Source organism: Amblyraja radiata, chromosome 3, assembly GCF_010909765.2.
Source record: "Amblyraja radiata isolate CabotCenter1 chromosome 3, sAmbRad1.1.pri, whole genome shotgun sequence".
In the NCBI taxonomy this organism is placed as follows: Eukaryota; Metazoa; Chordata; class Chondrichthyes; order Rajiformes; family Rajidae; genus Amblyraja; species Amblyraja radiata.
In genome coordinates, this window is record NC_045958.1 from 96,011,660 (window position 1) to 96,155,838 (window position 144,179).

General features: G+C 42.8%; 1 protein-coding gene and 1 long non-coding RNA gene across 3 annotated transcripts; one reads left to right on the forward strand and one right to left on the reverse strand.

The window, feature by feature from the left end:
• Positions 1-11,832: 11,832 nt before the first annotated feature.
• uba6 (ubiquitin like modifier activating enzyme 6) lies at positions 11,833-98,616 on the forward strand. 2 transcript variants are annotated; one of them, XM_033018401.1, is made up of 33 exons: positions 11,833-12,014; positions 15,709-15,772; positions 17,379-17,473; positions 26,256-26,284; positions 27,159-27,253; positions 32,815-32,926; positions 35,711-35,791; positions 38,333-38,455; positions 39,683-39,806; positions 41,290-41,393; positions 43,093-43,155; positions 44,915-44,991; positions 46,197-46,263; positions 47,268-47,411; positions 47,489-47,556; positions 50,207-50,285; positions 52,346-52,426; positions 55,212-55,289; positions 57,571-57,752; positions 58,834-58,939; positions 60,058-60,147; positions 60,242-60,322; positions 62,653-62,781; positions 69,440-69,491; positions 70,747-70,810; positions 71,634-71,703; positions 76,845-76,916; positions 79,398-79,521; positions 82,708-82,901; positions 86,126-86,253; positions 89,551-89,638; positions 96,397-96,491; positions 98,313-98,616. In XM_033018401.1, the coding sequence occupies exons 2-33, from the start codon at positions 15,732-15,734 to the stop codon at positions 98,461-98,463; spliced, it is 3,087 nt and encodes a 1,028-aa protein (XP_032874292.1). In that variant the 5' UTR covers positions 11,833-12,014; positions 15,709-15,731; the 3' UTR covers positions 98,464-98,616. The 2 variants fall into 2 exon arrangements, with proteins under 2 accessions (XP_032874292.1, XP_032874293.1); XM_033018402.1 differs by lacking the exons at positions 11,833-12,014; positions 15,709-15,772; positions 17,379-17,473 and adding an exon at positions 21,506-21,600.
• Positions 29,543-41,885, reverse strand: LOC116971323. Its single transcript, XR_004411471.1, has 4 exons — positions 41,874-41,885; positions 40,864-40,867; positions 32,273-32,278; positions 29,543-29,668 (listed from the first exon to the last, which is right to left on the reverse strand). It is a non-coding gene; the product is annotated as an uncharacterized LOC116971323 (long non-coding RNA).
• Positions 98,617-144,179: the final 45,563 nt, after the last annotated feature.

The window sequence follows — 144,179 nt, forward strand, 5'->3', positions numbered from 1 at the left end:
CATACGTAGGCTCAGTATCGTAGGGGATCGAGAGGGGCGGTGAGGGATGTAGAAGGCAGTCTTCGTAATACATATTGACATTGGTTTATAGCTGTCAGGTATGGCAAGATACAGTGAATAGCTTTGTTTACATCTAATCACACCATACATGCGTTCAATCAAGACATATACAAGTACAAGCATTCAAAAAAGTTCTGCATGGTTGGCTGTCCCGAAAGGTTAGATCGCATGGGATCAAAACAGAGTTAGCTGAATGGATAGAAAATTGACTTAATGGAAGGAAGAAGAGGGTGATGGTGGAAGGTTGCTTTTCAGGGGCCTGTGACTAGTGGTGTTCCTCAGGGTTCAATGTTGGGCCCATTACTGCTTGTCTTCTATACCAATTATTTGGATGAGAACGTACAAGGCATGATTAGCAAGTTTGCTGATGGCACAAAAGTGGGTGGAAATGTAGATAATAAAAATGGTTGTCAAAAATTACAGCAGGATCTTGATCGGATGGGCTGAGGAATGGTTAATAAAATGTATTACAGAAAAGGGAGAGGTGTTGCAGTTTACATGATGTAAACTCACTTATTTAATGTATCTCATGAAGTTGAATCAATTGGAGTAATTTATTTGATTGTAGCACCTTGTCCTGAAAAGTTATTGCAAGATTCATGGAAGTGAATGTTGTTTACTGCAAACAGACTTATTTAGTGTTTCCAAAACTGTAGTTATTTTCCATATTTAGGCCTCTAGTTAGAGATATATTATAGTTATATAGTTAGTAATAACCTGTTGAAAACAAGCTTTTCTAATGTATCTAATGAAGGTGAATCGATTGGGGTCATTTCTTTGATTGTCGCACCCTGCCTCGAAAAGTCACTGCTAAATTCATGGAAGTGAATGCTGCTTTCTGCAAAGAGATTCATTCAGCGTTTCCAACGCTCAAGAGATATTTTCCATATATCAACTGCTAACTAAATAGTTAGTCATACCATGTTGTAAACCAACATTTTTAATGTATCTCATGAGGCTGAATCGATTGGTGGCATTTAGTTATATTAGCAACTTGTAAATTTATTGCAGGATTCATAGAAATTAATGCTGCCTGCTGAAAATAGACTCATTCAGTGTTTCGAATGGAATGCGAAACCTAGGTTTAAACGAAATTACATTTACTACAGTTTTTTACATTACAAAAAAATCCAAGGCCCACACTTAACACAGGTTACATAAACATCAATCACAGTGAGTCTCCAACACCTCCTCACTGTGATGGAAGGCAAAGTCTTATCTCTTCCCTTTATTCTTCACCCGCGGTCTAACTGCAGCGTCTAGGCGAACTGGGGCTCCGATGTTAAAGACCCCGCGGACGATGGTAAGTCCTGTGGCCATTTAGCCACGCCGGGCGATGTTAGGCCCCAGCCCCGTTTCCTTTAAACCCCGCGGTTCAAGCAGACCAACCAGTCCAGCAGTTCAACTGTAGCGTCTAGGCGAACTGGGGCTCCGATGTTAGAGCCCCCGGCGGGTGATGGTAAGTCCCGTGGCCACTAACCAGCACCGGGCGATGTTAGGCCACGCTTCATGTCCTTTCAACCCCGCGATTCCAGCGGGAGAAGCTGCCATTGCGGGAGCTCCGAAAAGCGGTCTCCCACCAGGGACCTGGAGCTCCCGATGTTCCTGTCCACCGCGCCTGCAGCCGGAGCTTCCTACGCTCCAAAGTCGGGTCGCAGCCGCGCGCCACCACAGCTCTCCCTGCTCTGAAGTCGGCCAGCTTTGCGTTGTCAGGTCTGCAGGCTCCACGACTGGAGCCCTCAGGTTGGTCCCGGCCGGAGTCCGCCGACGGCTCCTCAGTGTTAGGCCCAACGACACCGGAGACCCAACAGGGAAAAAGTAGGGTCCCTGTACAAGGAAGAAACTAAACGGTTTCCCCCACATCCCCCCCTCCACCTCCCACATATACACAGCTAAAAAATAATAAAAACTAAGCTCAAAACATACATTTAACAAGACAAAAATAAAAAAAAGACAGATGACTGTAGTCGAGCTGCTGCCGTTATGCGCCGCCACCAACCAATGCTGTTGCTATTTTCCATATATAGGCTTCAACCTAAAATGCAATTAGTAATAACATGTTGTACCTTAACGTTTCTGATGTATCTCATCAAGCTGACTCGATTGGTGTTATTTCTTTGATTGCAGCAACTTGCCTTGAAAAGTTATTGCCAGATTCATGGAAGTGAATACTACTTCAGCAAACAGACACATTCAGTATTTACAAAGCTGTAGACTTATTTTCCATATATATCGGCTTCTAACTAAAATTAAGTTAGTAATAACATGTTGTAAACTAACTTTTTTTTAATGTATCTGATGAAGCTGAATTTATTAGTGTCATTTATTTGATTGTAGCACATTGTCTTGAAAAGGTATTGCAGGATTCATGGAAGTGAACATTGCTTGCTGTAGAGTTGTAACACCTTGTGTCTTTTTTGGTAAACCAGCATCTGCAGTTCCTTCTGTCTCTCTCTTAATTAAGTATTAATTATAATATTGATATAATATCAAGGGGGGGGGGGGTTAGTGTGTGTGTGTGGGTGTGGGGTGGTTAGTGTGTGTGTGGGGTGTGGGGTGGGGGTGGGTTAGTGTGTGTGTATGATCCAACAGGCTGCCCCCCCCTGCAACCACACGTTGACGGGACGAGACCCAATAGGTCCCACTTGGCCTAGTTTTCTATATATCTGCCTCAAAATAAAATATTGTTAGTAATAATGCTGTAAACTAACTTTTCTAATGTATCTCATGAGGTTGCATTGATTGGAGTAAGTTCTTTAATTGTAGCACCTTACTTGGTTATTGCAGGTATAATGAAGAGAATGCTGCTTCCTGCAGACTAATTCAGTTTCCAAAGTAGCAGTTATTTTCCATATATCTGCTTGAACAAGCATATGGTTAGTTATAACATGTTGTAAAGTAACCTTTTTTTAATGTATGTCATGAAGCTGAACTGATTGGTGTCATTTATTTGATTGTAACACCCTGCCTGTTATTGGCCTAGACTAATTCAGTGTTTGCAAAGCTCTAGAAGTATTTAGACAATAGACAATAGGCGCAGGTGTAGGCCATTCGGCCCTTCGAGCCAGCACTGCCATTCAATGGCTGACCATCCCCAATCAGTACCCCTTTCCTGCCTTCTCCCCATATCCCCTGACTCTGCTATATTTAAGAGCCCCATCTAGCTCTCTCTTGGAAGTATCCAGAAAACCGGCCTCCACTGAGGCAGATAATTCTTGGAAGTATCCAGAGAACCGGCCTCCACTGAGGCAGATAATTCTACAGACTCACAACTCTCTGTGTGAAAAACGTATATCGGCTTCTAACCAAAATGTAGTTAGTAACAACATCTTGTAATCTTACTTTTCTGATATATCTCGTGAAGCTAAATTGAATGGTGTTATTCATTTGATGGTAGCCCCTTGCCCTGCAAGGTTACTGCAAGATTCATGGAAGTGAATGCTGCTTTCTGCTAACAGACTAATTCAGTGTTTCCAACGCTGTAGAAGTATTTTCCATATATCGTCCGCTAACTAAAACGTAGTTAGTAATAACCTGTCGTAAACTAATCTTTCTGATGTACCTGATGAAGCTGAATCGACTGGTGTTATTTCTTTGATTGTAGCTCCTTGCCTTGAACAGTTACTGCAAGGTTCATAGAAGTGAGTGTACACAAAAATGCTGGAGAAACTCAGCGGGTGCAGCAGCATCTATGGAGCGAAGGAAATAGGCAACGTTTCGGGCCGAAACCCTTCTTCAGACTGGAAGTGAGTGTTGTTTTCTGCAGACTAATTCAGTATTTCCAAAGCTGTAGTTATTTTCCATATATCGGCCTCTAACTAAAATGTAGTTAGTAATAACATCTTGTAATCTTACTTTTCTAATGAAGCTGAATTGATTGGTGACATTTATTTGATTGTAGCTCCTTGCCCTGCAAGGTTACTGGAAGTCAATGCTGCTTTCTACAAACAGACTAATTCAGTCTTTCCAAAGCTGCAGAGGTATTTTCCATTAATCGGTTTCTAACTGAAATGTAGTTAGTAATAACATGTTGTAAACCAACCTTTCTAATGTATCTCATGAGGCTGAATCGATGGTCATTTAGTTATTGTCGCTCTTTGCCCTGAAAAGTTATTTCAGGAGTCATGGTAGCGAATGCATTTTCTGCAAACAGACTAATTCAGTGTTTCCAAAGCTGTAGTAATTTACATATATCTCCGGTCCATCCACTTCGGGTCCCCCTTTGTTGACATGTCCCGACCTCCAGGCTCCGAACGGACCTCGTCTGCAGGGACTCCGCCTCAACCTCGAGGCTCCGTCTTGACGATCTCACTTCGACCAGTCGCTCTGCGCCAGCTTCTCTAACGGCAGCGGCGCCCTGTGGGGCGAGTCCTCCTCTGCAGTCTGACTGCGGCTGGTGTCCTGGCCCGCTGGGAGGCAGTGGTAGTGTTGCCAAAGCTATAGAGTGCTTTTCCATATATCGACCTCTAACTAACATGTAGTTAGTAATAACGTGTTGTGAACTAACTTTTCTGATGTATCTTAGGAAGCTGAATAGATTGGAGTCATTTATTTGATTGTAGCACCTTGCACTGAAAAGTTGTTGCAAGATTCAAAGAAGTGAATGCTGCTTGCTGCAAACAGACTAATTCAGTGATTTCTAAGCTGTAGTGTTATTTTTAATACACTGGCCTTGGATTACCATGTAGTTAGTTATAACGTGTTGTAAACTAACCAGTGTTCAAAAGGGAACTGCAGATGCTGGAATATCGAAGGTACACAAAATTGCTGGGGAAACTCAGCGGGTGCAGCAGCATCTACGGAGCGAAGGAAATAGGCGACGTTTCGGGCCGAAACCCTTCTTCAGTCTGAAGAAGGGTTTCGGCCCGAAACGTCGCCTATTTCCTTCGCTCCATAGATGCTGCTGCACCCGCTGAGTTTCGCCAGCAATTTTGTGTACCTTGTAAACTAACCATTCTGATGTATCTCATGAAGCTGAATCGATTGGTCATTTATTTGATTGCAGCACATTGCCCTGAACAGTTATTGGAAGATTCATGGAAGTGAACGCTGCTTACTGTAAACAGAGTAAGTCAGTGTTTCCAAAGCTGTAGTTATATTTCAAATCATTGATAGACAATGTGAAGAGTAGCGGCACCAGCACCAGCCCTTGCAGAACATCACTAGTAACTGGCAGCCTACCAGGAAAAAGCCCCCTTTATTGCCAACCTTTGCCTTCTGTCATTCAGCCAACCTGCTATCCATACTAGTACCTTCCCTCTCATACCATGGGCTCTCATCCTCTTTAGCAGCCTCACGTGCAGTAGCTTATTAAAGGCCTTTTGAAATTCTAGGTAAAGCACATCCACCGACTCTCCTTTGTCTATCCTTGTCTACACTTAGTGCATGCAAACTGGTTAGTCATTTCCAATACAATGTAGCTATGCCACATGCAATTGGCTTTATTTCATCACACCTTCTAAATAACCTCTTTATTGTTAATAACCAATAACAAGTTTAGTTGATGTAATGGATGGTGCAGAATGGATTGTAACATTTATTTGATTGTACACCATTCTGCCCTTGATCTCAACAATATATAGGAGTCCACACTGGGAACAATGGATCCAGTAGATGCTCAGTCCGCCTTGGCCTACGCCATCTCCCTGTTGCCAAATATTTTAACTTCCCTTTCCTTTTCTATAGTGACCTTTCTGTCCTGGGCCTCCTCCACTGTCAGAGAGATGCCACACTCAAATTGGAGGAACAGCACCTCATATTTCGCTTGGGTAGCTTACAACCCAGTGGTGTGAATATTGATTTCTCTGATTTCTTTCTTTCTTTTAAAATCTTTTTATTGGTTATATTTTTCCAAAAAAAAGCAAAAATAAAACATAAAAAAACAGAGCAAAAAGAATAATGATAAACAAAACAATGGTATTGATACATAGGGATCAGGATTACATTAATAACAGGTATAACCTAATATGAGACCAGTGTCAAAATACACAATGAATATAGACCTCCTGGTCTCTATGTAAATATAGTTAAATCTTTAAAAGGAAACTTATAAATGTTAAAAAAACACAAAGATAAAAAGACAAAAAGAAAAAGAAAAAAAGGAAAAAAAACCCCCCCTCTAACTAAAGAAAGAAAAAAAAGAGAAAAATTGATAATAATAAAATACGCATAAAAATAAAATAGATTAAAAAAACAAAGCAAAGCAAAACCGAATCTGAACTGAGAATTTCAACAATGTAAGTCTGTTTGTCATCCAGTCCGTTCCACCCTTTAGAGGTAAAATCATTTTTATAACGGTTAAAGAGGGAGCAATTTATGTTGTATAAAAATGTTCAATACATTTTCCCCAAGTCTTTATGTTGTATAAAAATGTTCAATAAATTTTCCCCAAGTCTTATCAAATTTAACCAAGGGTTCAACAGTGTCACTCCTGATTTTTTTCTAAATTTAAACATGATATCGTTTCCGAATACCACTGGAGTGTGGTCGGAGGGTTGGAGTCTTTCCATTTAAATAAAATAGATCTTCTGGCGATTAATGTGGTAAAAGCAATCAACCGATGGGCAGAACGGGACAAATGAATATAATCTAACATTGGTAGCCCAAAAATTGCAGTAATATGATGAGGTTGTAAATCTATGCCTAAGACTACAGAAATAGTATCAAAAATTTATTTCCAATATTTTTTCAAAGAAGGGCAGGACCAAAACATATGGGTCCTCTGATTTCATGTAACCCTTGCATTCCTGCTCTCTCAGTCCCTCCCCGACCTAGTTGTCCTGCTAATTTAACTGTTCATGTCCCCTCATTATCACCTCCTCCGCAGCCAACAATGGACCATTATGGGCTCTTTGGTCATCGGTGCCGTCTCTGACCTGTTCATGTACCTTTTCATACCTCTAGTTTCCCTCTCAATCTGATGAAGGGTGGCGACCCAAAACGTCACCTATTCCTTTTTTCCAGAGATGCTGCCCGAGTTACTCCAGCATTTTGCATCTACCTCTTGCAAACATGTCTATTTGATGTAGCCCATGCTGCGTATTCGACTCTTAACATGTATTTGGTTGTATGGTTATTGCCTGCCATATGGAAAAGTTTTCTACTTAGTACAAGCAGTCTAGTCAGCCAGATCCAATACTGTGAAGCTATGTCACATTCAATTCCCATTATTTCAGCAGACTTTCACAAAAAACTCTGCAACTTATCTAGCTGGTGTAATTCATGATTCCGAATTGAATTGTAACTTGTATAGTACAACCTTCCTAGAAAAAGTTATTGCCAACTGTATGGAAAAGTTTTCTATTTAGTGCAGGCACCCTGGTTAGGTATTTCACATTCAATTGCCTTTATTTCATCAGGCCTTCTCAATAATCTGTTGCAAACACGTTTACTTGATGTAATTCATGCTCCCTAATCGAATGGTATTATTTATTTAGACAATAGACAATAGGTGCGGGGCTGAGACGCTCCCGTGTGGGCGGCCCGGTGCGGGGCTGAGAAGCTCCCGTGTGGGCGGCCCGGTGCGGGGCGGAGACGGTGCTCCGGCGGCGTTCTGGCGGTAGCGACCTGAATCCGGGGCTCGGCCGCGGGCCAGTGGATGACATCGTCGGGAGCTCGCGGGTCACAGGTTGATGCCTGTTTTCCGGAGCTCCCGCGGCAACAACTGCGTCCACTGGACTGGAGGGCGGCAGCTTCGACCACCCCCGGGCCGCGGAGCTTGAACCGCGGGACTGACTTACCATCGCCCGGTGGGGTATCACCTCAGCGCAGAGGGAGAAGAGGAGGGAAGAGACAGCAACCCTAAGACTTTTGCCTCCATCACAGTGAGGAGGTGCTTGGTGAACTCCCTGTGGTGGATGTTAATTTGTGTTTATTGTGTGTTGTTTATTATTACATGTATGGCTGCAGGCAACGACATTTCGTTCAGACCGAAAGGTCTGAATGACAAATAAAGGATTCAATTCAATTCAATTCAAGGTGCAGTAGTAGGCCATTCGGCCCTTCAAGCCACCACCGCCATTCAATGTGATCATGGCTGATTTGGTGTACAACCTTCCAAGGAAAAGTTATTGCTAAACCGTATGGAAAAGCGTTCTACTCGGTCCAAGCAGTCTTGTTAGGCGTTTCCAATAGGCAGTAGCTGCGTCACATTCAATCACCTTATTTCAGCAGACTTTCACAATAACCTGTTGCAAACAATTGTAGTTGATGTAATTCATCGTGCTGAGTCGATTGGTAACATTTATTTGATTGCACAAGCTTCCTTGGAAAAATGATTGCCAACCGTATGGAAAAACATTTTACTCACTGCAAGAAGTCTACGCAGGCATTGCCAATATAGAGTGTCTTTGTCACATTCAATGGTCCTTATTTCAGTAGGGCATCATAATAATGTGGTGGAAGGGGAATAATTCAGCTGGAGGTCTTAACGTGGAAGGGTTAGTTAGTAAGTTTGCAAACGGCACCAATATTGTCGGGGTTGAAAATTGTGAAAAATGCTGACAAAAATGTACAGTGGGATAATGATCAGCTACTGAAACGGGTAGAGAAATGGCAGATGGGAGTTTAATCCGAGCAAATGTGAGGTGTTGCACTTTGGAAGGTCGAATGCAGGAGGAAAATATACAATTAATGGTAAGTTCTTTGACAGCAGCATTGATGTACAGAGGGATCTTGGGTCCCAAGTCCATTACTCCATGAAGGTGCCAACCCAGGTATAGTGATGAAACCAAGGCAGATGTTATGCTTGCTTTTAAAGGTCTGGGCATCGAGTATAAGAGCCAGGAAGACTTGAATGCACCTTAATAGGACTTTGTTTATGTTCAAAAGTCATAGGAACAGAAGTAGGCCATTCGGCCCATCAAATCCCACTCTCTAGCCTTCTCTCCATAACCCTTGACACCCTTACTAATGAAGAATCTGTCAATCTTCAGCCTAAAAATACCTAATGATTTGGGCTCCACAGCTGTCTGTGGCAATGGATTCCACAGATTCACCACCCTCTGCCAAAATAAATTCCTCCTCATCTCTTTTCTAAAGGTGCGTTCTTTTATTCTGAGGCTATGTCCTCTGGTCCTAGACTCTCCCTCTAGTAGAAAAATCCTCTCAGCAACCACTTAATCCAGGCATTTCACGATTCAGTACGTCTCAATGAGGTCCCCCCCCCTTATCCTTCTAAACGTCAGCAAGTACAGGCCCAGTGCAGTCAAACGCTCATCATATGTTAACCCAATTATCCCCGGGATCATTCTCATAAACCACCCCTGGACCCTCTCCAACGCCAGCACATCCTTCCTCAGATATGGGGCCCAAAAATGAACACAATACTCAAAATGCCGTCTGACCAGTGCCTTATAAAGCCTCGCCATTACATCCCTGTTTTTATACTCTAGTCCTCTCGAAATAAATATTAACATTGCATTTGCCTTCCTTACTACCGATTCAACTTGCAAATTAACCTTTTGGTAATCCTGCACCAGCACTCTCAAGTCCCTTTGCACCTCCGATTTCTGAATCCTCTCCCCATTTTAAAAATAGTCTATGCCTTTATTCCTACTACTAAAACGTACAACTCCACACTTTGCTACATTATATTCCATCTGCCACTTCTTAGCCCATTCCCCCAACCTGTCCAAGTTCTTCTGCAGAGTTCCTGCTTTCGCTACACTACCCCCCCCTCCCCCTATCTTTGTATAATCCGTAAACATGGCCACAAAGCCTTCAATTCCATCATTCAAATCACTGATGTACAACGTGAAGAGTAGTGGCCTCAGAACCGACCCGTTGCAGAACACCGCTAGTCACTGGCAGCCATCCAGGAAAAGCCCTCACTCAGTAACAATCCAAATATTGTTATCAAACTTGTGGACAAGGATCATTTTAATATGGCAGGCTGACCATTAGAGGCCAGATGCCAACTGTCAGACATCCCTTCATAACTACTACTGAACTATGACCCTACAGACAAACACCAGGCCACCATCTCCCAGACCGTCTGGGGATCTTCCCTTCACATCCTCAACCTTAGCCCCATGCTGCCTATTTCTAACTCCTTCCCAAAATCCACAAACAGTACTGCCGGTAGATACATTCTTTCTGCTTGCTCCTGTCCCATAGAACTCGTATCCAAATAGCTTGATTCCATCTTGTTCCCCATGTCCAGAATCTTCCGACCTACATTCGAGACACCTCACATGTCTTCAACAATTTAATATCTTTCAATTCTTAGGCCCCCATTGACTCATCTATACCATGGAAGTAGCCATGGGCATGGGTCAATGGGTCATGGGTCACAGGTTTTTGTTGGTTACATGGCAGTCCATGTTCCAAATGTAAACGAGCACCCCCCCCCCAAATCAACTATGTTGATGGCTGTATCAGGGCTGCCTCCTGTACCCATGCCAAATTCATTCACATTTTCACTAACCTTTACCCTGCCTTCAAATTCACTTGGAGCATCCTTGGCACCTCTCTCCCATTTTTTTTCTGTCTCCAACAAAGGGGACAGACTATTGACTGATGTCCACTGTAATCCCACTGACTCCCACACATAGCATTATCTGACACCACCCCCTACCTCTTTCTCCGCTAGTTTAATGATTGCATTGGGGCTCATCCGGGCAGAACTAGTTTATTTCATTAACTTTACCACAAACTTCCACCCAGTCCTCAGATTCACTTGGGCTATCTCTGACACTGGGGACAGAATATCAACTGACGTCTACCATAAATCCACTGAATCCTACAATTATCTGGACTATACCTTCTCCCAACCAAGTAGTTTGAAAGACCAGAGTTGTGTAGGAATGAACTGCAGATGCTGGTTTACACCATACACACAAAAATACTGGAGTAATTGGATGGGACAGATAGCATCTCTGGAGCGAAGGAGTGGATGATGTTTTGGGTCAACACCCTTCTTCAGACTCCTAGGTTAAAACGTGGTGGTGGAGCTTAAGAACAGGAGGAATCACAGAGGGGAAGCAGCGAGAGAGGGAGTTGCAGAAGTCTGGACTGAGAGAGGAAGAGAACTTCTTTGAAATAGGTTTGCCCTGAGGAGTGGAGCAGACAAAATGTATAGGAAGGACACATTTTCACCCAGAGTTGGGAATCTGTGAAATTCTCTGCCGATTCTCTGGATGCTTTCAAGAGAGAGTTTTAGATATAGCTCTTAAAGATAGCAGAGTCAGGGGATATGGGGAGAAGGCAGGAACGGGGTACTGATTGGGGAAGATCAGTCATGATCACAGTGAATGGCAGTGTTGGCTCGAAGGGCCGAATGGCCTACTCCTGCCCCTATTGTCTATTAAGACAGACACAACATGCTGGAGTAACTCTGGGCCAGGCAGCATCTCTGGAGAGAAGGACTGACGTTTCTGGGGTCGAGACCCTTCTTCAGACTAAATGTGTAGGAAGGAACTGCGGATGTTGGTCCGGCATTTTGTGTCTATCTTCGCCCTTCTGCAGACTGTCAGCAAGACAGGGAACACCAGCAGGCCTGTCGCCACTTCAGGCCAAAGATTATAAAGGAGCTTCTCTAGTATCTTTGCTTCAGGCCCCCGCTCCCCGCCGCCATTGAACGTCGCTCACCGCCACCCCGGCCTCGTAACACGTCCGGGTCAATGGCGGAGGGGGCGGGACAGGCAGGACACGACAGGAGAGGACAGGACCGGACCGGCTCGGCTGCAGCAGTGCGGGACACGACAGGGCAGTGCGGGACAGGCGCTGGGAGAGGACAGGACAGGACCGGCTCGGCTGCAGCAGTGCGGGACAGGACCAAAGATTATCGAGCTCCTCTGTAATCTTCGGACAGACCAGATCAGGACCGGCTGCAGCAGCAACAAGCGGCGGGACACCACACCACACGACAGGCCGGGCCGGGCCGGGCCGGGCCTCGCCTCTGCGGGCGGCGACTCCACTGTCGCCGGGCTCCTTCGTGGTGTCACCGTAGTCCGGTGAGTTGGGGTTGGTGGAGCACGAGTGGGCCCGGAATGGAGAGGAAAGGAGAGATGGCAGGGGAGGGGAGAGGAGGGAGGGAGAAAAGAAGGAAAGGAGAGGGGGAAGGAAAGGAGGAAGGAAAGGAGGAAGGAGAGGAGGGAGAAAAGAAGGAGAGGAGGGAGGGAGAAAAGAAGGAGGGAGAGGGGAGGAAAGAGAGGGAGAAAGAATTGAAGGAGGGAAAGAGTGCTGGAAAGGAGAGGGGGAAGGGAGGCCGAGAAAGAAGAAAGGAGGAAGGGGAAGGAAAGGAGATGAGAGGAGGAAGGAAAGAGACCAGAGGGAGGAGAGGGCAGATCCACGCTCTCCAGAGATGCTGAATCACTCCAGCACTTTGAGTCATTTTGTGTGTCCATACACTTGGGGAAAAGGAGACAGACCCAGAGACAGAGAGGCAGGCAGTCAGGAGCACACTCAGAAGGGGAGATTGAGAGTGCAGACTCATTCACATCAATATCCCTGGTGTTGCTCGGTCCCGTCATTTTGGTGCAAACCCACCCACGGACGTGACAGATTTCCGTGTGGTCTCGCCGTTATCACAAGGTTGAACGGTTGGCGGCGCCAATGCCGGCGAACGAGTGAGGCCAAACGTAAATTGGAGGAACGGTACCTCGTATTTCATTTCAGTTTACAACCCAGCGATATGACTCTTGATTTCTTTAACTTCAAGTAACCCTACATCACCTCTCCCTCTGTCCCTCCTCCATCATAGTTCTCTTCCCAGTTTCACTGTCTTCCTGATTAATTTTACTGTTTGTATACCTGGTTGTCTCCTTCCCCTCAGCCAACAATACATTTCCTAGATCGTCGTCTGCTTTGATCTGTTCTTTTCACACCTTACATTCACTTTGTACCCTTCCATATCTCCAGTTTTCCCCTTCTCTGACTCTCAGTCTGAGGAAACACCATTCCTTCTCTCCAGAGATGCTGCCTGATCTGCTGAGTTACTCCAACATTGTGTCCATCTTTGGTATAAACCAGAATCTGCAGTTCCTTGCCATTGACATCGCTGGTGTCAGTGAAATTGCATCTTTGGGATATGGGACAAACCAGTACACCATGAGGAAGCCCGCACACCCACAGCAAAAATGTATAAACTACAATCACCAGAGGTCTGGATTGAACACAGGTCACGAGAGTTGTGCATGAGTTAGTCTGTGGAGTCAGTTGCAAAGGTTCTCCTTTGAAAGGTCGGATAGAGGCGCAGCATGAACCAGAAACACAAAGTCTACTATTCATACTATTTTTTAACTTCCTGACCCTGATAAATTTCAGGAGTGATTGTTTCCTCTTTTCAGAAATAATCCTGTTTCAGGCACTGAAGAAGGGGAGAGCCCAAGAACTAAAAGATTATAGGACACAGCATATGTTCAATAATAATCCTCAGCAGCAATCCTGTGTGCTTCTTTAAGATGGTATGTAAGTTGATTGGCCTGTGTAAATTGCCCCTAGTGTGTCAGGAGTGGATGAGAAATTGGGATAACATAGAACTAGTATGAACTAGTGATGGTTGGTGTTGATTTGGTGGACCGAGGGGTCTATTTCCATCCTGCATCTTTCAATTCAATAGTTACTCTGAATTTTATTTTCAGCTCAATGGTGAATCCTTTTGTTAAATGTTATTGCTAACCATACAAATATTTTCTGTTGAACATAGAACAGTATTGCACAAGAACAGACTTTTTGGCCCATAATCACTAGGCCGAACATGATGCCAAGACAACTCTTATCTGCCTGCACATAATCCATATACCTCCACTGTACTCCTAGGAGTATAGGTATATAGTTAGTTGAAAGTGGCATCACAGGTAGATAGGGTAGTCAAAAAGGCTTTTTGCATATTGGCCTTTATCAGAGAGAGCATTGAGTATAGAGGTTGGGAGGTCGTGTTGCAGTTGTATAAGACGTTGGTGAGGCTGCATTTAGAGTATTGTGTTCAGGTTTGGGCATCATTTTATAGGAAAGATGCTGTCAAGCTGGAAAGGGTTCGGCTAAGATTTACGAGGATGTTGCCAGGACTCGAGGACCTGAGCTATAGGGAGAGGCTTGGCAGGCTCGGGCTATTCCTTGGAGTGCAGGAGGATGAAGGGTGTATAAAATCATGAGAGGAATAGATTGGGTAGACGCACAGAGTCTCTTACCCAGAGTGGAGTAATCGAGAACCAGACGACATAGGTTTAAAGTGAGAGGGGAAAGATTTTATAGCAATCTGAGGGGTCACTTTTTCATGCAAAGGGTGGTAGGTGTATGGAATGAGCTGCCGGAGGAAGTAGTTGAAAAACTCTATGGCATAGCTTTTAAGATGAGAGTCATAGTCAGACAGCATGGAAACAGGCCCTTTGGCCCAACTTGCCCATATCGGTTAACTTGTCCCATCCACACTAGTCCCGCATGCCTGCGTTTGGCCCACATCCCTCCAAACCTGTCCTATTCATGTACCTGTCTAATTGTTTCTTAAACATTGCAATAGTCCCTGGCTCAACTACCCCCATGGCAGCTCGTTCCATACACCCAGTGGTATATATGCCTTTGGCAGCCCAGGGACAAATTTGAAAATCTCCTCCCAACACTTTTGTCTTTCCCCTCTCACTCGCACACTGTAACTTTTAGGTTTTGACTATTTGTCCAAGGATATCCCTTCAAAGAGTGATTACTGGTAGAAACGTGCATGTCATAAATCTTTGGTTAAGCCACCAATGGAGTATTGTGTGCAGTTCCGGTTGGTACAGGATCGGAAGGACATGATTACTACAAAAAGTAGTAAACACTGCCCAGTCCATCATTGGCTCTGACCTCCCTTCCATCGAGGGGATCTATCACAGTCGCTGCCTCAAAAAGGCTAGCAGTATCATCAAGGACCCACACCATCCTGGCCACACACTCATCTCCCCGCTACCTTCAGGTAGAAGGTACAGGAGCCTGAAGACTGCAACAACCAGGGTCAGGAATAGCTACTTCCCCTCAGCCATCAGGCTATTAACCTTGGTTCGGACAAAACTCTGAATATTAATAACCCATTATCTGTTTATTTGCACTTTATCAGTTTATTTATTCATGTGTGTATATATTTATATAATGGTATATGGCCACACTGATCTCTTCTGTAGTCATGCCTACTATGTTCTGTTGTGCTGAAGCAAAGCAAGAATTTAATTGTCCTATCAGGGACACATGACAATAAACTCTTGAATCTTGATTGCATTGGAAATGGTGTAAAGGAGATTTACTTGGATGCTGCCTGGGATAGAATGTTTCAGGTTTGAGGTTTGAGTGTTTTTCTTGCAGCAGAGGAGTCCATGCATACCATTCCCATCTCTTCCATTGATACCCTCTAAATATCATGTCCCTTAACATGAGCCTCTGGCCTCTAATTATCGACACCTCTGCTCTGGGGAAAAAAATGTTTCTTACTATCCTTTCTAAAACAGCTCATAATTCTATAACCGTGTGAAATATAAGATTGATATGCTTTTCTATTTTAATTTTTGTTTTCGTTTGCAGTTCTTATTTCCTTTTCTCTGAACTGAGTGTGTTATTTGAGAATATTTGTTCCAAGTTTTGAAAATCTAAAGGCTGGGGAGACTAAGCTAGGGAAGTGGATTATTTTAAAAGAGCAGAAAATAGGGATTAATTATTTTTAAATTCCTTATTTTGCAGATTTTGATAAACAGCAACAGAAAATGGCAACTGACAATATGGAAATTGATGATTCCTTATACAGGTAAATCTTGAACATTCGACACTGAGGAAGCAAAATATTCCTGATTTGGTGAATTAGTAATGGGTATTTTCCCACTAGGTATATTGTGATTCTGGTTCCTACAATTAAACAGAGGAACTCAAAATGCAGGAGGAACTTAGTGGGTCAGACAGCATCTCTGAAGGACATGGTTAGGCGATATTTCATGGGAGAGGAAAGATGGGGTGAGATTGTAGGAGAAATGGGTATGCATTGAGGTGAGGGACACAGGGAGAGAGAGTGTGGGGATACCCTTCACCTTCTGGCTATTACCCAGAGGCTCCTGCACATCTGGGCCTCGCTCATCTCCATCAACTCCAGTTCATGCTCTGTCAGATCCACACCTCCAATCAATGCTTTAACCTGATCATCAGCAGGTACAGTGGCGCAGCGGTAATGTTGCTGCCTTGCAGCACCAGGGCCTTGAGTTTGATCCTGACAATGGGTACTTGTCTGTAGGGAGTTTTCACGTTCTCCCTGTGACCCTTTTCTCAATGTCAGCAAGACAAAGGGAAAAGTGATTGACTTAAGGAAGCGAAGTGGTAGACATTTACAGTGCCGAAGTAGAGATGGTTGAAAGCTTCAAGTTCCTAGCAGTAAATATCACCCGCAACCTGTCCTGGTCTAGCCATATCGAAGCAATGGCCAAGAAAACACATCAATGCCTCTACTTCCTTAGAAGGCTTAGGAAGTTCGACATGTCCCAAACAACTCGCATCAACTTTGACAGATGCATCGTAGAAAGCATTTTATCAGGATGCATCACAGCATGGTTTGGGAACAGCTCCATCTAAGACAGGAAGAATTTGCAGCGAATTGTGGACGCAACCCAGAGCATCACACAAACCAACCTCCCTTCCATTGACTCATCTACACTTCATGCTGCCATCAGCATAATCAAGGACAAGTCTCAACCCTGGCCATTCCCTCTTCTCCCCACTCCAATCAGGCAAGAGGTACAGAAGTGTACAAATGCTTACCTCCAGATTCAGGGACAGTTTCTTCCCAGCTGTTATCAGCAGACTGAACCATCCTATCACCAACTACTGAGTGGTTCTGACCTACCATCTACCCAATTGGAGACCCTCTGAATATCTTCATTCAGACTTTTCTGGACTTTATCTTGCACTGAACGTTATTCCCTTTATCCTGTATCTGTTCACTGTGGGTGGCTTGATAGTAATCATGTATAGTCTTTCCACTGATTGGATAGCACACAACAACAAAAAGCTTTTCACTGTACCTTGGTACACGTGACAATAAACTAAACTAAACTATGTTGAGAGCTGTTTTCTCTGGAAAGTCTTAACTAGGCAAACATATTTGCAGTTTAAGAATCTGCCAAATGATACTAAAATGAAAAATGTCTTCTCTAAGGTAGGTGAGGAATCTTAAGAATTCTCTGCCCTAGTGGTCGGTAGATGTTCAGTCATTTAGTTTTATTGTACATATCATAGACTTTGGACTTGAGGAAGATCAGGGAACATGGGAGTTGAGTGGGAAATTTAATTTCAATGCAGCATTTTATCAAGTGACAAGGATCTTTATGGCCTGGGCCTGTTTCTTATGTTCTTCCTTTTTATTACAGTCGTCAACGCTATGTCCTCGGAGACCATGCAATGTGTCAGATGGCTCAGTCTTATGTTTTCCTAAGTGGTATTGGTGGACTAGGCATTGAGATTGGTAAGTACCATTGTGATGGATTAAAAAAATATATATTGGAAGCTTAATTTCAAAATGTTTATATCAAGATAAGCCAGCTTTTTCTACTACATCTGAAAATTGCAGTTCTTGGCTGCCCATGTATAGCTTACTGGTCATTGACTTCTTCTAATTCATTCATTTGATGGGTAGCAAGACCCATTTATCGGCCATAACCAATTTCTCACAATGATTGGCACTCACTGTGAGCCTTTGGTAAATATATTTCTGTTCTGCTAATGTCTCGAGTTCTAGGATTTAAAAGCAGCAGATCATTGATGCACTTCTAAATCAGAATGATATATAATTTAGTTGGGGATCTGCAGCTAGTTGTTTTTCCATATTAATGTGGCCCTCCTTGGATGTAAGAGTTTTTGGATTTGGAGGGTGGGGTTAGGTGTTGGTTATTTGTTGAGCTAGTGTGGATGAATAACTTGTGCATGAGGTAGATGCAACATGCGACCGCATGCCTGTGCTGAAGTGATGTTTTGTGGACGCCAGTCTAATTAGTCTGCTCCGTTTTGGATGCTATTGCATTTCTTGAGTCTTCTTGCGTATGGCGTGCACAGCCTAAAGTTGTAGGTCAACTTGTTCTATTTGATCTATTTGTTTGTGCACGTTGGGTTGATTGCATTAGTCGATACAGGGTGGACCATGTGAAGGTTGCAATCTCCCACCCCATTTCTTGAGTTATAGAATCGTAGAGTCAAAGTGTCATACAGCCTGGAAACAGGCCCTTCGGCCCACTTGCCCACACTGGCCAACATGTCCCAGCTACACCAGTCCCACATGCCTGCGGTTGGCCCATATCCCTCCAAACCTGTCCTATCCATGTACCTGTTTAACTATTTCCTAAACATTGGGATAGTCCCTGCCTCTGACAGCTTGTTCCATGCACCCACCACCCTTTTTGTGAAAAAGTTACCCCTCCGATTCCTATTGAATCTTTCCCCCTTCACTTTATGTTGGAGGTGCACTTTTCACATGCTTTTTGATGGGAGAAGAAAACGGTGGTGAATCACTTGCTGCAAGATGCCTAACTTCTGACTTGTTCTTGTAGCCATAGTACCTCTGTGTCTAGTTCAGTTGAGTTTCTAGTCAATAGTGACCACCAGGATGTTGCTGATAGGAAACTTGGAGATGCTAATGCTGTTGAATATGGAACATATACGGGGTTCGCTGGTCGACGCGGACCTTGGTGGGCCAAAGGGTCTGTGTCCACGCTGTATCTCTAATCCTAAATATGGAAATGTTGTTAGGCACTCTCTTGTTGGAGATGTTTAAAAGAGAACTGCAGATGCTGGAATAATCGAAGGTAGACAAAAAGCTGGAGAAATTCAGCAGGTGAGGCAGCATCTATGGAGCGAATGAATAGGCGACGTTTCGGGTCGAGACCCTTCAGACTGATTATCTCCAACATCTTGTTGGAGATGATCACTGGCTGAGACTTGTGTGACATGAATGTTAGTTGGCACCCAGATCCATTTTCCATGATGTTGCAGGTTATGCAAATTATCAGCAGTAGGAAAGGTGCGATTTAGCTGAAAAGAGTGAAGAGAAGTTTTATGTTGTCAGGATTCAAGGGCCTGAGTTAAATGAAGTGGCGCAGCGGCAGAGCTGCTGCCTACAGCACCAGAGACCCGAGTTCGATCCTGAATAAGGGTGCTATCTCTGTGGAGTTTGTACATTCTCCCTGTGACCGCGTGGGTCTTTGGGTGTCCGTTTTCCTCCCGCATTCGAATGATGTGTAAGTTTGTAGGTTAATTGGCATCTACAAATTCACCCTAGCGTGTAGGAATGCAAAGTGGGATAACATGCTAATGGTATATGGGTGATTGATGGGCGACGTGGACACGATGAGCTGAAAGGCCTGTTTCTATGCTGTAACACTAAATTTCTTAGAGTCCACATCACAAGATTAGAAATTGTTCAGCCAGAGCTGAACACACTTCTTGGCATCTGCATACAGTTGCGTCTTGCGCTTCTTGTGCGTGGTGGTGGAAAGCTTGGTGGAAACAGGGCCGCGACATGAACGCTCTTTCCGTGACCCCATCACTAAACTAAATAAGAGATTGCACAGGCTAGGATTTAATTTCTTGCATTACATGAGGCTGAGAAGAGGTTCATAAAATTATGAGGGGAATAGATATGAACATACTCTTTTTTGCATGGTAGGACAATAAAGAGGACAAAAGGGCATAGGCTTAAGGTCAATGGGGAAATAATTAATAAGAGCGTGTGGGGCAACGTTTTCACACAGATAGTGGTGGGTAAATGGTATAAGCTACCCGAGGAAATAGTTGAAGCACGTTAAATAAGACCATTCAAAAGATATTTGGACAGATATATTGAATAGAAAGGCTTATGGGGCTGTCCCACTGTACGAGCTAATTCAAGTTCTCCCAAGTTTCCCCTGATTCGAACTCGGGGAATTACGGTAATAGCCGCTCGTAGGTACTCGGGGCTCTAGTGGACATTTTTCAACATGTTGAAAAATCTTCACGAGTCTTCCCGAGCTTACCGCGTTTCCAGGGTACCTGCCGTTAGCGTTACGAGCCGTTAAGAGACGTCCCGGGCTCCGACGTACCTGCAACGTACATTCTACGTGCTTACCACGAGTTTGATTTTTTTTTTAAACTCTGGGAAAGCTCTTGAATTAGCTCCTAGTGGGACAGCCCCATAAGAGGGATAAGGGGCCAATGTGAGTAAATGCAACAAGCTGAGATGGGGCATTTTGTTTGCATGATGAGTTGGGTTGAAAGGTCTGCTCCGTGCTATGTGGCGCTATGACTCTATTAATTGAATTGTACGAATTTCAAATATTCTGTGGATAATATTAAAGTTTTGTGGATTGGATAAACTAGTCTTAAATATTATACATTATCAACCTGTACAATGGTGCAGTATGTGTTGTAGTGAAAAGGTTTCAGCATTTGCACCATAGATTATTCTGATGTCTAAATTCAATAGGACAAAAATGCTGGAAACTATCAGTCAGATTAGTTGTAGACTAAATCTGTTTTTATAGAGTAGGGTTGTCATGGTGATGAGCTATGGATATGGAATTCTTCAGTTGACAGATTAATGAGGGCAGCAGTGAGAAAGGAACATAAACACCATGAAATGAAGCAAGGGGGAGAGGAGGGGGTGGGGAGTGGGTTAAATTGAGATGGGGATATATTTAATCTGTAAAATGCCGAGCTAAAGGAAATATCCAGCAGGTCACTTTCAGATAATGGAGGGAGTACTTCTGAAGCAGTAAAATAGGTAAATAACCAAGAGGAAAACAGGCTTGGTTAATGGGGAGTTGAATCGGCTAGGACTTTTTTTTAGAGTGTAGAAGACCATGAGTGCATGGATAAAGTGAACGCTCGCAGTCTTTTTTTCAGGGTAGAGGATTCTAAAATTAAAGGGCATAGGCTTAAGGTGAGCCGGGAGAGATGGGACCTCCGCCTGGTTTTCACTCGGTGTGGTCCGTATCTGGAATGAGCTGCCAGAGGACACAATTACTACGACCTTTAAAAAAACATTTAAACAGAAATATGGATAGAAAGGTTTTAGTGGTCTATTGGCCAAATGCAGACAAATAGGACTACTCTGCTATGTTAACGGTTGGCATGGGCAAGGTGAGCCGAAAAGCATGTTTCCCTGCTTTAATGCGCCAATGCCTCTGATTCCGAAAAAGATAGTTACATAAGATATTGGAATCAGATATTGAGTCTGGAAGATTACGACTTGCCCAGGTGAACGATAAGATGCTGTTCCTGAAGCTTTCATTGGGCCATTTCATGACATTGCAGGAGTCCATCGACAAATGGGTCAGAATGGCAGTGGGATGGGGAATGAATGTGGCAAACACAGGTAGCACAGATCACAGGTATTCCATCAATTATTGCCACACTCTGATAGATATTCTCTTTGATCTGTCCATCCCTCCCCACACTCTCTGTAATTGTTTTTTTCTCTTCCACAGTTTGGGGGTAGAGTATTCAGCATGAAGCATTAATCCTATTGAAATACAAGGAATGGCAGATGCTGGAAACTTGAGCAAAACATAAAGTGGTGGATTAACTCAATGGGATAGGAGCATTTCTGAAGCATGTGGCAAGGTGACGTTGTAGGTTTGGACCCTTCTTACTACTACAATTAGTCTAAAGAAGGGTTATGTCTCCAAACATCACCTACAGTGCCCTCCATAATGTTTGGGGCAAAGACCCATCATTTATTTATTTTCCTCTGTACTTCACAATTTGAGACTTGTAATAGTCAAAATCAAATGTGGTTAAAGTGCACATTGTCAAATTTTAATAAAGGCCATTTTTATACATTTTGGTTTCACCATGTAGCAATTACAGCTGTGTTTATATATAGTACCCCCTATTTCAGGGACACATGACTTCACAGGCGTTTGTAATTACACCCATTGCCACCTTAATGCAGGTTTAAGAGAGCTCTCAGCACCTAGTCTTTCCTCCAGTCTTTCCATAATCTTTGGAAACTTTTATTGCTGTTTATCAATGTGAGGGCCAAAGTTGTGCCAATGAAAATCAAAGACTGAGAAACAAGAATAAAACTGTTAGAGACATCAGCCAAACCTCAGGCTTACCAAAATCAACTGTTTGGAACATCATTAAGAAGAAAGAGAGCACTGGTGAGCTTACTCATTGGAAAGGGACTGGCAGGCCAAGGAAGATCTCCACAGCTGATGACAGAAGAATTCTCTCTAAAAGAAAAAAGTAAAATCCCCAAACACCTGTCCAACAGATCAGAAACACTCTTCAGGGGTTAGGTGCGGATTTGTCAATGACCACTGTCCGCAGAAGACTTCATGAACAGAAATACAGAGGCTACACTGCAAGATGCAAACTGCTGGTTAGCTGCAAAAATAGGATGGCCAAGTTACAGTTTGCCAAGAAGTACGTAAAAGAGCAATCACAGTTTTGGAAAAAGATTTTGTGAACAGATGAGATGAAGATTAACTTATATCAGAGTGATGGCAAGAGCAAAGTATGGAGGAGAGAAGGATCCAAAGCATACCACCTGATCTGTGAAACCCAGTGGTGGGGGTGTTATGGCCTGGGCTTGTATGGCTGCTGAAGGAACTCGCTTATTGTCATTGATGATACAACTGCTGATGGTAGTAGCATAATGAATTTTGAAGTGTATAGACACATCCTATCCGCTCGTTCAAGCAAATGCCTTAAAACATTGGCCGGCGATTCATTCTACGTCAAGCCAATGAGCCCAAACATACTGCTAAAGCAACAAGGGAGTTTTTCAAAGCTAAGAAATGGTCAATTCTTGAGTGGCCAAGGCAATCACCCAATCTGAACCCAATTGAGCATATATTTTATAGGCTGAAGAGAAAACTGGAGAGGACTAGCCCCCAAAACAAGCTGAAGCTAAAGATGGCTGCAATACAGGCCTGGCAGAGCATAATCAGAGAAGACACCCAGCAACTGGTGATGTCCATGAATCACAGACTTCAAGCAGTCATTGCATGCAAAGGATATGCAACAAAATACTAAACCTGTCTACTTTCATTTACATGACATTGCAGTGTTCCAAACATTATGGTGTCTTGAAATGGGGGGACTATGTATAGCAATGTTACAAAATTTTGAGATTTTAAAAATCAAGTCTGTAATTTATCCCATCAGATAAAGCATAAAAATAAGTTTAATTTGACATCTAATTCACTTTCATATCTCAAGTATTTAAAAAGTTATGGCCATTTTCATACTCGGAAATGAGCATCTTGTTCCCTATTGATTTTCTATGGACATAACAAAAAAGTTGTGATCGTGAACCGTCAAAAGCCCATAACTTTCTTAAAAATTAAGAGAACTGAATGAAATTTTCAGTTATCATAGATTGAAGCATTCTGAAACAAATATAAAATAATCTTACTTGGATGACCTGAAATTAAAGCATATAATCAGTTAGTTACTTAATTGTAGCTAATTTCAGACTTCAATTACTAGATCTAAACATCTATCTATTTCTTAATAAATGATTAACATTTTTAAATAGCCTAAATGTCCAAATAATATTCACAAATAATTCACAATAAAACATGATTTTTAAATCTCATTTACATTAATTTATAGGCCAAATGGAAGGAATTCAGTGTTCAATTGCTGTAAATAAATGCCCATTTAAATCAGCTTTCCAGTGGGTCCCTGTGGAACGCGCTGGTTTAGAACGTTCACATTGCGGTAGATTTGTGCCTCAAATGCCCAGAAAAATACTGCGCGATATAATGGGCCCAAATTGAGCTACTCGCAATATTAAATTTTGTATAAAAGGATCTTTAGAAGCCCTTTTGAATGTAAAAATATACAGCATACCTTCTGCTATTTTCTTTATGAGACCCTGCGGTTGATGACGGTCGCGGGTTTAAAGATTGATTTTTAAACTACTATAACTATTATTCAAGGCCTTTAAACCTAATAATAGCTTTTGCGACGGGGTCTTCCAGCGATTTTTCGTTAATAATTAACTAGGCTGAACATTTTCGATTGGAACAGCTTAGAGAAAATCGCGTTTTAAACCCGCCCCCTCTAAACGGCGCCAAAATCGCGCACAGCCTCAGCAGCAGATCTTCAACGACGCTTCAGGTAGGCTTTGCAACATACCTACTATGTATAAATACAGGTGTAATTTCTACATGGTGAAACCAAACTATCAAAATGGCCCTTATTAAAATCTGACAATGTGCACTTTAACCACATGTGTTTTTTTTAATTACAATTCTCAAATTGTGGAGTACAGAGGCAAATAAATAAATGATGGGTCTTTGGCCCAAACATTATGGAAGGCATTGTGTGCATGTCCTCCAGAGATGCTGCCTAACCAGCGTAGTTACTCCAGCACTTTATGCTTTGGACATTAATTTTGTTTCTCTTTCCATAGATTTACCTGTTGAGTGTTCCCAGCATTTGCTGTTTTTATTTCAGATTTCCATTGCTTACAGTTTTTACTGATTTTTAAGTGTAATACTGTAAGCATAAACATTGATTGTGAATAGGACAGTGTTTTTTAGTATCATAATAAATATTGTGACTAATAACAGGTTATTGTGACCTTGACCGTTCTCGGTTAAGTTACGATCATTTATGCTGATATGCTTTGCATGAGAACATGGAACAGTGCAACATAGCAACGGGTCCTACAACCCACAATATTTATGCCGAACATGATGCAAATGTTAAACTGATCTCATCTGCCTGTGCATGATTCATCTCCCTCTTCCTTGCACTTCCATGTGCCTATCTAAACGCCACTATCGTATCTGCCTCCACCACCATCCCTGGCAATGTGTTCCAGGCCTCTGCATAAAGAAAACCTACCCAGTACATCTCCATTAAACATTCCCCCTCTCGCCTATAGCTAGTGTTGGACATCTCCACCCTGGGGAAAAAGGTTCTGACTGTCTACCTTATCAATGCCTCTCATAATTTTATATACTATCAAATCTCCCCTCAACCTCAGACGTTCCAGAGAAAACAAAGCAAGCATGTCCAATCTCTCCCTGAAGCTGAAATCATCCAGCAGCATTATGGTAAACTTCCTCTGCATCCTCTCCAAAGCTTCCACATCTTTCCTGTAATGGGGTGAAATAAAACTGCCCGCTGTACTCCAAATGTGGCCCAACCAAAGTCCTATAGAGCTGCATCATGACTTCCTGACCCTTATATTCAATGCCATTAGCAATGAAGGCAAGCATACCATATGCCTTCTTTACCACCCTATCTACATGTGCTGCCTATCTCCAAATTCTTCCACTGCAACATCAGTCACCTGGCCAGGCTTGTTTCCCAATACAAGGTCCAGTATTGTCCATCTTCGAGTTGGACTAGCCACATACTATTTAAGGAAACCTTGGATACACCTAATAACTTTTGCCTCATCTACATCTCTGGCCCTCAGTAGGTCCCTGTCAATATTGGGGAAGTTAAAGTCACCCACTACAAAAACTGCAGATCTTGTGTCCTTCCGTAATCTGTCTACATATCTGATCCTCCATCTCCGGTTGGGTATTGGGTGGCCTATAATATCATCCCATTAGAGTAATAGCTCCTTTCTTATTTTTTAGCTCAGCCCATGTTGCTCTTCATCTGATCACACCCAGCAAATGTTGCCCCATCTAATCCTCTTGCCCTGAGTAAGTCCCAAGTCAATGTTGGGGAAGTTAGACCCACTACAACTCTGTAGGTTCTTGCATCTTTCTGTAATCTGTACATGTTTGATCCTGTATATCCTGCTGGCTTTAGGGTGGCTATAATATAATCCCATTAAAGTAATTGCTCCTTTCTTATTTTTGAGGTCAGTAGACGTATCCTCTAACCATGATATTGTCCTCGATTAGCAAAGCAAATCTTCCACTTTTGATGAGAGGACTAGATTGGGTGGATGCACAGAATCTCTTGAATTCAAACAAAATGTATTCTCTTAGCATGGAAGTACTGATCATATTGAACCCAGCTATTCAAACATTTTGGATTTGGTCTCTCTTGCCAAGGGATATCGATGGGGATGTGTAAATTGAGATTTCAAATTCAATTGAATTATTTGGAGGATGCGTTACAAGATTGAAAAAAAGATAGGGAGAAGTAATCTAAGTGTATGCTTTACCATCAATTTTTCAATTAAATATTATTTGTGCATTACAATTGGTACATATTATTGTCAAAATAAATCCACTGACCTGTTGTGTTAAAATTATTTACGACAAAATAACGGATCACTTTTCTTTTGGCAGCAAAGAACATTATTCTTGCGGGTATAAAGGTAGGGTCAATCTCAGTAAATTATAAACACTCTCTTCATTCAGTGAATACATAAATTAATTGTTTGAATTATTAGGTGCCTGTGTTGCAAAGATTATTGTGCAGTTCCAATAAATTGCATGTCAGATCAATGATATGTAAATTTAATATTGTGAAAAAAACACTACATTTTCCATTTGATTATTCACCTGTCACTTGCCAGGCTTTGCTCTGTGCCCACCTCCCTTTTCCAGTTGTCGTCCCTCACTACTATTGGTCTGAGTAGAGTCCTGACTTGAAACGTCACTTGTCCATTCTCTCTGCAGGTGTTGCCTGACCTATTGAGTTGCAGCACTTAGTGTTTCGTTAAGGCAGTAAAAGAAGCTATTGCAACGAGATATGAGCGGGTTTTGAGGATTTGGAAGAATGATGATGGAAGAACACTCAAACAATATAAAGTTCATAGAAAAAAATAACTAAAACTACTGTAACATTTCAATTCAAACAATGATTTAACAAAGCAACAAATAAACACCGTGTGCTACACATTCAACTGCAAAAGCTCGTAAAAGCTTGTTGAGAACTTGTAACAATTTATAGTCTGTAGGCCCTGGCGTCATTCAGAAATCATGGGCATGATCCACATGACCCGATTCCACGTTCCTTTCTAAAAGCCTCTTGAACACCATTATCGTATGCTTCTACCACCACCCTATGCACTGTGTTCCAGGCACCCACATAATTTCTACAACGCAAGTTTTTTTCGGAACACGTATTACATTAGAGCAGTACTGTTTGTACTGATAACATAGAAAATATAAATAATTCATAGTAATTTTTTAATTTATACTGCTGATTATATAATGACATTAATTTTTTTTTCCACTCTGTACCAGGCACTTACCATCCATGATACCAAACTATCTGAAACTTGGGATCTAGGGTCTAATTTCTTTTTGCATGAGGATGACATTGCCAGTCAAAGAAACAGGTGAGAATTGTGAGAGTGATATAAAATCTCTGAACTTAGCAAAAATAAACATTAATTTAATTTCAGCAACACACAATTTATTTTGGAATATGTGTCCTAATGCATAAAATGTGATTTTCCAAAATCATTGTATACAATTTCATATTCACATTTTCTCATGAGACAGAAGAAGTTATCCATCTCATGAAGTATGTGCAAGTTTGCAAAGCACCCCCATCAGCCCTCCCTTCACTTATCTCCTAGCAACCATTTCTCTCTTACCATCCGATCAACTAGAAAATAGTTAAATTACTCAATAAGGGCAAGGCCTTTTATAAGGTTCCACACGGTAGGCTGATTTGGAAGGGAGAATCGCATGGGAACCAGGGAGAGCGAACTAACTGGATTCCCGATGGCTCAGCACCAACTCCCCCTCCCATTCCTAATCTGACCTTTCTGTCCTGGCCCCCATCCATTGTCAGAATGAGGCCCAGCGCAAATTGGAGGAACAGCATCTCATATTTCACTTGGGTAGTTTACACCCCAGAGTTATGAACATTCTCTAACTTCAGATAGCCCTTGCTTTCTCTCTCCATCCCCTCCCCTTCCCAGTTCTCCCACTAGCCTTACTGTCTCCGACTACATTCTATCTTTGTCCTGCCCTCTCCCCTGACATCAGTCTGATGAAGGTTCTCGACCAAAAGGTCACCCATTCCTTCTCTCCAGAGATGCTGCCTGTCCCGCTGAGTTACTCTAGCATTTTGTGTCTAACTGGACACAGAACTGGCTTCATGTAAGGAAGTGGAAGGTGGTGGCGAAGGGTGTTTTTCAGACTGGAGGCCTGTGGTGTGCCTCAAATCGGTGTTAGTCCCATTGCTATTTGTGGTTTATTTCAACACTTTGGATGAGAACATACATGGCATGATTAGTAAGTTTAGTAAGTACATTAAATAGGTAGATTCGTAGACAGTAAAGATGGTTATCACAAATTACAGAAGGATCTTGATCATAGAAACAAAGAAAAATAGGTGCAGGAGTAGACCATTCGGCCCTTCGAGCAAGCATCGCCATACAATATGATCATGGCTGATCATCTAAAATCAGTCCCCCATTCTGGCTTTTTCCCCATATCCCTTGATTCCTTTAGCCCTAAGAGCTATATCGAACTCTCCCGAATACATCAAGTGAATTGACCTCCACTGCCTTCTGTGTTAGAGAATTCCACAGATTCACATCTCTGCGTGATAACGTTTTTCCTCATCTCAGTCCTAAATGGCCTACCGCTTATTCTTAAACTATGACCTCGGTTCTGGACTACCCTAACATTGGGAACAATTTCCTCTACATCTCATCTGTCCAATCCTTTAAGAATTTTATGTTTCTATAAGATTGCCTCTCATCCTTCTAAATTCCAGTGAATACAAGCCAAGTCTACCCATTCTTTCCTCATATGTCTGTCCCGCCATCCCAGGAATTAACCTGGTGAATCTACACTGCACTCCCTCAAGAGCAATAACGTCCTTCCTCAAATAAGGAGACCAAAATTGCACACAATACTCCAGGTGCGATCTCACCAGGGCCCTATACAACTGCAGTAGGACCTCCTTGCTCCTAAACGCAAATCCTCTCGCAATGACCAACATGCCATTAGCTTTCCTCACTGCCTGCTGTACCTGTATGCTTACTTTCAGTGACTGATGTACAAGGACACCCAGTGACTGATGTACAGTGACTGATGTACAAGTTGCACTTCCCTCTTTCCAAATCTGACACCATTCAGATAATAATCTGCCTTCATGTTCTTACCACCAAAGTAGATAACCTCACATTTATCTACGTTATACTGCAACTGCCATGCATCTGTCCACTCGCCCAACCTATCCAAGTCACCCTGCAACCTCATAGCATCCTCCTCGCAGCTCACACTGCCACCCAGCTTTGTGTCATCCGCAAACTTGGAGATGTTACATATAATTCCCTCGCCAAAATCGTTAATATATATTGTAAATAACTGGGGTCCCAGCACCGAGTCGTGCTGCACCCCACTAGTCACTGCCTGCCATTCTGAAAAGGAGCTGTTAATTCCTACCATTTGCTTCCCGTCTGCCAACCAGTTCTCTATTCATGTCAATACCCTACCCCCAATACCATGTGCTCTAATTTTGTACACTAATCTCTTGTGTGGGACCTTGTCAAAGGCTTTTTGATAATCCAGATACATCACACCCATTGGCTCTTCCTCACCAATTCTACTTGTTACATCCTCAAAAAATTCCAGAAGATTAGTCAAGCATGATTTCCCCATCATAAATCCATGCTGACTTTGACCAATCCTGTCACTCCTTTCCAAATGCGCTGCTAAACATCTTTAATCATCGACTCCAGCATCTTCCTCATGACTGATGTAAGGCTAATTGGCCTATAATTCCCCATGTTCTCTACAAGGGTACCACATTCCATCAGCAGGGCAAGTGGGCTGAGGAATAGCTAATGGAGCTTAATGCAAATAAATGTGAGGCATTGCATTTTGGGAAGTCAAACCAGGACAGGGCCTTCACAGTGAATGTCAGGGCCCTGCTGAGTGTTGTAGTGCAAGGGGATATGTGAGTGCAGGTACATAGTACCTTGAAAGTTGAGTCACTGGTAGACATGGTCATCATCATCATCATCGTTGAAAACATCAACTTACAATGCTATGTACGACAGTGATCGCAACTTCTACTGAAGTGTGGCTGGCCGTTGGCTCGCCGTTCCCTCGCTCATCCGTCCTTTAACAGGTCTTGTTTTTGGTCCTGCTGAGGGTCCACAGCCCCCTCCTCACCTGGCAAACCAGGTGGGGAGAAGATTTAGTCGCCGGTTATCCGACCATTGAGCAGGTAGCACGGGATTACATAGTACCCGTGGCGGGAGGATCTCCCCCGACCTGACATGGTGGTCAAGGCTTTCAGTACATTGGCCTTCATCTGTAAGGGTATTGATTTTACAAGTGGGAATGTTATGTTACAGTTGTACAAAACATTGGCGAGGCCACATTTGGAGTATTGTGTTCAGTTTTAGTCACCCTCCTATGGGAGGGATGTTGTTAAGATGGAAAGATTGCAGAGAACATTTATTGCCTGTACTTAAAGGCCTGAGCTATTGGGAGAGGTTGTGCAGGCTAGAACTTTATTCCTTGGTGCAGGAGGATTTTGAGGCAGGTACTATAACAGCATTAAAAAGACACATGGATAGGAAATGTTTAGAAGGATTTGGGCTAACCATAGGCAAATTAACTGGTTTCGATGGTACATCTTGGCGGGCATGAACAAGTTGGGCCGAAAGGCCTGTTATTATTCTGTGTGACTCTATGACCAGTACTTGCCCTGTGGCCATCTATGTCTTGGTAAAGCAGATGCTCATGTGGATACTTGTTCAGTGTTGTTAATCTCTGCCAGTCAGGTTGTGTGTTCCACAGTCCCAACACTCTCCAAGTAATGTTCTACCTCGGATCTTTTCAAAACTTCCTGCTCCTTGACTTAAACTTATTCCCTCTGTATTCAGACATCTCTGTTAAGGGGAAGAGTATCTTACTGACTTATCATATCTATGCTCATCACAATGTTGTATGTCTATTAGTTTACTTTAGTTTAGAGATACAGAGCGGAAACAGGCCCTTTGGCCCACCGAGTCCGCGCCGACAAGCGATGGGGGAAAATAGTCTGAAAATAGCAAGGAGGTCCTACTGCAGTTGATAGTAGCAAGTCTCCCTCAGCCTACTTGCTACCAGTGGAAACAAGGCCAACCTATTCAATCTCTCACCATAACTAAAGTCCTACGATCTAAGCAAGGGAGAACCTCCTTTCACCCTCTCCGTTTGTCTTGCTCCGTAACATCCAGAATAGTCGAAGTACAACATGATAAGTCTGAAGAAGGGTCTCGACCCGAAATGTCACCCATTCCTTCTTTCCAGAGATGCTGCCTGACCCCCTGAGTTTTGATTTAAACCAGCATCTGTAGTTCTTTCGTACACATGATAAGTCCTGATCTATGAAGGCAAGACAGCTCAGATTTAGAGGAGTGTGGGCTAATTAGGGACAGTAAGCTAATTAGTCATGGTCAGCAGGTCATGTCTTACTAACTTGTGGGCACCGTGTTATAGGAAAGATGTTTGACAGGCTGGAAAGGGTACAAAGAAGATTTACGAGGATGTTGCCAGGACGAGAGGGTCTGAGCTATAGGGAGAGGTTGAGTAGGCTGGGACTATTCCTTGGAGCGCAGGAGGATGAGGGGGTGATCTTATAGAGGTGTATAAGACCATGCGAGGAAAAAATCGGGTAGATGCACAGAGTCTCTTGTCCAGAGTAGGCGAATCGAGGACCAGAGGACATAGGTTTAAGATGAAGGGGAAAAGATTTAATAGGAATCTGAGGGGTAACCTTTTCACACAAAAGGTAGTGGATGTATGGAACAAGCTGCCAGAGGAGGTAGTTGAGGCAGAGACTATCCCAACATTTATGAAGCAGTTAGACAAATACATGGATAGGACAAGTTTGGAGGGATATGGACTAAATGCTGACAGGTGGGACTAGTGTAGCTGGGACATGTTGGCCACTGTGGGCAAGTTGGGCCGAAGGACCTGTTTCTACACTGCATCACTCTCTGTGACTCTATCACCCTAACCTGCAAGTAAGACTTTCATTGTTCAGTTTTGGTACGTATGACAATGAAACATTCAGATACATGTTTCTTTTCCTTCCAGTGAATGTTTTTTTAATTGAATGATTGTGAAGCTGATTATTCTTCTTCTTTTGCTCTGGATCAAGATCATATTTTGTATTAGAAACATAGAAATTAGGTGCAGGAGTAGGCCATTCGGCCCTTCGAGCCTGCACCGCCATTCAATATGATCATGGCTGATCATCCAACTCAGTATCCCGTACCTGCCTTCTCTCCATACCCTCTGATCCCCTTAGCCACAAGGGCCACATCTAACTCCCTCTTAAATATAGCCAATGAACTGGCCTCGACTACCCTCTGTGGCAGAGAGTTCCAGAGATTCACCACTCTCTGTGTGAAAAAAGTTCTTCTCATCTCGGTTTTAAAGGATTTCCCCCTTATCCTTAAGCTGTGACCCCTTGTCCTGGACTTCCCCAACATCGGGAGCAATCTTCCTGCATCTAGCCTGTCCAACCCCTTAAGAATTTTATAAGTTTCTATAAGATCCCCTCTCAATCTCCTAAATTCTAGAGAGTATAAACCAAGTCTATCCAATCTTTCTTCATAAGACAGTCCTGACATCCCAGGAATCAGTCTGGTGAACCTTCTCTGTACTCCCTCTAAGGCAATAATGTCCTTCCTCAGATTTGGAGACCAAAACTGTACGCAATACTCCAGGTGTGGTCTCACCAAGACCCTGTACAACTGCAGTAGAACCTCCCTGCTCCTATACTCCAATCCTTTTGCTATGAAAGCTAACATTATTCATTCCTGTCTTAATGTGTTAATATCATTTTGCATATTAGAAATACAACAAAAGTGCAAGCAAAAAAAAAAGTTAATTAATTTGTTCTGAAAGGTAATGAGTTTCTTTATTTTATTTGTAGAGCCAAGGCCACCATGTTACAACTTGCTGAGCTGAATCCTTACGTCCAGGTCAATTCTTCCAACATCCTTTTGGATGAAAATACAGATCTTAGTTTTCTGCAGCATTATCAGGTAATTCAGGCAATTTTTAACATGTTTAGACTGTTAGCCAATCATAGTTATACAGCAGGGAAAAGGGCCCTTTGGCTCAAGTCATTCATTCCAACCAAAATGTAAATACAAAACAGAGAATTCACTGTGACATGTCACATTGTGATAAAACGGTTTCATTCATTCTGAGCTTGTTACATTTCAATCAGCATTATCACAAAATGACTGTAGTTCATTTCTTACCTTGACCCCACTTTAGATAAATCGGTATTTTACTTTACTGGCTTCTATCTAAGATGATCTAGGACTTTATGGTATTCCAACATAGATAGTATTGTTAAAAGAAAGACACAGGCTATGTATGGCCACCGTGAAAACGATGTGGGCAGATACCGTTTCATTGTACCAGATACAAATTTGTGTTTGAGATGGACACAAACTACTGGAGTAACAGCAGGACAGGCAGCATCTCTGGAGAGAAGGAATGGCTGACGTTTCAGGTCGAGTCCCTTCTTCAAATTGATGTCAGGGGAGTGGGCTGTACAGAGATAAAATCTAGTCAGAGAGAGTAAGACTGGTGGGAGAACTGGGAAGGCGGACGGGATGGAGAGAGAAGGAAAGCAAAGGCTACTTGAAGTTAGAGAAGTAAATGTTCATACCGTTGGGGTGTGAGCTGCCCAAGCGAAATATGAGGTGCTGTTCCTCTAATTTGCACTGGGCCTCACTCTGACAATGGAGGGGGCCCAGAGCGGAGGTGTTCAGTGAAACGATTGCCGAGCCTTCGCTGGATCTCACCGATTTACATGAGTTGACACCTGGAACAGCGGATACAGTAGATGAGGTTGGAGGAGGTGCAAGTGAACCTCTGTGTTACCTGTAAAGACTGTCGGGGTCCTTGGACGGAGTCAAGGTGGGAGGTAAAGGGACAGGTGTTGCATCTCCTGCGTTTGCAGGGAAAGTACCTGGGTGGAGATGGGAAGATGTGGCTAGTAGTGGGATCCTTTTAGAGGTGGCCAAAATGTCGGAGGATTATGTGCTGTATGCGACGGCTGATGGGGTGGAAGGTGAGGACAACGGGGACTCTGTCCTTGTTACGAATGGAGGGAGCGGGAGCAAGAGTGGAGCTGCGGGATATTGAGGAGACCCTAGTGAGGGCCTCATCTATGATGGAAGAGGGGAACCCCCATCCCCTAAAGAATGAGGACATCTCAGATGACCTGGTATGGAAAACCTCATCCTGGGTGCAGATGCGGCGTAGACGGAGGAATTGGGAGTGGGGGATAGAGTCTTTACAGGAAGCAGGGTGGGAAGAAGTGTAATCTAGATAGCTATGGGAGTCATTGGGTTTGTAATAGATGTCAGTCGATGGTCTGTCTCCTGTAATGGAGACGGTGAGACCTAGAAACGGTAGGGAGATGGTCCAAGTGAATTTGATGTCTGAGATCTTGGATTTGCTCATGCTTTATCCACAAAAAAACATATGTGGACAGTGATGAATTGGAAAATGCGGATAAGATTCAACTTATCTCATCTCTTGTCTTCGATTGCAAAGAGCAGTGCAAAAATGTGGAATCAATAGGAGCACAGGAGAGTTATTTGAGTTGTTCTGAAGTACTTGTGTGGATGCAGGAATGGAAGTGTGAGGATAACAGAGGAAGAGATGTGTGGTCAACCGTATTAAAGATTGTGTGTAAGCCAAATAAGATGTAGATGGTTTGTGTAGCTAATTTAGGGATTAGAAATGGGCCGTAACAAATCATCTTAATTATCACAACAAATAAATCCCATGAGTTCTTTGGAGACTAGAGATTGTGAGAAGGCCTAAGAGTAACGATATGGTCAAAGATTATTTTGCACTTCTGGATGTCGAGAACATAAGAAATTTTACCCCAAAAGTTCAGAATCCAGTTAACTACATTAGAGTCATGGCAAAACACTTTTTCATATGGCTATTTTAAAATAAGTTATGAAGAGGCACTGTGATTGATTGACTTGCAAGGCAACTTCAAAGTGTCTTCAGTGGGGGCGGTGATCAGGATGTGAACAATAGCCCGATAACATTTGCAAGCTGGTAACATCATTGAGAAAAGAGGATGGTGCTATTGCAATTCCTACATATACAAAAAATATTAAGAAGCAAAAATTAGACACTTGCTCAGATTAAACTCCCACCTGCCATTTCTGCAGCTGATCGATATCCCCTGTATCTTCTAATAGCCTTCCTTACTGTCTGCAACTCCTCCCATGTTAGTGTTGTCTGCAAACTCACTCACCAACACATCTTTCTTTACATCCAGGTCATTTATATATGTCACAACAGCAGAGGTCTAAGCACTGATCACTGCGGAACTCCACTGGGTCACAGCCCATCACAACCCTCTATCTTTAATGCATAAGCCAGATCTGAATCCATACAACCAAGTCACCGTGAATCTTATGCATCTTAATCTCCTGGATCAGCCTACCATGTGGAATTTTATCAAAAGCTTTACTAAAATCCACATATGCAACATCTACCGCCTTCCATTCATCAATCCCCTTCATCACTTCCTCAAAAATCTCAATCAATATAGTAAAGCACGACCTGTTGTGTATAAAGCCATGCTGGCTATGGAGGGATGTGGATTTCAGATAAGAGTGGTATTGCTACGACATTGTGGACCAAATAGCTAGTCCCTTAGCTGTATTCTATTTTCTAAGCATGTCACAGTGTCTGAAGTGCCTGTTTCTGTGCTGTATGACTCTTACTGTGGCATTGTACCTTGTGGTAATTATATTAATTGGAGCCTTTTATTTCATCTGTAGTGTGTGGTATTAACAGAGACTAGACTATCACTTCAAAAGAAGATTAATAACTTTTGCCGTTCTCATCAGCCACCCATCAAGGTATGTTTTGCTCGTGATGTACAGGGCATGAACTTTCCATCAACATTTAATTGATCACTGTAAATTTGCAACTGGTCTTAATGTTGTAGTCTAAGTGTGCAATATTGCAAGACAAGAAATAATTATTCCTCGCCTTTTGTTGGATAACAGAACCAAGCAGAATATCTATTTGCTTTTGGATACTATTCTGCTGTGAACTAGTATAAAAATAGTACATGCAGTGAGCATGAATTGTTTCTAAACAGTATTGTACCTACCAGGTTATTCCAGATGTCACACTATTGGTTTGCTTTTTCCTGACTCTTGTATTCAATACTCCTAGCAAAGAAGGCATACACCCTTCTTTACCACCCTATCTACTTGTGCAGCCACCTTCAGTGATCTGTGAACTTGAACACGAAGATCCCTCTCCACAACAACACTGTCAAAGGTCTTGCCATTAACTACACTCTCTCCTTACATTCAATCTGTAAAAGTGCAACACTTCGCACTTGCTCAGGTTAAACTCCATCTGCCATTTCTCTGCCCATTTTTGCAGCTGAGCTATATCCCGTTGTATCTTCTGACTGGCTTCCTCACTGTCTGCAACTCCTCCAATTTTGATGTCGTCAGCAAACTTACTCACCAACCCATCTACTTTTGCGTCTTGGTCATTTATATATGTCCCAAACAGCAGAGTTGCAGCACAGACCCATGTGGAACTACACTGGTCACAGACCTCCAACCAGAATATCTACCTTCCGCCACAACCCCATGTCTTCTGTGAATAAGCCAGTTCCAAATCCATAAAACCAAGTCATCATGGATCCTATACATCTTAATTTACTGGATTGGCCTACCATGAAGGACCTTATCACTAGCCTTACTAAAATCCACGTTTTTAACATCCACCACCCTACCTTCATCAATCTCCTTTGTCACCTCCTCAAAAAACTGATTCAAGTTAGTGAACAACAACTTGCGACGTACAATTCTGTGCTGCCTATCGCTAATTATCCCATTCGCTTCCAAATGGGAGTAAATCCTATCTCAAAGAATTCTCTCCAATAGTTACCCTATCACCGGCATGAGGCTCTCCAGACTATAGTTCCCTGGATTCTCTCCTAAACAAAGGATTGACATTGGTCACACTCCAGTCCTTTGGAACCTTGCCTGTAGCTAGATTCATTCATTCATCATCGTTGAAAACATTAGCGACGCAGTGGTTTCCGATGGGAACGGTGACGGACGCACCACACATCTCTGTCCTCCAGTTCCTACGGACTTTCGCTGCTGGAAGTATAGGATTTTGGTGTGTGTGTGTGCTTTATCATCACTCCTTACAATGCTATGCACGACAGTGATCGCAACTTCCACTGAAGTGTGGATGGCCGTTGGCTCGCTAGAAGCTCATCCGCCCTTTGACGGGTCTGGTTTTTGGTCCTGCTGGTGGTCCACAGCCCCCTCCTCAGACGGTTTAGTCGCCGACTATCCGACCATGGAGCAGGTAGCACGGGATTACATGGTACCCGAGGAGGGGGGAACCCCCCCCCCCTGACCTGACCTGACCTGATAAGAGGCTAGAGAAGAATCAAAAATCCTTGTCAAGACCCCCGCAATTTCTTTTCTTGCCTCCCTCACTATTCACGATGTGCCTGAAGCCTCACATTGCACAATGCACCCTTATTTGTCCAATATTCAGTGTGATGCTTTGGGAAAGTTATGTTAATCTGCCAATAAATGCATGATGTAATAAGAACCATTAAAAACACAGATTAATATTGCATTTCTGTTCTAACAAGAAAACCAACGAGCACGTGTTCTTTTGTACCAAAATGCATCAAAGAAGTTTAATTGAAGAGATTTTATTCAAAAAAATGATTCTAGCAGTTCTCAATCAGGCTTGCAGAGATTTTATGATGCAATCTTATCATTTCTGGCTTAACAGTCATGATTGTCTACTGAGATTCATGGAGAAGGCTTGGGGTGCGAGATTGCAACCTTCACGCAGTCCGCCCTGTTTCGATGAATGCAATTAATCTGGCGTGCACAATCAAATAAGATCAAATAGAACAAGTTGTCCTACAACTTTAGGCTGTGCACGCCATACGCAAGAAGAAGATGGAGAAGGTGAAACAGCATCTGCTCACGACAACCCAAGATGCTCTCTTGTTAGGATTGTTCATACTCTAAGAACTATTTTAATACAAACTCATTTGAATTTGCTTCCCTTTATCCCTTACTTCTGTCGTTGTGCATGGATTTTCTTTACTTCTCCTTCCCATTTTCCTACAGTGTTGTCTCAAAATCTCAAATTCTTGTTGCCACTAACAAATTTGTGATTTATTGGGTTAAGACTCAAAATTGGACTTTGTTCCTTGAATTAAAGAAACTCGGGCTGCAAAAAAAAAAAATGGCCAATGAAACAACTTTATGTGGGCCCATGGTGTATCACCTGCTCACAATTTCAAGGAGATCTTTCCTTTTCAGCTCTGTTGCATCCCCTGAAGATACATGTATGGAAGATGTAGGGTTGTTAACTTTATGTATCTCCATTTCCAGTTCATTAGTGCTGATGTCTATGGAGTGTTCTGTCGCGTATTCTGTGATTTTGGAGACCATTTTGATGTATCGGACCCAAGTGGAGAAGAACCTAAGGAAATCTTCATTCATAGTATCACACAGGTAATATCCACAGATGATAATCACTTTCATTGGTATTTCACATTATCTAGCAACAACCTCAATTTATTCTGGAATCATAGAATGTTCACAGCTCAAGCCTATAGAGCCCTTACCAGCTTCATGTATGAGATCCATTTAATCCAAATATTCCGCCATCACCCTCTACTCCCGCATTATGGGAAATACTGTGCCAAAATGATTGTGCATGCTCAACACACACATATCACAATCTGCTCTGTGAGTGAATTAAGTTAAACCCATTGGTAAATAACAAAGAGAGGATTTTAGATATTAGTATATCAAACACTTTTAAGGTCGGGTGTATCGGAGGCTGAGCAGAGACCCAATAGAAATATATAAAACTATGAGTGGCACAGATCAAGTAGACTGAACCATTTTTCCAGGCTGGAAATGTCATAGTCGAGAAGGCAGAGCTTTAAGCTCTGAGGGAAAAGTTTAAAGGAGATGTGCAGGGTATTTTTCTTTACACAAAGAGTGGTGGGTGACTGGAATGTGCTGCCAGGCGTGGCAGTGAAAGCAGATAAGATACTGCCATTTAAGAAACTATTAGATAGGCACAGGGATATGCAGGGAATGGAGGGATATGGATCACATGCAAGCATAGGAGATTAGTTTAACTTGGTATGTGTTCATCACATTGTGGGCCATCTGTTACATGTTACACAAATGTTTCCACTGGGAAAATGTAGTTAACTGCAAGTAAATGCTCCCAATCTATCTTTGCCTTCCCCCAACTTAAGACCTCCATCCCTATCTTTTCTCATAACAACTTTAAAATATACTGAGCTTTTGTTACTACAGGTACCTCCAAAATGGTTCCGTACCAATGCTCCCTCCAACTGACCAGATACATTCCCAACCAGGCTCCAGTAATGCTCCTTCCCTTGACGGTCTATCTACAGACTGCAACAAAGCTCTTCTGGACAGGCCTCAAAAATTCCACCCCTCTGAGTCTTTACCACAGTTTTTCACTTTATTTGAATGGAATAAGTTAAGCTTTTCAGGTGCCAGATTCTTACATTTTATTAATCGCTTTTGTTTATATGTAGTAAATTCATTTGGACTTGAGACCAACAGCTTGATTCAAACAAGACACAGCTGTCTTGTTCTTAAAGTCCTCAGAGAATGAGGCTGTCAAAATATAAACTATGGATGACCTAACTGGATACATACATATTTAAATGCCTTTTACCTATTCATTTGCAGTCTAATCCTGGAATCGTAACATGCATGGATAACGCTAACCATGGGTTGGAAACAGGACAATTTGTAACGTTTCGGGAAATCAACGGGATGACAGAGTTAAATGGATCTGTTCTGCAAGTAACAGGTATGCTCTTTATTTTGAGTGATCCATCCTCAAATATTTCAGTGCAAAATAGAGAATAAATAACTTAACGTAAAATGAGCAACATGAATCGCAGATGTTGGTTTACAAAATTACAAGGAACTGCAGCTGCTGGTTTATAAAGATGTCCCCAGCAGTTCTTCCATGTGTTACCAGGGACCCCAGCAGTCCTTCCAGGTGAGACAAAGGTTCACGTGCTGCCCTGTAAACCTCATGCGATGCATCTGGTGTTCCTGATATGCCCTCCTTTACATCGGTTAGTCCAAGCATAGACTAGGCGATGGTTTTGATGAACACTTGCGCTCGGTCTGCTAAGCCCTACTGGATCTCCCCGTTACTAACCATTTTAACTCCCCTTCCCATTCCCATACTGACCTTCTGTTCTGGGCCTCCTCCACTGCCAGTGTGTGGTCAAATGCAAACTGGAGGAACAGCACCTCATGTGTTAGTTTACAACCCAACAGTGTGACCATTGAATTCTCCAATTTTGGTGAAGGGGTTGTAGGTTAGCTGACTAACCTACAACCACCCCCACCCCCCAACACTTCCACCTCTCCTCTGTGCAACCCCCCACTCCCTACTCCCTTTCCTCTGCCTTCATAATTCACACTTTTTCTACCTTAATCTCACACCATTTGCTGTTTCTTCTCGGGCTATAGTCCAACCACCACCACCTGCTTATTAAACCTTCCCCTCACCTGTATCCACCTGTCACTTGCCAGGCTTTGCCCTGTCCCTCCCCTCATCCTGCTTTCTCCCCCCTTCCCCCTTCTTCCCACTGTCAGTCTGAAGAGGGTTCTCGACCCAAAGCATCCCAATCCATGTTCTCCAGAGATGCTGCCTGACATCGCTGAGTTACTTCAGCACTTTGCGTCCTCTTTATGCAACATTGCCTTCTGGAGGCAATAAATATAACATTTGGATGAGCATAATGGTGCTACCTATCAAGATGCAATACAGTTTGGATTTAGCCCAATCCATGAGACAACCCAACAGTGATAACATTGAATTCTCCAATTTTAGCTGACTAACCTGCAACCCCGCTCCCCCCACCAACACTTCTCGCCGACTTTCTCCCTCCCGCCTCTCCTCTGTGCCCCACCAGGACACACAACTATTTCTCCCCTCCTCCTCCACCCTTTCCTCTCGCTTCCCCCCCTCCCTCTTTGACTCCATTTGCTCTTCACGCTGCCTTGAGAAAGTAGCCAACATAATCATGGACCATTCACACACTGGCCATTCCTCCTCCTCCCTCTCCCATTTGGCAGTAGATACAAAATCGTGAGAGCAGATGACGCTGTAATTGATGGTTCTGTGGACAGTTTAGTTTTAGTTTGTGAAACAATTTTAACCAATTTTGTTACCATTAAAGTGCGTTTTTTTTTGTAAAGTTGGTGTAGTATTGGATCTGTGGTAGGATGCATTTAAGTTTCTTGGTGCTTTTATTTGCCTTTGCCTTTTCCAGTTTTATCCCTATATTCATTCAGTATTGGAGATACTTCAAGCCTCGGCCCATATTTGCATGGAGGAATCGCTGTGCAGCTGAAAATGCCCAAAACCTTTACATTTGTGAGTATTTTTGTGTGATGCACCATGTATAGTATACAACTTAATATTGCTAGATCTGTAAGCCTCATATTCTTGTGAGACCCATATAAAATGCCTACATTATCCAGCCCATCTTCCTATGTGTAAGTATTTGTTCTACTGATTATCAAAATAGACGTGTACTCGATCCTTTGAGATAAGGATGTAACTTGCCTGATTATAGACAATATTGATTGTATCCTAAACGGGAATTGCAATAATTCAAAACAGGAGCTTGTCACCTTCTCATGGGCCCCTTGAAGTCAGTAATAAATCCCAACCGAGCTGGTGATCCCATGACTGTATTTAAAAATTACAAATCTCAGCTGAAAACAATCTTGAGCGTACATTGGCATATCTGTATGAATCTTTCTTGTTTTTCTGGCCATTTTAATTTTCGTGGTCTTCTGCATCCGCTGCTCCCAATGTGGCTTCCTGTACATCGGCGAGACCAAGCACGACCATTTCTTCAAACATTTGCGCTCGGACCATCAAGGCCTAATGGATCTCCCACTTTATAACCATATTAACTCCTCTTCCCATACCCATCCTGACCTTTCTGTCCTGGGCCTCCTTCTTTGCTTGATTGAAGCCACACGTAAACTGGAGGAACAACACCTCCTATTCTGCCAGGGTAGCTTAAAACCTAATGTTATGAACGTTGAATTCTCCAATTTTAGGTAAACAATCTCCCCCTCTCCTTCCCCCACCCATCCTTTCTACCCCCTTCCCCAACGCCCCCTCCCACCTCCATGCCCCACCTGGATTCACTGGTTTCCCTCCCCTCTCACCTACATTCCTTCCTCTAGCTTCACAATGCGTAACTCTCAGACCTTTTGTTTTGCATCTTCTGTCATTTCATGTCTGGCCTTTGTCTAACCATCTGCCTATCAGAAACCTTGTTGACATGCATCCACCTATTACTTGCCAGGCTTTGTCCTGCCTCTCCTCTCTTTCTACTTTCTCCCCCACCCCCCCACCCCCTTCCCCTCCCCCTAACCCCCACCACAATTAGTGTGAAGAAAGGTCCTTACCTGAAACGTCACCTTTCCATGTTTTCCAGAGATGCTTCCTGACCCGCTGAGTCACTTCAGCACTTTGTGTCTTTTTAATAAATGATTCTTGATTATCACATTAAAGTATATAATTTACAATTACAGGCTATCCCAAGGTAATGAGTGCCAGACTTATGGGCATCCCTATAGAGGAAACAATTCCTGTATCTATCATTAAAGTTGAGAGTCATTTTTGTCCATATGCTCATTTATACAAATGACAGAACCAGTTTTTACTCTCTCCACTTTTCATAATTGTTCTTTCTGATTAGTCAAACACCCACTGGTACTTTAAGGCCACCACAACCAGCCATTGAGTGTGGGTCTTCCTGATTTTATGCCATTATAACACGGCAGTGGAAATCAATTAAATAAACATGTTAATTGGCATTCATCCACATTATTTATTACAATACTGTGACGGTATGGTTATCGTATCAGCCAACTTTATATATGCATGATTTTATAGCAAACAATTGAGCTGTTCTATTTAGTTAAACAATATTGTTAAAATTGCTTCAGCTTGTTTGGTTTGATTGGATTTGTTTCGCAGTTCCAATTAGTTGAACTTTTGCTAAATTTTTGTAACTTGCATTGTTTTTGTTTAATTACCGTTCTGGTTGTAGGAAAATTTGGAGACTCAACTTTTAAATCCTCGATGCTTTAATGTGGACTTCAGCAAACCTGAGGTAAGATTTGTTTTATGTCTGCGATTTTGTTTCCATGTTGCACAGATACCTTTGTAAGATTCTGATTGTCTGACGAACCTTTGAGCTCATTTGGCTAGCTCTAAATTTAGATACATGAAAGTGAAATGGAAATACAGATAGTATTTGTTGAAATTCTGTTAGAGCCAGTGATTGATGAAACGGGGAAGATTAAAATATCATTTTGTTGAGTTGATGCATGCATGCAAGTGAGAAAATCAATGTGTTTACAATAAACAGCCCTGCCGTAGTTATACAGCATGGAAACAGGCCATTAGGCCCAACTTACCCACACTGACCAATGTGCCCCATCTGCACTAGTCTTGTATCCATCTAAAACTATCCTCTCCATGTACCCGTCCAAATGTTTTTTAATTGTTATGACAGCACCTGTCTCACCTATGTCCTCTGGCAGCTTGTTCCACACACCTACCAACCTTTGTTTAAAAAATGGTACTCCACAGGGTCTTGTTAAATCTTTCCCTCCTCACCTTAAACCGTCCACTGAAAGATCTGCTTTTCAGAAATGCTTGCATTTTACTCCTCTTAAAACTCCACTATATATTTAACATCATCTTTATTATTGCCTGTGGCGCTTTTTGTTCTGAAATTATTAGTTCGCATCTGGTTATAGTTCTATAGCTGCTGGAAGTCATTTGTTCAATGCCATGTTGCATTTTTCATCTGAGTGAAAGCATGTCCATTAACAATGGAGAATTTTATGTTTGAGTCATGTATTTTCCTCACGGGTACATTTACTGACAGGAGGGATAAGACCTTTTCTAATCCTTTTATTTTTGTTTACGAAAATCAAATCATAGTGTTCCTACCACTATATCCTTTGCTGAAATGTCCTGTGGTCGAAAGTTACTAGAGTGTATTCTGAGGGATAAGATATGCATACATTTAGATGGACAAGGGGTGATTAGGGATAGTCAGTGTGGCTTTGTACTGAAGATCGACACAAAATGGTGTAACTCAGCATGTCAGGCAGCATCTCAGGAGAAAGGAATAGGTGATGTTTTGAGTCGGAACTCTTCTTCAGACTTTCCTCCATTTTTCCTTCCTACACAGCATGGGTTTGTATGTGGGAGGTCATATCTCACGAATCTGGTTTTTGAAGATGTGACCTAAAAGGTTGATGAGGGTAGAGCTGTAAATGTTGTATATATGGATTTCAGCAAGGCATTTGACAAGATTCCATATGGTAGGCTACTCTGGAAAGTTAGTCGCATAGGATCCAAGGAGAGATATGGATAGAAAATTGGCTTCATGGAAGGAAGCAGAGGATGATGGCGGAACGTTGCTTTTTGGACAGAGGGCCTGTGACTAGTGATGTGCCTCAGGGTTCAGTGCTGAACCCATTGCTGTTTGTCATCTATACCAATTATTTGGATGAGAACATACATGACATGATTAGCAAGTTTGCAGATGACACAAGAGGGTAGTTTTGTAGATGGTGAAGATGGTTGTCAAAAATAGCAGCAGGATATTGATCTGTTGGGCATAAATGGGAGGTGTTACATCTTGGGAAGTCTAACATGGGCAGGACCTACATAGTGAATGGCTGGGCTCTGGTGAGTGTTGGAGAGCAGATGGATCTAGGAGTAAAGGAAAGTTATTTGATGAGCTGAGAGATTGTGGTTTCTTTATGTTTGACATAGATCAGTTTCACCCAAAAGTGCTAAATTTTCTCTTGCACTATACAAAATACACCAATCCTATTTTTTTCTTTAAACAGGCACCCTTGCAGATTCACACAGCAATGCTGAGCTTGGATACATTTCAGGAGCAGCACAAACGCCTGCCGAACATAGGGTGATTATTTACTTTATCATCTTATATGAACAAATATAGAAATGTTAATAATGTGACAAATATAGGAAAAATTGAGAGAGATATGTGCCAAATATAGCCAAATAGGACTATCTCAGTTATAAAACCTGGTTGGCATAGAGTAGTTGGTCCGAATGGCCTGTTTCTGTGCTATATGACAATGGCACTACGGCCTGGTGAAATGAGAATCACAGGCTTCTGTGTGAGGCAAGGGGAGATTTTGCTGAGGCCCTGATGGAGATTTTTTTTTTTTAAATGACGCAAAGTGCTGGAGTGACTCAGCGATTCAGGCAGCATCTCTGAAGAAAATGGATAGGTGTCTTTTCGGGTCGGGACCCTTCAGACTGATTGTGGTGGAGGGAGAAAGCTGGAAGAGAAGAACGGCAGGACAAATTCTGACAAGCGATGGGTAGGTATAGGTGATGAGGGGGGGTGGTTGAAAGGCAGATGGTTGGACGGAGGTCAGAAATGGGAAGACAAAACGTGTGAGATAACATTAGAAGAAGTGTAAATTGTGAAACCAGAGAAGGAATTTTGGTGGAGGGGGACAAGAGAAATTGCTGCGTGTCTAGGTGGGGTACAGGGAAGGTGGGGTGAGGGGTGGGGGAAGGATGTTGGAAAAGGGAAAAAGAGTCACCTAAATGTTCAATTCAATGTTCGTACCATTAGGTTATTAGCTACCCAAGGGGAAAATGAGTTGTGGTTCCTCCAGTTTGCCTGTGGTCTATCTTCGGTTTAAACCAGCATCTGCAGTTTCTTCCTACACATGATAATGAGAATTCGGTAGTGAGGAATATGAAAGTTAGTTGAATAGGCAAGTAGAAAATTACACTTGGTCAAGGCTAGCAAAGTTACAGGAAAGGAAGTGGTTGAATTAAGCCAATAGCTGTGGAAACATTTTAATGAATTGAGTGCCAAAGTTAGGAAGTTTAGAATTTGAAACAGTAGAACAGTGATTTTGTTTCTTACAAGGAAATGTGATTTGAAGGTTCCAGGAATGTGGATGGTGAAGAACAACAAGATTTGTTCAGCAATAATTTTGAAGGTATCTCTTTCTCTGTACTCTTCTATGTTCTATTTAATTTTTGATGTATGTTGACTATAACTGACTGCTTTTTGCATTATAATGCCGTTATGTTGATAGTAGCAGACTTAACAAAGCTGGATTATTATATATTTGCAAAAAGGTGTCTTCAGGATGCAGAGGAAGTGATGAAATTGGCTGTAACTTTAAATGAAACACTGAAAAATAAGGTGAGTGATTATTTTCAACAGGAGCATCTTTTTTGCTTAATCAACACCAAAATATAGTTTGTGTAGTCTTAAGCCATTGGTTTATATGCCAAAATTATTTACACCTTCCATTGCTGACCCTACTGTATACAACATGGAGACTCTTCGGTCTGACCATATGCACCTGTACCCCTAGATATCTCTGTACCACAACACTCTCCAGGGCTTTGTAATTGGTTTGCCATGCGAAGGTGCAACACCACTCACTAGCTATGCCTTGAGATACCTTCCCAACTGACCTAGATCCCGTTGTAAGCTAAGATATTTTTCCATTTACTAACAATGTTAACTACATTGTCATCCCAAGTGTTAATGTAGATAACTAACAACAGTGGACCTAGCACGAGCCCTGTGGCACACCACTAGTCATAGACTTCCAATCGGGAGAAAGGAATGCTCCACATGCTTCCTTTGATTCCTTCCTCCATGTCAATTTGAATCCAATTACTGGCTTACCCTGAATTCCATTTGATTTAACCTTCCAGACTATCCCACCATGCGGGACCATGTTATAAGCTTTGCGAAAGTCCACATAGACAATGTCCACAGCCCAGTCCTCATTGCAATTTTGATAAAGTGATCATGATGCTTATCTGTGAGACGTTTGGCTAGATTTCAGTGACTTCTGAACTAGAAACGGAAAGAGAATTAAATTGTCAACATAAAGACTCAAAGCGCTGGAGTAACTCAGCGGGTCAAGCAGCATCTCTGGAGAACACGGCTAGATGACATTTCAGAGTGGGACCCTACTTCATCCTATCCACGTTCTCCAGAGATGTTGCCTGACCTGCTGAGTTGCTCCAACACTTTTTGCCTTTATTTGTAAACCAGCATCTGCAGTTCCGTTCATCCCGTAACTTTTCAACATGATTGGCAGCATCTGCAGAGAGCGAGAAGCAATCTTGGCATTTACTGTAAGTGTCTGGCAATAATGAATATTTTACTTGCATTTTTCTGTATTGCAGACTACAGTTAATCAGGCTGTTGTAAAGTGGCTCTCGTGGACAGCAAGAGGATGTCTGCCCCCTCTTACTGCTGCTTTTGGCGGAATCGTTAGTCAGGAAGTCTTGAAAGCCCTAACAGGAAAATTTTCTCCTCTTCAGCAGTGGGTTAGTTTTTCACTGATTACTTAAAAAAAAAACATTTCAAGGGAGTTTATTGATTAACAAAATGTTACCTTTTTTAGCTATATTTTGATACAATGGAGATATTTGAGACTCTAGACAGCACGAACAGTGATCAGTTCCAACCACGGTAGGTGTGATATATTAGTTTGTACTCATATGTATAATTGATGGATTGGTAAATTCAAGATAAATGTGTTTTTGGAAATTAAAGATCCAACCCTTACTTGGAAATGTTGAATGATTTAAAGCCAATTTAGCAGGTGTGACTGAAAGTTTGAAGTGTGCAGATGACACAAAGCTGGAGTAACTCAGCGGGATCTCTGGAGAGAAGGAATGGGTGACGTTTTGGGATGAGACACTTCATCAGACTCGACCCGAAACGTCACCCATTCCTTCTCTCCAGAGATGCTGCTGGCCCCGCTGATTTACTCCAGCATTTTGTGTCTATCTTCGGTTTATACCAGCATCTACAGTTCATTCCTACACAGTATGCAGATGATATTTGTTTTATGATAGAGAGTGTGGTCATTGTAGGCAAAATCTATATTTATTTCCCCTTCCAAACTTCCCTTGAGAAAATGGTGACGAGTCGCCTTTGCATTGAAAGTGTTCCATGAAACACCAAGGACTGGAGCTGTTAGTATCTGGTTAGTTTTACAGTGAGTACACAGCTGAGTGGGTGCTGCATGGGAGATTTAAAAGGGAACCATTATGAAAGGAAGTCTGATACTAGCAGAACGGACATTTTTGGGAGTGGCGGTGCCTGACATCCAAGTTCTGTGATTGAGGGTAAATGCCAAGGTTTTGACTGGAAAGGCTTCAGCGAAGAGGCTGAGTGGAGGTAAAAAGTAAGATTCGGTTAAGTATTTTTTTCTCTTTAGTCTCCGTGCAGTGAAAATGACAGTTAGGGCGGTGGGATGTTCATAAGTGATGGGAGCCGAATTAGGCCATTCGGCTCATCAAATCTACCCCGTCATTCAATCATGGTTGATCTAGCTTGCCCTCTCAAACCCATTCTCCTGCCTTCTCCCCATAACCTCTGACACCCTTACAAATCAAGAATCCGTCAATCTTAGCCTTAAAAATGTTAATTAACTTGGCTTACACAACCGTCTGCAGCAATGAATGCCACAGATTCATCACCCTCTGAATAAGAAATTCCTCCTCATTTCCTTTTTAAATTCCTCCTACATCCATTAACTCTAAGCTTTGGCATCTGGTCCCAGTCTCTCCCACCAGTGGAAATATCCTCTCCACATTCATTCTATCCAGGCCTTTCACTATTCGGTATGTTTCAATTAGGTCTCCCCTCATACTTTTAAACTCCAGCGATAAAGGTCCAGTGCCTTCAAACGCTCATCTTGTGTTAATCCAATCATTCCTGGTTTCATTCCTGTAAACCTCCTCTGGATCCTCTCCAATGTCAGCACATCCTTCCTCAGATATGGGGCCCTAAAATGCTCACTATACTTCAAATGCAGGCTGACCAGTGACTTGCATCGCTGTTTTTATATTCTAGTTCTCTCAAAATAAATGTTAGCATTACATTTGCCATCCTTACTACCGATTCGACTTGCAAATTAACTTTTTAGGAATCCTGCACCAGCACTCAAGTCCCATTGCACTTCTAATTTCTAAATTCTCTCCCCATTTAGAAAATTAACTACACCTTTATTCCATCTACCAAAATGCATGACTGTGCACTTTGCTAAGCTTTTTCCATCTGCCACTTAGCCTACTCTGCCAACTTGTCCAAATCCTTCTCAAGACCCTGCTTCCTCTACACTACCTGCCCCTCTACTTACCTAACTATCATACACAAAGCCAGCAAATCCATCATTAATTTACAATGTGAAAAAAGCAGACCCAACACCAACCCCTGCAGAACACCGCTAGTCGCTTGCGGTGACTAGACTATTTATTCCCACTGTTTGTCTTCTGGCATTCAATCCAAGCAAGTATCTTCCCTCTCATACCATAGGTTCTCATCATGTGACATTTTAGCAACCTCACATGTGACATTTTTATCAAAGGCCTTCTGAAAATCTATGTAAACAACATCCGCTGACTCTCCTTTGTCTAACCTATTTACTTCCTCACAGAATTCCAACAGATTTGTCTCGCAAGATCTAGCCTTCAGAAAACCATGCTGACTTCGGCCTATTTCATCATATGCATCTAAGTTCGCTTAAACCTCACCCTTAATAATGGACTCTAAAATCTTACCAACCACTGTGATCAGGCAATCTGGATGATAAACCAGGCCATTGTTAGCTGTGTGTTAGGTGAAAACGAGTTACAGACAATGAGACTCAACAAGACGACTTTGAAGTTGGTACGAGTTGGGTGGGGGAGGGATGGAGACAGAGGGGATGCAAGGTTTATTTGAAGTTAGTGAAATCAAATATTCATACCACAGGGTTGTAAGCTGCCCAAGCGAAATATGAGATGCTGTTCCTCCAATTTGCATTTAGCTTGTAAGACTGGGCGATCATTTAGCTGAACACCTTTGCTCAGTCCGCCTAGACCTACCTGATCTCCCGGTTGCCAAATACTTTAACTCCCATTCCCACACTGACCTTTCTGTCCTTGGCCTTCTCCATTGTCAGAGTGAGGCCAAAGGCAAATTGGAGGAACAGCATCTCATCTTTGGCTTGGGCAGCTTACAACCCAGTGGTATGACTATTGATTACTCTAACTTCAAGTAACATAGACATATGTGTCCATGATTCACGGTTATCTAATGGCTATTATAATTAATCTGTGCTTTCATACAGAGGAGATCGATATGACGCTCTGCGTGCATGTGTTGGAGAATCTATCTGTCATAAACTCAGGAACCTTAATGTTTTCATAGTAAGTATTTTTTTTATAAACAACATCATTCAACACTCAAGAGAAGAGTCCTTAATTTGCACTGGATTGTTAAGGAAAATATCAGTTAAGGCAGAGCAATGGCAATGGCAGCAAAATCTGCTTGGCTGTCCACTGAACTTGCTTCAATTTAGTTTTAGTTTAGAGAAACAACGTGGAAACAGGCTCTTCAGTCCACCAAGTCAGCGCCAACCAAAGATTACCCATACAATAGTTGTTCCAGTTTTGCATCCTACACACTAGGGATAATTTACAGAAGCCAATTAACCTACAAACCTGCACATCTTTGGAAGGTTTGAGGAAACCGATGCACCCGGAGAAAACCCACGTGTTCATAGTGAGCAAGTACAGATGTGGTACAGACAGCTCCTGTGGTCAGGATTGAACCCCGGTCTCTGACGCTGTAAGACAGCAAATCTACCGCTGCTCCATTGTGCCGCCTTTCTGCTGAGAAAGTCTGTAGAGCTGTCTAATATATACTCTCTAGTAAATTCCCGACCACAGACCGCCTCACTGGCCTGTAGTTCCCACCCTGCAGTCATTCTTGAATAGAGGCATAGCATTTGCCACCCTCCAGTTTTCCAGCACCTCGCCTGTATTTAATGACGACTCATAAATCTCAGACGGGCACCTCCAATTTCCTTTCTAGCTTCCCACAGTGTCCTTGGATATATCTGATCTGGCCTGGGAGATTTGTTTGCCTTCATAAGTGTCAGGACCTCTTTGACTGTAGTACTGACTGCTGTCAAGACACTTCCATTGACTGCCCCAAGTTTCTCAGTCCTCATGTTTTATGTTATACGATGAGAGTTTTGTCACCCCTAGGGTAGTCAATCGTTTGAATTAGTTATCCAATAAAACTAAATAAAAAATGGGTATCAATAGATCATTGGCTGTTAAGCGAATCACAGGATATGGGCTGACAACTGAGTGTTGACACTGAGGTAAATACCACCTTTGTGAATGGTTCCATGGATATGAGGGGGGAGCTGAACAGCCTGGTTCTGAATTTATTTATTTCGTTCTAAGACAACATCAGGTCTTTGTTAGAACTAAAAATATTGCACATTTACAGCATTTGTGTACGTTTTGGCTAAAGTTCCTGCCTTCAAGAGTAATGAATATATAAAACAAATGCCCTTGCAGTTGGTAATCATAGAGTGTCATTTTTCAGTAAAAAAACAATCCTTTCTGCTACTTACTATACCTGTTTTTATGTACTGCAGCTATCATATCCTGGGCTAAATTAAAAAAAAATATGATTGAGCCATGTTCTTGTGCTGCTTCACCATCTGATCTGATTTGAGACCATCATCAAAATCCAATAGTCAATAGACAATAGGTGCAGGAGTAGGCATTTGAGCCAGCACCGCCATTCAATGTGATCATGGCTGATCATCCCCATTCAGTTACTGCCTTCTCCCCATATCTCCTGACTCCGCTATCTTTAAGAGCCCTATCTAGCTCTCTCTTGAAAGTATCCAGAGAACCAGCCTCTGAAGCAGAGAATTCCACAGACTCTGAATTTATTTCAATCAAATTATATTCAGATGTGTACCTAAACAATTTTGTAAAATTCCTTTTATATTCTTGGAAGTACAGCCAACATATGTTACTTCATTCTAATCAGCTGTTTGCATGTGTTTGAGGGAATAGCAATGTTAGAGCTGACCAGATATTATTCAATTAAACGCCATACTAAAATTCAAAAGTACCCAGGTGTGTAACCTATAACAGTTGTGGTAATGATGGCGCAGTAATGATGTAAATAATTCCAATCATGCCTTATTTAAATTGTATTTTAACTACATACTGTAGTTGTAGTGCATGCACATGGCATCTATGGACAACGATACAGCTTTTATCTTGAACCTTTTACTTTGAGTATTGCAGGATGCTGAATGGAAATTGAAATGTGCCTGTACTTTTCGTAATTTGTTTGTAAAGCATGAACTTGTGGCCATTTAAGATTTTGTTTTTCATTGAAAAGCACTACTTATGGAATCCTGTGTGTGTGTATAATGAGGTTTTTACTTTTCTAGGTTGGATGTGGTGCAATTGGTTGTGAAATGCTTAAAAACTTTGCTCTGCTTGGGATTAGCACTGGTTCTGAACAGGGAATGGTAAGTTTGCAATTAAGGATGAATTATTTTAATGATCAGCACAGATATAAATTACATTTAGGTATTTGTTGTCTAGCATCGATGCAGAAGGCTAAAGGACCTGTTTTTGTTCTGTTTGTCTCGACTTTATAGTCATAGAGTCATACAGCATGGAAACAGGCCCTTTGGCCCAACTTGCCTGTGCCAACCAAGATGCTCCATCTCTACTGGTACCACCTGCCAGCATTTGGACCACATTCTTCTAAACCTTTCCTATCCATGTTCCTGTCCAAATGTATTTTAAATGTTATAGTAGCTGCCTCAACTACCTCCTCTGGCAGTCCATTCCATTAAAAATAACACCCTTTATGTGGAAAAAGCTGCCCCTCAGATTCCTATTAAATCTTTCCCCTCTCACCTTAAACCTATGTCCTCTGGTTCTTGATTTCCCAACGCTGGGTAAAAGACTGTGCATTTACCCTATCTGTTCCCTTCATGATCTTATACACCTCTGTAAGATCACCCCACATTCTCCTGCATTCCAAAGAATAAAGTCCAAACCTCTCCCTATAGCTAAAGGTTTGAGGATCTGGCAAAGTATTTGTAAATCTTTGCTGCACTTTTTCCAGCTAAATAACATCTTTCCAATATAAAGGTGACCTAAATGAACACAATACTGCAAATGTGGCCTCACTGTCATCATGTATAACTGTAACATAACATCCCATCTTCTATTCTCAATACTCTGACTGATGAAGTTCAATGTGCCAAAAGCCTCCTTGACCATCCTATCTACTTGACCATCCTATTTACTCGTGTATAAGATCACGAGAGGAATATATCGGGTAGATGCACAGAATCTCTTGCCCAGAGTAGGGGAATCGAGGACCTAAAGACATATGTTCAAGTTGAGGGGGAAAAGATTTAATAGGAATCTGAGGGGTAGCTTTTTCCACACAAAGGGTGGTGGGTGTACGAAACAAGCTGCCAGAGGAGGTAGTTGAGGCTTGGACTATCCCAACGTTTAAGAAAAAGATTGATGGGTACTTGGATAGGACAAGTTTGGAGGGATATGAACCAAGCGCAGGCAGGTGGAACCAGTGTAGTTGGGACAAGTTGGCTGCTGTGGGCAAATTGGGCCGAACGGCCTGTTTCCACACTGTATCACTTTATGACTCTTTATGACTATGATGTAACTTTCAAAGAATTATGTACCTGCACTCCTCTGCTCTACACTACTTCCCAGAGTCCTGCCCTAGTTTGACTTCCCAAAATGTGAATACCTCGCACCACTTTGTATTAAACTCCATTAACCATTCCTCAGCCCATCTGTCCAATTGAACAAGATCCTGCTGCAATTTTTGAGAAACCTCTTTAGTGTAATCTACAAAGTTACTAATCATACCTTGTACATTCTCATCCAAACTGTTGATATAAACCACAAACAGCAAGGGTCCTGCAGTGATCCCTGAGGCACATCACTGGTCATCAGCCTTCAATCTAAAAAACATCACCCTCTGCTTCCTTTCAAGAAGCCAATTCTTTATCCATTCAGCTAGCTTTCCCTTGGTCCCATGCGATCTTACCTTCCAGAGCAGCCTTTCATGTGAAACCTTACCAATGCTTTGCTGAAGTGCATACAGGCTTTGCCCTCGTCAACTTTTTTTAATCACATCTTCAAAAATCTCAATCAGACTTGTGATACAAAATTTCCCACGTACAAAACCATGCTGACTACTCCATCATTTTATGTCTACCTTCGATTTAAACCAGCATCTGCAGTTCTTTCCTACACATCCTATGCATATATATCTTGTTCCTCAGAGTATGCTCCAGTAACTTGTCTACCGCAGATGTTAGGCTCACTGGTCTATCGTTCCCAGGCGTTTCCTTGCAGTCCTTAAATAGGGACACATCAATAGCCACCTTCCAGTCTTCTAGCATCTTAGCCATATATATTGATGGTTTGCACACCTCGGCCTGCAAGTTCTTCTCTAGGAACCCACAGTGTCTTTGTATATATCTGATCAGGGCCCAAAGAATTAGCTACCTTCAGATACCTTTAGACATTTAGCACCTGTAATACTGACTGTCCTCAAGACACTTCCATGTGATATTTCAGTAATTTCTTTTTAATTACTTTGCAAAAAATTCTGAACATCTGTTTTCGCATTTTTATTATGTGGTATTGTGTGCAGATCGATGATAAATAAAATTGAGGAAAAAGTGAATGGGTCTGAATACTTTCTGAATGCACCGTACATGCGGTGACAGTTGTGGTCTGAAATATAGTTTCATTTCCTCGCTGATCTATTGGGATGATGACCAGAGAGCCTGAAGAAGGGTTTCAGCCGAAACATTGCCTATTTCCTTCGCTCCATAGATGCTGCTGCACCCGCTGAGTTTCTCCAGCATTTCTGTGTACCCTTAAGATTCTTCCTCGATTATGCATTTCACTTTGTCCCTTTAAATTTAATGTACATATAATTTCCTAGTTGTGACTAATTATGTAACTTATCTTGGATTTAAGAACTGATTGTTATTTGCACGTTATTTCAATGGTGTTTAAAGCAGACAACAAAATTGAAGCAAAAATATTTTCCTTTAATAACCAGATAGCTTAGATGTTGGTGATTTGTTCTCACGTGACGGTTGGCTTTAAAGGATTCTCATTGGTAGTGCCAGCTACTGTACATAGTATAGTGGGGGCGGGGGGTGGGGGGGGGGGGGGTGAGGAAGAGGAATTTAATTAAATGCATGTGTAATGTCAAGTTTCCAAACTAATCTATGCTATGATCCCTTGCAGATTACCATCACCGACCCTGATTTAATTGAAAAATCGAATTTAAACAGACAATTTCTCTTCAGACCACAACACATACAGGTATGATAAAGAATATGTTGCAACTACTTAATGCAGATGCCTGACCTGGAAATGTCGGTAGTCATACAGCATGGAAACAGGCCCTTTGTCCCAACTTGACCATGCCAACTGCATCTTAACTCATCACACCTGTCTGGATTTGGCACATTCTATGTTCTTTGGTTCTTGATTCCTTTACTTTGATAACCATCTTTGCTATCTACAGTACCACCCACTTCAGTGTTATCTGACAACTTACTAATCATGCCTTCTGCATTCTCATCCAAATTGTTGTTCTGAACCACACACAGCATCAATATCTGGCACACCACTAGTCACAGGCCTCCAGCCTGGAGAACATCCTTCTGCCATTACCCTCTGCTTCCATCCATGAAACAAATTATTTATCCAGTCAGCTAGCTCTCCCTAGATCCCATGCCTTCCAGAACAGCCTACCTTGCGGAACCTTATCAAATGCCTTGTTGAAGTTCATATAGACAATGTCTACGGCTTTGCCCTCATTAACCTTTTTAGTTTAGTTACTTAAGACATCAAATTCTTTAGACATGATCCCCCACATACATAACCATGCTGACTCTCCAAAACCAGCCCATGTCTATCTAAATGCATATGTATCTTATGCCGCGTATCCTCTCCAGTAACATCCTCTCCAGTAACTTCAATTAGCCTCGCAATATTTAAGGAAGAGGCAAATGTCACTGTATAACAAGGCTGAGAATCCATTGAATTTAATGGCGAGTCTTACTTAGCATTTCCTGCCCAGCAGCAGACCACATGGAAACTAGCACCATCAGTAGTTAGACCTTTGTAGGAGAACCTTACCAGATTACCTGTGGTCATCCATGACAATCTGTTTGGTGGAAAGGGCTGGGTATGTTTGTTTGCAACAGTGAATATTGCAGCCACGGTTTGGTACGGGGGCAGAGGTGAAAGAAAGTTAGTGATCTCAGCAGTCGACCCTTCTGACTTCTGCCTCTTGCTTCAATTAAGATCATATGAAAATCCACATATTGATTAAGATTTCCACTTTTATTTCACAAACTATCCTTTGCCTGAGCACCCATTTTATCTTGTGCCTCATTGACATTTATACTTGTATATATATATATATATATATATATGTGTATATATATGTGTATATATATATCTTGTAGCAAAAATGTTTATGCTAAATTTTTGGGCATATCTAGATTTTCTTGCTGATTCTGAAAAGCTCAGGTGTTTATTTTCTTGTATGCATGTTAGAAAATAAATGTTGCTTAAATGTTGCTAGACCCGTTGCCATTTGTCACCTGTTTGGATGAGAATGTACAAGGCATAATTAGTAAGTTTGCAGATGACAGTAAAATAGGTGGTATCATAGACAGTGATTGTTATCAAGAATGACAGTAACATCTTGATCAGCTGGGCAAGTGGGCTGAAGAGTGGCAAATGGAGTTTAATTCAGATAAGTGTTCAGATCTGTTGCATTTTGGAATGCTAAACCAGGGTTGAACATCTGCAGGCAACGGTAGGTCCTGTGGAGTGTTGTATAGCAGAGGGATCAAGGAGCACATAGTTCCTGGAAAGTGGCATTACAGACACGTTGGGTTGTGTGGAAGGTTTTTGTCTCACTGACCTTGATCCGTGAGGAAATACAGTATGGAAATTTGTCACCCTGCAACAGGAAAGATACTATTAAGCTGGAAAAATGCAGAACAGATTTACAAGGATGTTGCCAGGACCTAAAGTGAGGTTAGTCAGTTGTGGACTTTATTCCTTGGAGTGCAATAGTCTGACAGGTGACCTTATTGAGGTGTATAAAGTTATGAAGAGCACAGATAGGGTGAATACAGAAAATCTATTTTTACCATTGTAGGCCAAACAAGAACTAAAGGACATAGGTTTAAGATGATGGGGTAAAATTTAATAGGGAAATTAGGAACAACTTGAGGGTTGTGGGTATATGGACTAGTTACCACAGGAAGTTGTTGAGGCAGACACAATAACATTTAAAAGACAGTTGGATAGGTAAATGGATAGGAAAGGTTTAGAGGAATATGAGCCAAATGTGGACAATTGGGGCTAGATTGGGTGACGCTTCCTTCTGTGCTGTGTGCCTATGACAAGACAATTATCCTGACCCTGGTAAATCTACGGTGCAAGTCACTGGTGAACTGTTGATATTCTTTCTCGACTGGTTTTACAGTTGAGCTTTGTAAAGTTATTGATGCCTCATAGTTCATTTGATGTATTCCATGTTTTCCTCTGCAGTAATTTATATTTTATTTTTCTATATCAGAAACCAAAGAGTTACACTGCTGCAGCAGCCACCTTGACGATCAATCCCCAGATGAAAATAGACTCTCACCTGAACAAAGTGTGTCCATCTACTGAGAACATTTACAATGATAACTTTTATACCCATGTCGATGTTGTGGTTACTGCATTGGATAATGTGGAAGCAAGGAGATATGTCGACAGGTAATGTAGAGACAAAGATGATGTTTGTTGACAGAGATAAAGGTTGATGCTCAATGATGACTTGAACACACCTCTGTCATTGGTTTACTGATAATCAAGTTGTCTTGAATTATGCAGTCATTGTCATGTCATGTTATAGGAAAGTAGTTGTGAAGCTGGAAAGGGTACAGAGAAGATTACGAGGAAGTTGCCAGGGCTAGAGGGTCTGAGCTATAGGGAGAGGTTGAGTAGGCTGGGTCTCTATTCCTTGGAGCGCAGGAGGATGAGGGATGATCTTATAGAGGTGTATAAAATCATGAGAGGAATAGATCGGGTAGACACACAGAATCTCTTGCTCAGTGTGGGAGAATCGAGAACTAGAACACACAAGTTTAAGGTGAAGGGAAAAAGATTTAATAGGAATCTGTGGGGTAACTTTTTCACAGTGGTCGGTGTATGAAACGAGCTGCCAGAGGATGTAGTTGAGGCAGGGACAATTGCAACATTTAAGAAACAATTAGGATAGGACAGGTTTGGAGGGATATGGGCCAAATGCAGGCGGGTGGGACTAGTGTAAATGGGGCATGTTGGTCGGCATGCCCAAGTTGGGCCGAAGGGCCTGTTTCCACGCTGTATGTCTATATGGATCCCCCTATTACACTTAATCGATGATTAACTTTAATTTACAATTAAAATTCCATATTCTTTAAACTGCATTTTGGTATGTTTTCTGTGAAAATCCTTTGGAGTGTTCATCTAGAAGAACAACCAAAGTGTTTCTCTGTCGTTATATTACTTTTTGACAGACAATCACAGTCAGCAATTATGAAACCTTTGCCATTTGAATAATTCTGAGTTTTCTGACTCAAGACATCAATCGTCCCCTTGTTTCCACAGATGCTGCTGACCCGCTGAGTTCCACCAGCAGTTTATATTTTGCTTGAAATCTTAACATTTGTGTCAAATGTTTTGATATATGTAGCACCAGCTTGTATGTAAATCTCATCTGTTGCATGATTTGTTCCTCTTAAATGTATCATTCTGTATTGTTTGAGTTATTGCTTATTCAGCTGAACAACTGTCACTTATCTTCCATTTTCAGTCGATGTGTATCAAATCAATGTCCTCTTCTGGATTCAGGAACTATGGGTACAAAAGGACACACAGAGGTCATTGTGCCAAAACTGACAGAATCATACAACAGCCATGTAAGTGGACTAATACTGAGCGGTGAAACTGTCCCATTCATGCTTCTGGTCGGTCAAATTGGGGAAAACTGAAGAAATAATTATGCCAAGATGTGCATGAGGGTAAATTGTAAATGCTTGTAAGTGATAGGAGCAGAATGAGGCCATTCGGTCCATCAAGTCTACTCCACCATTCAATTGTGGCTGATTTATATTTCCCTCTTATCCCCGTTCTCCTGCCTTCTCCCCTTAGCCCCTGACACCCGTACTAATCAAAAATCTATCTATCGCTGCCTTAAAAATATCCATTGACTTGGCCTCCACGGCCTTCTGTGGCAATGAGGAAAATGTTGAGGAGTAAAATGTACAGTTCATTTCCCGTTAAGTATTGTCAATAGAACTATATAATGTTAGATATTGGCCATTCCTCCAATCAAGAAAAAAAAAACGCTTAAAAGACAATATTCGTGTCATACCAAATTCTCCCCATCTTTATCTAATATCCATCTGACTTTGCTTGAAAAGGTGTTTAAAAGTAAAGTCTTCCCACAGTCTTGCTCACTGAGCTCCTATTCATACTTGAGTTTAAGGCTGATCAACTATTTGTGGCACCTAATTGAAAACACATTTTCTGTCCACGCGCATACACATCAATAGGGTAATCAACACAATTATCCTGACATTTACTTGCTAGATTTAAGAGCTGTAAAGCTGCTTCTGCTGACTATGATAAGCTAACAGGCAATTAAAAAAAAAAATTTAGATCTGTTTTTAAGAGTTTCAGGATACATAATTGCAGGCAATATAGTCTGCTTCAGAAAAGTCAGATTTCAAGTATATTTCATAATTAGTTTACCAGGTCATACAATACCATGAAAAATATAGTGCTCGTCATCATTGGGTTACTATTTAATTCATTATTATGTAATTCAAATTAGCCTAGGACAGATAGCAAAACAAGGTAGCACAAACCTGGTTAGGCTCAGCAGGTTAAACTAATTAGTGTGGTAAAATATTGATTGGTAATATTTCTGTACTCTATACAAGCAGAAAATAAAGATTGGTGGAATAAACATTTGAGATGAAATGGATCTGTGTTATCAGTTATTAAACATATACATGTTTTGATATTTTTCCAGCGAGATCCTCCTGAAGAAGAAATCCCATTTTGTACATTGAAATCCTTCCCAGCATTAATTGAACACACAATACAATGGTCCAGAGACAAGGTATGCAGCAAGTGGACTATCTATAGTTTCAAGAGCTTTTTTTTTAACAGCAAATTAATTCTAACAGAAATTTTTATTCCATTTCTTATTCCAGTTTGAAAGCTCCTTTTCATACAAACCTTCAATGTACAACAAGTTCTGGGATACATACATATCAATAGACAATGTTCTGAAGGTGAGACCAAGCTAGAGAACCTTACATTGTCTGATTCTAATGTTCATTAATTTGTGTGTTTTCTACATTTTAGTGGGCCTTCTTTTCCAAAGCCCTGACAGGGTTTGCAAAATAGGACATTTAATTGATGGAGTGGTTGATTACTTTTAAAGTTATTGCTCTAGCTTTACATGTCTGGTCATACATTCTCTGTCTTTCTGTTTGAATCACATTATTGTCACTAATGGAAAAAAGCTCTGGACAGGGCACGGCACATGGAAAACTAGAAAATAGGTGCAGGAGTAGGTCATTCGGCCCTTCGGGCTATCTCTGCCATTCAATATGATCATGGCTGATCATCCAAAATCAGTACCCCATTCCGGTGTTTTCCCCATATCCCTTGATTCCCTTAGTCCTTAGAGCTAAATCTAACTCTCTTGAACACATCCAGTGAATTGGCCTCCACTGCCTTCTGTGACAGAGAATTCCACAGATTCACAATTCTCTGGGTGTAAAAGTTTTTCCTCAACCCAGTCCTAAATGGACTACCCCTTATTCTTAAACTGTGGCCCATGGTTCTGGACTCCCCCAACATGGGGAACATTTTTCCTGCATCTACCCTGTCCAATCCTCTAAGAATTTTATATACTTTCCCTTGGTTTCTGTTTAACCTCATCTTCCTTGGCAATAATTCCCCTCCACTTTTTTTTGTTGGAACTCTTGCTTTCCAGAGGGCACCAGCTAACTGACGGGCTAATGTTCATTATGGCTAATACAAAAGTGCAGGCCAGACTTTCGTGTTCATGCCTGGACGGACAGTATTTATTTTGTAGACTGTTGTCTCTCTATCTCATTATTTTAAATGTTATTACTTTGGGATTCCCATTGCATTTACTGCATATTGCTCTTGAATAAGGAGTGGCACACTCTCATTTGTACAACACTTGGCTGGCTCAGCGGATAATTATTGATTGTGTATTGTAGCTTTTTTTAATAATTCAAAATGGACTTTATGAGAAATGTCAAAGGTATGTAATGTACAACGTTCAAGTGAAAGATTTTCATAAAAGTCATGATGTTCCATCACTTAACATAAGCATGTCATCAGTTGTTGATACAGGATAATCTTAAAAGCAAATTATTCACGGGCTTTTAACACATTTCAACTAATAACTCTGCTATGCCAGGGGGAGGCTGTAAACTGACCCTTCTTCATTCAGTTCTTGCAATGTTTGTATCCAGCTTCAATGAATAGTCCTGGGCCCTAGTGGGGTGATGGCTTCCCAGCAGCGATGCTGATCAAACTCCATGATGCACACAACATACCTGCCGACATCTAACTGAGCGATAGGCTCATCCACCTCGTGTCGTGTGTGTGTGTGCATTTCGATACAACGCCTTCAGTTTTCTATTCACCACCCCTCTTCTCAAATTGGTCCCCATTTTGCTTGACGTTAGACACTTGGCCCTTTCTAAACCTCCTGTCCTATTTGTCATTCTGGAGACTTTGGTAACCTCTCCTTCCTTTTAACACTTTCCCAATTAGTTTAATCAACCCTCCACTATTAGTTTAAATCCCTGTCTTCTGCTACACGATTTGCCAGGATTCTGGTCCCAGCAAGGTTCAGGTGGTGTCCATCCCAGTGGAATAGCTCCATCCTTCCTCAATACTGATGCAATTACCCCACAAATTCAAACCTGCTTCTCCCACACCAATCCTTCAGCCACAACTGAAGGAACAGCAGATGCTGGTTTAAACCAAAGATAGACACAAAAGATAGGTCTGAAGAAAGGTCTTGACCCAAAACATCACCCATTCCTTCTCTCCAGAGATACTGCCTGTCCCGTTGAGTGACTCCAGCTTTATTTCATGCATACTTTGCCCACTCACCAATTATAACCAACAGATTATATTTTAAGTAAGAATAAAAAATACTAAAACAACTAGCATTTAACTAAAACTAAAAAGCTCAATTTCTCTTTTAAATTTCATCTCAAAGCAAATGTGGAGCCAAAGTGGCAAGCCAATCAGAACATTTTGCTATTTTTTCCTGTACGTTCAGTGAATATTCACTACATTCATACTCATTTAAACAATTTCTTAACCTTGAAACTGGACTTTGCAATACATACTTACAAAATGTTAAATCCAGGCAGGATCAAATTTTTCCAATTTTGTATTGATAACTAAAGACTGCCTAAGTGGCATGCTGCATTAAATGGAAAAATAGTTGATATATGTGCCATCTTTTGCTCTATTCTGTTCGCATTATAGCAATGAGTATTTAATAAAATATTATAATACTGAATGTATAATGGGAGAAGTTACAATAGTTTTTTGTATTTTACAGCGGATGGAAAAAGGAGAGAGCTTAGAAGGATCATTTCAAGCTGTTAAATTAATTAGTAGATGGCCTACAGACTGGCATCATTGTGTATCATTGGCACGAGTAAAATTTGAAAAATACTTCCATCACAAGGTAAGATGATAAATATTTTACATTGTCCATCTGTTATTTACATATCATTTTAATGTATTCTTTGAAGAAAATGTCATTATCAATGGATTACAGCATTGGAACGGGCTCTTTGACCCAATGAGTTCAAGTTCATCCTGCATGAATCCCACTTTTATGCTCAGCAACTCTCCCAGATTCTATAAGGGCAATTTACAATGTCTAATAGGTCTACCACTTGCACTTCTTTGGGATGTGAGAAGAAACCAGACCACCTGGAGTAAACCCACGTGGCCATAGTGAGAACATGTAAACACCATACATACAGTACCTGAGGTCAGGATTGAACCCGTCTCCAGTCTGTGAGACAGTGACTACACTAGCAGCACTGCCAGCTGTGCCACTGTACAACCTTGTGTTCTATTGTAATATAACTGATATATACAATGCCCTCCATAATGTTTGGGAGAAAGACCCATCTTTTATTTATTTGCCACTGTACTCCACAATTTGAGTTTTGTAATAGAAAAAATCACGTGGTTAAAGTGCACATTGTCAGATTTTATAAAAGTTTTTTTTTAAAATACATTTTGGTTTCACCATGTCGAAATTACAGCTGTGTTTATACATAGCCCCCCCTTTCAGGGCACCATAATGTTTGTGGGACAGCAATGTCATGCAAAAATGAAAGTAGTCATGTTTAGTATTTTGTTGCATATCCTTTGCCTGCAATGACAGCTTGAAGTTTGCGATTCATGGACATCACCAGTTGCTGGGTGTCTTCTCTGGTGATGCTCTGCCAGGCCTGTATTGCAGTCAACTTTAGCTTATGCTTGTTTTGGGGGCAATAGAAGATAACAGAAATTGTGACATAATTCATAATTTGCAAGCACTGTCTTGGAATTCAAATTGAAGTATTACAATAGATGTACAATGCCCTCCATAATGTTTGGGACAAAGACCCATCATTTATTTATTTGCCTCTGTACTCCATATTGTAGACTTGTCCAGAAAGTTAGGACATGGGATTCAATCTGTTTTGGCAAAATAGATCCAAAATTGGCTTGAAGATAGGAGGCAGAGTATAGTATTTAGAGATTTAGTTTAGAAATTCAGCTTGGAAATGGGCCCTTTGGCCAACCAAGTCCACATCACCCATCAAGCACTCTTCACACAAGTTCTCTGTTATCCCACTTTTGTATCCACTTCCTGCACACAAGGGGCAATTTACAGAGGCCAATTAACCTAAAAACCCACAGATCTTTGGGATATGGGAGGAAACTGGAGGAAACCCACACGGTCACAGGAAGAATGTGCAAACTCCACACAGACAGCACCCTGGGTCAGGATCAAACCCAGTAGCTCGACCAGTGGTAGAGAGTTGTCTGTGTGGCTGGAAGTCTGCAAATGGTGGCTTGCTGCAGAGATTGGTAGGAGATTCTGTGGGAACAACGAGACTCCAGGATGGTGTGTTGCTTCTCTTGTGCCAGCATCCGGAAGGTCTCGGAGTGGCCGCAGAAATTTCTCAAAGGAGAGGGAAAACAGCCACGTCATTTTCACAGTTAAAGAGAAGCGGTTCTGTTGAATGAATAGACTGAGTTAGTCAAAAGAGTAAAAAGCAGTAGTAATCTCCATGTTACTCCCAGTACCTGTTTTTGTGGCTTAGAAATTGGTGCAGGGGGCCGGATTTCAGATTTTTATATAATTGGGATCTCTTCTAGGGCAGAGGTGACCTGTACAAGAAGGACAGCTTGCACCTAAACTGTAGGAGGACCAATATCCTTGCAGGGAGGTTCATTGGTGCCACTTGGAAGAGTAAAGTGTGGCAGGGGGATGGGAACCAGGGTAGTAGATCAGCAAATGGAAGGACTGATGGGAAGGTAGTTAGGATCAGTAGGTCTCAAAGGAAGAACAGGCAGGGAGAGGTTAAGGAGTATGGTGAAGCTGATGGGCTGAAGTGTGGCCATTTCAACACAAGGAGTATCATGGGGAAAACAAGAACTTGGAGGCTGGATCGGTGCTTGGGACTAAGATGTCCTGGTCATTGGCGGAAAACTTGTTGCAAGCATGACGTGACTGGCAGTTCAACGTTCCAGGGCTTCTAACATTGGAGGGAGGGAGGGAAAATAGGTGGAGGAATTGTTCTAATCAGGAAAGCTATCACAGCGGTACGCAGATACTAGGGGCTTCATCTGCTGATTTAGAGCTCAAAAATAAGAAAGGATAGGATTGTGCTACAGGCCTCCAATTGCCAACGGGAGATAGAGGGACAGACATGTGGACGGATGACCAAAATATGCCAACGCAACAAGCTTGTCTTAGAAGTGCCCCAATGTTTAGTTTGGTTTAATTTAGTTTAGAGATACAATGCGGAAACAGGCCCTTTCGGCCCACCGGGTCCGCGCCGACCACCGATCCCCACACATTAACATTATCCTATATCCACTAGGGACGATTTTTACATTTACCAACCCAATTAACTTACAAGCCTGTACGTCTTTGGAGTGTGGGAGGAAACCAAAGATCTCAGAGAAAACCCACGCAGGTCACGGGGAGAACGATAAATTCCGTACAGACAGCACCCGTAGTCAGGATCGAACCCGGGTTCCTTCGTGACAAAGGTTTAGATGGAGAAGAATTTTTTAGGTGTAGCCAAGAGTGTTTTTTTTTAAATTGTACGTGGATATTTCAACCCGAAAAGGGAACAAACTGGATCTTCTGTTGGGAAACTGGCCTGGCCATGTGACCAGTGTTTCAGTGAAAGAGCATTTTGGGGCTAGTGATCACAATACCTTAAGCTTCGAGACACAAAGTGCTGTAGTAACTCTGGTGAGTCAGGCCAAATCTCTGGTGAACATATATATGTGATGATTCGGGACCCTTCTTCCGAGTCCACCTGACCTGCTGTGTTACTCCAGCACTTTGCATATTATTTTGCTAAAGCATCATCGGCTGTTCCCTGTGTCTCCATCGGTGTTAAGATTAATTCTGCCCGTAACCTTTGGCATTCCAGAGAAGAAAAAAAATCCAAATCTGTCCAACCTCTCCCCTTAGACCCTCTAATCCAAGGGTTCCCAACCTGGGGTAAATACCCAGGGGGTAAATTTTGCCAACCCAGGGGGTAAATTTGTTGATTCTGGATTTGTACATATTTTTTCTCATTGACTGACTGTGTTTGGTTCTGGAATCTGTTCACCATTAGTTGTTCATAAGTGAATAAGTTGTGAATAAGTGAAATAACATTGTTATGTGCTATTAACGTTGCCGGGGTAAACGGGACGAAAAAGATTGGGAACCCCTGCTCTAATCCAAGCATCACTCTAGTAAACTCCTCTACACACTTTCCAAAGCCACCACGTCCTTCCTGTAATGGGGCACCAGAATTGCACACAATACTCCAAATGCAGTCAAAAAAGTAATGACTTTTCAACGCTATCTACTTGTGCTGCCACTTTCAGGGAATTATGGACTTGAACCCCAAGATCCCTTCGTACATCAACGCTGTTTAGAATCATGCAATTGATTCCCTTTACACATGACCTCCCAAAGTGTAACACCTCACACTTGCTTGGATTAAGCTCCATCTGCCTTTCTCCACCCATGTCTATAGGTGAACTATGTCCCACTAAACACTTCGACAACCTTCCTAACAGCAGCGATTTGTGTTGGGGCCGCTGCTGTTTATATAACACAAACAGAATTCTACTGAACTCCACAGGTCACACATGGACCTCCAACCTGAATATTGTCCTTCCACCACAACCCTCTCCAGCTTCAAATACTGTAGCACATCAGGGACGGGGAGAATTGCCAGGCAGTGTTAGCGGACCCTCAGGCCTTGAGCTTGTCTACCACGTCTAAGAATCTTGCTACCTGTGCAGACGAGTGTAGAGGCTGTAGGAAAAATGTGAAATCTAATCATGACACTGTGGATCAGGGCTTTGGCCAGTCCGATTAAAGAACATCTCAAGGCTCACATATTAGAAACAAGAGGGTAAGCTAAGAGATCAGTGGAGGACACTGAGATTGATGTGGATAATACTATATGTTGGGTGGGTTTAAGATCAAGAAAGAGAAGATGATGGGGCACATGGAATGCATTATGGTGGATAAATCACCAGGGCCTGATGGGATCTATCCCAGGTTATTAAGAGAGGCTAGAGAGAAGATTCCAGGTGCCTTGACAAAGATTTTTGCATCTTCTCCAGTGGCTATTGCGTTCCTTTGTTTTAGAAGGGGAGTAGAGAGAATGCATGGAATTGTAGGGCAATGAGCCTCATGTCAGTGGTAGGAAACATGTTGGAGCAGATTCTTCAGGATAAGATTTATTCCCATTTGGAAGAGAATAGGGTAAGTAGAGACAATAAGCATGGTTTTATACATACAGGTCATGTCTTACTAACTTGATTGAGGGTTTTGAGGTGGTGATGAATGAGGGCAGAGTGAGGAGAGGATGCTGGATATTGTCTACACCGATTTTAGTAAAGAATTGTATGTAGTCCTGGATGATAGTCTGATCCAAAACGTGAAAATGCATGGAATTCGCTGTAATTTGGTCATAGATTCAGACCTGGCTTCCTAATAAAAGTCAGAGGGTTGTGGTGGAAGAGCAATATTCAGGCTGGAGGCCCAAATCCATAACTCCCTGAAAGTAGCAAAACAAGTGGAAAGAGAGATAAAGAAGACGTGTGGTATTCCTGCATACATAGGTCGGTGCATTGAGTATGAGTTAGGAAGTAATGCTGTGGCTTTATAGGATTATGGTTCTACAGCATTTGGAGTATTGTGTGCAGTTGTGGTCGCCCCATTTACAGGAAGGATATGGAGGTTTGGAAAGGGTGCAGTGGGTGTTTACCAGAATGATGCCTGGATTAGGGGGTATTAGCTACAGGGAGAGGTTGGGCATACTTGGATTGTTTTCTTGGAACGACGGGGGTTATGGGGAGACCCGATGGAAGTACATAAAAACATGAGAGGCATAAATAGGATACACAGTCAGAACCTTTTTTCCCAGGATGGAAAAAAATCAACAACTAGAGGGTATAGATTTAAGGTGAGAAGGGCAGAGTTTAAAGGAGATGTACAGGGCAACATTTTACACGGAGGGTGGAGAGTGCCTGGTAGGCACCACCAGGTTGGTTGTTGAGGCATATATTATAGTACATGGTAGGCTGCTCTGGAAGGTTGGAGTGCACGGGATCCAAGAGATCGCTGAATGGATAGAATATTAGCTTCATGGAAGGAAGTTGGTGGAAGATTGTTTTTCAGGCTGGGAGCCTGTGACTAGTGGTGTGCCTCAAGGTTCAGTGCTGGGCCCGTTACTGTTTATCATCTATATGAATTGATGAATTGGATGAGAACGTACTGTGCTCTCCATAATGTTTGGGACAAAGATCCATCATTTATTTATTTGCCTCTGTACTCCACAATTTGAGATTTGTAACAAAAGTCTAACATGGGCAGGGCCCACACAGTGAATGGTAGGGCTCTGGGGAGTGTTATGGAGCAGAGGGATCGAGGAGTGCAGGTACATAGTTCTTTGAAAGTGGCGTCACAGGTAGATATGCTGGTCAAAAGAGCTTTCGGCACATTGGCGTTCATCAGTCAGAGTATTGAGTCTAGATGTTCGGAGGTCAAGTTGCAGTTCTATAAGACATCGGTGAGGCCATATTAAGAATATTGTGTTCCGTTTTGGGCACCATGTTATAGGAAAGATATTGTCAAGCAGGAAAGGGTGCAGAGAAGATTTGCGAGGATGTTGCCAGGACTTAAGGGCCTGAGTTACAGGAAGAGGTTGAGTAGGCTGGGACTCTATTCCTTGGAGTGCAGGAGGATGAGGGGTGATCTTATAAAGGTGTACAAAATTATGAGAAGAATAGATTGGGTAAATGCACAGAGTCTCTTGCCCAGAGTAGGGGAATCGAGAACCAGGTTTAAGGTGAGGGGGGAAAGATTGAATAGGAACCTGAGAAGTAACTTTTTCAGGCAAAGAGTGGTAATAGGTGCATGGAATAAGTTGCTGGAGGAGGTAATTGAGGCAGGTACTATTGCAACGTTTAAGAAACATTTGAACAGGTACATGGATAGGATAGGTATAGAGGGATATGGGCCAAATGCAGGCAGGTGTTGATGGGGCATGTTGGCAAGTTGGGCCAAAGGGCCTGTTTCCACGCTGTAAGATTCATGACGTAAGATCTGAGGGACAGGTCTTTCCACAAAAAGGGTGGTGGGCATTTTGAACAGGCCAACTGATGAGGTAGTAAAGGCAGGTATGATCGCAATGTTTGAAAAACATTTGGGCAGGTATAAGATAGAAAAGGAATAAGGGAATATGGGCCAAATGCAGGAATATGGGATTAATATAAATAGGCTCCTCAGTCAGTATTGATGAGTTGGGCTGAAGTGCCTATTATTGTGTTGTGTGACTCTCTGACTGTATAACATTTACCCTATCTTTCTCCTCTTAGCCCTCCCCCACCTCCCCTTTGCCCAGCACCTTATTTAAGATGCCTTTAACTTTGTTGAATTTCCTACCCACCACTAATTTGGTGGATATATGTCACTTTCCAGAGAGCACTAGCCAACTGATGTGTTAATGTTCAATGTGACTGATTATAAAACTGTAGCAATCGATATAATAATCTGCTGCCTGAGAGTTATAGTACATCTTGTCCTCCTTCAGGCTGTACAACTTCTCCACTCATTCCCTTTGGACACCAAACTAAAAGATGGAAGTGAGTACATTGTTGGTAATGTTTGCTCTTCTCGTTACAAGGAGGAGATATTTAACGCAAGCAATTGTAATTCATGTTTGTGTATTTGTTCCCCTGCATTTTAAGCTGGCATTCGCAGTTGGGTTTTGGCATGAAGTGACAATTTTCAAGATCAGATTAAAGCTATAGTAAACATATTTTTAGTCACACTGTTCATATCATAAGATAATAAAACACAGGAACAGCAGAAATAGGCCAATTAACTCATCAAGTCTGCTCTGCCAGTCGATCATGGCTGATCTGTTTTTCCTGCTCAACACCATTCTCCTGCCTTCTCCCTGTAACCTTTGATGCCCATGCTAATCAAGAACCTATCAATCTCCACTTCAAAAATACCCAACGACGGCCTTCACAACCGTCTATGGTAATGAATTCCACAGATTCACTCCCCCCAGTTAAAGAAACTCCTCCATCTCCATTCTAAAGGCACGTCTTTTTATTCTGAGGCTGTGCCCCCGGTCCTAGATTCTCCCACTACTGGAAACATCCTCTCCACATCCACTCTATCCAGGCCTTTCATTATTTGGTAGGTTTCGATTCCCCCGTGTCGTAGAGATGGCAGGAATGCACTTCCTCCTGGAAGTCAAGGACATTGAGCTCTTCTGCTCACTCCTCATCCTCCTGCTCTCCAGGGAATTGAGCCCCAGCCTGCTCAACCCTCCCTATAGCTCAGACCCTCGAGTCCGGGCTTTGATTTGCCAACTCCACCTTTCTTTGTTCATCGTTGCTGGCTTTGTTTTGTCTTCTTCTTTTTGGTTCTTGGTCCTCCAAAATATTCCAAATGGAATTTAAACTGGAGGTGGCGGAGGGTGGACTTAAGCAAAAAAGGGTTTTTGGAGAAGAAGTTCTTCTTGGAAGTTCAGCCCACCGAGTCTGTGCCGACCAGCGATCCCCGCACACTGTCCCACACATGCTAGGGACAATTTACATCTATACCAAGCCAGTTAGCCTCCAAACCTGTACATCTTTGGAGTGTGGGAGGAAACCGGAGCTTCCCGGAGAAAACCAACGCAGGTCACAGGGAGAAGGTACAAACTCCGTACAGATAACACCCGTAGACAGGATCGAACCCTACCGCTGTGCCACCTTCCCACCCTGTTCTTGTGCTGTACGATGTTCTATAATCATGTTGTTGCCTAAAGTTTTATTGCACCGCAAATTTATTGTACAGGCTGTTTTATTGTACCGCAAATATTGAAATGTTATATGTTTGCAGGCTTATTTTGGCAGTCACCAAAAAGGCCGCCCTGTCCAATACAGTTTGACATAAATGATGAGTTGTAAGTAACCGCCAGAATTTATAATTTGGTTTCTTTTAGAGAAACAAATTTTATCACAATTACAAGTCCTGTTTTTAAAAACTGACCACTATTTTAAAACTGCAACAAAGGACAGCATACAAAAATATGATCATATAACTAGTCCAGCCAGATGCATTTTTCGATCCTGTTTAATAGTAAAATCAATGTGTCCTATTAACTTTGAAGACTCTGATAATTTGATACATAATGATCATTAAAATGATTACGACATTAGTAATTTTTTTGGACATTGGAATAAATGCAATTACACAAAATTATTTTTACCTTGCTTTGTCTACCATCTGAAAAACATTTGGTGTATTGTACTCAAACTCAATTATTCTTTCAATTGGTATTTACACACTATTAAATATAAATAAATATTTTACTTTTACCAAAGTCAGAATGTGCCAGAAATTTGGCGCCTCTTATGTACTCCCTCAGTGTACGTACCAATCTTACACTCTTGTAATTATGTATGATTGTGCTTGTATATAGTTGGATTTTACTGAACTGTATGCAAAAAAAGAATTTTGCTGTACCTGGGGACATTTAACAATAAAGTACCATTGAAATGAATGAAAGTTGCTAAGTAGGATGCAAGGGTTATATTCCGTAAATTATATAAGGACAATTGTTAATCAGTATGTATATTTATAAATGCATGGTTTAAATATTTCTCAAAATCAAATTTGTTCCTTGGTAATGATGATAATATTTGCACTAATTATGTCCTGTTTTATTTTCAGGTGCAGTATAATTCTATGGAGACCTCTAAATGTTTTTATTTCCATTATTTTAGGCATTACTCTTTTATCGCAAGTGCAGCAAGACTCTTTGCAGCTATTTACAGGATCCCTTATACAGAACAGGTAGGTTTTTAATATCAAATTAAGGTGATTGATTATCTTCAACATCAGGAGTATCTGTATGTACTTCTGTGGTGCAATTCATGTTCTGAAATATTCCAGGATAATTCACAGGGAAATATGTAGACATAAAAGAACCAATTAAACATTGGTACAAGGAATATCTTAAAAGAGGAAGAAAAGAGAACCAGTGAATTAAGGAATATGGGTGTTTCCGTAAATAAGGGTTCTTAAAGGCCCCCCTCGGTCTTGACTGACCATGGGTGATGCATCCTAGTTTGCAGGTGATGTGTGGTCGGATGCAAGCCAGGGCGATGTCATATGGAGGACAGGCTGTTGCCCATGCAGCATGCCCCCCCTCTACGCGTTGCTGATTGATCCAAAGAAACAGCAGGGCCGTTACAGTTTGGTACCAGGGCCATCGCTGTAGCTGCCAGAGCGAGGTTGTGGACAACGACAAACTGCCTTAGGGGCTCCGATTCCGAATTTTCTTGAGGTTTACTCCAGGGGCCTTTTCCATGTCTGGATATGGCCACAAGGCAGTGGAGATTTTAAGTCAGAGTTTTCCCTCTCCTAGATGGACTGCCTTCCCAGGCTGACGAGCACCATCTGCCCGAGACTAATGGGGGCGGGAGCATCTACCTTCCCATGCAGGTCTATAGCACATGCCCACTGCCCAACCTGAGATATGGGTGGCCAAATTTGAAAGTTATTAAAACATAATGAAATACCACAGCATTAAAAATGGGCCTACCTATGATCCTTTTGATCACAATCGACCAACATTTGACCAAAATTTAATACTTTCAAAATTTGGAAAAAGAAACGAGAGAAAAAAAAAAGATTTACAAGACATATGGGACACTAAAGGACCTGTCCCACTTGGCTGTCTTTCGCGTGCCATTTACGCGACCTGCTAGCGTGCTGTTAGCGCGTGGGTAGCGCGGGACGGGCGCATGGGGTGATGTGGAGTGGCATGGAGGAGTGTGGACTTCGTCCTGAACGAACTCTTCGAGCGCCACCGGCCTGTCGCATAACTGACGGCCAAAGTGGGACAGGCCCAAGTCCCAACAGGCGCAACATCTCAACTCCAACAACAGCAGAAGCAGGCAAACAATCGTCGAAGTCGGCCTGGGGCTCACGGCGGTTGCAGATCCGGATCCGCCCCCACCCCTACTCTCAGAGCGGGGCCAAGAAGATTGAAGATAGACACAAAATGCAGGAGTAACTCAGCGGGACCGGCAGCATCTCAGGAGAGAAGCAATGGGTGACGTTTCGGGTGAAGACCCTTCTTTCAGACTGAAGAAGAGTCTCGACCCGAAACATCATCCATTCCATCTCTCCAGAGATGCTGCCGGTCCCGCTGTGTTACTCCTGCATTTTGTGTCTTATCTTCAATCTTCTTGGCCCCGCCCTGGGAGTAGGGGTGGGGGCGGATCCGGATCGATGGCTGTAGAATTTATAACGAGGAAGTCTGAAAGGAAGGACAGGCAGGGAGACGTTCATGAATATTGGGATAAGGAAAGGCTGAAATGTTACGTCAATGCAATGTGGGTAAAGCTGATGAATTTAGAGCCTGGATCAGTGTTTTGAATTGCGATGTTGTGGCCATTACGGAAACTTGGTTGTGAGAGGTACATGATTTGCGGCATAACATGCCTGTGTTTCTGAGAAGATAGAGGGATACAGAGGATCATCACAGGTTATTGGGGGATGCAAGAAAGGAGATTATGGGAGCCTCCACGAGGATCTTTGTTTTTTCTCTAGCCGCAGGCAAGGTCCTGGATGACTGGTGTGGCCAATGTTGTTCCTTTCTTTAAGAAACTAAGTAGACAGAATCCAGGGAACTATAGGCCGGTGAGACTCCTGTCAGTTGTTGAGAAACTATTAGAGAGAATTCTACTAGATTTGATTTGCTCATTTTGGAAGAGAAAGGGCTAATTGGGTATAGCCACCGTTGAATGAGATAGAAATGATCCTAATTTCCACCGTATAGCCATTGTAGGAGGCAGGTCGTATCTCACTAACATGATTGACTTAGTCGAATGGATTCAGAACTGGCTTATGCATAGTAGACAGAGGCTTGTGGTGGAAGGTAAATATTCTGGCTGGAGATCTGAGACTAGTGGAATTCCTCAGGGATCTGTATGGGGAACTCTACTGTTTGTGATATATGTAAATAGATAAGATGTAAAAAAGATAAGACTTTTGCCTTCCATCACAGTGAGGAGGTGTTGGAGATTCACTGTGATGGATGTTTGTGTAAATTGTGTTAAGTGTGGGTCTTGTTTTTTTTTGTAATGTTAAGACTGTAGAAATGCAATTTCGTTCAAACCAAGCCGTTTGAATGACAATAAAAGGCATTCTATTCTATTCTAAATGACCCAGCCGTAAATGTATTTGGGTACATTTGCTCACGGCATCAAAATTGGTTAAGTTGTAGAGTGAGGAATGCTGTCAGAAGATACAACGGGATATAGCTCAGCTCCAGAAATAGGAGGAGAAATGGCAGATGGAGTTTAACTCTTGTGTGAGTTGTTGCACTTTGGGAGGCTAAATGTAAGGAGAGAGTATACAGTTAATAGCAAGACCCTTAATAGCAATGATGTGCAGTGGGATCTTGATCCAAGTTCACAGCTCACTGAAGTTGGGAATGCGAGTAGATAGTAGAAAAGGCGTATGGTATGCTTGCCTTCATAAGGGCATTGGATATAAGAGTCAGGAAGTCATAATGCAGCTCTATAGGACTTTGGTTCAGGTGCATTAGGAGCATTGCAGGCAGTTCTGGTTGCCCCATTGCAGGAAAGATATGGAAGCTATGGAGAGGGTGCAGAGGGGGTTTACCAGAAAGCTGCTTGCATTTATTGGTTTCAACTACAGGGAGAGGTTGGAAAGACTGGGATTGTTTTCTCTGGAATGTCAAAGGTTGAGGGAGACTTGATAGAAGTATATCAATTATGATAGGCATAGATATGATAGATAGTCAAACCTTTTTACCCAGGGTGGATATGTCCAACACTATGGTCATAGCTACAAGGTGAGGGGAGGGAGGTTTAATGGAGATGTGAGGGCAAGTTTTTTTTACACAGAGACTGACGGTGGTTTGGAACCAATTGCCAGGAGTGGTGATGGAGGCAGATACAATAGTGGTATTTACGAGGCTTGTACATAGACATGTGGAAGTGCAGGGAACAGCTATATGGATCACGTACAGGCATATGAGATCATTTTAGCTAGGCATCATGTTCGGCACAAACTTTGTGGACCGAAGGGCCCATGCCTGTAGTGTTCGATGTTCTATGTAATCCACTGAACTCCCACTCTACTCCACTGCACTCACTGCCATCCAACCTACACAAGGAGTAAGTTGCACTCTGAAACAAACAGAAAGTGACAGAACAAACCTTATCCTGCAATCACCTTTGGTGAAGACTCCTCAAGCTGAAGCCTCATGGCCCAAAACCTCAATGTCTCACTTTTACCCTGTCCACTCCCACTTTGTCGCTGCTTCACAGGCTTTCACTCCTTTTAGTGGCAGTTGTTTTTATTTATTTATTTAGCGAATACAAAGTCCTTTAGCCAAGCAGTTGCCTCTTGATCTGCTGTATGAAGGGTGACAAGCCCTCCTTTGAGTTTTTGTTGAGGGCATGCTTCAATGATGTGTTGCATTGTTTGCTGCTCTCCACAAGCACACCGTGGGGTTGGGCTGCTGCCCCATTTGTGAAGGCTGGCCAAGCAGGGGCCATGTCCAGTCCTGAATCTATTCAGCGTCGTCCACTGCTTCCTTGGGAGATTGGTGCCAGGGACCGGTAGGGTGGGGTCTGACACCAGATGTTTATTTGGGACGTCCTTGGACTCCCATTCCTTTTTCCAAGCTGATTGGATGGTGAAATCAGCTGGTGGTGGGTTCTTCCAAATTGGTCGTCTAGATGGAAGTCGAGCAGTGGGTGGGTTGAAGATGTCCATGTGAATTGGCAGGTGAGGGGAGTTTTTGGTCTTTTGGAGCATCCTTTGAGTGAGGACTACTCGCCGGATGTGTGGAGGGGCTATGTTGGATAGGACAGGGAGCCAGGGGAGTGGTGTTGAGCGCATTGTTCCTGTGATGATCCTCATTGTTGAGTTCAATTGGGTGTCCACATGGTGTGTGTGGGATGACCTGGACCAAACAGGGGCACAATATTCGGCTGAAGAAAATGCAAGGGCTAGTGCTGAAATGCGCAGTGTGGGGGCTGCTGCCCCCCACTTTGAGCCAGCAAGCTTACTGAGGAGATTGTTTCTGGACTTCACCTTAGCTGCTGTTCTTTTGAGATGTTCCTTGAAGGATAGGGTCCTGTCAAGGGTCACTCCGAGGTAGGTTGGCAGTCGTTAATTAGCTATTTAGCCAACCTGTGAGACTTATCTTTTTAAATTGCCCCATTCTTGCAAGGAAATCCTGACAGCTGAGACCACCACTATGAGACTTGACTGGGTTTTAAATGGCATCCTTGAAGGATATCTGAGTTTACAATGGGATCTAGATCAATTGGGAAAATGAACCATGGAATGGCAAATGGAGATTAACTCTGACATGTGTGAGTTGCGTAGAATAAAGGTGCTTGGTTCCCTGTAGGTGGCAAGTCAAGTGGACATAGTGGTGAGGTGTGTGTTCTATGGTCCGCATGAACAAGGTGGGGACTCTTTCCGTGCTATATAGCTCTATGATGTACAAGTACCAACTATTTGTTTCACATAAGAGAGACACAAAATGCTGGAGTAACTCAGCAGGACAGGCAGCATCTCTGGAGAGAGGGAATGGGTGACGTTTCAGGTCGGACCTTTCACATATTTTGTTTCAAATACATTTATAATATATATCATTTTTGGTGGGAATTGAGATCGTCATTCGAGCAAGCATCTGGGTTCATATTCCTGTAATGATCAATAAATGATCTAATTTTAGCATTTATCATCTGCTATCAATCTGGAGCCAAAGTTACTGTATAGTGCATGGAAACTGGTTCTTCAGCTCAAATGGGCAATTAATCTGTCCTATCTTTTAATGTAATAGTAAAGTAAAAAATAGTTTACTTCACATGTGAATTGGTTTGTGTCACACCAGGAAATGTAAACCACAATTATAGGAGAATTGATTTGATGTTTTGCAGGATATATCTAAAGAAAGTGTTTCCCGGCTATTGTCTGAAGTTAAGATTCCAAAATTCACGCCATCTGCAAAAGTAAGTAATTAACAGGACAAAGTCACATTTGGTGACACAGACTATCAGCGCTGTTACTGCTTGACATGTTGTCTTGCATTATGGCTTTGTTTTAGCACATTTAATCCACGCGTATGAAATGAGAGCTTATTTTGTTACATCACATTGTTTCAAAAAAAGAAAGACTCCATACGGTGGCATTACTATAACCATGCATGGTGAAGAAGATTCGATGGCTCTGTTATCAGGCAGCACAATGCTGCTGCTGCTTCTCTGCTCCAGCAATGTCGGTTTGATTCAAATCTCCGGTACCATCTGTGTGGAGCTTGTGACTGCACAGGATCTCCCCATGTGCTCCAGGAAAGATCAACATATGTGGAGGAATAGGACTGATGGTATTGCTATGAGAAATGGCATTGACTCGATGGCCAAGTGGCCTATTTCTATCTCTTTCATCCTTCTCTACCTGATTTATTCCTCTCATGATTTTATACACCTCTATAAGATCACCCCTCATCCCCCTGCACTCACCTCTCCCTATAGCTCAGACCCTCTTGTCCTGGCAACATGCTCGTAAATCTTCTCTGAACCCTTCCAATCCTTGACAATATCTTTCCTATAACATGGTGCCCAGACCTGAACACAATACTCTAAATGCGGTCTCACCAACGTCTTATACAACTGCAACATGACATCCCAACTTCCATACTCAAGTTATAGTCTCTTTTGCTATAGGGAACATTTCTTACCATCTATGCCTCGCATTATTGTATACACTTCTATCAGGATTCCTTCAGTCTCCTCTGCTTCAAGCAAAACGTATCCAACCTTTCCAGTCTTTCCTCTTAGCTGAGACATTCATCCTGGAAAACGTCCTGGGAGATCTCTGCATCCTCTCTGTCCTATAGTGCGGTACATAAAACCGTTTACAATATATTCAGATGTACCTGATTCAATGGCATAAAACATTGTACAAACATCTGTGCTCTTACATCAATGCTGGGTTTATGAATGCAAGCCTCTTGTACCATTGTGGCCACCTTCAGGGGTCTTCTGACTGTACAACAAGATCCTTTGTACCTCAATGCTCTCAGGCCCTAATATTCATGGTATATATTCCTACTTTACTAGATCCCTCAAAATGCTTCTTCTCACACTTATCAGTATTAGTGGTAAGTTTCCAATGTGTTAGTTAAGGTTACATAAACTGCAAAAGCACCACCACCCCTGACAATGCAATCCAAGCACTCCTCACCTTGTCATAGTCATAGAGCATGGAAATGGGCCCTATGGCCCAACTTGCCCACATCAGCCAACATGCCCCATCTACCCATGTTCCACCTACCTGTGTTTGGCCAATATCCTTCTAGACCTGTCCTATCCATGTACCTGCCCAAATGTCTTTTAAATGTTGTGATAGTACCTGCCTCAATTACCTCCTCAAGCAGCTCATTCCATATGCTCACCACACTTTGTGTGAAAAAGTTGCCCCTCAGGTTCCTATTAAATCTTTCCCCTCTCATCTTAAACCTACATCCTCTGGTAAAAGACTGCATTTTCCTTATCTCTTCCCCTCATGATTTTATACACCCCTTATCCTCCTGCATTCCAAGGAATAAAGTCCTAGCCTGCTCAACCTCTCTCTATAGCTCAGGCCTCGTGTCCTGCCATCATTCTCGTAAATCTTCTCTGCACCTTTTCCAGCTTAACAGCATCTTTCTTATGGCAGTGTCCAAAACTAAACTTAATACAATCAATCAATACAATCAGTTTTATTCGTCACATTGCACATAATGTGCAAGTGAAATGAATTTGTCAGCAGCGGTACAATGATAAAGAACACACAATACACAATAAAAATTTAACACAAACATCCACCACAGCATTCATCACTGTGGTGGAAGGCACAAAATTTGGCCAGTACTGTAAAATCTAACGGGTTGCGTTGGGGGACCAGGCCTCCTATGGGTGAGTGGTGGAATATTGCGTTGGGGGAACGGGTTGCGTTGGAAGACCAAGCCTCCAGTGTGACAGGGACCCAACGGGTCCCACTTGGTCTAGTATCCTTTAAACTTTGCCGCTCTCACACAAAAACTTTGCTCTATAGTATTTGATATTTCTATCTTGGAAGTAGGTGTCTAACCTATCTATGCCTCATAATTTATATACTTCTATCGGGTCACCCCGCAACCTCTGATGTTCCTAAGAAAACGATTCAGCCTCTCCCTATAGCTAATACTCTCTCAGCCAGGCATCATTCTGTTAAACCTCCTCTGCATCCTTTCCAAAGGCTCCACGTCTTTCCTGTAATGAAGCAACCAAAAGCAATGCTCCAAACGCGGCCTCACCAAAGTGCTGCATCAATACTTTCTGACTTTGTACTCAATGCCCCAACCAGTGATGACAAGAAAAGGTACAATGCTTGTAAATACATTTGTATATATTTCTTAATGGAATTCTTGTTGGTGTTAACATGAAAAAATCAACAATTTTTATTTGTAGCAAATCGAAACAGATGAGAATGTAAAGAAATCTGACCAGGCAAAACTTTCTGTAAGCAGTGAAGAGGAAAGAGTGGCCATTGAATTGTTAAACCAAGCGAGAAGAGTAGGGGTGGCAAATAAAGGTACGTGGCAACTAAGTCATAAAGTCATAAGTGATAAGAGTAGAATGAGGCCATTCGGCCCATCAATCATCTCTACTATTCAATCATGGCTGATCTATCTTCCCCTCTTAACCCCATTCTCCTGCCTTCTCCCCATAACCTCTGACACTCGTACTAATCAAGAATCTATCTATTGCTGCCCTAAAAAGTGAGTGGCAACTAAGTGAGTGGTGTCTTCAAAGCAATCAATTGTGTGTTGAAGATGGTTTTGTTTTTCCTTGAGATTGCTTGCAATTAAATGAGTGATAAAGACTTTCAACTGCACCTAATATAATCCCCTGTTTAGCCACAACCTTCCCAAGCCAAGGATATCCAGAGGAAATGTGCAGGAAGGTACTGCAGATGCTGGTTTACACCAAAGTTAGACACAAAATGCTGGAGCAACTCAGCGGTACAGGCAGCATCTCTGGAGAGAACGAATGGGGAGTTCATTCCTTCTCTGCAGAGATGCTGCCCGTCCTGCTGAATTACTCCAGCATTTTGTGTCTATCATCGATATTCAGAGGAGATGTTGCACATTGGTGTGTCAAAATAAAGGCAGGATTTTTTCTAGTAAATGGTTGAACCCTGGAAAGTGTCGCAGAACGGATAGAGCTGGGAGTAGGGGTGCATCGTTCCCTGAAAGTAGCCAGTCAGATGGACTGTGTGGTGCAGAAGGCTGTTGGCTTGCCTTCATTGTGAAGGGTATTGAGTGCACATATTGGAATATTATGGGTACAAATACTGCTATCATGATGCAGCTGCAGCAGTCGTTGGCAGCCCCAACTTGGAGTAAGTCTACAAATCTGATCATCCACCGATTGGAAGGATATCATTGAGCTGGAAAGGGTGCAGAAGAGATTCTCAAAGATGTTAGCTGAGTTTGCATGTAGATAGATGCAGTGGCGCAGCAGTAGAGTTGCTGCCTTACAGCGCCAGAGACCCGGGTTCAATCCTGACTACAGGTGCTGTCTGTACGGAGTTTGTGCGATCTACCCGTGACTGCGTCGATTTTCTTGGGGTGCTCCAGTTTCCTCACACATTCCAAAGTCGTGCAGGCTTGCAGGCTAATTGGCATCTGTAGATTGTCCCTAGTGCGTTGGATAGAAACAGTGTACAGTTCGGCACAGACTTGAAGGGCCTGTTTCTACGTTGTATCTCTGAACTAAAAAACTAGACTGGGACTTTTTCCTTTGGGAAATTGTAGTCTGAGTGATGCCCTTATTGAAGTTTATAAGATGATGAGGGGCATGCATTTTAAGTTTGCAGATGACACTAAAGTGGGTGGTATAATAAATAGCAAAGATGGTTTTTTTAAATTGCAGCAGGTTCTTGATAGGTTCGGCAGGTGACATTAGTGTATGACAAGACATTAGTGACGCCATATTTAGAGTGTTCAGTTTTGAACACCCTATTATAGGAAAGATGTTAACCTGGAAAGAGTACAGAAAAGCTTTACAAGGATGTTGTGAGGTCTCGAGGGCATGAACTATAGGGAGACGTTGAGCTGGCTCTAACTTTATTCCTAGGAACACAGAGGATGATGGGTGATTTTACAAGATCATTGTAGATTGATGCTGTTCAGTGATTAAAGCTATGTTTGATCTAATGATCTATTGTCATCAGTCACACATTATTTACAATCATGAGAGGAATAAATAGGATAAATGAACCAGAGGACATAGGTTTGCGAGGAGGGAAAGATTTAATAGGTACCTGAGGGGCAACTTTTTTACACAAAGGGTGGTAGGTGTATGGAACGAATTGCCAGAGGTATTAGTAGTGGTTGTGGCAGGTACCTTGACAACATTTAAGAAACATTTAGACAGGTGCACGGATAGGATGGGTTTAGAGGGATATGGGCCAAATGCAGGCAGGTGGGACTAGTGAAGTTGGTTGGTATGGGCAAGTTGTGCCGAAGGGCAGGTTTTCACACGGTATGACTCTAATAAGGTGAACACTCACTGTCTTTTCCCTCAGGATGGAGGATTCCAAAACAAGAAGGCACAGCCTACTGGTGAAAGGAGAGAGATTTAAGAAGTAACTCCTGGGCAACTGTTTCATTCGGAGGGTCGTCTGTATCTGGACTGAGGTCCCAGACAAAACTAGAAGCAAATACTAATTTTAGCACCTTCTAAAAGACATTTGGACAGATATCAATAAGAAGGATTTGGAGGGATTTGGGCCAAATGCAGGCAAATGGGACTGGTCAAGTATGCCAAATTGGTTGGCATGGACAAAGTAAGGAGAAGGGCCTGGTTCCGAGCTGCATAGTGCAATTATAACCTTGTCTTCTTAAAGTCTCCTGTTTTTCCAAAATAAACTGTCCCAGCTTTCAAAGCTTGCCACTCTTGAATATTCCTTGACAGGGACTAGATGTTCCCACACATGGAATTATTAAAATTGAGTACCTAGCCTGCATACTAATGTGGTCATGTTTTGAATTGCGTTAAGCAATTATTTTAGACCTAACCCCTTCGTCATATTTGTCATTCAGTTGTGCGTGGTAATCCAATTCTGCCAGAGAAACAATGCCAGTCATGGGCATGAGGTTTGCTGTTGAGGCAGAGAAGGCGGATCTATTATTTATTTATTTGTTTTATATTATTATTGTCTTTTACCTACCAATGTCACTTATCTTATATTTTTTACCTTAATTGTATCCTTGTAATATCATTGCTGAGGTGACCCGTTGTCTTGTCAAACACATTTCATTGTACCGTTGACCCTGTGTTAACCTACATATGACCAAAAAAAAATGAACTGAACTGAACTACAGGGACAGGGGTTTGCGAGTAAGGAAGGCAGTTTGACTGCTCTCAGCATTGCTCTAGTAAAGAGCCAGAGGTTGGGTTGGAGGGAACAGTTTCCTTTTTGTTATGAGTGCTTGTGATTTTCTGTATTTGGTCATTCCATTAATGACACCCCAATTATGTGAGACGAAGATGAGGATAGGGTGATGTCCACATTGGCAGCTGTCCTGTCTTATACAAGATAAATGATCAGTTGGTTAAGATAACAATGATATTGAAGTGGTCCCCAGGATGTCAGTTCCTCGGAGAGGCAAATTCATTGGGAGACGTTTTGGGAAGGGAATAGGCTTTCAGATTTCAGCATTATGAACAGAAAAATAAATCTGATGAACATTTGTTGGCCCTTGTATGCTAGATCATCTCCACATGATGCCAGTCTCCTTTGAAAAAGACAACGACATCAATGGACATATTGACTTTATAACGGCAGCATCCAACATACGAGCAAAGATGTACAACATTGATACAGCAGACAGGTTAAAGACAAAGAGGATAGCTGGACGGATCATTCCTGCCATCGCAACTGCAACTGCTGCAGTATCGGGGCTGGTAAGAACTTCATTACTCAATTTGGTACAGGTTCTTAATCCAAGGCCCACCCAGCTCACCACATCTTCCACCTGCTGCCATCAGGAAGGCGCTACAGCTCACTGTCCGCCAAGACATCTCGATTTAAAAACAGTTTTTACCCACACGCAATCCGAATTCTGAACACACTATGATAACAGCACATATCCTCCCCATGCATGTACTGTATATTGTATGATGTTGTGTTTTATGTTATGTTTGACGGGAATCAGCCTACCTTGTAACATCCTGTACTGAACCTGAATTCCACCAGCTTGACTGTGTGGTCATTAAATAATCTAATCTAATCTAATCTAATGGTAAAGGCTTAGTAAATCAGGGGTTCTATTCCCCTCATGATCTTATACACCTGTAGAAGATCACCCCTCATCCGCCTAAACTCCTAGTTTGCCCAGCCTCCCTCTATAGCTTGACCCGAAATGTCACCTGAGATGCTGCCTGTCCCGCTGAGTTACTCCAGCATTTTGTGTCTATCTTCGATTTAAACCAGCATCTGCAGTTCCTTCCTACACACTGTCTCTCTATAGCTCATGCCCTCAAGATCTGGAACATCCTCATAATTCAGCTGTTTACCCCTTCCAGCTTAATGACATCCTTCCTACAGCAAGGTGACCAAAACTGAACACAATCCCCCAAATTTGGCCTCACCAATGTCTTGTACAACTGTAACATGACGTACCAACTTATATACTCAAAGGTAGACAAAAATGCTGGTGAAACTCAGCGGGTGAGGCAGCATCTATGGAGCGAAGGAATAGGTGACGTTTCGGGTTGAGACCAGTCTTCTGAAGAAGGGCCTCGACCCAAAACGTCACCATTCCTTTTCTCCAGAGATGATTCTCTGTAAAGATCTTGACCTGGTTTGTTTTCCCAAAATGCAACACCTCGCTGTGCTGTCGGGGGATGTCGCCGGGTTTGGCAGTGACCACATCAACACTCGCTGTAAGGTGAACTCACATGGTTTATTCTATTTACGGTGGTAAGAAATTCCAGGACCACATGTGCCCTGTCTCCAGGACACGTGACCACACATGCCGTTAGAGCGCATGTGCGATGACGTTGGCAATCTCAGCCTTGTCCCAGCAGCTTAGTCATAAGGTCATAAATTCATGTGATAGGAGTAGAATTAGGCCATTTGGCCCATCTACGCCATTCAATGATGGCTGATCTATATATCCCTCTTAACCCCATTCTCCTGCCTTCTGCCCATTACCTCAAACACCCATACTAATCAAGAATCTATCTATCTGCCTTAAAAATATCCACTGATGGCCTCCTCAGCCTTCTGTGGCAAAGGATTCAACAGATTCACCACCCTCTGACTAAAGAAATTTCTCCTCATCTCCTTCCTAGAAGAACGTCCTTTAATTCTAAGGCTATGACTTCTAGTCCTAGACTCTCCCACTAATGGAAACATCTTCTCCACATCCACTTTATCCAAGCCTTTCTCTATTCTGTATAGTCATAGATTAATACAGTGCAAAAACGGGCCCTTCGGCCCAACCTGCCCACACCGGCCAACAATGTCCCAACTACCCTAGTCCCACTTGCCTGTGCTTGGTCCATAACCCACCAAACCTGTCCTATCCATGTACCTGTCCAACTGTTTCTTAAACGATGGGATAGTCCCAGCCGCAACTACCTCCTCTGGCAGCTTGCTCCTTCTTGCATATGGCGTGCACAGCCTAAAGTTGTAAATCAACTTTTCTATTTGATCTTGTTTGTGCACCTTGGGTTGATTGCATTAGTTGAAACAGGATGGACCATGTGAAGGTTGCAATCTCCCACTCCAGCTTGTTCCATACACCCATCACCCTCTGTGTGGAAAAAGTTACCTCTCGGATTCCTATTAAATCTGTTCCCCTTCACCTCGAACCTATGTCCTCTGGTCCTCGATTTTCCTACTTTGGGTAAAAGAGTCTGTGCATCTACCTGATCTATTCCTCTCATGATTTTGTATACCTCTATAAGATCTCCCCTCATCCTCCTACGCTCCATGGAATAGAGACCCAGCCTACTCAACCTCTCCCTATAACTCACACCTTCTGGTCCTGGCAACATCCTCATAAATCTTTTCTGAACCCTTTCAAGCTTTATGTTTCAATGAAGCCCCCTTGAGTCCTGATCTTCGAAGAAGGAGACATGGCGATTTCAGGCTTCTTTTGCAGTTCGTTCTTGCCTCGAGAGGAGTGGCTGACGGTACAGGTTTCTTCCTTGCAGCTCAACTTTTGGCTTGTCAAGGCGACACTGGCGGTTGCTGGATTATCCTGGCGGCCAGTCTTTGCCTGTGTGTGTCTGTCTGTGTGTCTGTGTCTGCCCTCGTTGTCATGCAGAGGTCTTCTGGCTTCTCAGGCCATGCAGACTTAGCCTCGGGCACAAGCGATGGTTGTCTATGGGTTCTTTCCTGCAGTCCACTGTTGACCACATGGTGGCGCTGGTACTCTTGGCTCTGTCCCAGTCGCTCAGTCATTCTCGTACCTGCGACGGGAACACAGCTCGGAGGGAGGAAGCCCACTTTGTCTCCCTTCCTCTCTCTCTCTTCTTTCTTCCTTCTTTTAGACTTTAGAGACAGTGCGGAAACAGGCCCTCTGGCCCACCAAAGCCGCACCAACCAATGCTCACCCCTACATACTAGGGACAGTTTTACAACTTACTGAAGCCAATTGACCTACAAACCTGTATGTCTTTGGAGTGTGTGAGGACACCAGAGCACCTTCCCTCCTTCCATTCCCCCTCCTTCCCTCACCCCATTTAACCTTGCTACGGTTTGACATATCTTCCAATTTCTCTACTGAAAAACTTGTGGAAAAGGGACTAATTCAGAGATTACATCCTTCAACTCCTGTTCTTTAAACAACCGACTAAATCCACTTTGCAGGACCATATCCATCTTTTGGCCTTTATCTCTATTGATGACATAAATCTCATCCTCTAGATCAGCCTGTCCTGCAACTACTCTGAGACATTTCTGACTCTGGCACCAAGAAGGCAATATACCAATCATGAGTCTATTTCATGGCCCCAGAAATGCCTGTCTGCTCCAGTTAGTGCTATAGATTTAGCCATTGTGTCTGTCTGTCTGCATCTTTCCTTCTCCCCCCTCCCACTTTCCCCTCTTTCTCTCCCTTCCTGCAAAGAAAGTATGAATTTTAAAAAAGGTCAATTTGTTTTTCTCCTTTCCCCAGGTTGCTCTCGAGTTAATCAAACTTGTTGGACGCCATCCATTTGAAGCATATAGAAATTGTTTCTTTAATCTGGCTATTCCCATCATAGTATTTACTGAGCCAGCTGCTGTAAAGAGGACACAAATAAGGTAAAGGAACCCTGCACCTGATACAAACTGTGATAGGATTTTATCTTGTAAATAATAATGAATATAAAGCTGAAATATTTTCCAGCTGCCAGAAGCAACTTTTTTGGTACAATATTCACTCCATGAATTGCGTGCCAATGGGAGCTAAAGGTTAGTCCTATGGGGTTTATATTCAGATTAAACAAATCATTATCAATGAATAGTAGGACAGATGCATTGCAAAATTTGTTTACTCTGTGTGCGATTAATTTACAATACGATACGATAAAACTTTATTCATTGCCAGTGGGAAATTGGTCTGGTGCCGACAGTCACAACACACAAGGCACACAAAAACGTGAAATTAAAAGTGAAAACAAATAGTAAAAGGACGAGTGACTGTTGGCTGGCTGCCGTTTGCACGGCGCCTTCATCGGAACAAATGAACAAACAAACTAACACAGACTTATCCCCTGGACAGAGGATTCTAAAGTACAGTGCCCCCTCCCCCCTCTCCCACGCTTGGCCCCCCTTTGTTTTCCCACTGTCCCTCACGGCGGTACCCCCACGCCAAGTCCGCCTTGTTCTTCACGGCGGTCCCCCCCACGCCGGATCCCCATTGTCTTCCCCTTCCCTCCCTCACGCTCATCAACCGCGAGGCCCCACTGCCGCTGAGGCACCAGCTGCCGCTGCCGAGTCTCCCGCTGCCGCTGCCAAGTCTCCCATCGCTGCCACCGCTGAGGCTCCTTCGGCCCAGACAGGCCTCGCCACCCGGCTTCACCGCAGTCACCTGGGAGGTGTGTGGGGCGAGTCGGGCCTGCCGGGGCGCTCTTCGGTTGTCGTCGGCGGCGCAGTTGTCAGGCGGGTGGATCGGGCCCACGGAGTTCCCCGGGACACTCCTCAGTGTCCCACTTATTCCAGTTAGCACTCAATTAAAATGAATCCAGTCTTCCTGCCAAAATGAATAATCTCTATTCACTCATTTTACACATGACTTTCAAACTCTTGCATCTTTCTCTGAGTTTACAGCCCCAAATTTCAGGTGAGATTACATGAAAATGGATATCTAACAGGAATTTAAATTCAGACTGGTATTAGTGTTACAGAATCGTAAAATCGTATGGCATGGAACAGGCCATTTGGCACCCTTCTGTAGTTCTGCCATCTCCCAGCTCCCAGTATTGGGTCCGTATCTTTCTCTGCCAAGGCAATTCAAGTGCTCACTTGCGCACTTCTTAAATGGTGGAAGTAACAAGTATTTTCTCAGCCGGGTGCTTGCCATCCTCTGTGAAGTAAACCCCCTCTTTTCTCCCTTCACCTAAATCTGTGACCTCTGGATTGATCTGATATGAGGTTACTGCTAGGTTCAACATTTTCATTTTCATTTTCAACATTTTCTCTTGACTTCCACTCCAGGAAGAACAGGCATATCTTCTGCAGTTTCTCCTCATAACTCCATCCCAGGCAACATCCTAGTGAGTCTGCTTTGCCTCCTCCAGCATTATCACATCCTTCCTATTGTACACTGACCAGAACTACACATTATACTCCAGTTAAGGTCCTTTTGGAACCCATTAGGCACAAGAAACCAATAGCAAGGACAACCATGTACCATGTATGATCTGGATGAGGGAATTGAAGGCAATATCTCCAAGTTTGCGGATGACACTAAGCTGGGGGGCAGTGTTAGCTGTGAGGAGGATGCTAGGAGACTGCAAGGTGACTTGGATAGGCTGGGTGAGTGGGCAAATGTTTGGTAGATGCAGTATAATGTGGATAAATGTGAGGTTATCCATTTTGGTGGCAAAAACAGGAAAGCAGAGTATTATCTAAATGGTGGCCGATTAGGAAAAGGGGAGATGCAGCGAGACCTGTGTGTCATGGTACACCAGTCATTGAAATTAGGCATGCAGGTGCAGCAGGCAGTGAAGAAAGCGAATGGTATGTTGGCTTTCATAGCAAAGGGATTTGAGTATAGGAGCAGGGAGGTTCTACTGCAGTTGTACAGGGTCTTGGTGAGACCACACCTGGAGTATTGCGTACAGTTTTGGTCTCCAAATCTGAGGAAGGACATTATTGCCATAGAGGGAGTGCAGAGAAGGTTCACCAGACTGATTCCTGGGATGTCAGGACTGTCTTATGAAGAAAGACTGGATAGACTTGGTTTATACTCTCTAGAATTTAGGAGATTGAGAGGGGATCTTATAGAAACTTATAAAATTCATAAGGGGTTGGACAGGCTAGATGCAGGAAGATTGTTCCCGATGTTGGGAAAGTCCAGGACAAGGGGTCACAGCTTAAGGATAAGGGGGAAATCCTTTAAAACCGAGATGAGAAAACTTTTTTCACACAGAGAGTGGTGAATCTCTGGAACTCTCTGCCACAGAGGGTAGTTGAGGCCAGTTCATTGGCTATATTTAAGAGGGAGTTAGGTGTGGCCCTTGTGGCTAAAGGGATCAGAGGGTATGGAGAGAAGGCAGGTACGGGATACTGAGTTGGATGATCAGCCATGATCATATTGAATGGCGGTGCAGGCTCGAAGGGCCGAATGGCCTACTCCTGCACCTAATTTCTATGTTTCTATGTTTCTATCACATCAGTCCCCTATTGCCAAGTACATTTTGGATCCAGTTTACCAATTTGCCCTAGATCCCTGGGTCCTCACCTTTTCAGCCTTTCTCCCAATTGGAAAATTTTCAAAGGCTATACTAAAATCCACGTATATCACCATCACATCAACTGGTCTGCCCTCATCGATACACTTTGTAACATCTTCAAACGTGTGGGTCGAAGGGCCTGTTTCCACACTGTATGACTGTCAGGGACTCTGAAACATTTCCAAAAATTACTTTTACCTGACCGATGTATATAAACTTATAAACAATGAACCTATTGGGTAGGCAGTCAGAACCTTATTTTCAGGGTGTAAATATCAAAGACTAGAGGGCATAGCTTTAAGATGAGAGTGGCAAAGTTTAAAGGAGATGTGCGGGAAGATTTTTTTTGCACAGATCAAGTGGTAGGTGCTTGGAACCGACTGGTGGTGGAGCCAGACACGATAATGGCATTCAAGAAGCTTTTCGATAGGCACATGGATAGGCAGGGAATGGAAGGATATGGATCACAGTAGGCAGAGGAGATTAGTTTAACTTGACATCATATTTGGCGCAGACATTGTTCGCCAAAGGACCCGTTCCTGTGCTGTATTGTTCTATACACTTATTACAGTAAACCAATGGATTTGAGCATGTTGCTTTCTAAATACAGCTGAATAAAAGCAACTATCCTAATATCTGATCCTTTTTTCTGTGGAAATAGGAATGACATTTCATTCACAATCTGGGATCGATGGACAATTTATGGAGCAGCAGACTTTACGCTATTAAATTTCATAGATGCTGTGAAAGTAAGTAACTTTATTGAACTTGTTTGTAAATTTCCACATTATGTTAAGGTTTAATTTAAAGGCACACTTATCATTACATGTTTTATGAAGCAGTTCCAACTTCAAAAAAATGCAGAAGTGAGGATGTTACTCCATGGACTCTTTACCTGGCTTCAGCATGGGGCCCAGTGGAAGATGTGTGGCATCTGTCATACATGTTCTTATGGCTGTTATCAAGCATCATTCTGGAAATGCTTGATAGCTGTAAAACACTCGGAAAATCACAGTACTTGGGACCAAATCTTTGGTTAATCACAGACTGAACCACGCTCCAGTGATTAATATTGAATTAAAAGCCATAAGCTCTTCTTTCTTATTTTTTCTCCATCGTTCTGAAAAATTGTCATTTTTGACTACAAATCCAGTTCATCTTTGGAACTTGCAAAATCTGCTTCCACCAAAATGCATTTACAAATCATACTAACTTGTTATGGCAGAAGTAAATTATTGCCCTCCTCATATCTATAGAACTTTCTCTAGAATTGCATCAGGCACATTTCCCTCATATCAACAGGGGAGAACGTACAAACTCCGTGCAGAAACAATCGCTAGTCAGTGCGGACTCGGTAGACCAAAGGGCCTATTTCCATGTTGTATCTCTAAACTAAACTAAAGACACCTGATGATTTTGAAACTAGCAGGAAGGTCAGAACTGCACCCAGTACTTCAGGTGTGGTCTCACCAACAACTTGTACAGCTACATCAAGATGTCCTACCTTTTGTACAAAACACCCTTCCCAATGAAAGCAGGCATACTAAAGGCCACCTTCACCATCCTGTTCCCTGACTGGCAACTTTCTGGCAATTGTGCATCTGTATTCCCAGTTCTCTCTGTTCCACCACATGCTCCGGGGCTTTGCTATTTACTGTGTAAATCCTGTCCTGGTTTGACAGAACAAAGTGCAACATCTAATTTTTGTCAGAGTTGAATTCCATTTGCCTTTCCTTGGCCGACCTCCCTAGATCCTAATGTAAACAGCTATCCTTCTTCACTGTCCACCATATCACAAATTTTGGGGCTATCAGCAAATTTACTAACAATGCTAACTACATTCTCATTCAAATCATTAAGGTAACACAAAACAGTGGACACAGCATCAACCCCTGTGGCACACCACAGGTTACAGGCCAACATATAGAAAAATCCCCCTCCACAATTAATCTTGGACTCCTTCAAGCCAATATTGAATCCAATTGGCTAGCTCACTGTGGATTCCATGTGATCTAACCTTCCAGACCAGCCTGTCTTGCAGGATCTTGGCAAGAGTCTGTTCATTACATTTACTTCACGCCTTTGATATCATTCCTAAAGTGTGCTGTCTTAAGTGGGCACTGCACACCAGGTGAGACCTAACCAGTATTTACACTTCTAGAGGTACACAACACAGAAACCAGCTCATTGACCCAATTCATCCATGCCTCTGTTTGCCCACATTGGCTCAGATCCTCGATGTGTACCTGTCTTTTAAACGTTGTAATTGTCCCAGCCTCTGCCACCTCCTTTGGAGCTCATTTCATGTATCCACCACTCTATGTGTAAAACTTGCCTCTCAGGTTCTCTTTAAATCTGTGTCCTCATGCCCTGGGAAAAAAAAGGACTGTGGTTATCTTATCGTTTGATAACTTTACTGTAAAAGTTGCCTCAGCCTCTTTCATTCCAAGGAAAATAGTCGCAGCCTATTCAATCTGTCCTTCAAACACAAGCCCTCCAGTCTAAGCGACATCTTTGTTTTCTGCGTGGAAACAGGCCCGTTGGCCCACCGAGTCCACGCAGACCAGCAATTCCCGCACACTAACACTATCCTACAAACGCTAGGGACAATTTTTACCATTATACCAAGGCTACAAACCAGTACATCTTTGGAGCGTGGGAGGAAACGGGCGATCTCGGCGAAAGCCCACGGGAGAACGTACAAACTCCGTACAGACAGCACCCGTAGTTGGGATCGAACCCGGGTCTCTGTCTCTATAAGGAAGCAACTTTACCATTGCACCACTGGGCTGCCATCTCTAGCTTGTTGGCAGATTCCCAATTGCATTCTAGAACTGCATTCAAAGCTTATAAAGATTTGCTGCAGCCTGTTTTTGCAGTCCTTCCATGTTTGTATTGTGCAGGGAATGTATGAAAGGTTTTGATGCTGTTCAATGCAATGGAACTCAATAAATCCTGGAAAAACATCTGAAATTACTTTTGTCATTAGAAAGAAACTGCGGGGAAAGTGATTCATACAGAGGGTGGTGGGCATATAGAATGTTGCCTGAGGAAGTAGTTCAGGAAAGTACAATAACAAGATTTAAAATACTTTTGGGCAGGTACATGAATAGGGAAGTTTCGGAGTGATATGGGGCAAATACAGGCAAATGGTATTTGCTTAAATGGAGCATCTTGATTGGCTCGGACTAGTTGGGCCAAAGGGCATGTTTCTGTGCTGTGTCACTATGATTTTACTATTGCCCACTTCCAAAAAATGCAATGCCATGCACTTGCTCACAGCTTCTTGAGTCTTCCTTGGGTTCCATTTCATGTGTGGAAATAAAAACTACTGGCGAAGAAGGAGCATCTGTGGAAACGGAGACAATGAGTGTTTCACACAGGGCTTGATACAGGGACTTGACCCACATATCAACTATTTCTCTGACGCCCCCCCACTTGCTCATTGTCCCTCTGAGTTCCTCCAACAGTTTGCTTTTTTGAGATCCTGATACCAGCATCTGCAGTCTCTCGTGTCTCATAGACTATACGTAGAACACAGAAAAAGTCAGCAAAGAAACAGGCCCTACAGTCCACATTGTCTGTGCTGAACACGACGCCAAGATGCACTAATCTTATCTGCCTGCACATGATCCATATCCCTCTAGCAGTTTGTTTTTTGATCCAGATTCCAGCATCTGCAGTCTCTCCTGTCTCATAGAATATACCTAGAGCAGCGGAGGAACAGACTCTGTGGCCGACAGTCTGTTGAACATGATGCCAAGATGCAATAATCTTATCTGCCTGCACATAATCCATATCCCTCCATTCCCTTCATATCCATGTGCCGATATAAAAAGCCCCTTAAACACTGGGAAAGATTCTGACTGTCTACCCTACTTATGCCTCATAATTTTATTTACTTCTATCAGGTCTCTCCTCAACCTCCGGCATTCCAGGGAAAACAATCCAAGTCTATCCCACTTCCTGTTACAGGCAACCTTTTGGTAAAATTTATCTGCACTCTCTCCAAATACTACAATTTCTTCCTGTAATGAGGCGATCAGAACTGCCAGCAATACTCCAAATGAGGCTTGACCAAAGTCCTATAAAGCTGTATCATGGCTTCCTGACTCTTATACTCAGTGTCCCGACCAATGAAGGCGAGCATAACATATGCCTTCTTTATCACTCCATCAAGTTTGACAGCCTTCCCCACAGCTTGCAACTGCAGCAATTTTGATGTTGTCTGCAAACTAACGAACCAACCCATGTGCATTTATGTCCAAATGTCTTCTGTGGTGAGAGTTAGCATTCCATATCGTGCAAACAAAAACTTGCCGTATCATGTGGGTTTCTGTTTATAGTAGATCTGCGAATCCATGGATGTTATGCTGCATTTCATCATTTATGGTTTGATTTCCTTCACCACAGTTCTTTTGTTACAATGTAACCACACACTAAGCTGTACCTGTGATCTGATTAATGTTGGATGCCAATTTCTCAACACCACCATCTTTTTGTATTCAGCACCCACTGTTGTACAACTTTGTCTTGAGCATTAAGCTGCACTAATATTTCATGCTTTCTGAAAGTCCAGACATAACATGTTCGCTTCATGTACTTTTACCTTTACACCCAGTAACTACTTCAAAGGTCTGATTAAACCAGCCGGGTAACGTTATGCTTTCCAACAGTTTTTCTACTGCTATTACAGTTTTTGCCCGTTGCTTGAACACGTTTTGCAAAACTTCGCTCATTGTGTCAAAATTCTACACACAAGCAAATAAGACACAACACTGGGAAATAAACCATTCACATCCATGTCAAATTGAAACTCTGCTATCGAAACCTAAACTCTGCTATGAAAACCTAACAATCCTTTGTCAAAACGTCACTCTGATGACCAAATGATACACACTTGCATCATATGAATACACTTTCAGATCAGCAGCAACACACTAGTCTACTTTATATAAAACACTGCAGTCTTTAATTTTCACTGTTTTTATTCAGTTCCACAGAAGGCACGTTTTCACAACAACCAAAAAATCAAATACTCAATACAGTACATTGCAGTACTGTACTTCACAGTACTGTAAATTCAGTTAAAGCAAAAATAAAACAAAAATAAAACCAAAAATACACTATACTGTAAACACAGAAAAACACAGCAATCGTTTGTAGGTGGGCTTATGGATCCTGCCGTCTGTTGGGGTCTGGCCACAGGATCTCATCCACATCGCAAGCAATGTCTTCTCCCGCTAGGCATCGGGGAAAAATCCCCTTGTGTGCCGAATCCATCCATGGATTGACCTCACCTCAATGTCTCCGCAGGCCTGTTCCATTGCCTGCAGAAGAGGCATGCGGGCATGTGGTTGGCGGTCATATACACGTCATCTCCAAGCCGAAAAGAATTCTTCTATAGGGTTTAGAAATGGCGAGTAAGGGGGCAAGTATACCACTTCAAATTGATTATGGTTGGTGAACCAGGTCCGGACCAGAGCAGCCCGATGGAAACTGACATTATCCTAGACAACAACAAACCTGGGCTGCTCTGGTCTGTCCTGTACAGCTATATTATGAAGAGCATCTAGAAATGTGATGATATGTTGTGTATTGTATGGACCTAGTTTTGCATGATGGTACAGAAGCCCTCGAAGGCTTATGGCGGCACACAATGAGATGTTTCCCCTGCGCTGCCCCGGGCCGTGCACAATTGCCCTTTGGCCAATTATATTACGACCCCGTCGTCTTGTTTTGCTAAGGTTGAATCCAGCCTCATCAATGTAAATAAATTCATGAGGCTGTGCAGCTCCATCCATGGCCAAGATTCTCTGTAACAAAAAATACATATTGTGGATGGCTATGTGGTACTGATACAATGGTACATATTCAGCTGTTACTGGATTACACCAATACTGTATTGTAAATGTAAAGGACTGTAACACTTACCTGTACATATTCACGTCGAAGTCCTTTGACCCTGACACTGTTCCTCTCAAATGGGACCCTGTACAGTTGCTTCATGGTCATTTTGTGCTTTACCAAGATGCGTCTTATAGTGGTAATGCTTACTCGGTTTATGTTGTTGAACACTTGCCTATCTGCAAGTATTTGTTGCCGTAGCTGCTGGAGACGGATTGCATTGTTTGCTCTGACTAGGTCCACAATGGCAAGTTCCTGCTGTTGGGTGAACAGGCGTTGGCATCCACCCCCAGAAGGTCTTCTAGTCATTCTATAGCAAAATGCAACCACAAATTGTTATTGGTTTGCTTCTTTTTTACAGTACTGTATATACTGTACTTTACTGTATATACCATACACTGTACTGAAACATCTCAATATACGTAATCACGGTATGTTTCACAAAACTACCACTTTCGTTCCAAAAGGAGCATTAGCCACCCTGCAATACAAGTGATACGGTAATGTGATATGGTACAGTACTGTAAATACTCTAGATACCATCTGAGTAGAGTAGAAAGTAGAGAGTTGAAGACATACCTGTTTTCCAGTCGGAATGTCCTTATTATGGATGAAACTGTGCAACGGCTTAGATTAGGGTGGACTCTCTGCCCAGCTTCCCTCATAGTCAGGCCATGGTTTATGACATGGTCCACCAAAGTTGCTCTTATGTCATCGGAAATAATGGTCCGTGCATGGCCTCTTCGACCAGGTCCTCCTCTTCCTCTTCCTCTACCTCTGCCTCTTGCTCTCCCTGCATCCATGCTTGCAAAGTTTTCAAAATGGCTAAACTGAGGCCTTTTTGTAGCTGGCTGATTGGTGTTCAGTGTTGTATGTAAGTATTTTCAGGTGTGTATCTTAGTGTTTTCAATTACCCGATGTGTTTTGTATTTTGAATAGCTGTGTCTTCCCAATGGTACCCTGAGATTTCATTTTTGAACGAAGTGTCTTGTGTATGAAATAGTGTGTAGTGTGCAGGAGCAAGTGTGTTGCAGAATTGCAACTAAAGTGCAAAGCAGCGCTTTTGTTTAAGGTATGGTTACATGTGTTTAAGGTATAGTAACAAAAACTTCAAGTTGTGTTACTTTGGTCTAAGCATGGGTCTATAGTGTTCAAGCAATGGGCAAAAACTGTAACATGCATCCACATTACTCTCCAATTACATGGCTTGTGTCTGTTTCATTTTTGGAATACATCACTTTGGCCTTTTATTTCAATTCATATTTTACCTAACTCCTCCTGCGTTCAAATCTACAGAGTTGGATTGGAACCCACAATCTTCTAAAGCGAGGGTGCCTACGCCTAAAGATGTTATTTATCTGGATTAATTTGTTTGTCTCAGATAACAGCATGCAATACAGGTATCTGACTAACAGGTAGTTGAGGCAGGGACTGTTGCAACATTTAAGAAACAATTAAACCTACATGGGTAGGACAGGTTTAGAAGGATATGGACCAGACGCAGGCATGTGCGACTAGTGTTGGTTGGTGTAGGCAAGTTGGGCCGAAGGGCATGTTTCCATGACTCTAATATAATGAAGTATGTTCTTTTACACTGCAGGAAACTTATAAAGTTGAGCCAACAATGGTGGTACATGGAGTGAAGATGTTGTATGTGCCTGTCATGCCAGGGCATGTGAAACGACTGAAGTTAACGTAAGTAACTCCCAAAAGGTAATGGACTGTTGCCCAGTAAATAATTGATAGTTTAGTTTAGTTTTAGAGATATAGCACACAAACAGGCCCTTCGGCCCACCGAGTCCACGCCGACCAGCGATCCGACAAGACACACTAATGCTATCCTACACACACTAGGGACAATTTACAATTATACCAAGCCAATTAACCTACAAACCTGTACATTTTTGGAGTGTGGGAGGAAATCGGAGATACCAGAGAAAACCCACGCAGGTCACGGGGAGAATGTAGAAACTCCGTACAGATAAGCACCTATTGTCAGGATCGAACCCGGGTCACTGGTGCTGTACGGCAGCAACTCTACCGCTGCGCCACCGTGTTGCCCTTGAATGTTTCTGTGCATTAGACTCTAGGCTGCCATTGTTTGAAAGCCTGGGTTGGATTGGCCACCCGCAGGTCAACCTAAGCTATCTATTCAGAATCGTGGTTTGATATCTACCCACATGGGATGTAACTTTCCTCCACCTTTGTCATAAGGACCATTGCATCCACTCTTGATTTTAGGGTAACTTGCAACAACTAATTAACACCTGCATGTCTTTGGGATATAAATTAAAATTAAAATTAAAATGTCTTTATTTATATAGCACATTTTTAGTCAACTTGCATTGACCCCAAAGTGCTTCACATAATTACATTCACACACACAGGCAAAGGTGGGTGAAGGGTCTTGCCCAAGGACATACACAGGCAAAGGTGGGTGAAGTGTCTTGCCCAAGGACACAACAACAGTATGCACTCCAAGCGGGATTCGAACCAGCTACCTTCCAGTTGCCAGCCGAACACTTAGCCCATTGTGCCATCTGTCGGCATGAAACGGGCGGGAACACAGGCAAAACCTGCACAGGATCAGATTAAACCCAGGTCGCTGGACCAATGCAGCAGCAGCAGCAGCATTAACTGCTACATTACTATGCCACACCATTCAATACAGCATTCATAGGCAATGCACAAGAGCCATGTAAACTAGTACAATTAATAATCTCACTTAGAAGCTGTGCAAGAGTGGCTGGTGTGAGAAATATCTCAAGCTGGTGCAGCTGGATTTCTGAGCTGAGGCATAATGTTTGTGTGTAATAGATAGCAGTATGTTTGCCCAATGTGTTTATTCATGAACTATAGAGTAAAGCATTCAAAGATCAGCATTATTTGTTCCAAATCAACTAAGATCGCAATGTTATTTTTTTTGGCGGAGTTAACCTTTGCTTATCTTTCTGTTATAGTAGTTAATAAATTGCTTGCTTATCACTCATGGAAATTCATTTTTTCAAAAATCTGCTCAGTAACTTTATCTATACGTTAGGAAGTTCATAATTAGAAAAGCCTAGCCAGTAAGCTTTAATGTTTACACCTCAGTAAAGTACTGCTGGAGGTTAATCTTTTGGATAAATGAACATTAAAAAAAACTGCAGTTACAGGAAATATGAAGTAAAAACAGAAAATACTGGAAACCTTCGGCAGGTCAAACAGCACACACTGAAAGAGAAACTGAATAAATATTTCAGGTCAAATATGCTTCTGCTTATGTTTCACTATTTCTGATAAAGTGTCAAACCATGTCTCCATTTGTCCTTCTCTCATGTGTTTTTATGATCCGTGGTATCATTTGTAAAAGAGCAGTGCATTTTCCAGTCTTAACAGATGGAATGGTGCATCTATGAAACACTTTTTGCACTGACATCCGCCCTTGCTTCTGGCTGAGTTTGAGAAGGGCAGGAATGGGAAAGAATCCGTAGATAAATCCATGCTAACCATCATGTACATATATTTCCACTGCAGGATGCAGAAGCTCGTGAAACCAACAGTGGACAGAAAGTATGTAGACTTGACTGTATCATTTGCTGCCGAATCTGATGGTGATGAAGACTTACCAGGTCCTCCAGTGAGATATTATTTCAGACCAGAGGCGAATGGAGCCCAGCCTTGTTAAGGATGCTACAAACCGTCTTACCAATTTCCACAGAGGATTAAAAGCACCCACTTAATTTACTTTCTTGTGATGTAAATGGCTCTCTAATCTCTAGCATTTGTCTTCAGGTGCAGACTGCCTTAACAGCGGTAATAAAATATGTGTTTTCAAATAGTTTGGTCTGCATATTGTATTCTGATGCAGTCAAGGGGGTTCATACTGATAATCATAATGGATATCTTTTTGTATCATTCATAATGAAAGAACTTTGTTAGCTGCTATTTCAGACTGAACAAGGTTTTTTTTCCCTGTACCAAAGCTGTAAAGCAAGTGTAAGAAACAGAAGTCCGAAGAAGGGTCTCGACCGGAAACGTCGCCCATTCCTTTTCTCCAGAGATGCTACCTGGCCCGCCGAGTTGCTCCAGCATTTTGTGTCTACCTGTAAGAAACCGAAGGTTGGCTGGGGCTCTATAACTACAAGAACGTCCATTAAACAAATTCCCTATATTGTAGTCTTAATGCAATGACTAAAATAAAGATGAAAATCCCAATGATTGCATATCTACATAAACTCGTGGATTTTACCAATTTTTTAAAGATCACATTTTTGATTTCTACTAAAAATTAATGCGTAAGATTTTATAATTTTTGTCTTTTTTGCCATGGACCACATTTGACTATATTTTGGCTGCTGCATGCCGTTATTTTTATATTTTCCACATTAATATGTCATGGATCAATGATTCTTAAAGTAAAAGTAATGGAATAATTCTAAACAAAATACAGGTTTTCTTTTACTATTTCCAGAATGTTTGCAAGAGATATTCCTAAAAGAAACTTAGCATGGTCAAATTTTATTTTCTCTTTTTGAAATGTGCGGTGTTAACCACTGTAATTTCACAATGAGGAGACGACAGGTTTTAATAGTGTTTATTTTGTTCTTCGTAAATAACATAACTATCTAAATTGCGGGTTCTCTTTTCGAAAATAGCTTTCCATATATAGTCTGTTTAGGACTGTTGATCTGCAAGGCTTACAAATTGAGCTCACAACAAGGGTAGAAAAATTGATCTTTTGATTGTAAAGTGCTTTAGAATATCTTTGCATTTCCTTGTTACATTTTCTTCAGAGTCAGTAGTAGGTGGTGATCCTGACTTCTGAGTGAGAAGTTGTTGATTCAAAAGGCCTGTTCACAATTTGAGTGCAGTGGTACTGCAGTGATGGAGTTGCAATCTATTCAATGCAGTGCAGTGGTACTGCAGTGATGGAGTTGCAATCTTTTCAATAAAATGTTAAAGGAAATAGTCACCTGGATTTTCAGAGAGTCATAGAGTGTGTAAACAGGCCCTTCGGCCCAACTTGCCCACATCAACCAGCATGTCCCATCTACACTAGACCCTCTTGGCTGCATTTGGCCCATATCCCTCTAAACCTGTCCTATCCATGTACCTGTCTAATTGGTTCTTGAATGCTATGGTAGTCCCTGCCTCAACTACCTCCACCGGCAGCTCATTCCATACACCCACGTAGCATCCTTTGCGTGAAATAGTTTCCTCTCAGATTCATATTAAATCCTTTCCCCCTCACCTTCAACCTATGGTTCTTGATCCCCCCACTCTGTCCAAGAGACCTTGTGCGTCCACCAGGTCTATTCTTCTCATGATTTTATGCATCTCTAAAAGATTGCCCCTCAGCTTCTTGCGCTGCAGGGAATAGAGACCCAGCCTGCTCAACCTTACTTTCATAATAGACTTCCATGATAGTTCCTATGGCACTATTTGAAGGAAGGAGAGTGCTCAGTGGTATCTTGATATGGCTATTATATCATTGCAATTTTGTGACCAATTTGCCCTGTAGAGAATGGTTGTTGTGTTTTCTGCAATACAAAAAAGTTTCAAAGAGTATTTCATTTAATGGTAAGGCACTTGAAGATGACCATAAGTTGTTAAAGTTGATCTGTTTTGCTTGGATTCAAGAAATATTGGAAACATTTGCAGCATGCCATACAACTAAAACAATATTGAAGGGTGGTAGGCCACTGTAGAAATAGAACATAGAATTGTACAGGCAGAGTATTTTGACCAGAGTAGGGAAATTGAGAACCAGAGGACATAGGTTTAAGGTGAGGGGGATAGATTGAATAGGAACTTGAGGGGTAACTTTTTTACACAAAGTGTGGTGGGTATATGGAATGAGCTGGTGGAGGAGGTAGTTGAGGCAGGTACTATCACAATGTTTAAGAAACATTTGGACAGGTACATATATAGGATGGGATTAATGGTATATGAGGCAGGCGTGGGTACATGAGACTTGTGTAGATGGGGCAAGTTGGTCGGTGTGGGCAAGTTGGGCCGAAGGAACTTTTTCCAAGCTGTGTGACTATGAACAGGCCTTTAGATCCACAATGTCTGTGCCGATCATCATGCCAATTTATACTGATCCCATCTGCCTGCAAACTGTATATCTCTGTTCCCTGTCTGTTCATGTGCCTGCTTAAATGCTGCTTAAATATTGATATTATACTGCTTCCACCACCTCCCCTGCAGTGTTTTCCAGGCACCTACCCTTATGAAAAAAACTTGCCTCGCATCTCCTTTAAACTTTCTCTGTTCACTTTAAAGCCATGTCCACTGGTGTTCGATATCTCCACCTTGAGATAAGAGTCTTATATCTACCCTAGTTATGCTTCTGATGATTTAATATTTTTTATCAGGTTGCCCCTCAGGCATCGATGCTCCAGAGAAAATATCCAAGTTTGGCCAAACTCTGTTTTTAGCTGATTCTTTCTAATCCAGGCAACATCCTGGTGAACAACATCTGTACCGCCTCCAAAGCCTCAACATCCTCTAATAGAGCAACCAGAATCTGCAGTGTGAATGCTCTGAATTTAATTGAAATCAAATCAATGGAAGTAAGAAGGATATGGTTAAATAATGGCTGACCCACAAAGGCCGACATATCCTTAGCACCAAGTTGAAACTCTATCCTAAAGTCCAAAGCAAATCCTAGAGAGACCAGGTACATTTTAAGTACGGTTTAAAATCTATTATCTCTACTGCAGAATGTGAAGAATCATGAATTCCTATCACTATGTATATGAGGAGACGAAGGAGATTGATGAAGGTAGGGCTGTGGATGTTATATACAGAGATTGTAGTAAGGCTTCTGGTTTGTCTAAGAGATAAGTCAAGGATCAAGAGTATTTTATTGTTAAATTTCCCAAAGTGGAACAATGAAATTCTTACTTGCAGCGGCACAACAGATATGTAAACATAATAGCCTGTAAACACTAATAAACAATTTAAAAATTCAGTATATTTAAAAAAAAACCCATAATAGCAGACAAAATCAATAAAAATGCCCCAGGTCTATGTAGTATGGAGCTTAGTTGGAGGTTGCAGTGCTTAATAGCCCGATGGTTGTTGGGAAGAAGGTTCTTCATGGTAAACTGATCCATAAGATGCACGGGATTCATGATGACTTGGTCGTATGGATTCAGAACTGGCTGGAGATCTGTGACCAGTGGAGTTCTGCAGGGATCTATTCTGGGACCTCTGCTGTTTGTATATATGATTATATAAATGACCTGGACGTAAATGTAGTTGGTAAATAAGTTTGCTGACAACACCAAATTTGGAGGAGATGTAGATAGTGAAGAAGGCTGCCAGAAGATACAACGGGATGTAGATCAGCTGCAGAAGTGGGTATTAAAACTGCAGCTGGAGTTTCACCCAAGCAAGTGTAAGGGGTTGCATTTGGGGAGGATAAATGTAAAGGGAAAGTATACAGTTCGCAGCAAGATACTTAACAGTATTGATGAGCAGAGATCTTGGAGGCCAAGTTCATAGCTCACTAAAGGTGGCCGGACAAGTAGATTGGATGATCACGAAGGCGTATGGTAAGCTTGCCTTCATTTCTAGGGGCATTGAGTATAAGACTCAACAACTCATGATGCAGCTCTCTTGGACTTTGATTAGGCCATATTTGGAATATTGTGCAGTTTTGGTCACCCCTTTGCAAGAAAGATACAATAGTCGTGTTTGGGGTTTATAGCTTGGTGCATGGAAGTGCATAGAATAGGGGGATTAGCATCATGTTGTGCATAAATGTTGTGGGCCGAGGGCCCCTTTCCTCTGCTGTTGTTGTACATTCCATACGTAAATTGAATAGTCGGGTTCCTTAAGTAGTAATGTGTACTTTTATCCGAATGAACCAAAACACTGTGAACAATAAACTTCCACCGTAGCTTATTTGATCACTGGTCATAGTGGGAGCAACTTGGTTGCAACCAATGTACAAACTGCAACAATTTATTTTCTTTCTGTTCCTGTTAATCTCCTGCAAGTTGCTGTAAACTTAGTCAATCAACATGCTGCTGTGTTTCTCCTAATTCCCATTCGTATCTGTTATACATGTGCTTCTTAGATTTTCAGTTGAGCAATGCATTCATTTTCAAATTTGCTTACTTGTTCAGCTGATTGAGTGATGCCAGAACGATAATCTTGTTCTCAATCTTAGCAAGACCAAGGAGCTGATTGTTGACTTCAGGAAGGGAAAGTCAGAAATACATTTATCACCAGGAGCATATCTCTGAAGATCTGTCCTACATTGACCCAATCGCTAAGAAAACCTGTCCCTTAGAATTTCACTACTTGCCTTTTATAGACATAGTCTTAAGACCCTGTCCCACTTTCCCGAGTTACTCACGAAATCTCCCGAGTTTTCCTCTCGATTTGAACTCGGAGAATTACGGTAATAGCCATTTGTAGGTACTCGGGGCTATTTTTTTAACTCTTGGACATTGCATCCACTCTTGATTTTAGGGTAACTTGCAACAACTAATTAACACCTGCATGTCTTTGGGATATAAATTAAAATTAAAATTAAAATGTCTTTATTTATATAGCACATTTTTAGTCAACTTGCATTGACCCCAAAGTGCTTCACATAATTACATTCACACACACAGGCAAAGGTGGGTGAAGGGTCTTGCCCAAGGACATACACAGGCAAAGGTGGGTGAAGTGTCTTGCCCAAGGACACAACAACAGTATGCACTCCAAGCGGGATTCGAACCAGCTACCTTCCAGTTGCCAGCCGAACACTTAGCCCATTGTGCCATCTGTCGGCATGAAACGGGCGGGAACACAGGCAAAACCTGCACAGGATCAGATTAAACCCAGGTCGCTGGACCAATGCAGCAGCAGCAGCAGCATTAACTGCTACATTACTATGCCACACCATTCAATACAGCATTCATAGGCAATGCACAAGAGCCATGTAAACTAGTACAATTAATAATCTCACTTAGAAGCTGTGCAAGAGTGGCTGGTGTGAGAAATATCTCAAGCTGGTGCAGCTGGATTTCTGAGCTGAGGCATAATGTTTGTGTGTAATAGATAGCAGTATGTTTGCCCAATGTGTTTATTCATGAACTATAGAGTAAAGCATTCAAAGATCAGCATTATTTGTTCCAAATCAACTAAGATCGCAATGTTATTTTTTTTGGCGGAGTTAACCTTTGCTTATCTTTCTGTTATAGTAGTTAATAAATTGCTTGCTTATCACTCATGGAAATTCATTTTTTCAAAAATCTGCTCAGTAACTTTATCTATACGTTAGGAAGTTCATAATTAGAAAAGCCTAGCCAGTAAGCTTTAATGTTTACACCTCAGTAAAGTACTGCTGGAGGTTAATCTTTTGGATAAATGAACATTAAAAAAAACTGCAGTTACAGGAAATATGAAGTAAAAACAGAAAATACTGGAAACCTTCGGCAGGTCAAACAGCACACACTGAAAGAGAAACTGAATAAATATTTCAGGTCAAATATGCTTCTGCTTATGTTTCACTATTTCTGATAAAGTGTCAAACCATGTCTCCATTTGTCCTTCTCTCATGTGTTTTTATGATCCGTGGTATCATTTGTAAAAGAGCAGTGCATTTTCCAGTCTTAACAGATGGAATGGTGCATCTATGAAACACTTTTTGCACTGACATCCGCCCTTGCTTCTGGCTGAGTTTGAGAAGGGCAGGAATGGGAAAGAATCCGTAGATAAATCCATGCTAACCATCATGTACATATATTTCCACTGCAGGATGCAGAAGCTCGTGAAACCAACAGTGGACAGAAAGTATGTAGACTTGACTGTATCATTTGCTGCCGAATCTGATGGTGATGAAGACTTACCAGGTCCTCCAGTGAGATATTATTTCAGACCAGAGGCGAATGGAGCCCAGCCTTGTTAAGGATGCTACAAACCGTCTTACCAATTTCCACAGAGGATTAAAAGCACCCACTTAATTTACTTTCTTGTGATGTAAATGGCTCTCTAATCTCTAGCATTTGTCTTCAGGTGCAGACTGCCTTAACAGCGGTAATAAAATATGTGTTTTCAAATAGTTTGGTCTGCATATTGTATTCTGATGCAGTCAAGGGGGTTCATACTGATAATCATAATGGATATCTTTTTGTATCATTCATAATGAAAGAACTTTGTTAGCTGCTATTTCAGACTGAACAAGGTTTTTTTTCCCTGTACCAAAGCTGTAAAGCAAGTGTAAGAAACAGAAGTCCGAAGAAGGGTCTCGACCGGAAACGTCGCCCATTCCTTTTCTCCAGAGATGCTACCTGGCCCGCCGAGTTGCTCCAGCATTTTGTGTCTACCTGTAAGAAACCGAAGGTTGGCTGGGGCTCTATAACTACAAGAACGTCCATTAAACAAATTCCCTATATTGTAGTCTTAATGCAATGACTAAAATAAAGATGAAAATCCCAATGATTGCATATCTACATAAACTCGTGGATTTTACCAATTTTTTAAAGATCACATTTTTGATTTCTACTAAAAATTAATGCGTAAGATTTTATAATTTTTGTCTTTTTTGCCATGGACCACATTTGACTATATTTTGGCTGCTGCATGCCGTTATTTTTATATTTTCCACATTAATATGTCATGGATCAATGATTCTTAAAGTAAAAGTAATGGAATAATTCTAAACAAAATACAGGTTTTCTTTTACTATTTCCAGAATGTTTGCAAGAGATATTCCTAAAAGAAACTTAGCATGGTCAAATTTTATTTTCTCTTTTTGAAATGTGCGGTGTTAACCACTGTAATTTCACAATGAGGAGACGACAGGTTTTAATAGTGTTTATTTTGTTCTTCGTAAATAACATAACTATCTAAATTGCGGGTTCTCTTTTCGAAAATAGCTTTCCATATATAGTCTGTTTAGGACTGTTGATCTGCAAGGCTTACAAATTGAGCTCACAACAAGGGTAGAAAAATTGATCTTTTGATTGTAAAGTGCTTTAGAATATCTTTGCATTTCCTTGTTACATTTTCTTCAGAGTCAGTAGTAGGTGGTGATCCTGACTTCTGAGTGAGAAGTTGTTGATTCAAAAGGCCTGTTCACAATTTGAGTGCAGTGGTACTGCAGTGATGGAGTTGCAATCTATTCAATGCAGTGCAGTGGTACTGCAGTGATGGAGTTGCAATCTTTTCAATAAAATGTTAAAGGAAATAGTCACCTGGATTTTCAGAGAGTCATAGAGTGTGTAAACAGGCCCTTCGGCCCAACTTGCCCACATCAACCAGCATGTCCCATCTACACTAGACCCTCTTGGCTGCATTTGGCCCATATCCCTCTAAACCTGTCCTATCCATGTACCTGTCTAATTGGTTCTTGAATGCTATGGTAGTCCCTGCCTCAACTACCTCCACCGGCAGCTCATTCCATACACCCACGTAGCATCCTTTGCGTGAAATAGTTTCCTCTCAGATTCATATTAAATCCTTTCCCCCTCACCTTCAACCTATGGTTCTTGATCCCCCCACTCTGTCCAAGAGACCTTGTGCGTCCACCAGGTCTATTCTTCTCATGATTTTATGCATCTCTAAAAGATTGCCCCTCAGCTTCTTGCGCTGCAGGGAATAGAGACCCAGCCTGCTCAACCTTACTTTCATAATAGACTTCCATGATAGTTCCTATGGCACTATTTGAAGGAAGGAGAGTGCTCAGTGGTATCTTGATATGGCTATTATATCATTGCAATTTTGTGACCAATTTGCCCTGTAGAGAATGGTTGTTGTGTTTTCTGCAATACAAAAAAGTTTCAAAGAGTATTTCATTTAATGGTAAGGCACTTGAAGATGACCATAAGTTGTTAAAGTTGATCTGTTTTGCTTGGATTCAAGAAATATTGGAAACATTTGCAGCATGCCATACAACTAAAACAATATTGAAGGGTGGTAGGCCACTGTAGAAATAGAACATAGAATTGTACAGGCAGAGTATTTTGACCAGAGTAGGGAAATTGAGAACCAGAGGACATAGGTTTAAGGTGAGGGGGATAGATTGAATAGGAACTTGAGGGGTAACTTTTTTACACAAAGTGTGGTGGGTATATGGAATGAGCTGGTGGAGGAGGTAGTTGAGGCAGGTACTATCACAATGTTTAAGAAACATTTGGACAGGTACATATATAGGATGGGATTAATGGTATATGAGGCAGGCGTGGGTACATGAGACTTGTGTAGATGGGGCAAGTTGGTCGGTGTGGGCAAGTTGGGCCGAAGGAACTTTTTCCAAGCTGTGTGACTATGAACAGGCCTTTAGATCCACAATGTCTGTGCCGATCATCATGCCAATTTATACTGATCCCATCTGCCTGCAAACTGTATATCTCTGTTCCCTGTCTGTTCATGTGCCTGCTTAAATGCTGCTTAAATATTGATATTATACTGCTTCCACCACCTCCCCTGCAGTGTTTTCCAGGCACCTACCCTTATGAAAAAAACTTGCCTCGCATCTCCTTTAAACTTTCTCTGTTCACTTTAAAGCCATGTCCACTGGTGTTCGATATCTCCACCTTGAGATAAGAGTCTTATATCTACCCTAGTTATGCTTCTGATGATTTACTATTTTTTATCAGGTTGCCCCTCAGGCATCGATGCTCCAGAGAAAATATCCAAGTTTGGCCAAACTCTGTTTTTAGCTGATTCTTTCTAATCCAGGCAACATCCTGGTGAACAACATCTGTACCGCCTCCAAAGCCTCAACATCCTCTAATAGAGCAACCAGAATCTGCAGTGTGAATGCTCTGAATTTAATTGAAATCAAATCAATGGAAGTAAGAAGGATATGGTTAAATAATGGCTGACCCACAAAGGCCGACATATCCTTAGCACCAAGTTGAAACTCTATCCTAAAGTCCAAAGCAAATCCTAGAGAGACCAGGTACATTTTAAGTACGGTTTAAAATCTATTATCTCTACTGCAGAATGTGAAGAATCATGAATTCCTATCACTATGTATATGAGGAGACGAAGGAGATTGATGAAGGTAGGGCTGTGGATGTTATATACAGAGATTGTAGTAAGGCTTCTGGTTTGTCTAAGAGATAAGTCAAGGATCAAGAGTATTTTATTGTTAAATTTCCCAAAGTGGAACAATGAAATTCTTACTTGCAGCGGCACAACAGATATGTAAACATAATAGCCTGTAAACACTAATAAACAATTTAAAAATTCAGTATATTTAAAAAAAAACCCATAATAGCAGACAAAATCAATAAAAATGCCCCAGGTCTATGTAGTATGGAGCTTAGTTGGAGGTTGCAGTGCTTAATAGCCCGATGGTTGTTGGGAAGAAGGTTCTTCATGGTAAACTGATCCATAAGATGCACGGGATTCATGATGACTTGGTCGTATGGATTCAGAACTGGCTGGAGATCTGTGACCAGTGGAGTTCTGCAGGGATCTATTCTGGGACCTCTGCTGTTTGTATATATGATTATATAAATGACCTGGACGTAAATGTAGTTGGTAAATAAGTTTGCTGACAACACCAAATTTGGAGGAGATGTAGATAGTGAAGAAGGCTGCCAGAAGATACAACGGGATGTAGATCAGCTGCAGAAGTGGGTATTAAAACTGCAGCTGGAGTTTCACCCAAGCAAGTGTAAGGGGTTGCATTTGGGGAGGATAAATGTAAAGGGAAAGTATACAGTTCGCAGCAAGATACTTAACAGTATTGATGAGCAGAGATCTTGGAGGCCAAGTTCATAGCTCACTAAAGGTGGCCGGACAAGTAGATTGGATGATCACGAAGGCGTATGGTAAGCTTGCCTTCATTTCTAGGGGCATTGAGTATAAGACTCAACAACTCATGATGCAGCTCTCTTGGACTTTGATTAGGCCATATTTGGAATATTGTGCAGTTTTGGTCACCCCTTTGCAAGAAAGATACAATAGTCGTGTTTGGGGTTTATAGCTTGGTGCATGGAAGTGCATAGAATAGGGGGATTAGCATCATGTTGTGCATAAATGTTGTGGGCCGAGGGCCCCTTTCCTCTGCTGTTGTTGTACATTCCATACGTAAATTGAATAGTCGGGTTCCTTAAGTAGTAATGTGTACTTTTATCCGAATGAACCAAAACACTGTGAACAATAAACTTCCACCGTAGCTTATTTGATCACTGGTCATAGTGGGAGCAACTTGGTTGCAACCAATGTACAAACTGCAACAATTTATTTTCTTTCTGTTCCTGTTAATCTCCTGCAAGTTGCTGTAAACTTAGTCAATCAACATGCTGCTGTGTTTCTCCTAATTCCCATTCGTATCTGTTATACATGTGCTTCTTAGATTTTCAGTTGAGCAATGCATTCATTTTCAAATTTGCTTACTTGTTCAGCTGATTGAGTGATGCCAGAACGATAATCTTGTTCTCAATCTTAGCAAGACCAAGGAGCTGATTGTTGACTTCAGGAAGGGAAAGTCAGAAATACATTTATCACCAGGAGCATATCTCTGAAGATCTGTCCTACATTGACCCAATCGCTAAGAAAACCTGTCCCTTAGAATTTCACTACTTGCCTTTTATAGACATAGTCTTAAGACCCTGTCCCACTTTCCCGAGTTACTCACGAAATCTCCCGAGTTTTCCTCTCGATTTGAACTCGGAGAATTACGGTAATAGCCATTTGTAGGTACTCGGGGCTATTTTTTTAACTCTTGGACATTTTTCAACATGTTGAAAACACGTCCCGACTTACCTTTTTTTTTGGTCTTGTTTTAGCTAAATTTTAGTTTATTAGGTTGTGTTATGGGGGGGGGGGCGACGACTTTCTTGTCGTATCCCCCTTCTCTGCCTCCGTCTGCGCTGAGGCCTAATGGCGGAGCTGGCGGCCTCCAACCTGCGACCGACCTCGAGGCTCCGGAGGCAGAGCCAGCCAGGACCTACAACGCGAGGCTGGCCAACTTCGGGGCTGAGGCAGCGGTGGCCCGACTCGCTTATGCGGCGTTCCAGCTTTCGGCAGCGGCCGAAGCTGAGGCTGCGGGACCCGGAGTTGAGGCAGCGGGACTCGGAGCTGAGGCAGCGGTGGCCCGACTCGCTGAGGCAGCGGACCCGGAGCTGAGGCAGCGGGACTCGGAGCTGAGGCAGCGGTGGCCCGACTCGCTGAGGCTGCGGGACCCGGAGCTGAGGCAGCGGGACCCGGAGCTGAGGCTGCGGGACCCGGAGCTGAGGCAGCGGTGGCCCGGCTCGCTGATCAGGATGTCATGCTGCAACTTTATAAAACTTTTGTGATGCCACATTTGGAGCATTGTGAGGATAGTTTGTGAAGATTCGATTTTATTGCCTTCCATCACAGTGAGGAATGTGGGGAATCCGCTGTGGTAGATGTTTATGTTAACTTTTATGTAGTTGTGTATTTTGTTGCTTTCTTTTAGTATGGCTGTATGGTAATTCACTACCTTAATTGGTACACGTGACAATAAAAGACCTTTGAACCTTTAAAACACCGAAGTAGAAACAAAATGCTGGAGTAACTCAATGGGTCAGACAGCATAATTGAAGAAAAGGAATAGGTAATATTTTGGGTTGAGACCCCGGCCTCCTAAATGTGAAAACTGGCCAACTGATGCTGGCTGGCATCAGTTTCATCGTGTTATGGGCTCAGGTTCCTCGTGGAAAGGTTTGGATCATTTCAATTATTTGTTGCATTAGAAGAGGAAGTTAATTGCAAAACATCAGTTTGGATAGAATGAAGGGTTCAGCATTTCAGTATTGGAGGCAGTTTCCGGATGAGGGCAGCACAAAGTCATGTCAAGCTGGATAAGATGATCGTGCTGAAGACTGATTAGGGTTCATGAAACAAAATTGATCCACTGATGTTGCCTAACAATTATATTTATGTATTAGTTGTGATCAGTTTAAGTAATGCCATCGTTTCACTACATGGCTTCAATTGCTTAACTCTCATTTCACCACTGAGTTACCCTACACTTTAGTTTATTTTCACAACTTCCAAAACCCACCATCTGTATCTGCAAAGTAAGTTAGGACTTGCGTGAAGGCAATGTATTTGAGCTAAATATACACAATAGAGTTAGATTGATCTTTTTCTCTGCCATGTGATCATGAAACAAGCGCATTCTTTATGTAAGGAGATGCTTGTCCTGGCTTGTATCTCCACGAAGTTTGATACTTTAAGGGCCTGTCCCACTTGATGGTGGTGGTGCGCAAAGATTTTGTACATCCCAAAATCCTGGGGTGCTGCGCGCGACTGCGCATCACTGCCTACTTCACCAAGCACCGTGCACGCGTAATGCGCACCATGCGCGCGTCACGATGCACGCGCCGTGCATCGTGATGCGTAAATGATGGCGCGTAAATTATGCACAAATGATGCCCAAGTGGGACAGGCCCTTTAGATGTGCTGTGTGATTTGTCCTACCAGGAGAGCAAGATGGGCACAAACCTATTTCGCTGTCAAAGAATAAAAGGATTTTTTTTTTAAATGTTATCGAGTTTAGTTTTAGTTTAGTTTAGAGGTACAGCGCGGAAACAGACCCTTCGGCCCACTGAGTTTGCGCCAAAACAACCAGCAACACATTAGGGATAATTTTACATTTATACCAAGCCAATTGACTTACAAACCTATACGTCTTTGGAGTGTGGGAGGAAACTGAAGATCTCGGAGAAAACCCACACAGGTCAAGGGGAGAACGTACAAACTCCATATTAACATCACCCGTAGTCAGGATCGAAACCAGGACCCTGGCGCTGTGAGGTAGCAACTCTACCGTTGTGTCACCGTGCTGCAATCAAGGATGGATAAATCTGGCCATTTCCTTCTTCTGCCATGTAAATCATCTGGGAAACGGCCATTGGTCTTCTTGGATTGCATTCAAGAGAAATCTTTGTAATCTCAAGCTCCGACATCTGTGGGTGTTGAGCTGAAGATTATATCTGAAACTGAGACTGACGGACTATTTAAGATACTGGGGAAATGCTGGTGAAAAGATGTTGACGTTCAGCCAAAATGTGAGTAGATGAAGAAATGTAGGCTTGATGGGATTTCAGTCCTTGTGTTCCTAAAGAAAACTGATACTCTACCTTCTAACACACAGTTAGGCCAAAGGGCATGTTTCTGTGCTGTATTACTGTGTTGGCAAGAAATGCAGATGCTAGTTTACACTGAAGACAGACAAAAAATGCTGGTGTAACTCAGCGGGACTTGCAGCATCGCTGGAGAGAAGGAGTGGCTTTTGAAAAAAAAACTGTTTTGGGTCACAACCCTGCTTCAGTAGAATTAATTGTCTGTTGTGTGGTTTGCGGCAATATAGGTTTAAGGTAGATTTTATAGGAATCCAAGGTGTAGCTTTTTCACACAAAGGGTGGCGTGTGTATAGAATGAGCTGCTGGAGGAAGTAGTTGAGGCAGGGACTATTGCAGTGTTTATGAGGCAATTAGACAGATACAATCAGTCTGAAGAAGGGTTTCAGCCCGAAACATTGCCTATTTCCTTCGTTTCATAGATGCTGCTGCACCCGCTGAGTTTCTCCAGCATTTTTGTGTGCCTTAGACAGGTACATGGATAGGACATGTTTAGAGGGATATGGCCAAACACAGACAAGTCGGCCTAGTGTAGATGGGATACGTTGGTTGGTGTGGGCAAGTTGGGCCGGAGGGCCCGTTTCCACACTGTATGACTCTCTATGACTCTAATATCAGAATGTTAAGTTAAACACGTACGCTGTCCTCGTTTGAATGTTTTCATTTAAATATAATATAACATAATAAACTTTATTACGGACTCAAGGTCCAGACAAGGGGCAACATTACATTAAAAATGCATTGCATATCAAATATGATAAAATACATATAAAATCTTGGTATATCACTTATAAAAACATCATAAAAACACAATACATAAGTTAAAAATCCAGATTAAAAGATGATCAATGTCCTACAACGATACCAGTGTCGCCACAGCTGGGATTCGTAGCGTGCAGTGCTAACCCTTATGTTTGTTAAGGCCACAATAAGCACATTTTTAGAGTCATTTATCCTGCAAATGAATTTATACATGTGATGTCTTAGGATAGCTTCTAAAGTACTGACTCCTGCAGCCACAAACATATTACTGGCACTACACCATCTAGGTTGCCTTAGCAGTGTTCTCATGGCATCGTTATATGCCACCTTTAGTCTCTGCATACTTGTCTTTCCATAGTTCGACCACAGGTGCGCAGTGTAGAGTGGTTTGCAGTATGCTCTAAATAGCGACATCTTCACCACATCTGCACACGCACCAAATTTACGCAAAATAATATTCGCCTGTACATACAGCATGCGTCGTTGCCTATAAATATCCTCATCATCTGTCATTTGTTCTGTAATAATATGCCCTAGATATTTTATCTTATTACAGACACTAAGATTATTGTCAGACAATTTAAAATCAGGATATTTTAGACATTTATCCTCTTTGGTTCTACAGATCATAACAGCACTCTTACTAGCATTATATTTAATGTCATGTTCCACACCATACACAGAACAAATAGTAAGGAGCTGCTGGAGACCAGCGCTAGATGGACTAAAGACCACAAGATCATCTGCATACATAATATGGTTCACTAAAATATTACCAATCACGCACCCAGTGTTACAGGCTTTCAATTGTTTAGACAGATCATCAATATATAGATTAAAAAGGACTGTATATTTCCATGTGGCTGCATTTCCAATTTATCAAACTGTCTGGGTTACAAACTGTTCTCAGGAACTGTCATATCCTGGGGAGAATGTATAATAGTGAACCCATGCTGGAGGATCAAGTTTCTGTAGAAGCCTTGAAGTCAGGTCAGGGTTCAACAGAAACACCCACTTTAATACCTGTGTAACAACGCTTGGAAAGCACCAAGAAATTGTACAATAGCAGCAATACCAATACGAATCAATCATGAGCTAACCTGTAAATGGGTGACAATGCCTTTGTTTACCAATGCTGTTGATTGGGATTGCCCTAACTGCATGTTTAGTTGTTTAAGGTTAAGAAAGAAAGTAAGCTGGAACGCCGAACTCAAAATAACAATTGGCGGCACGTTGGCGCAGCGGTAGAGTTGCTGCCTTACAGCGCTTGCAGCACCGGATACCCGGGTTCGATCCCGACTACGGGTGCTGTGTGTACGGAGTATGTACGTTCTCCCCGTGACCGCCTGGGTTTTCTCCTAGTTCTGCGGTTTCATCCCACTGTACAGGTATCTGGGTAAATTGGCTTGGTAAATGTAAAAAAATGTCTTTTGTGTGTGTAGGATAGTGTTAATGTGCAGGGATCGCTGGTCGGCACGGATTTGGTGGGCAGAAGGGCCTGTTTCCACGCGGTAAATTAAATCTAAACTAAATTAAACTAAACTCTAACATCTGAGCAGTATTGCATATAGGTTTTGCTCAACGTCTTCCTGTCTGTGGTATAGGCAACAGAGGAATTAAAGCTTTCACCACAGTGGTTTCCAGCGGGGCAGGCAGCCTCTCTGGAGAACATGAATAGGTGACATTTTGGGTCGGGACCCTTCTTCAGACTTTTATCCTTCTGAACCTTCTTGCAACAACATCACCCTGGAGGTTCTGGAACATGCTAAGTCTTATACGCTTATTATTAAACTAGTGGTGTATGCACATGAGTGACTGCCTTCACTTTCAAAACGCCATTATCCCAAGGACATCCTGCACAGTGGACTGGTTATTTGGTCATGATCCACTGGCCATCCTTTACCACTGCTGCAAGGACAACTAACTGTAAGTGAGATGTGAACATGGCAGATGATGTTAAAACCAATTGTGTGGTGGATGCCGCTGGTCAGGCTCTCTTGAGGATGATTATTCAGGAGGACATTGGAAGAGATGAGGAAGAATGGGAAGCTCAGCTGGCAACAATGGTTGCCATTTCTCAACCTGCTACATTCAACTGCAACAAGTCTGACAAAACCTGCCATGCCAACCTAGGTCTCCTGACCTATATCAGAAGATGGATACACAAGGAAATGCAGACGCTGGAACCTTTCATAAAACACAAAGTGCTGGAGTAACTCAGCGGGTTACGCAGCATCCCTGGAGGACATAAATAGGCAAAGTTGGGACCCTTTGTCAGAACAAAATGTTACCCGTCCATGAGTAGGAAGGAACTGCAGATACTGGTTTATACAACGATGGACTATAAAGCTGTAGTAACTAAGTGGGTCAGGCAGCATCTCTGGAGAAAAAGAATATGTGGCATTTTCGGTTGGAATCAGACTGAAAGTGGAGGTGGGGGGGGGGGGGGAGATAAGACAAAAGAAAAGGCAAGAACAAATCAGGGCTGGCAAGAGATGATCTCAGGAAGTGTGGAGCCCATAATGGCCCAATGTTGGCTGGGGATGGTGTGATAACAAGAGGGATATAAGGATGTGAACAGTGGTACTGGTAGGATGACTAAGGTCATATGTGATAGGAACAGAATTAGGCCATTCGGCCCATCAAGTTTACTCCACCATTTAATCATGGCTGATCTATCTCTCCCTCCTAACCCCATTCTCCTGCCTTCCCCCCTAATCTCTGACACCCATACTAATCATGAATCTATCTCTGCCTTTAAAATATCCATTGACTTGGCCTCCACAGCCTTTTGTGGCAATGAATTCCACAGGTTCACCACCCTCTGACTAAAGAAATTCCTTCTCATCCCCTTCCTAAAGGAACACCCTTTAATTCCGAGGCTATGGCCTCCAGTCCTGGACTCTCCCATTTGTTGAAACATCCTCTCCACATCCATTCTATCCAAGCCTTTCACTATTCTGTACATTTCAATGAGGTCCCCTCCTTATTTTTCTAAACTCCAGCGAGTACAGGCCCAGTGCCGTCAAACGCTTATCATATGTTAACCCACTCATTCCTGGGATCATTCTTGGTGAGGGAGGGAGGGGAGGGAATGCAGAAGTTACTTGAAGTTAGAGAAATCAATGTGTATTCCGCTGGGTTGTAAACTGCCTAAGCGAAAGCTGAGGTGTTGTTCCTCCAATTTCTATGTGGCCTCACTCTGACAGTGGAGGAGGCACAGCACAGTTCAGTGTGGGAACGGGAAGGGGAATGTTTGGCAAACGGGAGATCGCAAAAGCCAAGGTAGACTGAGCGATCTCCAGAGGTGCTGCCTGACCCGTTGATTAACTTCATAATTCCGTGTCTACCGATTCATCTTCCAGAGAAGCTGCCTGACCCTCTGCATTACTCCAGCACTTTCTGTTCTATAATCAGAAGATGTTCAAACAGTAAAACTGAGAGTGCCACATAGATGTGAAACCAGATCTTTCAGCTGATACATCCGCTTGCAATTTTGAGCACATTTTCACTTTAGGATGTGTATTATACAAAAGAAGCTGTACATGGGGATAACGTCATATTCTTGGATCCAGACATCCGATTAGACTTCTACATCACCAACTATGCCAGCACAGAACTGGCAGAGACACTCAACTGGCCTTTGTCCAACCATCTGCCTGTCAACCACCTCTCCCCTCACTTGTATCCACCTATCACTCGCCAGGCTTTATCTTACTCCTCCACTCTTCCAGCTTTGTCCCTACCCACCACAATCAGTCTGAAGGGTGCCGACCCAAAACATCACCTTTCCACGCTCTCCTGAAATGTTGCCTGACCTGCTGAATTAATCCAGCACTTTGTGTCTTTTTTTTCTAACCAGCAGTTTTTGACCTTCTGCAGTTTTTTTTTAATTGGCTTTTTACTGTTCCACTGCGTAACCTCCTCAATATTTGGCCACTTTGGGTATTTGCTCCTCTGTCTGATGGGAGTTCTGTGAGACTCTCTCTCGCTGCTCCCCTCTTTGATTCCTGCTACTGTCCTGCTCTCATCTTTGGCTTTTGCTTTTGTTGAACCATCTGCCTTGCAACAACCCCCCCACCCCCCCCCCCTCCCCATTTCACCTGTATCCACCTATCACTCGCCAGGCCCATCTCTCTTCCAGCTCCCCCCACCCCCACCACAATCAGTCTGAAGGAGGCACCGGACATGAGACGCTACCTATCCATGCTCTCCGGAAATGCTGCCTGACTCACTGAAATGCCAGCACTTGTGACTTTTTTCTAGAAACCAGCTTCTGCAGTTCGTTGCATCTAAAACTCAGCTAATTTTTTGCTAAACGAAATGAACCGAGGGGAAGAAGTATTGGAAGCTGCAATTAGGGTTCTTGAGGGTTTAGGGCATTTGTTGGAGATTAATGGGTGGGTGGGTGAACCGGGGTAATGCCTCCAGCGCCTTCAGGTAGGCTGCCGGACGAAGAGAGGAAAGGGACGTCGGTTCGCGGGAAAAGCTCCAGTACACTGCGCGTGCGGGCTGATCGGACTTTGGACTTTGACTAATGGCACCAACAATGGCAGCACCCGCATGTGTAATAAATGCAAAAATAATTTCACGAAGCAGTTGCATATGTGGCAAATAAAGCACCATTGACAAGGCTGTGGGTTATTGGGTGCAGAGGGGGAGTGGGGGACTAGTTTATGTTTGACCATTAACATGTGGGGGTCAGTTGGTGGTATGTGGTAATGGCTGGATCCATTGGAGTAAGTAAGTAAGTAAGTTTTATTTATATAGCACGTTTTAAGTCAACTCGCATTGACACCAAAGTGCTTTACATAAATTAGATAATAAGTTCCATTACAAACCATAGAAAAAGGTTAAAAAAATGAATAAAATGGACACAACACATTATAGAGTTCAACACAAACGTCCCCCCACAGCAGAATCAAAAATTTCCACGGTGGGGAAAGGCACCAGAAAGTTAAGTCCTCTTTCTCTGTGAAACACCCGAGGTCGGGGCCCATTTGTGGCCGTGCAGCCAGTCCGATGATTTTCAGGGCCCTCTTGCCGTGAAGATGGAACTTCGGCGTTGGAGTGAGGGTCGTGTAACAGACTTGAAGGAGAGCAAGTAGATGGATCCAAGCATTAGATTCCACAGACTCTGACGGCCAAACAAGGCATCTTTAAGTTTTATTGAAACTGGTATCACAAGTACATGCAGGTACTATTGCAACGTTTAAGAAACAGTTAGACAGGTACATGGATGGAACCGGTTTAGAGGGATATGGATGAAATGCTGGCAGGTGGGACCAGTGTAGATGGGACATGTTGGCCAGGGTGGGCAAGTTGGGCTGAAGGGCCTGTTTCCATGCTGTATCACTCAATGACCCCATGAGTGTTGTATACCACTGGAGGTCACTGCACCTGTCTGGGCTATGCCACACATAAACATGTCATATACGTAGAAGGACAAAAGCAATTTGATGAGTTTTGTGACTTGAAACTAGGCATGTGATCGTGCTTAGTGTTCTTGTTAAAATTATTTTGTCTAATGCACTTAAAACACAATGCCAGGGGTAATATAGGCCAGTGACTTTATAGTTTTGATCTACAAGATTGATGCTTTAAAACATCAGGAAGTTCAACACTTTCATTAATATGAGCAGATCTTGTGCAATAATCCTTTAACAAAGTATAGTAGGATAATAGTTGTTGTCACAGTGGCACAGCGTGTAGAGTTGCTGCCTTACAGCAAAATGCAGCGCCAGAGACGGTTCGGGTGCTGTCTGTACGGAGTTTGTACGGTCTCCCCGTGATCTGCGTGGGTTTTCTCCGAGTTCTTCGGTTTCCTCCCACACTCCAAAGACGTACAGTTTTGTAGTATAATTGGCTTGATTATTTGGCTTGATTAAAAAAAATGTAAAATTGTCCAAGTTGGCGATAGGCAGAGTACTGCCCTGCCGACTACAAAATTCTGAAGGTTCTGAAGGTTTTACAATCCTGAGCCTTGGGCTAATAATTTACTTCAGGTAGATATTTAATTCCATATCAGGTGGATCATTTTTATATGGCGAATTAAATATACTAGGAATTTCCTTGAAGTTTTATCAATAAATGTTTAATTATCTGGGATTATCTGGTCCATTGATGACCTTCAGGAAAGTAAATCTGCTCTACTTGTCCAATCAGGCCTGCACACGAGCCCAGACCAACAGAGAAGTAACTAGCATAACCGTCCCCATACAATCTTCCTACAGAAGAGGGAGGTGCAATAAATAGTGTTTTTTTCCAGAAAATACCACATCCTGCAAATGAATAAATGAAATAACTGCAAACTATAAAACTGAAGACGAGTTCGACAGCGGCACTGTTACTAAGGGCATGGTTGCAGCTGGTAGTGCAGACCATTGCCCTAACCTCACTGTCGTGGGAGCTGGTGACACCTGGACTGTGGGAACCTAAACAAACAATTTTCAATCTTTTGCGGAAGAAAGTTTCCTCATTTTCACCAGTTTCATTTCCTCTTGTAGAATATATGTTTAGAAGTGTAGCCACTCTGGGCAGCTGTATTACATTTGAAGTTTTCATTTTGAGTACTTCAATTATCAATGTGTTTTTCCAAATGTGATCATGTACTCATTTAATATGATCATAGTTGGTCCAGGTTTCAATGCTAGTTATCTGTCATGCCCTTGATTCCTGTTATTAATTCCCCAGGCTCACTCTAGGGATCCCACCCTTTATGCATCTCACAGACTCAACTTGGGGTTTTTTTGTATCTCTTTCATTTCAGCAGGGTTGGGCTGGAGTTGGCGCTTCTTCTCCGCGCTGGCAGTGGTCCTGTGGGCCGCTGCTCCGGGCCGTTGTCCCGTTGGTCCGGAGTCGCCCCGGACGTCACTGGCCGCTCCATGGGTGGGGATGGGACATTTGACGGGAGGGAGGGAGGGGGGGGGACAGGGACAATCCAGTGGTGGTTCGGCAGAGCTTGTGGTGCCGGGGTCCCGGGTTCAATCTTGGCTGCGGATGAGGTGCAGGTCTGTGTGCGTGCAGCTGCCAAGAATGTCTCTCCACCGCTCCAATCTCTCCCTCTCCCTCACTGTTCCACCCTGCTCTTCCGCTACCTGGCACTCCCATTCTGCAGATTAAATAAGTATGTACACATAAATCATTAATAAAGATAAGAATTTATACACAGTTTATGCAGCCAGCGCTTCGTTCACTTTTTCTTTATAGCGAGTGACCTTTGACAAATCGCATGATTCCTTGCATTTTTCAGAATACCGAACTGGCTTATTGCTGATGTGTGTGTATGCTTGAAATAGTAGCCTGTGCAGACAGCATTCAGATTCAGATTCAGATTCAGATTCAATTTTAATTGTCATTGTCAGTGTACAGTACAGAGACAACGAAATGCATTTAGCATCTCCCTGGAAGAGCGACATAGCAAATGATTTAAATAAATAATAATAAGTGATAATAAGTGTCCGGGGGGTGGGGGGGTGATTGGCAGTCACCGAGGTACGTTGTTGAGTAGAGTGACAGCCGCCGGGAAGAAGCTGTTCCTGGACCTGCTGGTTCGGCAACGGAGAGACCTGTAGCGCCTGTAGCATGGGTCAGATATGGTTGTGAGGGGATTAAACATGTACAGTACTACATTGAAAGAATTCAGAATAGAGGTGTATCATATTCTTCCTGTGTTTGGTGGCCCATCTAATTTAGCCACATCTATGTTTAAAGCGTGTGGTTAACAATGAGAGGATGGAAAAACACTGAGAGGATTAGAGGATACGATGAAATTACCTGGTTACCCCAGAAAGCACCAAGCAAGATGAAAAGAATCACCTAGAATGGGGAACCGTGAAGGGTCTCTTTGATTCCTTGTTGCACTGGTGGGAAGAAATCTGGGCAAATATTAAGGACTTCTTCACCCTGAATGGTGATTAGAAAGCAAAAGGGATTCAGGGCTAAACGTTTCTATTCTTGGAGTCTCCTTCTTCGCGACATCCCTGTTTCTTTTGACAATTACTTAAAGTCTATGGTCTCCAGTTCTCAAGTCTAGTTTATTTTCGGATGCGCAAGTGTATTGAGGTACAGGAACAATGAAAAACCTGCTTGCAGCAGCATCGCAGGCACACATAGACAACGCACGAAAATATAAATTATACGTAAATTGTACAAGACAGTGAAAAGAAAAATATGAAATCAAAACCTTAGATCAAACGGCCCAAACTCCACCTTAATCCCTCTGCCCGCGATGATTTTGAACCAAATCTCCTCTCAGCCTTCGCTCCTCCTAAAATACATTTTCCAGCATTGCAACCAAAGTTCCAGATCGCAGGGGCTGTTCTAAGAAATAGACACAAAATTGGCTAACTCAGCTGCAGCATCCCCGGATAGAAGGAATGGGTGACGTTTTAGGTCGAGACCCTTCTTCAGAAGAGAGAGAGAGCGAGAGATAGATGATAGATAGATGAGAGGGGGTGGGAGAGAAGGAGGGGACAGAGAGAGAGAGAGAGAAAGAACGCGAGAGAGAGAGAGAGATACAAAGATTCCAGCCTCTTAACCCCAAGAACCGTGCTAGATCAACTCTTACAAAAATAATCCGCTCTATGATCTTTGGCAGTCCAAAAGCGGTGAAAGAAAATTAAAAATCCCCCCACCCTCCCGTTTCCCCAGGCTTGTGATGTGATAGACGCGGTGGTCTGGACCAATCGCTGACAAGGTCTCGGAAAAATCCCGTCCCCGGGGATGTCATGTCCGTTATTTGGCTTTTCGGCGTCGCGTATTTGGCTTTTCGGCGTTGTTTCCGTTCGATATCTTGGCTTCCACTTCTTCGCTTCTGCTTCTCGTCCTTCGGCTTCTCGACCCGTCCACACACAGTAAAGTTTCCCTCGATCCCCCCTGCACCACCCACATAAAACATACCAAGAGACATTAAAACAAACATTCAAGACATACTTAAAATAATAAAAACAGAGAAGGGACAAGACAGACTGTTGGCGAGGCGGCCATTACGGAAGCCATCCGGTGGTAGTGGAGAGTGGAGCAGTGGTGGGGGATACCAATATCATCGCCAGGCCAATGCTGACACTGCAAGTATGACCCAGTGCAACAGCCAGGACAATGGGCTTTTAACACCAATTAAGACTACATTTAAAACTACATTAGCACTTTGAAACATGAAGGATACAAGCTGGAATCATTGCTAATCTTGTGCACTGCCTCAGTATAATGTACTATTCTTACACTCATACTTAAGTATGATTGATCTTACGTATAGCACGATTTTACTGAACTGTATGCGAAGAAAATAGTTTCACTGTACCTAGGTACATGTGACAATAAAGTACCATCAAACCATTGAAAAATACAGAATGGTGCAAGAATGCAGTGCAAAAACTGAGTGGTGTAGTCATAAAATGTAATAATGGAATAATCAATGAGGTACAGTTAAGAGTACATGGCAGCACCTCCGGGAAGGGGGTGTGAAAGGGGTACCTGACAGGAACATCTCTGATGATAGACCCAAAAAACTGGAGTAACTCAGTGGGACAGGCAGCATCTGTGGAGAGAAGGGACTGAGAGTCAGGGGAAAGGGAAATGGGAGATATAGAACAAAGAAATGCAAAAACGTAACAATGATCGTGGAAGCAGAAATCTCTGACCGCCTTGTACCAACCAGTATATGTTCATTGTGTTCAGGGCAGGGGTGAACACTTGCTTAGTCAGCTTGGACCAGAAAAGGTTATTTGCTGGAATGTAACACATGAATATAATGGATATGTTTGGGGACACAATGTATGATTGGGTACAACAGATCTGCAGACATCACAGGGCTTGTCAATACAGGTCCTCCCCAGGTCCATGTGAACTGTTCATAATCCTGAATGGGGTGGGAGATTGCAACCTTCACGTGGTCCGCCCTGTTTCGACTAATGCAATCAACCCGACGTGCACAAACAAGATCAATTGAACAAGCTGACCTACAACTTTAGGCTGTGCACGCCATACGCAAGAAGAAGCAGCAGAAGATAATCCTGAACAGTTTACGTCAGAAATGCAACTGTAGACAAAGTTCCAACACAGCAGAAGATACCTCAGTCCCGCAGCAGCCGGCTAATCCATCCCACTGGTCTCCCAAACACTCGACCATATGTATGGGCTGTACCCAGGCTGGGGACTTGAACCTGGGGAGGGTCTGCTGGTAGGAATGGAAGCTTCCAGATTCAAATCCAGCGACTGAAGAAGGGTCTCGAACCGAAATTTCACCCATTCCTTCTCTCCAGAGAAGCTGCCTGTTCCGCTGAGTCACTCCAGCGGTTTGTGTCTATCTTTGATTCAACCCAGCATCTGCAATTCTTTCCTGCCACTATTTCAAACTGTCCTCTGGGGCCTGATTTAATTGGAACTAAACAAGGCCTTATATATTGGCAACTGAATTAGGCAATCTTTTTCTCCTTAACCTGGGGAGTTCCTTTCCTGAAAATGCCGAGAATGTGATTAAGAGGAGGAGTAAATACTGGATGGAGCATGTAGGTAAGCTGGGCACCCGGTTGAATTCAGAAGTATCTCATCATTATGATTACCTTTGTGTATGGCTGCATCAGTGCAGATCAACTTTGAATGTGCAAGCAACAAACTCCTTGTGCGCCAAGGTTTTATCTGTCCTCAGTGTTGCAAAGGATATATAAAATACTGCCTGTTTTACACAGAAAATATGTTCAGAAGAACATATTTAACAATAATAAGGGTCTGAAAAAGTGTCCTCTGGCTTTACAATTCACAACTCCAGTCTTTTGTCTCACACCTTGTCTTTTCAACTTTGACCTTTGTTGAACAATTTGCCTTCCAGAAATCCCCGTTGCCTGTGTTCACCAGTCATGCTTTGTGTCCCTCCTCTCTGCCAGCTTACATTTCCCCTCTTCCACAATCAGCTGAGGTGGGGTCCCAGCCTGAAATGTCACCTCTCCACGTTCTCTGGAGATGCTGCCTGACGGTCTGCTGAGTTACTGCAGCATTTTGTGTCTTTTGTACGTTTCACAATAGGTCAAGCTGAAAGTAATCTGCACAGAATGCCATCAAAGCCCTTTGGGAAAGGAGACAGGACATCCTCTTGGAAGGATCGCCAAGCAGACTGTCAAAGCCATTTGGCCAGAATAAAATGCTCTGCTGGTGTGAAAACTCCCCTCAGTTAGATCTTTCATGTACAACCAGAATGTCATTGCCAGTGCACATTGCTCTAGAACTGGTTGTGCTGGGATTGAGATCCTAATCTATTAATCTTTAATAACACTATAAATTTACCGAACCTCATACATCTTCAACAGCAGTAAATGTAAGCACTGATGACATAATTATAAGGATGTAAAATGGGGTGGGACAAGAGCGGGTGGTTTTTGTGTAAGTATGATTAATATTCCTGGTTACTCTGACTGACAAATCTCATGTTATCCCGTAGATTCTGGGACCAAAGGGACTGTCAAAGCTACCGGCAAATGTTGCAGTGACAAAATCAAAGACAACATTTTCACATGAAATGATTAGTCACAAGATTATCTTGCGTATTTACACGTGCAAGACACTAATATTTTACCCAACAACAGAAGAAATCCAGTAAATAGTAAAATCACCCTAACTGCCAGCACAAATATAGATGCTTCATAAAGAAAAACAAGAGATTTGTTCATTTCGGGACTTACCAGCATATAACTAGATATCTTAGCATTACAGTCATAAAAGTTTCGGCATCATATGACTTTCTAAGAAATGATGGTTGGTGAATTGACTTGAATCTTTTATTGATTCAATTCTTACTGTTGTTTACTGGTTGTCCAAATTTAGTTTAACTTCCTGGACTGGTATCCTGAGGACAGGACCATTGATCGAGCAACGCATGTTCAAATCTGCCACGCTAGCCAGGAATTTAAGAATTATTTAAGTAAATCCGGAATTCAAAAGTAGAAGTTGCTATCTGTAACGATGACCATGCAGTTACTGGATTGTTCTTAAATCTTGTTTCGCAATGTCTTACATGAAGTACCACACCAACCAACATGGAAGCTCTTAACTGCCTCCTCAGTTCAGGGGCAATAAGGGATGAGCAGTGAATGCTGGCATTGCTGTAGATATTCTATGAACAAAAAGAAACTTGATTGTATTGTCTGGTTTTAAGTAACGGCCAAACCCAGTGTGAACTAATTTCTCTCATGCGACGCCTTTCCTCTCCTTTGTACGTACACTCATCTCCCGTCCCTGGGTCCCCATTTCCTTTTATACCTCCACTTTTCCCCGGCCCTGTCCATTTCCACCCATACCCCACCCTCCACTTTACATTTCACGCCCCTTCTTCTCTCCTTATCTGTCCCCCTTTTGTCTCTTTTTCACTTAAAACCTTTGTCATTTACTCCACCCGTCAGGTAATCAAACTCCCCCTATCACTTATACACCTATCACTTATCAGGCCTTGTCCTGCCCCACCTCACTTTTCCAGCTTTCTGCCTCCTACTCTTATCAGTCTGAAGAAGGGTCCCAACCTGAAACAATGTCTGTGCATTCCCTCCATAGATGCTGCCTGACCCACTAAGTTACTCCTGCACTTTGTGTTTTACGGAAAAATAAAGTCATGAAGTTGTAGGCCAATTCCAATGAAATTCAATGTCAACATGCACCATTAACTTGCAGTATTGGTAATTTTCTGATCTTGTGGTAATAAAATGGGCAGCTGAGTCTTGTGGGGCCAAGAACATTCCTTGACTGATTTTTTGGGAGAAAGAAACATCATTGTGGTTACATTGACAATTCTAGTTGGACGAGATCTTATGATTTTCTGGCCTCCTGGATCTAGCATTTGATAAGGTCCCACAAGGGAGATTAGTGGGGAAAATTAGGGCACATGGTATTGAGGGTAGAGTTCTGACATGGATAGAAAATTGGTTGGCAGACAGGAAACCAAGAGTAAGGATTAACAAGTCCCTTTCAGAATGGTAGGCAGTGACTAGTGGGGTACAGCAAGGCTCGATGCTGGGACCGCAGATGACACAAAGCTGGGTGGCAGTGTGAACTGTGAGGAGGATGCTATGAGAATGCAGGGTGACTTGGACAGGTTGGGTGAGTGGGCAGATACATGGCAGATGCAGTTTAATGTGGATAAATGTGAGGTTTTCCACTTTGGTGGCAAAAACAGGAAGGCAGATTACTATCTAAATGGTGTCAAGTTGGGAAAAGGGGAAGTACAACGGGATCTGGGAGTCCTTGTTCATCAGTCAATGAAAGTAAGCATGCAGGTACAGCAGGCAGTCAAGAAAGCAAATGGCATGTTGGCCTTTATAAGAAGAGGAGTTGAGTATAGGAGCAAAGAGGTCCTTCTGCAGTTGTATATGGCCCTAATGAGACCACACCTGGAGTATTGTGTGTAATTTTGGTCCCCTAATTTGAGGAAGGACATTCTTGCTATTGAGGGAGTGCAGCGTAGGTTTACAAGGTTAATTCCCGGGATGACGGGACTGCTGTCATATGCTGAGAGAATGGAGCGGCTGGGCTTGTATACTCTGGAGTTTAGAAGGATGAGATGGGATCTTATTGAAACATATAAGATTATTAAGGGTCTGGACACGCTAAAGACAGGAAACATGTTCCCGATATTGGGGGAGTCCAAAACCAGGGGCCACAGTTTAAGATTAAGGGGTAAGTCATTTAGAACGGAGATGGGGAAACACTTTTTCTCACAGAGAGTTGTGAGCCTATGGAATTCTCTGACTCAGAGGGCAATGGAGGCCGGTTCTTTGGATACTTTCAAGAGAGGACTAGATAGGGCTCTTAAGGATAGCGGAGTCATGGGATATGGGGAGAAGGTAAGAATGGGGAACTGATTGGGGATGATCAGCCATGATCACATTGAATTGCGGTGCTGGCTCGAAGGGCCGAATGTCCTACTCCTGCACCTATTGTATATTGTCTATTTTCTATTGTCTAACCGACCAGAAGTGATGTCTAATGTCTCGACTGCAGCTGGTCAGCTCTGGGGAAGGAAACACCAATTCCAATCTTTCTGGGAAACCCCAATCCTTCTCGTTTGGGAATCGTAGCTGTGACTCAGAATATGAATGTGGTATCTGAGAGCACGGCAGTATGGTGGCGCAACGGTAGAGTTACTGCCTTACAGCGCTTACAGCGCCAGAGACCTGGGTATGATCCTGACGACGGAGTTCGTACATTCTCCCTGTGACCATGTGGGTTTTCTCCGAGATCTTTGGTTACCTCCCACGCTCCCACAAAGTGTCACAAGTGTGTGTAGGATGGTGTTAATGTGGGGGGCGGGAATCGCTGGTCGATGCGGACTGGTGGGCCGAAAGGCCTGTTTCCGTGCTGTTTCTCTAAACTAAAACTAAAAACAAGAACGCAAGTGAGAAAGATTGGCCCGGGGACACAAGAGACTGCAGATGGTGGAATCCAGAGCAAAAACTGCTGGAAGAAGTCATTGGGTCAAGCAGCATCTGTGGAAGCAAAGGGATGCTGCCTGACCCGTTGAGTTAGTTACTTTCCCATTTGTGTCTTTCCCATCCTGGTTTATCCTGATCCTCGCTTTGTGCACTCTTCTAGAGTTAGTTACAGTGGCTTGCAAAAGTATTCATAACCCTTGAACTTTTCCACATTTTGTCACGTTACAACCACAAACGTAAATGTATTTTATTGGGATTTTATGTGATAGACCAACACAAAGTGGTGCATAATTGTGAAGTGGAAGGAAAATGAAACATGGTTTTCAAATTTTTTTACAAATAAAAAACTGAAAAGTGTGGCGTGCAAAAATATTCAGCCCCCCTGAGTCAATACATTGTAGAACCACCCTTCGCTGCAATTACAGCTGCAAGTCTTTTGGGGTATGTCTCTACCAGCTTTGCTCATCTAGAGACTGATATTTTTGCCCATTCTTCTTTGCAAAATAGCTCAAGCTCAGTCAGATTGGATGGAGAGTGTCTGTGAACAGCAATTTTCAAGTCTTGCCAGAGATTCTCAATTGGATTTAGGTCTGGACTTTGACTGGGCCATTCTAACACATGAATATGCTTTGATCTAAACCATTCCATTGTAGCTCTAGCTGTATGTTTAGGGTCGTTGTCCTGCTGGAAGGTGAACCTCTGCCCCAGTCTCAAGTCTTTTGCAGACTCTAACAGGTTTTCTTCCAAGATTGCCCTGTATTTGGCTCCATCCTTCTTCCCATCAACTCTGACCAGCTTCCCTGTCCCTGCTGAAGAAAAGCATCCCCACAGCATGATGCTGCCACCACCATGTTTCACAATGGGGATGGTGTGTTCAGGGTGATGTGCAGTGTTAGTTTTCCGCCACACATAGCGTTTTGCATTTAGGCCAAAAATTTCAATTTTGGTCTCATCTGACCAGAGCACCTTCCTCCACATGTTTGCTGTGTCCCCCACATGGCTTGTGGCAAACTGCAAACGGGACTTCTTATGGCTTTTTTTCAACAATGGCTTTCTTCTTGCCACTCTTCCATAAAGGCCCGATTTGTGGAGTGCACGAGTAATAGTTGTCCTGTGGACAGATTCTCGCACCTGAGCTGTGGATCTCTGCAGCTCCTCCAGAGTTACCATGGGCCTCTTGGCTGCTTCTCTGATCAATGCTCTCCTTGCCCGGCCTGTCAGTTTAGGTGGACGGCCATGTCTTGGTAGGTTTGCAGTTGTGCCATACTCTTTCCATTTTCAGATGATGGATTGAACAGTGCTCCGTGAGATGTTCAAAGCTTGGGATATTTTTTTATAACCTAACCCTGCTTTAAACCTCTCCACAACTTTATCCCTAACCTGTCTGGTGTGTTCCTTGGGCTTCATGATGCTGTTTGTTCACTAATGTTCTCTAACAAACCTCTGAGGCCTTCACAGAACAGCTGTATTTATACTGAGATTAGATTACACACAAGTGGACTCTATTTACTAATTAGGTTACTTCTGAAGGCCATTGGTTGCACTGGATTTTATTTAGGGGTATCAGAGTAAAGGGGGCTGAATACTTTTGCACGCCACACTTTTCAGTTTTTTATTTGTAAAAAAATTTGAAAACCATGTATCATTTTCCTTCCACTTCACAATTATGCACCACTTTGTGTTGGTCTATCACATAAAATCCCAATAAAATACATTTACGTTTGTGGTTGTAACGTGACAAAATGTGGAAATGTTCAAGGGGTATGAATACTTTTGCAAGCCACTGTATATTCTCCTTCTTCTTGCTTTACTGTATGTCAGCATGGTGGCCCACCCTGTGCCCACCTGAACTCTCCTGCTCACCCTGCAGTCATTGGCCTGTTCCCAGCGTCCCAACAATCCACTTGTCCAAATTCATGTCAGTAATTTCCCTCTGGTTCCTTCTGACTCAAACCCTGCCATCCAATTATATGCTGACCCCCCACAGGTTTTGTAGGTATTGTAGATGTGGCTTAGTAAACAAAAGGGTGGAACGGAGTTGCTGCCTTACAGCGCCAATGACCCAGGTTCGATCCTGGCTACGGGTGCTATCTGCACAGAGTTTGTACATTCCCCCCGTGACCTGCTTGTGTTTTCTCTGACATCGTCGGTTTCCTCCCACACTCCAAAGACGTACAGGTCTGTAGGTTAATTAGCTTGGTATAAGTGCAAATTGTCCTTAGTGTGTGTAGAATATTGCTAATGTGCAGTGATCGCTGGTTGGTGCAGACTCGGTGGGCCGAAGGCCTGTTTTTCTCTGTATCTCTAAACAAAAACTAAACTAAACTAAAGACACTAATGCTAGAGTAACTCAAGGGGTCAGGCAGCATCTCTGAAGAACACGGACAGGTGGTGTTTCGTGCTGAAACCCTTCTTCAGACTGATACCCCATCAGTTTCTCTTACTTTTCCTCACTCATCTTTTTCCCTTCCTTCCAAACTACTTCAAGAGAGTCAACGGTGTTTATTTGTCACATACACTGGAATAACAACATTTTTACTTCCCGCTGCGTGACAGGCTCATTAGATGCAACAACAAAGGCGGCGCAGTGGTAGAGTTGCTAACTTACAGAAACCCGGGTTTGATCCTGGCTGTCTGTACGGAGTTTGTACGTTCTCCCTGTGATCTCGTGGGTTTTGCCCAGGTGATCCAGTTTTCCCCCACACTCCAAAGACGTGCAGATTTGCAGGTTAATTGATTCTGTAAATTCCCCCTAGTGTGTAGGGTAGAACAAGTGTAAGGGTGATCATTGGCCGGTGTGGATTCGGTGAGCTGAAGGGCCTGTTTCCGCGCTGTATCTCTAAACAAAACAAAAAATACAATAAACTGTCAGTTGTTCAAAGTAAATTAGACCATGTTGTGCAAAAACAAAAATACTTGGAGCAACCATTGTGTGGCAAAGTTCAAAGTGGTTTTGTGTTGAGGTAGGGTTGTGGTTAGGTTTTAGCAGGGTGGTTCAAAAGCCTGCTGATAGCTGGGTGGAAGCTGTTCTTGAATGTGGTAGTAAGAGTTCTCAGGCTCCTCTACCTTCTTCCAGTTCTTCCCACAAACCCAAAGTGGGCTCTCGTGGATGATCATAAAACACCAATACTAAATTGGTCACGTCACCTTGCCAACCATACCTGCAAGCTCATTAACTTATTGGACGGGGGAGAAGAGTCAAGGGCCTGTCCCACTTGGCGATTTTATTCGGCGACTGCGGCATCATATCAGTGTTGCCAAATGATTTTGAACATTTCAAAATCCGGCGGCAACAAAAGAAATGTTGCGACACTTGAAAAATTACCGCGCGTCAATACGTCACCATGCCGCGTCACGCCGCAAAATTTTCGGTGACCTGATACATCAGTCAATGATGCCGGCAGTCGCCGAAAAGATCGCCAAATGGGACAGGCCCTTCAGATTAACAATCTGGTTGGGAAAGTCAGAAAAAAATGGTTGGGGGAGAGTGTCAGATTAAATAGTAGTTGTGTGGGGTTGTCAGAGTAAAAGTGGGGTTAGAAGGTCTGGTTAAATTGTATTGGGAAGGCGAGTCAGAATGAACTGGTGAGCAGAGAATGTGGGGATAGACATTGTTGGTGGAGAGAGTCAGAATCAACTGATAAAACTGTCCAGGGACCCCCGACAGTCCTTTCAGGTCAGGCAGAGGTTCACCTGCACCTCCTCCAACTTCATCTACCTATCTGTTGTTCAAGATGTGGACTCTTATACACAGGGCCGGCGTTAAGCCGATTTGACCGATTGCTCCCAATTGGGCCCCGCGCCTAAGCGGGGCCCCGCACTAATGTTCAGTATTTCGTACGGAAATACGAATTCTCTTTGTTAAATAAAGATTTTTTTAAATTCGCAATCCGGATTTTTTTTAAACGAACATGTATAACAACCGCTGCACGGCCATCATACACAAACGATTTGTTAACTAGTGCTGTTAGCACTTCTTAACGGTAAGTACTTAACACCTTGTTATGCAATGTCATGAATCTGCATCTATCCGCATTCCTCAGTAAATGTTATAGTGTTTTGAACAAGTATTAATGACGCCGTGTTCCTTTGAATAAAATTCACGCGGCGTCATTAATACTTGTTTAAAACACAATTACATTTACTGAGGAATGTAGATCGATGACACGTTGAGAATTTCATTTAACTCAACATCATGAGTGAGGGCCCCGGACCGCGAGAAGGGGCTTCTTCCTGGTGTGCAGGTTTGTCATTCACCTACCGACCCACGTTGTGTCCAAAGAACTTATAGCGGATCTTTGGTTGTGTCTCTCTGTCTTTTGCTCACTCCCTCCCTCCCTCTTTCTCTCGCGCTCTCTCTCCCGCTCCCCATATTGTCTCTCTCTAGCTCTCCCACTCCCTCTCTATCACCCTGTCCCCTCAGCATTCCCGGAATCATTGACGTTTTGCAGTAGACAAAAATGCTGGAGAAACCCTGCGGGTGAGGCAGCCGCCTGGCCCGCTGAGTTCCTCCAGCACTCTGTGTTTTTTGTTTGGCTCTGAAATTGAAGGTGGCTCAGCGGGACGGGCAGCGGCTCTGGGGAGAGGGTTGTGTTTCTGGTCGAGACCCTTCTTCAAACAATCACAAGTACTCTCATCGACGCGAGTTCAGTTCGGTCTGAAGAAGGGTCTTCTCTCCAGAGTCGCTGCGCTGCCTGTCCTGCTGAGTTACTCCAGCTTTATGTCTATCTTCAATTTCAGAGAATTACAATTTCTCACGGGGGGCTTATAACGTCTCTAAACCCCTCTGGGACCCTCTGAACACGTCTAAACCCCCTCTAGCCCCCCTATTCCCCTCTAAACAATTGTAAACACACCTGAACCCATCTGAAGCCCTCTAAACATCTCTAAACCATTTAAACCCCTCTAAACTAGGAGGCTGCAAGGTGACTTGGATAGGCTGGGTGAGTGGGCAAATGCATGGGAGATGCAGTATAATGTGGATAAATGTGAGGTTATCCACTTTGGTGGCAAAAACAGGAAAGTAGACTATTATCTGAATTGTGGCCGATTAGGAAAAGGGGAGATGCAACGAGATGCAACGAAAAATGCTCACGGCAGACCAAACGTGTTAAACAGAAATTGGTCAAATATTGAGCTTTACACAGTGAGAAATCATGTGAAATAATCACTGAATTTAATTTTAAATGAATGTACCTGCATGTTATACTGTTTAGTTTGGAGATACCACCAGATAGTCTGGTTGATACAACCAGATCAGTTTGGAGATACAACCAGATTAGTTTGGAGATACAACCAGATTAGTTTGGAGATACAACCAGATTAGTTTGGAGATACAACCAGATGGTCCACTGAGTTCGCACCGACCAGCGATTTTTGTTACAGATTCGACAAATTTATTTGGCGGCCAATCAAACGCTGTCTCTAAGGGGGTTGCATCCAATCACCAACCAGCTTGCCTTAAAATTCCCGAAACTACATGAAATATAAACATACATAAATTTTTACTTTTCTAGAGTAGGGGCCCCGCCATCAGTTTTCTAATTGGGCCCCGCAATTCCTAGCACCGGCCCTGCTTATACATCGGTGAGACCAAACGTAGACTGCCGTCCTTCCCTTTAATTCTCCTTCCCATTCCCACACTGACCTTTCTGTCCTAGGTCTCCTCCATTATCAGAGTGAGGCTAAACGAAAATTGGCGGAACAGCATCTCATATTCGCTTTGGCAGCTTTCAGCCCAGTGGTATGAATTTTGATTTCTCTCACTTTAAGTAACTCTGGCATTCCCACTCTCTCTATCCCTCCCCCACCCAAGTTGCACCAGCTTCTCGTTTTCACTCAACAAACAGCTAACAGTGGCCTGTTTCCTTTATCATTGTTACTTTGTTGCATATCATTGTTATTTATCTTTCTACATCATTGTCTATATCTCTTGTTTCCCTTTTCCTTCACTAATGTGAAAAAGGGTCTTGACCAGAAAAGTCACCCATTCCTTCTCCAGCTTTTTGTGCCTATCTTCGGTTTAAACCAGCATTTGCAGTTCCTTCCTACACACTTGATCCAGATGGGCTGGGAGAATGTACCTTACCAGGTCTCATATCAGAAGAGAACTGATGTGAAATTGTGCAAGGATACTACCATCGAGCTCATATGACATAGTATGCACACCTCTTGCCAGAGCCATTCACCAGCCTGCAGGTGACCATCTCTTTGTTTTTTTTCTCCTCTTGCCTGCTTCAGCCGTGTTAGACCTGTCAATGAGTTGAGATTCCACTGGAGCCTCTCTCCACTCTTATCCTCCTGTAACAATGTTTCCTCTGAATTAATTGTGCCTCTTACAATTTATTAACGTATCATTTTCAGCATCCGCAAGCAGCATGTGTCCAACCTGCACCTGGACCTGTGTATCTTGTGACAAATGTTCTTATCTTAGAAGCATGACTGCCATTATCATGCAGAAACAGCTGAGTATCGGTTTCTATACTTGATTCATGCTGGGGAAATCAGATTGCAGAAGTCAGGTGCTCACTAGGTAATCCACCTTGTCTAACAGAGTCGGTGGAAGCTGAACTGATTTTGTTTTGGTGTGAGTCAAGCACTCAGGCACTCAGCAGACTAAAGTTTCCTTTTGGGCTAAATTGGATAATCCCAGCAAGGAGGGTGACGGATCGTAATGTGTGACTAAACTATGCCCGTTCATTACAAGTCGAGAGCTCTTTGGCTTTACGCTGCCTGCCCCGTTAAATTATTTCAGCACTAGGGTTGCCAACTTTCTCACTCCCAAATATTAAAATCATCTCTGACCCCTCTCACCCTGGCCACAAACTCTTTGAATCACTTCCCTCTGGAAGGCGACTCCGGACTGTCAAAGCTGCCACAGCCAGACATAAAAACAGCTTTCTTCCACGAACAGTAGCTCTGGTTTTGCTCTGGTATTTTATTTCATTCACATGTTTAAACTATAATGTTTTATTCTTAATGTTTTAATGTTTTATGTTTTATTCTTAATGGTTTACTGTTTGCCGTGTTGTTACTTGCGAGCGGAGCATCAAGGCAAATTCCTTGTATGTGTACATACTTGGCCAATGAACTTATTCTTTCATTCAAAATATGGGACAAATTCCCGAGGGCAATTCGTTGACCAACTCGGCCGTGGCTGGGTGAATGATGAGTTGGCCCGGGTGCTGGACTACACACAAAGCCCAGCCGGCGGGCCAGCAGAGGAGCTTTGGCCCAGTCCATGCGACGAAAGTCCGGCACCCCATCCAACTCATGAACCGATGATCGGCCATGAGAAAGAGGGGTGGTGGTGTCGGCGGTAAGCGAAGGTCCAAAGGTCGGATTGCTGGCTGGGCTGCCGACCGAAGAGGCCACGGGCGAGGCGCTCCTGCTGCACTCCATGGGCTGCACTACATCGGGACTGGTGAGGCGGGGCTGGATGCGGCGCTCCGACCCGACAGTTCCCTCGACCAGAGTAGTAGCAGTCAAATACGGGACAAGGGCGGTCCCGTACGGGACAAATCAATTTAGCCCAATATACAGGATGTCCCGGCTAATACGGGACAGTTGGCAACCCTATTCAGCACTGAGCTACCGCTAACCACTTTGCTGATTGGATTGGTCTGAAGAAGGGTCTCAACCCGAAACATCGCCTATTTCCTTCGCTCCATAGATTCTGCCTCACCCGCTGAGTTTCTCCAACATTTTTGTCTACCTTGCTGATTGGATTGGTGTGTGATACCATGCTGCTAGTGGCTAATTCCTGTAAAAGGATGGCTGCTTCTTTGAAAGGGGAAGTAAATCAGGCCTGCAACTGTTGCTGGTTGCATAGCAGGAAATTAACCAGCCTTGCTTAACAGCAAAGAATGACGCACTACGGGAAAGAAAAGTTGGTTTCATGCCAATGTTTTTATCTATCCATAAACAAGTGAAGCGATACATGTGAATGACAGCAAATAAATATCCTCTACTGTGTAGGTGGTAACTTTATGAACAAAGCATATTTTTGGAAAAAAAACCATATAACATTTTTTCAGAGACCTGAAATGAGGAGAAGTAAAGCAGGGCACCTGACGTCCCTCTAGATAGACGAGTTTCCCCTGATTCGCACTCGGAGAATTACGGTAATAGCCGCTCGTAGGTACTCTGGGCTCTTGTGGACATTTTTCAACATGTTGAAAAAACTTCACGAGCTTACCGCGTTTCCCGATTACCTGCCGTTAGCGTTGCGAACTGCTAAGAGACGTCATGAGCTCCGACGTACCCGCTACGTACATTCTACGTACTTACCACGAGTTTGATTTTTTTTAAACTCGGGAGAGCTCATGGGTAAACTCGTATAGTGGGACAGGCCCTTAACTCAGCAGGCCAGGTAGCATTCAGGAGAACATGGATAGGTGACGTTTCGGTGCAGACACTTCTTCAGACTGATTGTGGTAGGGGGGCAGGAGTAGAAAGCTGGAAAAGGGGAGAGTCAGGAAAAAGTGTGTTAGGAAATAGGTGGACACAGGCAAGGGGGAAGATGGTTGGGACAAAACCAGAGATAAATTCAGAAGGTGGGAGACGGGATTAAAGAGTTGCAGATTGTGAAGCTCGGGGGAGGAAAGTAGGAAAGCGGGCGGGGGGGGGGGGGGGGGGGGGGGGTGAAAGGAATACCTCAGAACGCATGGCAGTGTGCACATAAATCACCACAGTTACTTCAGCATCTTTGGAGCAAAATTTTGGAACATCCTGCCTACCAGTGTTAATGAACATAGAAGACACAACATCTGTGCCAAATATGATGGCAAATTAAACTAATCACCTCCGTCTGCCTCTTCCCTTTCCATTTCCCTTGACCATGAATGCTGTCTGTATGGAGTTTGCATGTTCTCCCTATGACTGCGTTAGTTTCTTCTGGCAGAGACAGTAGGCTGTGGGAAGAGGCGGAGACAGGGGGCTGTGGGAGAGCTGGGAAGGGGAGGGGAAGGAGCGAGAAAGCAAGGCCTACCTGAAATTGGAGAAGTCAATGTTCATACCGCTGGGGTGTAAACTACCCAAGCGAAATATGAGGTTCTGCTCCTCCAATTTGCGGTGGGACTCACTCTGGCCATGGAGGAGGCCCAGGACAAAAAGGTCGGATTCGGAATGGGAGGGGGAGTTGAAGTGCTGAGCCACCGGGAGATCAGATTGGTTAATGCGAACTGAGCGGAGGTGTTGGGCGAAGCGATCGCCGAGCCTGCACTTGGTCTCACCGATGTAGAGCGGTTGACACCTAGAGCAGCAGATGCAATAGATGAGGTTGGAGGAGGTGCAGGTGAACCTCTGCCTCACCTGCAAAGACTGTTTGGGTCCTTGGATGGAGAAGAGGGGGGAGGTAAAGCGACAAGTGTAGATGTTCCTGCGGTTGCAAGGGAAAGTACCAGGAGAGACGGTAGTGGAAGGGAAGAATTAACCAGGGAGTTACGGAGGGAGCGGTCTCTGCAGAAAGTCGATAGGGGAGTAGATGGGAAGATGTGGCCAGTGATGGGATCCCGTTGGAGGTGGCAAAAATGTCAGATGATTTTGCTTTGAGGTCAATCAGGAATTCAGTCCCAAACCAAACTGTCCTGGAAATAATGCATCCTGATGACATTTTAGGGGCATAACGCTGAAGTACTATTGAAGCTTTCAGCACTGAGTGTAGTTCACAAAATTAAATCAAGAAATTAACAGTAAACTCTGTGGTTACTGGAAAGTTTTAAAAAAAAGTGTAAATGTGCAGATATTGTACTGATGAGGCACTATCAGTGGAAAAGAGGAAAGACAAATAGTTTTAGCTTGATGACCTTGCATATGTCGTGCTGAAATGTTTAAATGTTTAATAGAAGTCAATAAGAGCTTGGGGGGAAATTCCTCTTTTGGTGCAAGTGTTAAACATTTGCATGAATATTGTCTCCTGTTTGTTCTTCTCTGGTTGATTATCTTGCATCCGCTACACACATAGAACATGGTAGCGTACAGCACAGAAACTGGCCCTTCAGCCCACAATGTCTGTGCCGAACATGATGCCAAGATAAACTAATCTCCTTTATCTGCACATTATCCATATCCCTCCATCCCCTGCATTTCTATGTGCCTTTTAAATGCCACTGTTGTGCTGCCTCTACCACTACCCCTGGCAGTGCCTTCCAGATCCCACACTACTCTCTGTGTAAAATCTTGCCCCGCACATCTCCTTTAAACGTTGTCCCTCTCACCTTAAAGTTATGCCCTATAGTCTTTGACATTTGAATATTGGGAAAAGGATTTTGACTGTGACATATCTACGCCTGGTAATTATATAGACACTTATCAGGATTCTATATACCTCCGTCAGGATTTTATATATCAGCACAACAGCTGGTAAAAAATCTCCTCTAAAATGTCAGGACAATGTGAGAGGGGACTCACCAAGATGATGCCTGGATTGGAGTATTCCAGTTATAAGGAGAGACTGGAGAGGCTGCGGTTGCTTTCCGAGGGAAGTGCAGGTTGAATGGCATAGAGATGTACAACATCATGAGAGGCTTGGGCAGGGGAGATAGTAAGACACCTTTCCCCATGGGAGAGGGGCCTAAGACTGGAGGGCATTGGTTTCAGGTGAGGAGTCAAATGTTTGTAGAGGTTCTGAGAAAGAACATATTCACTTGGAGGATATAGGTTACAATCTCGAACAAGCTACTGAAAAGGTGGTGGAGGCAGGTCATCTGGACAAGCACTGCAACCATGAAAACATTGGGGGTCTGGGACACACTGCCTAAGGTGGCTGTGGAGGCAGATTCGATAGTTGCGTTTATGAGGCTTTTAGACAGGCGCATGGAAGCGCAGGGAATAGATGGATTTGGATCACGTGCAGGCCGATGAGATTAGTTTAAATTGGCATCTTGTTCAGCACAAACATGTGGGCATAAGAACCCGTACCTGTGCTGTCCACTGTTCTATGTTCTATTATAGACTATGGACCAAGTGGAGTTAAGTGGGATTAATAGAGATTGGCATAAAGTCCTTGGATTGAAGTGCCTGTTTCTTTACTGTATGTTTATAACAATGAACTGCAGTGGTTATTGGTTACCAGGCTTGCGGGCAAATTTAAAATGGTAGGACCATGCCAGAAGTATTTTCTTGTGCAAGCATTGTAAACATGCAGCTTTCCTTGTCCACATCTCAACCCATCCAGCATTAGCATTGTCATTTCACTTGACCAGCTGTTAAACGATAGGAGGATTTTTACTTGTGTGCTTTAGGCACTTCTCAAAATGGTAATACTTACAGAAAGACACAAAATGCTGGAGTAACTCAGCGAGACAGGCAGCATCTCTGGATAGAAGGAATGGGTGACGTTTCGGGTCGAGACCCTTCTTCAGACTGATCCTGTCTGTAAGGATCTCACAGGATGTTGGACCTGCTGACATAAGATGCAAAAAGTCCTTAAAAGTCCATCCTTTCTTTAGTGTCCACCTTTGAATGGACCTGTAGGCTGTGCCTCAGAAGTCTTGCCCTAGCAGACGACCATTGTGATCCTATCAACACCTGCTTGATCCAAATCTAGTTAACTACCCAATAACAAGGTTGAATGATACTTTATGATTTAATCCCAAAGGCAAAGTTCCAAATAATAAAGGTTATAATACTTAGTTTCCTGCTCAAACTGGTGATCAAACTTCAATATGCCAAGTGTTTATGATTCCTTTGTGTAGGAAGAAACTACAGATGCTGGTTTAAACCGAAGATAGACACAAAATGCTAGAGTAACTCAGTGGGACAGGCAGCATCTCTGGAGAAAAGAAATGGGTGACGTTTCAGGTCGAGACCCTTTTTCAGACCTTTCACATATTTTGTTTCACATACAGTGCCCTCCAAAATGTTTTGGGACAAAGACCCATCATTTATTTATTTGCCTCTGTACGCCACAATTTAAGATTTGTAGTGGAAAAAGTCACATGTGGTTAAAGTGCACATTGTCGGATTTTAATAAAGGTCATTTTTATACATTTTGGACGGAGGAGATGGTGGAGGGGGAAGGGGGGGGGGGGGGTGGAGGTGGAGGTGGTGGCGATATGCGCATATCATGTGACGGTTTTCTCAAGACGTTGTATATGGGGAAGTTTGGTTATAAAATATATGGGGGAGTTCCAGAATGATAAAAATTATAATACAAGTTTTTATTTCTAGCTGCAAAGCTTTCCTGTTATTGTACTCATTTCCACTAAGTAATTTGAGCAATATTACTTCATGTTTGCTTTTGACTGTCTAATTAATTGTTTATCTGTTTCTTTTTGATTGTTGTATAGAAAGTCTCAAAGATTATTGAACATCAGTAAATTTATTATGGAGAAGACTGAAATAAAAGTTTAGCTTTCACCTTTAGTCCTCTGACATTTCCGTCATCTCCAACGTGATCCCACCACTAATCCGATCATCTCCTTTCCACCACTTTCCGCCTTCCACAGAGACCGCTCCCTCCGCGACTCCCTGGTTAACTCATCCATTCTCACCCCAACCACCCACTCCCCAAGCACTTTCCTCTACAACTGCAGGAGATGTAACACCTGTCCTTGTATCTCCTCCCTCAACTCCATTCAGGGACCCTGTCAGTCCTTCCTGGTGAGATGGAGGTTTACATGCACCTCCTCTAAACCTCATCTACTGCACCTGGTGTTCCCGATGTGGGCTTCTGTACATTTACGCGACAAAGCGTGCACTTGGTGACCGTTTTGCTGAGCACTTACGCTCAGTTCGCCAAGGATTACTGGATCTCTTGGTTGCTAATCACTTTAACTCCCCTTCCCAAGCCCGTACTGATCTTTCCGTCCTGGGCCTCCTCCACGTTCAGCGTGAGGCCATACACAAACTGGAGGAACAGCGCCTCAGATTTTGCTTGGTAGGTTCCAACCCAATGGCATGAACATTGATTTCTCTAACTTTAGGTAACTTACACAAACACTCCCCTCCCCCCTTCCCTCCTCTTCCCTCCCTTCTACCACCCTTCCTCCACTAAAAGTCCTTTAATTAGTTCCACAGTTCCAAACAATGTATCCCTCTTGCGATCACAATCACAATCAATCAATCACAATAATACATTATTAGCCAAGTATGTTTTGCAACATACGAGGAATTTAATTTGCCAAGTCAGTCATACAAATAAAAACGGAACACACAAAAGACATTTTAACACAAACATTCACCACAGTGACCTCTCCACATTCCTCTCTGTGCTGGAAGGCAAAAAAAAGTTCAATCTCTTCTCTTTGCTCTCCTACGGTCGGGAGCCTCGAGCCCTCCGTTGATGGGATGATCTTGACTCCCGTAGCAGGTGGCGGGCCCTGCACGTCGAGGCGATCAGCTCCTGCATTGGGATGTCAGCTTCCCTGCACCGGACGACCGGACCCCGCGTCGGGGCTGGTCGAACCTTCCGCGACATTGGAGCTCCCAACATCCACGGCCTCTCCCGAGACTGCGAGCTTACGATGTAAAGTCCGCAGGCCGTGGTTGGAGCGATTCCAAGCTAGCAATCGACTCCGATGAAAGTCCACGCCCCGTGGTGGGGCCCAAGGTCAGTCGGAAGAGGCCTCCAGTTCCATCGATGGTAGGCCGCAGAGTGACCGGAGAATGCCATCTGAAAATTAAGCGCATCTCCGGCAAGGTAAGAAACTGAAAAAAAAATTCTGTCTATCATCAACAATCAGCCTCTCAGGGAACCCCCTTGCCTGAGGTCACCAGTGCCAACCTCAATTTGTCCTGTTTTTTTCTTGCTTCCCCCCTCACCCTTCCAGTAATTAGAATATTTTTCTTTATTAATTATTGACATGGATCCTTTTACATCAGGGCACAATATTAGTTACAATTCTTCTTGTGTGGAAACAGTCTAACAGAGTCCAACCCGACCATTGTTCACCTGTTCGCACTGTTACTATAGAAATAAAGTGCAGGAGTAACTCAACGGGTTAGGCAGCGTCTCTGGAGAACATGGATAGACAACGTTTCAAATTGGAACCCTTCTTCAGACTGATTGTGGAAAGGGGGAGAAAGCTGGTCAAGAGGGGAGGGTGGAACATAACATAGCGAGTGATAGGTGGATACAGGTGAGTGGGGGGTTTGATTAGAACATGGGTGAACAAAGGCTTGTGATGGGAAGAAGACAAAAGGCTATGAGATGAGAAGATAAGGAAAGAAGATGCACAAAGTGGAAAGTCGGAGGAAGGGATATAGGTGGAAGAGTTCAATCTCCTTTAATCAGTCTGATTGATCAATAATGTAAGTAATATAGCTTTCAAATATTTAGAAAATCAGAATAACACATCTTTGGTCTAATTGTATATATTTCCTTGTCTTCTAACCTATGGTTATTGCAGGGTATGTATTCCATTGATACCATCATTGAAATAAAAAATATATTGATCATAATTTTACTTTTAATTTTAGTTTTAGGGATATCACATGGAAACAGGGCCTTCTGCCACCGAGTCCACGCTGACCATTGATCACATATTCACACTAGTTCTGTTATCTCACTTTCTCATCCACTCCCCACCTATTTAACGGAGGCAATTTATGGAGGCCAATTAACCTACAAACACGCACATCTTTGGGATGTGGGAGGAAACCGGAGCACATGGAGGAAACCTGGAGGAAAGAGAGTGAACGTGCAAACTCAATGCAGACTGCATCTGAGGTCAGGATCAAACCCAGGTGTCTGGTGCTGTGAGGCAGCAACTCTACCAGTTGCACCACGGTACTCCTTACAGATGCCCAGATTTTGCTGTGAAAATAGTTGTGAACAATGCACATTTCCATTCATGTATAATTGAGATCACAGGTTCCATCCTGACCATAGATATCCTGTCAATTAGGAATCTTCGCAATCTGCTGCTTTGCCATAATCTTTGATTGAATTCCCTGCCATTAAATACCAGTGCACCCAATGTTGTGGCCCTATTTTCATTGTTGGCTGACCATTCATTAGTAGGATCAATGTTATCCCACTTTTTCATCCACTCCCTACATATTTTTTGAGGTCAATGAACCTACAAGCCCACCCGCTGAGATGAGATGATAGACAATATACAATAGATGCAGTAGTAGGCCATTTGGCTCTTCTAGCCAGCACCGCCATTCAATGTGATCATGGCTGATCATCCACAATCAGTACCCCGTTCCTGCCTTCCCCCCATATCCCCTGACTCTGTTATCTTTAAGAGCCCTATCTAGCTCTCTCTTGAAAGTATCCAGAGAACCGGCTCCCACCGCCCTCTGAGGCAGAGAATTCCACAGAGGGTTGAAACCGGAGCATCCGGATGAAACACACGTGGTTACAGGTAGAAAGTGCAAACTGCACACACCAGCACCCAATGTCAGGATCTAACCCAGGACACTGGCTCTGTGAGACTGCAGAGACAGCTCTACAAGCTGCTCCACTGTGCCACCCTGACTTGTTTATTATAATATACAAGGCCATTTGACCCAACTACAATCCATATAGAATAACAAATTGGTATCTCTCACATGCCCTTTAATTTAGCAACTAACCTATCTTTGGGATATCTGATCTAATTCCAGTAATCAACCCTCACAAGTGTTGCAGGCTGACTTACAGAAGACATCAACGACTGCTGCAATTGTCAATGAGGCTCCACAAAGCCATTAGCTTGTGCAGTACAAAATATTTCTAGCTCACCACAGAAATGATCTGCAGTTAAGCATCAAAAGTCGTGACTGACTTTACATACTTGTCGATACGTAGGTACCCAATTTGGGACCTTGGGTGCCTGTTGTCCTGGCATCTCACTGGATCACTGATGTAGGGGTGATCAGTGGAAGAACAACATCTCTTATTCCCCAACCCAGCGTAAGAGCAATGAATCTTCCAATTCCACACAAGCTACATCCCATGCATTTTTTCACAACACACACACACCTGTCCACCCAATTTCCCCTCTCCGTTTGCTCACCTTTCCCACCCCCTCCCTCTCACCTCCCCCACATGGGTCCATCTACCTATCACCCCTCTCCCCATCAGGTTCCACCAATCACCCACCATCCTCTACCCATCCTCTCCTTCTTTCTGACAATCTTTCCTCTTCCCTCTCTCTTGATGCAGCATCACAACCAGAAAAGTCGCAACCAGAAAAGTTTGCCTCCATAAATACGGTTTGACCCACTGAGTTCCTCCAGCATTTTCTTTTTCTTTTTGTTCCAGACTCCAATATCTGCAGTGTGTAGGAAGGAACTGCAGGTTCTGGTTTACACCAAAGATAGGCATAAAATACTGGAGTAAAATCAGTATCAGATTTGGCGGAATTCCATCACAGATTCCGAAAAATCTTTTTTTTTGAACAATTCACAAAGGCAGACCTGTAGACATTCTCCAAAACTTTTGAAAAAGCACTGTGCAGAAGTTTATTTCAGGAAGTACGTTGTGGAACAATCAAGAAGATTAACCAATTGATGGGAAATTGTTTGCACAATTGGATGGCCCCGAGAGCTGATATAATCTGATAGGAATTTGTGCCAGGTCCTTTATTGTGTTTATCAATGATTAATGAAGGAACAGAAGAATTAATTCTTATTGATGATGATGTAACAATACGAGCAGGAAATGAATGTTTTGTTTTTATGCTTTTTTTTGTAATACCAACGTTACAATTGTGCTTATTTAAAGGTGATACAGTGACGCAGGTGATAGAGCCACTGCCTCACAGTGCCAAAGCACTGGGTTCGATCCTGAACTCGAGTGGAGTTTAGCATGTTATGAATGAATGTTTTATGAATTAATGAATTAATTCATGAATAAGCACCTAATGTTCTCACTATGGGCTTCCTCCCACATCCTGAAGACATGCAGGTTGTTACTTAATTTGCCTCTGTAAATCATCCCGAGTGTGTAGAGAGTAGATGCAAAAGTAGGATAACATAGAACTAGTGTGAACGTGTGAGTGATGGCGGGTATGGACGCAGTGAATTGTAGGTCCTGTTTCCATGCTGTATCTTTCAATTCAATTAACTGAAAATAACCAGCAGAATGTTGTTATGGCACAAACAAGGGCATCAGACTGAATTAATTCTATTTTTGTTTTATTTTGTGTCCTCTCTAATTAAAAACCCACACCACCCGAGCCACTCTCTTACCTCACTACTGCCATTGAGAAGAAGGTACA

Bases quoted from the DNA above. Each gene is read 5' to 3' on its own strand.
- uba6 (XM_033018401.1), top strand. From the start codon at position 15,732: ATGGCAACTGACAATATGGAAATTGATGATTCCTTATACAG. The intron at 79,522-82,707 runs GTACGTGGCAAC...CTTGTATGCTAG, and splicing joins AGTAGGGGTGGCAAATAAAG to ATCATCTCCACATGATGCCA. The intron at 86,254-89,550 runs GTAAAGGAACCC...CTGTGGAAATAG, and splicing joins GTAAAGAGGACACAAATAAG to GAATGACATTTCATTCACAA.